This window comes from Phaenicophaeus curvirostris, chromosome 7 (assembly GCF_032191515.1).
Source record: "Phaenicophaeus curvirostris isolate KB17595 chromosome 7, BPBGC_Pcur_1.0, whole genome shotgun sequence".
NCBI lineage: Eukaryota > Metazoa > Chordata > Aves > Cuculiformes > Cuculidae > Phaenicophaeus > Phaenicophaeus curvirostris.
Window position 1 is genome coordinate 22,499,253 of NC_091398.1, and position 144,179 is coordinate 22,643,431.

At 36.7% G+C, this 144,179-nt stretch overlaps 2 protein-coding genes across 5 annotated transcripts in view; both read left to right on the forward strand.

The window, feature by feature from the left end:
- Positions 1 to 3,921: 3,921 nt before the first annotated feature.
- On the forward strand, positions 3,922 to 82,679 carry LOC138722707 (sodium channel protein type 2 subunit alpha-like). 3 transcript variants are annotated; one of them, XM_069861186.1, is made up of 28 exons: positions 3,922 to 4,141; positions 15,629 to 15,863; positions 21,194 to 21,510; positions 24,883 to 25,000; positions 25,906 to 25,996; positions 27,394 to 27,522; positions 28,023 to 28,114; positions 29,146 to 29,418; positions 29,723 to 29,786; positions 30,655 to 30,796; positions 30,947 to 31,153; positions 33,925 to 34,224; positions 37,995 to 38,342; positions 40,160 to 40,292; positions 41,191 to 41,429; positions 44,307 to 44,480; positions 45,576 to 45,932; positions 47,938 to 48,423; positions 58,570 to 58,690; positions 59,267 to 59,421; positions 60,258 to 60,431; positions 66,470 to 66,592; positions 68,473 to 68,754; positions 73,924 to 73,981; positions 75,208 to 75,341; positions 77,021 to 77,125; positions 78,215 to 78,485; positions 79,397 to 82,679. In XM_069861186.1, exons 3-28 carry the CDS (start codon positions 21,244 to 21,246, stop codon positions 80,587 to 80,589), a joined length of 6,036 nt encoding a protein of 2,011 aa, XP_069717287.1. In that variant the 5' UTR covers positions 3,922 to 4,141; positions 15,629 to 15,863; positions 21,194 to 21,243; the 3' UTR covers positions 80,590 to 82,679. The 3 variants fall into 3 exon arrangements, with proteins under 3 accessions (XP_069717287.1, XP_069717285.1, XP_069717286.1); XM_069861184.1 differs by lacking the exon at positions 28,023 to 28,114 and adding an exon at positions 28,211 to 28,302; XM_069861185.1 differs by lacking the exons at positions 15,629 to 15,863; positions 28,023 to 28,114 and adding an exon at positions 28,211 to 28,302.
- A 43,149-nt stretch (positions 82,680 to 125,828) lies between these two features.
- SLC38A11 (solute carrier family 38 member 11) overlaps positions 125,829 to 144,179 on the forward strand; it is a 21,666-nt gene continuing 3,315 nt past the window's right edge. Inside the window, exons 1-9 of one of the 2 annotated variants that reach the window (XM_069861206.1) lie at positions 125,829 to 125,903; positions 128,796 to 128,930; positions 130,486 to 130,551; positions 132,184 to 132,290; positions 132,812 to 132,891; positions 139,698 to 139,768; positions 140,734 to 140,895; positions 142,635 to 142,747; positions 143,402 to 143,533. In XM_069861206.1, coding sequence (XP_069717307.1) covers positions 125,843 to 125,903; positions 128,796 to 128,930; positions 130,486 to 130,551; positions 132,184 to 132,290; positions 132,812 to 132,891; positions 139,698 to 139,768; positions 140,734 to 140,895; positions 142,635 to 142,747; positions 143,402 to 143,533 — 927 coding nt within the window. In that variant the 5' untranslated portion in view covers positions 125,829 to 125,842. The remainder of the gene's footprint in view (positions 125,904 to 128,795; positions 128,931 to 130,485; positions 130,552 to 132,183; positions 132,291 to 132,811; positions 132,892 to 139,697; positions 139,769 to 140,733; positions 140,896 to 142,634; positions 142,748 to 143,401; positions 143,534 to 144,179) is intronic. The other variant, XM_069861207.1, reaches the window with a different exon arrangement.

Consider the following 144,179-nt stretch of genomic DNA (forward strand, 5'->3'; position numbering starts at 1 on the left):
TAAAAGGTTTAAGTTATTATGAAGTCCTTATACTTTTAAGTAATCTGGTAGAAACAGAATATTGTGTTTTTACTGATATTACAGCAAGGATGTGGACTTGAGGGGTACTGTTTGGCTCTTCTTTACCCCAGGAAGTTCTACAGATCTCTTCTATAGCATTTGACTGCTTGCCACAATCTGTATCTTCTTTCCCAGTTTTGATATTCCAAATGTGCAACCTACAAGTTTTTGAATACAAAGAAACTGTAGAAACTCCTTTGCAAGCCTACCACTGATCTTCCTTAAATGTTAGGCCAGATTCCTCCACTGCAATTGAGTGCATTGCCTTCCCTAAATTTTGCTTACCACTCTAAGCTGGAGTCAAATGGAAATAGATTCTCAAGTAATGATGTGGATTAGTAACTGGGAAGGCACTATGGGAGATCCATAGTGCCATATGGCTTGTAAATACACTTTAGGAACTCTGGTACAGAATTTATTAAAAGCATTTTTTTGATTCTGCATGTCTTATATTTTGATGCCTTTAAGTACAAGTTAATTTGAAAAATTACAAGTAGTTTAATGTGTAGTGCTTGCAGAAGTGCGTGAGAATTACTAAAGAGAATTATTGTCCAAAAATAATGGTATTAATCAAACAAAACATTATGTTGCAGGAAGTTGATGACCATATTGCTGAGAAGTTATATGTGAGCTATGTACAGGGGCTGTATTCATTCATGTTTAACTCTTACAAATTATTTTTCTCTTTGCAACTAAGAAACTTCAATATTTCTGTTTCAGCTGTTTAGTTAAAAATGACTGAATAGCTTTGCATTTATTCTCTCAGTACTGAGAGCATAACTGCACCTGAGGCCGGATTCCCAGACAAGTAGATTACTGAGAAATGTCAAGGCTTTTCAAGTTATGTTTTTGTCTGTAATTTCTGAAATGAACTTCAGTGATGATTCATTAAAAGTTGTACTAGTAATTTAAATTGAAACAAGTGCCAGGCTGTTATAAACTACTTATGTCACGGCAGTCTATTTGTTGTTGTCTTCTAAATGACCACTTCTGATTTTCAGAACTGGCAGTCCACTGTTCAGTTGGATCTAGTGAGGCAGGGGAAAGGAGGAGGGGGAGATTTTGTATACATAGTATGTATACATTTGATATACATAGCATGTATCAAATATATACATTTTTGATAGATTTGTGGTGAAAGATCATACTTTAAAATGAAATTTTCATGTTTAAAAAATTCAGAGATGTGTGTGATATATCTGTTGGTTTGCTTCATATAGGATGGTTTGATGTATTTATCATATAAATGTATATTTATAGCATAGATTACAAGAAGTGCTAAGGAATTCTGAAGAACATTGTTCAAACTCTGTTTCAGTAAATCGAAGATGATGACTGGTTTCAATGAATTTGAATCATTATACAGGCAATCCCATACATTGATTAAAGATGAATGTAAGCCATATATAAGCCATATTTTGAAATTAATATTTACTGTGACTTTGTGTGGCATGATCATTTCTACCAACAAAACCTTTCTCTTCTGGACTTTTATGTTTTTAGTGTGAGGGCTGATAACTGAACCACTTAGTTTAATGACACATTTCTCTAATATCAGACCTAGACCTACAAGAAGGCTGTCTCGGTATAGATGAATACATTACGCATGGTCATTATGCCAACTGGTACCTCACAGAAGATTGCAATCAATATACAGGCACTACCACAAAAAAAGCACGACTGAGGGTTCTCTAGGAATGTAACATTAATCTAACCATTGTTTGAAACATCAGCACACAAAAATTAGTTATTTTAAGAATACGCTGTTTTAAAACTTACCAGAGTCAAATCTCTGACCCAGCTCAGGTTCAAAACTGCTCTCTAGACTCCTTTTTCTGTTGGAATTACATTGCTGGTATTAGGGACTATGTTTCCTATTTTTCAATAAGGTTGAAATAGTTCATTATGTAGATTAGAATTTCTTTATTTTTCTGTGAGAAACAAATTCAACATACAGGACTCATCCTTAATGAGGTTATTTCTAGGTGGTGATTGCATTTGGGCTAAGACATAAAGACTTTCTAAAGAAAGCTTCTGAAGACCACTAATAAAAATTTTTAACATTACAAATGATAAATACAGGAAATACAGGCTGTAATCAAAGTCCTATCCAGGGACTGTCTTGATTTGCAAAACACAATATGGTTGCAAAACAATATTCCTAAGAAGTTTAAAATCAAGACACCAGCTTCTGTTCATTCATTGCTAAATTACCATAATCCTATGAAAGCAAACTACTTATTTTTGAGGCAATGAGCATTTTTCTTAAAAATACATTCCTTCTTAACTTCTGAAAGTTTGAAATGTTAATGGGAGAACTTTTTTTTTTCCCCCTTCAAACTGGGGTATATGTCCACACCTTCAAGATCTCTTTAATAGTGTCTTCAGGGGTGTCCCCGTGTGCCCCAGTTTTACAAAAACAGACAGGGAAAGTAATGCAGCTGCATTTGCAAGCTGGGGGAATGTCTCTTCCACTTAATATACAGACATTATTCTGTACACATAGAATACATACATCCTCTGGAAATGTATTTCTGTTCACTGCTATTAGTTGAATTCAGGAATTCAGTATTTACATGTGTCAAGCATGCAGCAAGTTTAACTGTTATCAACAGGACTACTCAAAAATTCACATAAATGCTTAAGGATTGTGATTTAAGCATGCTAATCTGAATAGGGATATCTATATGATATTAGAGCTAAGGGACATCAGTTCCACTTGTCACCACTCTGGCTTTGTATAGTTGTAACTTGGCAGTGGCTGTCAGGCTGTATATGTGCTGGCTGCCCTGGAGTCCTTGCTTCCAAAACACAGTGTATGACCGACGGGACAAAGAACGGGGCTATCTCTAGTCACTGCTGTGAGGTACTTAAAGAAAATACAGGAGCTACCAGAGACCAAAATATTCATTGTCATTTATACTCTTTTTTTTTTTCCTTGTTTTGCCGGCTAATGTTTGTTCATTAAATCCCACATGACTGAAAAAAGCTGGTAGCTTGGTTTTAAATTAGTTGCGAACTGTAGTGATCTCTAACCCAAGGCTATGAGTCAATGTATTGCACACACTTGCTGACATTGCTTAGTGTTTCTACATCTTGCTTTCCATGGACAATACTTCTCAAACTGACATGCAGGACAAAGTAATATCTTGCCTGCAGCACATTATTCACTCAATGCTGTTGCCCATGGACCAGGCAGTGCTGGAGTCACTGCTTTAATAATTCTTCCCAGGATCGCCAGAGAAATTCTAGACAAGCAGATGTAAATTTGCACATGCCCAGGAATCCTGTCTAAAGGAAAGACATGAATCTATACTTTCACATGAGCATAGCACTACTTTTTATGCACATAAAATAAATTAAGATTATGCCAAATATGCATGGTAGTATTAAATGAATAAGACAATACTGAGATATTCAGCAAGTTCAGCATACATCAGTTAGAGGTGCAATCTGTGTCTGTGCTCTCTTGTTTACACATTCCTTTATTCCCGTGGATTTTTATAGGAAACAGCAAACTTAGAACAATTTTTTTCTGCTGAATGTATATATACAACTCTTTTTAAATTTAGTTATTGTAAGGAAAAGTCTTTTAAAAGGTTATTCAATAATCATTGCGGTTTTGTTGGTCTGTTCTGCTTCTTGCCTGAAGGAATTTACTGCACAGGAGCTGTTTGAAGTGTAGGTCAGAACAAACTGGCATAACGATGCCTCATAAACTGATGGTTTGCACGTATTCATTATCTTTACCAGTAGGTGGAGCTGCCACGTTAGGTGCTGCATTTTTTTCACTTCTCCCCCTCCTTTCCCCCACCCTTCACCCCCCCTCTTCTCCTAATAAGCTGTTTTCTGATATACGTTGGGTACCATAGAGTGAGACTGAGAACAGGAAGCGGAGGCAGAATCAGAGAGGATTCTGGAAAGGTCTCTGTGTTTTCTTTTCCACTGAGAATACAGAAATTATAATCAATTAGTAAAGCTATGTGGATGGAAATCTGGACTATATCAGGAGAAGACATATATTATCATATTATTTTTGGATGCTGGGCTTTGCAGTGATTTGTCATTCTCGTTCAATCAGGTAAGCTGGCAAAACATTTAATTGTACCCATAATAAATCTTAGCTATATGATCTTTTCCACATTTCACAATCAGATTGTACCCTATATTTTGCTGTTAAGGTAGAGCCAGAGATGGAATGGGGAATTCAAAGCCATTTTGTACTGACTGATTGTGATGATGGTGTGATTTTTTTCGTCTTAACCTTGTTAAACCTGATATCTGGTCTCTTAATGTGATGTTGCAATGCAGTAGTCTTACTTGCAAAATCAGATCATTTTATGATCAAGGTATAATAAATTAATTCCTAGCATTTTACAGAAGTGACCTTGTTTCCTAGGAAGAAAAATCTGGTGATATTCAAGCTCAAGAACACTGGGTCTCATAAGATTCTAAGCATCTCAGATTCTGATGATCCAGGAATAAAATCTGTGTGGCTTGTTACTGCTATTTTTGATATATGTCTATGGTATTGGAAGAAATTCCCTTATTAGCTACCTTTTGTAAAAGATATGTAAGAAATATTTTTTCCTGTGCCATTTTTTTGCATGATCGTGTGTCTGTGTATGAGAGAATGGGCTTACCAACTATTAATTAACTAGAGGTCCGCACTGATGATACAGTTCACGTTTTGTCTGTAACTTTACTGTATAGCTTAGTATATGCTTCTTAAAAGGACCATTTGAAGAAATCCACACAAGAATTACTATATTTCATGTTATCTCCATTTATCTATTGTCTCATTCATTGTTATCAGTAGTAATTAAAGCAGTCATTTATTAAAGGTAAAGGGAAAATATCTGTTGAAGACCACTTTGATATTTGCATTCTTTTTTCTATAGTGGTTATACAGCTACGTGTTTATATTAGAACTATATTTGTTATCATAGTATTAATTTGAAATATTTTCCAATAGAAAACAGTAGAAATAAAAAAAAAAAAGTGCCCAAACCCCCATACAGCAGAATAGGGAGCCCACTGTTTACAAATCACCACCTCAATCCATCTAAGAAGAAGAAAGCAGGATTGGGGCTCATGTGGTACTCAGAGTGGCAAGTGGGGCCTGTACCTGCAGTAGTGATACGAAAGAATTAAGTTTTTAATTCGTATTTTTTTATGGTGTGGAAGGAATGTGCCTGTGGCCTCCTTGTGTAACTTCAAGATACATAAATAATAATACTGATGATGTTTGTTTTAAAAACATACCATGTTTGTAGTTTTGTACTTGATTTATCAAGAAAACAGTTTCAGAAGGTCAGTTTTTAACTAGCAATTTAGTATTTATTTTTTTCTCTTTTACACATCTCCATTTTGGGAGGAAAGACTGTTAAAGACTAGAATGTGAGCTGCTTCAGTAATCTGAAGCCTCATAGGACCTGTTAAACAGATATGTTGTTTAATAGGCCTCAGTATTTATAGAAATTATACTTTTATTGTTAGCTTGTGATTTTTGCCTCTAATGATCAGAATTTGAGAGCCCATACTGATGATGAGGGGTTTAATCAATATTCTGATGACACATTTTGTGTTTTCACCTCTTTTTCTTCATCAGATGATAGCATTAGATGAGTTAACTTTTACCTTATGAAGATTAGGCTGGGAGATAAATTTATGTAAGATGGGGCTTTCTGACTGGTGGTATCCACTTCTTTTTGCTGCTCATGTTCTCAGCCCTGTATAATTTGCTATGTATATGCTATGCATTAATTACATTGCTGGAGGCCTACAACATTTGAAGGATCAGAGAACAGCAGACACTAAAAGAGTATTTTCTGCAAGGCAAGAAAGTTGTGACCTTATTCTCTAAAGTGCAAATCCTGGCCCTTTTTACCCATATGCTATTCTTGCCATAAAGTGACAAATCAAAAAATTGCTTGAGTTAAACGTAAGGGAAATAAATGCAAGTTGCTGGTATTTGGTACTTTATTTGTTAACATGATCTATTTGTTGAACTCTGAAAATGGCTATTGAAAGTAAGTTTCAGGAACTCTGTTCTTTATCAGAAAATTCTAGATAGAGGCTAGAAACTTAACTTTCAAAAGTCTAATTAGCTGATTTAACACTTGGTGTAATTATTTTAAATTTTTTTACCTTCCAGCTGTTAATCAGTAACACATCTTGTTGCCATTTGCAGGGAATATTGTCCTTTCATCCTCATTTGAATAAATAAAAGGTTTAAAATATCATAATAAAATTGATGCTTACTAGCTCAGACTGCTTAAAGAACAAACGCACACACATTCTGAGCTGTGGCTTTGGTGAGCCCATCAAATCAAGCATCAGCCACCATAAAATCCATCTATAGGAAACTGCATCCCCTTCAGTGGAAAGCTGTTGTTACTCATTACCACTACCACTCCTGATTAAAAGCTCTGAATCACATGGCTAATGACATCTCTAAGTTTGGTATTGACTGCCCTCCCATAGGACTTTGAAATTGGCACTCATGTCTTACAGCCAGTTCATCTTCTTTCATCAGAATTTTCCTTATGGACTACTGGAATTTCAAGTCTATTGTTGTGATAATGTTATTACTTGATTTTCCTTGTCTTATGACTTCATATTACTTAAAACTATAAATACAGAGCAGGTGCACCATATGCTTTTGAGTAACCTTAACATGGCATACTGACACCGCAGCCCTAAACAAGATGAAGCAAGTTAAATGATAGATCACAAAAGTATCTGGTCTCTGATTTTTTCATTATCCATCCCAAAATGATTTCTTTCCTTTAAAGAAAGCCAACCAAAACCCCAAAGCACTGGCCAATCCAACCCAAACTGTCATTTCAAATTGTTGCTAAACTTTACAGTGGCCACTGATCTTCTTAAGGTCTTCCTACAAAAAATTACTGTTCATTTACTTTACCAGAACGGATCATGGAATGTTCTCTACAGTAAAAAATACAACAAGAAAGTTAAAATTTAATTAAAAGCTTAAGCTTTTATGAGACTCTTCCACATGAAAAACCTTAAGGAAAAGGTTATTTATGCTTATATTAATTATTTGTCCAGTCATTCATTCTTTATTGTTATTGATCTCTTCTTACTGAGTAGTTTTATTTAGGCAAGAGTAATCATAGAGCTACCATGTGCACTGGTCCCTTTTTCAACCTGGAATTGTTTTCTCTGCTCCTGCATTAGATTCCTGACTTGATCTGCGAACTTACAGGATGTCATATGCCCCTATCGAATGATCACATTTTGAATATGTATGTATTGACTGGTTAGTTCATATGCAGTGAGTCTGGCACATCCCAGATATATTGATTGTATACATGCTGCACTGTTGAGCTACCTGCTCAGCAAAGCTGACGTGTTTCGCATCTGTTGAAGTTACTACAGGTGTATAGATCAGCTGAACAGCACCTACAACTGCCTATACCTGCACTGCATCAAGCACATCCTCATATTTCTTTGCAGGATTTCCTGAATGAAAGTGTGAGGGACTCTAGTAAATCTGAAAGGATATCATAGATGCCAGTATGGAAAATGGCTTGGAAGAGAATCATTACTGTTGAGTCTGTGATCCTCTTTACAGTAGCAGAACCACTTAAGAGGAAGCTTATTAGATAGAGATACATAGCAGGCAATTTCCATTTACACATGATATATGCTTAAAGTAGACATTGCTTCATTAATATTGGGCCCTCCTTTTTGATATCAGCAATGCTTCTGGTCTTTTAGCACAATTTAAGAACAATTTGAAGGTAGAAACTTCCCTTTTTATGTGTGCATGAAATTTTAGGCTAGCACAGATTTTGCATGCACTGCTTAACAATATAATATAGTTATATATGATTATATATAGGCTTCTAACCAGTTACACGTTTGTATTCAAAACCACTACAGAAATTCAGGTGAAGAATCAAAATAAGCAAAGAATAAAAGGAAATCAGTTGTTCACAGGAAAAATAAGAAGTTTTCAGGTGTTAAAATTAATGCAGTTTCTTACCAAACAACTCTCACTGTTTTCTTAGAAGTCACAAAGTACGACTGTGTGTGTGATTGTATCAAGACTGATACAAGAATATTTTTATCCTTTTTTGTTCAGTTGTGAAATGTATGTGTGGTGATCTTGGAAACCAGAAGGTGAATTCACCTCCGTCCCACCTAAAGCCACAGGATTTTTTTTTCTCAGATACAGTTCATATGATACCAGTTTGATTTCCTTGAGCACCGAGATTTCTCTACAGTTACTAGTGTTAAGAGCACTTTTGAAAAGATATGAGATAGTGCAGTGGTTAGGTAGTATGGATCAAGCTGCTAGACTAAAAAATTAGGACATGAGGAATATTTACAGGAATGAAGAAGCCCTATGTATTTTGTAAAAGTTAACCTAACTTCACAGATAAATTGTTCTTATTTGAACAGATATTTAAGTGTGCTCTCCATGGAAAAGCACTCTTTGGATGAAAAGAACTCCCTAAATCTAAACTGTGTTGAAAAATTCAAGTTTCCTGTGATAACTTTTATCTTACATAGAGAGAGAGCACTTTAAAATGATGAGTGAAGGCATATACCTAACTTGCGTTCTTGCAGCCTATCAAGGAGCAAAGCCAATTCCACTCCTCCTCATCACAAACAGCTTTGAATCTTTTTTAAAAAATTGTTTTTCTCTTTATTTTAACTTAAACTTTGATCATCTGTAAAACTTGAGTACAACAGATGAAAGCAAAAGTGCTTTGGTTTAAGGAAAGAAAGACAATCTATTTATGATGTTATTTTAAGTCTAAGTGAAATAAACTTGATGACAGAAATAAGTAGTTAATCTCAAAAAGGCCCAAGAGTCCAAGGTCAGATTGAACTGAAAGAATAGAGAGGGCAGTTCTGATGTTTACTTTACTTCAGATGAAATATCTGAAGAAAAGCTTGTCACTAATATTTAAGGCCAAAATGTTCTTGTGGAAAAGTCTGACCTGAGACAGAAGTTCAGAACAACAGCAATACATGAAATCCTCAGCCTGTATTAGGAAGGTATTTCTTCCTACTGAGTGAAGCTGTAACTGAGTAGTAAAGGCGTCTTCCAAAATGTTTTACGAACACCAGTTTTAAGTTACTTGCCATCTATTTCCTATACATACAGTTGCTTTAGTGTATGTTACAATTACTTAAAGCTAGGGGCCTGTAGAACAACAAATTTCAACATTACAAGAAACACCTTTTCAAGAGGTGGTAGAATTTGCACGTCATACTCTGTGCTTCTTGGGATTTATGTAGTGACTATATCAAAATCTAGCTTCCATAATCCATTCGGAAAACATTACAAACTTAGGGCTTGGTTAAGTTTTATTAGGCACTTGCTTGACACCTCAATGAATGCCTTGAAAAAAATCCATGTGCATTTTTCACAGTCTGTGTTAAACCACAGGTATAAAGGGCTCTATTTTCGTGTTGACTTCCTGTGCATTTTCCTCCTTGTGTAGAAACAATCGTATTCAGCCAATCCTGGAATCATAGAATAACCAGGTTGGAAGAGACCCACCGGATCATCGAGTCCAACCATTCCTATCAAACACTAAACCATGCCCCTCAGCACCTCGTCCACCCGTGCCTTAAACACTTCCAGGGAATATGAATCAACCACCTCCCTGGGCAGCCTGTTCCAGTGCCCAATGACCCTTTCTGTGAAGAATTTTTTCCTAATGTCCAGCCTAAATCTCCCCTGGCGGAGCTTGAGGCCATTCCCTCTTGTCCTGTCCCCCATCACTTGGGAGAAGAGGCCAGCACCCTCCTCTCTACAACCTCCTTTCAGGTAGTTGTAGAGAGCAATGAGGTCTCCCCTCAGCCTCGTCTTCTCCAGGCTAAACACCCCCAGCTCTCTCAGCCGTTCCTCATAAGGCCTGTTCTCCAGCCCCCTCACCAGCTTTGTTGCTCTTCTCTGCACTCGCTCCAGAGCCTCAACATCCTTCTTGTGGTGAGGGGCCCAGAATTGAACACAGTATTCGAGGAGCAGTCTCACCAGTGCCGAGTACAGAGGGAGAATAACCTCCCTGGACCTGCTGGTCACACCGTTTCTGATCCAAGCCAAGATGCCATTGGCCTTTTAGCCACCTGGGCACACTGCTGGCTCATGTTCAGTCGCTGTCAACCAACACCCCCAGGTCCCTCTCCTCCAGGCAGCTTTCTAGGCAGACTTCTCCTAGTCTGTAGCACTGCTCAGGGTTGTTGTGCCCCAAGTGCAGGACCCAGCATTTGGCCTTGTTAAACCTCATGCCATTGGACTCAGCCCAGCAGTCCAGCCTGTTCAGATCCCTTTGCAGAGCCTCCCTGCCCTCCAGCAGATCAACACTTCCACCCAGCTTAGTGTCGTCCGCAAACTTGCTAAGGGTGCACTCAATGCCTTCATCCAGGTCATTGATAAAGACATTGAACAGGGCTGGACCCAGCACTGAGCCCTGGGGAACCCCACTTGTCACTGGCCTCCAGCTGGATTTCACACCATTTCCCACCGCTCTCTGGGCCCGGCCATCCAACCAGTTTTCCACCCAGGAGAGTGTGTGCCTGTCCAGGCCAGAGGCTGACAGTTTCCGAAGCAGAATGCTGTGAGAAACTGTGTCAAAGGCTTTACTGAAGTCCAGGAAGACCACATCCACAGCCTTTCCCTCATCCAGCAGCCGAGTCACTTTGTCGTAGAAGGTGATCAGGTTAGTCTGGCAAGACCTGCCTTTTGTGAACCCATGTTGACTGGGCCTGATCACCCAGTTCCCTTGCATGTGCTTCATGACAGCACTCAAGATCACCTGTTCCATGACTTTTCCTGGCACTGAGGTCAGACTGACAGGCCTGTAGTTCCCTGGGTCCTCCCTGCGACTCTTCTTGTAGATGGGCACAACATCAGCCTCCAGTCCAGTGGAACTTCCCCACTCAGCCAGGACTGTTGGAAGATGATGGAAAAGGGTTTGGCCAGCACATCCGCCAGCTCCTTCAATACCCTTGGATGAATCCCATCCGGCCCCATAGACTTGTGGGTGTCTAGTCGGGCTGGCAAGGCTCTGACCTCCTCCTCTTGGATCATGGGAACCTCATTTTGCTCCTCTAGCTCTTGGGTTTGTACACAGACGAAACAACTTTTTTTACAATTAAAGACTGAGGCAAAGAAGGCATTAAGTACCTCAGCCTTTTCCTCATCCCCTGTCACTGTTGTTCCTTCTGCGTCCAATAGGGACTGTATGGTCTCCCTAGTCCTCCTTTTATTATTTATATATTTATAGAAAGATTTTTTGTTATCTTTCACAGACTTTGCCAATCTGATTTCTAGTTGAGCCTTAGCCCTTCTGATTTTTTCTCTACACAATCTCACTTCCCTCCTGTAGTCCACCCAAGAGGCCTGTCCCCTCTTCCAGAGCCCATAAACATTTCTCTTCTTGATATCACTCAAGATCTCTCTGTTCAACCAAGCTGGTTTTCTCCCCTGACAGCTTTTTTTCCAGAATATGGGGATGGCTTTCCCCTGAGCTGCTAGGATTTCCATTTTTGAAGAGCTCCCAGCCCTCATGGGCTCCCTTGCCCTTAAGTACTGTCTCCCATGAGACTTTGCCAACCAGCTTTCTGAAGAGTTCAAAGTCTGCCCTCTGGAAATTTAATGCTACTGTCCTGCTAACCACCCTCTTCACTTCACCTAGAACAGAAAACCCTATCATCTCATGATCACTTTGTCCTAGGCGTCCACCTACTGCCACATCCCCCACAAGGCTTTCTCTGTTCACAAACAGCAGGTCCAGGAGGGCACCCTCCCTTGTTGGTTCATTCACCAGCTGTGCAAGGAAGTTGTCTTCCACGCACTCCAGGAACCTCCTAGACTGCTTCCTTTCTGCCCTATTGTACTTCCAGCAGATATCAGGAAGATTGAAGTCTCCCACAAGAATGAGAGGCATTGATCTAGAGATTAACCCCAGCTGTTTATAGAAGAGCTCATCAGCTGCTTCTCCTTGGCTGGGTGGTCTGTAACAGACTCCCATCACAAAATCTACCTTCTGGTGGGCTCCTCTGATTTTAACCCACAGGCACTCAATCTCCTCATCACCACAATCCATCTCAACGGAGTCCAAGTCCTCCCGTACAAAGAGGGCTACCTCACCTCCTCTCCTACCCTTCCTATCCCGCCTGAAGAGTTTGTACCCCACCATAGCTGCACTCCAGTTATATGAGTCATCCCACCACATTTCCGTGATAGCAATGACATCATAGGCTCCTTGACCTACAACAGCTTCCAGCTCTTCCTTCTTATTCCCCATGCTGCGTGCATTGGTGTAAATGCACTTCAGCTGAGCTGCCGAGCCTTCAGCCCTCTTAGAGGGAACAGAGTTTGTTCCCAATTGCCTGGTAACTGGAGTAGCTAGCTCCAGAGTGCCCCTATCTCCCTTAGCACCCCCAGGTGTGTTCTTCCCCACTTTCTGTGTGGTGATGTACTGGTGGTCCTCTCCAGCACACCCTCTCCAAATAACCAGTGCCCCACATCCAGGCTCGCTCCTGTCTAGCCTGGTCTCAACCCCCTCCAAAGAATTATGCATAAGCTTCTCAGCTAGCTAAGTTTCATTTTTTTCCCTTTCAGTTTCCTAGACAACTGTCAGAGTCTAAATATAATCCATTAATCTTGTGCTATACAAAGTTTATTCTTTCATATTTTGTATTGATTAGTTTCTGGGGTTTAGTAAAACTAGGGAAGTAAGTGTTCCAGCTGCATGGTTCTTAGTGATTCATTTAATTTCTGAGGTTATCTTGTTATTTCTTTTTAGGCTCATAAGCAATATTTTGCGTTGCAAGTGCATTTTCATAGGTTTTCAGATAAAAATTTGGAAAAGACTATTATTTTACGAACAGAGCTTTGTCATTTTTTACAAAGCAAAATCAATACTGCCATGCATTTAAATATTGCTACCTGATACTTTATTGTGACTTTTTTAACACCCCCACAGTAAATACTGGTTCACATTCTGGTGTTTCACTGTCAGTACATTTTAGTTTTCAGTACAAAAGGATTAGGAACACTTAACATTTCAAATATCGCTATAGTTGCCCAAGATTTCCATTCACTGTCTGCCATACAGGCAGAAAAGTTTAAGGAAGAGTCCCACAGGAAAGAATGTATATAGTCTGTCCATCAGGAATCGCCTCTTAATAGGCCTTAGATTTTACCTAATTTACCTAATTTACCTGATTCACTCTTGGAAGCTGAATTGGGATAATCTAACTCAACTAAAACCAATTTCCGTCAATGTGATAACAGCCAAAACAATTCTCTTATCATCACCTTCAGCTACAGTAAAACTGTAAAATCTGGACCTGCCTATGAATATTTCTAGACTTGGAATGAGAACTATTAGATCAACACCAAAGTACAACATGTGTTGCAAATGTCTGCGTTATACAGAAAAAAAAAATGCTTAAAGCTGTATGAGATGAAGGCTGAACAGGCTACCCAGGGAAGTGATGGAGTCTCCATCTGTGGAGGTGTTCAAGAAGTGTGTAGACATGGCACTTTGGGACGTGGTTTAGTGGGCATGGTGCTGTTGGGCTGACATTTGGACTTGACAATCTTAGAAATCTTTTCTAACTATAATGATTCTGATTCTATATGTTATTGACTGAAATTCTGTAATGTAGTTACTTTGACATTCTATCGTAAACTCAGGACAAATGGCTCACAATTCCGCCAATCTCCTTCCTTCAGTTTTTGCTGTGTGTGCCACTGACACTACTATGCTACTGTCATTAGTAGATAAAAGCTGCATTCCTTATCCATTGGAGATACAGCCAGTACAAACATACATAAGATATAATAGAGAGGTGTAGTATAGGTTATACGTGAAAAAAGGTTCTCTGTGACTGCCTTGGGCTCAAATTCAAAATAAAGATTTATTGAAATTACCTGCACTGCTAGTCTTGTTAACAATTTTCACATTAAAGATTAATTCCTCAACACACATTAGCATTTTGCAAACTAGCAAATATTTTAACATCTGGATAGAAGTTAAACCACCTCTTTTGAAAATAAATGTTACATGAATGCTTAGCATTAGCAATTAGGAAGGTATACTATCCCTTTCATATTATTTAAAAGCTTGCAAGCAACAGCACTTACACATTTTACTTACTTGCACTGTATCTGACCATGAGATCAGATTTCAGTCACGATGCTACTTCAGAGGCAGAATCCATATGCACCCACTAGGCAAAGGGAAGGGGAAATCCCCTCTGTACCCCCAGGAAAAGCTACATTTAGTGGAAAATACGCATTGGTGAACAAGTATCATTGGTGGCAGTATAAGAGTCATGATTCCCTGAGGATAGTACTAAAGACACAGCTTTCAGATGTCTTCAGTGGAGCCTCTCCAGTAGTGACTCACCACAGTAAGATGTGCTGAATCAGTCCTTAACTGAAAATGACCAGGACATTGAGTTTGCTGTTAGCAATCATTGGAATGACTTTATATTACATTATTAAGCAAATAGAAGCTCTAATTATGGCATTATTCTATCTTTGTGAAAATGTAATTCTAGATTAATAGTAACTAGTACTAATCTTAACTATATTTTCAGTAAGAGTAATTGGAGATCATCTATCTTTATAAATGAAGCAGTGGTCTAGTAGAAAGCTTTCACTTTCTGTTTTCTCACCTTCTGTGTTCTCTTTGACCCAGTTTGTATCTACACAGGTGTTCTTTATTTATCTACTGAGTTTCTACAGCGGCTGCTCATTCTCACTACATTTGGAGAAAAGTATCATTAAGGACTGCTTTGGCAGGAGCAGAGACCTAGAAGAGAAGGATGTTTTCTTTTTTCTTTTCTTCTCTGGGAATAAAAACAAAACAACAACAGCAACAGAAAAACAGTATGAAAAGAGCCAGAAATAAATCTAGTTCAAATAAGAATAAATGTCTCAAAGACATCTCAATCTCAATAGCTGAAAACTGAAGTTTGCAAGCTATTAGTAGGCTATTTAAATTTAGTGAACTAGAAACTCAGATTATGAAAGCACTGAAGACTGAAGAAGCCATAGCCGGTTTTTGGTCAGCTCTTGTAATGATGCAATCTTTAAATTGAAGAACATGGAGGAGAAATCATCTTTTTCTGCTATTACATTGCTTGAGATGGAAGGAAAAATTTGTCACACAAAGAAAAACACTTATACCAACATTGTCTAAGATAAAGATCAGGCAGAAGTATCCAAATTTTCATGCAAGCATGGACTGAATAAACTTCTATTCCTGGTTAAAGACAGTAAATCCAGTGGGAAGTAATGATACACTATGCAGTTCCCTAAATGATAGAAGAGAACAATCCTGTTAGCCTGGGCACAGTTGCGCTCTGTGTACTAGAGACTGCGCTAGTCATACGGTAATCTCAACAAGACCCATTTAGTTAAAGCATGAAGCTAAAACAATAAATGGAATTTCTGACACTTGAATCATTTAAAGGATATTCTTAAATGTACTTCTGGTCTGTGTTAGGTTTTGTGGACTAACCCGTGTTTCATCCTGCTTTTCCCATGTGTCTTCACTCATAGGTTGGAAAAATATGTCTGTGTGAATATGTACTTACATTTGTCTACCACAATAAATTTTGAGAAGCTTTGGACACAAAAACAAAGAATGAGAGAGTCTTGAAGAAGCTTCAGTTCCCAACGAGCAACTTTTCTTATCAATTCCATTTTCTGCTAGAAATGCAGCCTTTTTGGTTTTATGATATTAAAAGATCCAGTGGCTAAATTCTGAGATTTGGCATTTCTTAGAAAAAATAAGGTAAGACCATACTTTCTTTTTAGCCAGAAGTAATATTTCACTTCAATAATATGGTCATTTGTTACAGTGCTATTTATCTTCACTAAAATATCAGTGGGAAAATGAAACAAACATCTTCAGTGAGGTCTATCTGTAGGAATTTGTGTTATGCATTGTAGCTAATTTCATTAGGATGTAAGGTTCTTTAATATTGGAAGGTATTTGTAAAATATTAGTTGAGTACTTTACTCTGACTATGTTGATAAGCTGAGAAAGAGACCTTTCTTATTCCTCTTAAATTGTACATGGTTTTCATTGGACCTTCTTGAGGTTTCTCCAATACTTTAAGTATTCACACTTGATCTCTTTTCACACCTTCTCAGAGGCAGCTTATGGTGTTAAAGAAAATACAAGGCAGGCCTGCATTTAAAGAATTCCAGGAAGTTTTGGTCAATTTTTAAAAATAAATAGGTCAAGTGGTTTTTTGGGGGGTTCTACAACTTGCAGGTATGAATCTGAGGAGACCAGGTACATTTCTTTACACAAACTACCTATTTTTGATTACTATGGTTTACTAGGTACAGCATACATTAGCCTTGATGTAAGGATCATAAGCCACAATTTCCACTCGAAGGTAGGAGGACAGAAGAAATGGGAAAAAAACAATGCAAAAGCAAATGTTGTAGTGAGGTAGAGAGGGAAGAAAAGACATGAGTATGCAATAGCACTGGGCACAGACAGGCAAATAAACAGAGGGGAAAGACTACCCATTGCTGAGCAGTGTCCAAAGACATCCCAAGAGGTAGCTTCTGGATCTTTCAGATAGGTCTGAGATTGCTTCTCAGTCTCTAATGTGTTTTGAGTGTTTTCCCATTTACTTGGTCTTTTACCAGTCAGACTGACTCTCATGCATTATCTTCTGCCCAGATTTCCAGACTCTTACAGTATTTGTCTTTTGTTGAGCTTTGGGTTCTTAAGATTTAGTTAAGGTGCTTTCACTCTTATTGCAAGACATTACTGAGGACATTACAAAAAATCGCATGTAACAACCCTGAAGCACTACCTTAGTATTAATTCATTTGTATTTCCTGTATTTACTGTTCTTCAGTCAGGTTTCAGTCAATGTGAACTACTTCATACTCAGCCACTTATCACTAACACATTCTAAATCTTTTTAAAGTAAGGTTTTATTAAGGAAGTATTATTTCTGTTACATACACTTATTAGTTGATTTTCTATTCTCATAATAACTAAGCATTTTTGTCTTCTGTGATTTATTAATTTTGTTAATAAATACCTGGTGATGATTTCATTATTTTTTTTAAATAGTTACATAACATGAATCCCTACAGGCTACTAAGGCTGACTGTAAAAATCCAGACAAAAATTAGTCATTGCTACAGATAAATTATAGTCTAATGGAAATGACACAATAGATGAATGATAAATGTTGGAAGGAATGGAAAAAAAGGGTAACAAATCCTGCATATTAATCAGTTAGGAGCTGTGAACACAAATTATCATAGTTGAAATGAGTAGGTTACCGTTTAAAAAAGAGACAGGTTCTGAGCAGGTGATGTGTGATGGAGGCTGTTTTCATCTTTGAGGAAAAACATCTGCTTTTGCAGAACCAACATTTATGGATTCCTTGTCTTAGGACACATGGATAGTTTTGACTGGATACCTCTTCAGATAGCTCAATTAAATCTGTATTACATTGCCTTTACCACTTTGAGTTACAGCAGTGACATTTTGGGGCTGTAGTCTTCTTTATGGAGTTCTGTTTCTTATTCAAATATTTTTAAAGCAGAAAAAATAAGTGTAAAGATGCCAGGAAAAACAAGGTAAATGTCAGTTATGAGAAGATAATAATCTATAACTAAAAAATACCTCTTCAAATCATTTCAGCAGATAAGAAAACAGGGTTTTCTTTGTGAAATTAGCCTCTGTACATAAATGCCATTTGAAATTTCAATCAAAATGTTTCATTTTAGATCTTCTGCATGACAAACTAACTTTTATCCATCTTTTTCTTTTAGGATAAATTGAATGTAGCATTACCCGGTTTGGAATGTGATCACAGCATAGTTACTAAAACATGATTTCACTTCCAGAAAAACAACACCTGATTTTTACAGGTCCCTCTGCACTCCTTTCCTTCTCAGGACATTAGCTCAAAACTGTTACACTTTTTACTTCTAAAGCTGCAGAAAATAATCTCTAGCTGATGCTGAAGTGGTGCCACTAGCCCCATTGTTTCTGTCTCTCCTACCATGGGAGCCCCACCTTTCTTTGGAGAAGTATTTTTGCTGGCCTAGTATGAGACAGCTAACCTTATTAGCACTAGTGATATAGAGCGCAGTTTTTAATCCAGATTTTAGCATCTGAAAGGCTGTTGCTATGCTTGGCAGAAAGGAAGATATTATTCCCAAATTACAGTCTCTCAAATAAAAGGTTAGCATAAGAAAATGATGATATTTGGTCATTTTGGTCATTCTGTTTGCTAGCCTCACACTTATTCCAGCTCTAATCAAATACATGTTTATGTGACAGTGTTTCAGTTTTAAGGGAATTAAAATCTCAATAGTCACCTTTTTCAAGGTTTTAGCAGGAAAATAATTCTGATACCACTTTGAAGACAGTTATTTCTTGACTTTGAAAGTTTTGAAGGGTATATGTGGACTGTTTCATGCAGTCAGATAACTTGATGATTTTAATAAATAACCACAGAAGCCACCTCTTTCTTACACTAATACTTTCACTTTCACCATTAACCTGACTTGACATATAAAAACAGATACTTCACGCCACTCTTCTGGATTTGTCAGAGACACACAAAAATTAGTTTGACATTGATAGCACAGATACTTCACTTACTTTCTGAGTCATCTTCTATGTAAATTATAAGAAGATAATTATATTAAAAATATAATTTAACAAGATATCCATAGGCATAATATAATTAACAGAAATATGCATAAAATTAAGAACATATGGATAGTGTTTATTGTTCAGTCTCATTCTTTACTTTTGTTTCATTGATCTATTTACTGCATGTATGGCAACAGTAATCAAACACGTATTTACATGTTGTTTTATTAACCTTTGTAATCTGAATGAAAACACTTGGGGTATATTTATTACAGGAAAGAACTTCCTGCAAAATAGCAGCAGCCAGGAAAGGTATAACTGCACTAGAAAGTAGTGGAGGCAGGACCCAAGTGATGTTTCCAACTTATAAAGAAAACATTTTTGAAGCATATTTTATGAGTGTCTAAAAAATACAATGAAACTGCAAGTCTGCTAATATTTGTTTTCCTGATCATTCATTGATCCCTTTGACAACTTCTAGCAATACAGATACATATATTCCTAGCGAGGACGATGTATTTTGTTATAGTATTCATAACCATAACATTTAATGGATGATAAGCGACATAAACAAATGCACTGAACTATAAAGAAAAGAGGGATCCAATGATGACACTCTAGGAGGGTGCACCTTTTAAGACTAGTTTCATAGAAGATGCATCTAGCTTAACAACTTGAATCAGTGACCTGTAAAATTTGTAATAAAAGAATCTATTATTCAGAAAGACTAAAGGGAAACCTCAAACATCATCTTAGTTTATTAATCCTTGATGGGCAAAAGTAATAACTAAAGGAGTGTGGGCTGTATCCAGAGAATATGTCTGCTTTTAATTCTCAACTAAGGGGCAGTTTTGAGTTTAGGATCCTTATAATTGGAGTTACATTAATAAAAAATCAGTAGAGGCTTCTGTCTTGAACAAACTAAAAATTAGCAGCAGAAGTTTCAGTACAGCAACATGTGATAAGATTGCGTGCTGGAGACTCTGGCTGGCTTAACAATTTATTTTTCATTTTATACTGCATCAGTACCTCCAGCCCCTCCAGGATCTCTATGATTCTACACATTACATTGACTTATCCCTTCCCTCCAGTTTTCTATTGTAGATTCATATGTCCATTATTTCCTATTACCTTTACTATGGCACATTTTGTGTGTGTTTGATTTCTACAGACTACTCCAGAGAGTCCAGAAGCTTTAGGAGAAAGATTATGGAGTGAATGCAAGTGAATAAAATATTTAGTCTGAAATCTAGACGTGGCACCTCCAGAACACAGGTGTTGCACATTCATGAGGTAACATAGGGAAGGCTATGTGGATTCATATACAGAAAAAACAATTAGAACTCTCTTCAGGCACTGAAATTCACTCTTAAAACCTGGTTTTCATAATTAAAATTACTAATAGAGTATGCCACAAATTTTGGCAAAGTATATATCAATGCTATAATTTCTTACTTGATGGCGCAGCTCCTGAACCATATCTGCGTTCCTTCTGTCATTCCCTCCCCAAAGTCATTCAGACTTCTCCAGTGTCTTGTACAGTGCATCAGTTTAAGCAACTGGTCCTGATGCAGAGGGACTTGGAAGGGAGACAAAAACATTACTTCCAGTCAATGCATTGCAGGGCTTCATGAAGAAATGTGTTGTACAGTGGAGAGTTTAGTGCAGAGAGCAGGAAAAAACACCAGGGATTACATCAGTTAGCACTGACACCAAAGACATTCATAGGGAACAAGAATCTTACATTTCAAACTAGTTTTAATCTGAAATAACATTATGACACTTGCCTTGCAAAAAAACAGGAGCAGCATTCTGTTCCCATATGGTCTTGGTCATGCATCTTGTTTCATTTTTCTCAAAAGGCTTGTGGTTTTGATTCACAGCTCACAGACAGTCAATAAATGCACCATAACCTGCTTTAATATCTAATATTAACCTTCAGCACAGTAAGCTTTCAGTAAGAAAGAATAATGCTTGCTCCTCCTGTAATTAAGTTGCTGTCATTTAAACAGCATTAATCACACAAAACCTTCTTTTTCATTTAATGGAAGCATTTACCTTTGTAAAGTTGGATTATTGACACTTGAAAAAATATGGGATGATAAAATGTGTTAGCTAGTAAAATATAGGTTTACAATTTTCTAGAGTACTTCATAGAACATGCATTTATACTTGTTAAAAAATAGATATACTGATATAACACTTGTGTGAGCATTTTGCTCAGACTGGGAGAGTCTAAGGACATAGGCAAAACAGTGTTTGGGGAAGAAGTAGTGTCTTTTTTAGATCAACAAGAAAAAGCTGAAAAGTAATTTATAAAATATCTTAATACATTCTGAGCAGTTGCTTTTAACTTTTATGCATCTTTGAGATATTCTGCTTCTATTGCAGGCTTGGAAAGCATTTCTGAGCAAACGTTCGCTGTTTTTTTCCTGTTGGTACAATCTAGTTTTCCTAAATTATCTTATTTTCTATTATAGGTCATTCTTATGCAAGAGGCTAGAAGTAATTAAATTTGCAGGATGAAAACATGGCACAGGCACTGCTGGTACCACCAGGACCTGAAAGCTTCCGCTATTTTACTAGAGATTCTCTCGCAGCTATTGAAAAGCGTTCTGCAGAAGAAAAAGCTAAAAACACCAAGCAAGAACATACAGATGATGATGATGAAAATGGTCCAAAACCAAACAGTGACTTGGAGGCAGGAAAGACACTGCCATTTATTTACGGTGACATACCTCCAGGAATGGTTTCTGAACCTTTGGAAGACCTGGACCCATATTATATCAATAAAAAAGTGAGTGAATAATCTTTTGCTGATAAGGGAGTATGAGTTTCTACATTAGAAAAGTTTAAATACAAAATATGATGATTAAAGCCATCAATCCAGTAAATATACATAAACATCCTTCCATCTAACAGAGCTGATTTTTGCTCTTCTATATTGTGAATCCTCCACCCTCTATTGAGTTACTTGTTATTTACCTCCGTGTAAGGAAGATACAGCTTCCTTGAACTTGCCTGAACTTGAGAACATGACTGAGTTTTTCAGATTTCAATATAGCAGTAAGACTGTTTATGACAAACAAGATGTTCCAAGACTGCTTTTGCAGTGGAGATGGTTGTAGATAAACAGTTAGCATCCATCCAAGTTAGTGAACTGAAGGACTGCGACTGTATTCTTTGCTTCTGTTAAAGCTATATAAGTTATGTGAACATGCATCTATATGTGTTTGTGTAAAATATATATATATAGCATATAGAGACTGTGTAAATCTTGGGTCATATATAACTGCCACAATGAAAACTGTTGCTTGAGGTGCTTGGGATTGCTGCGATAGTTCTCTGCTGCACAGCTGTGAATCAGAAGTCTCTGGCAGACACTACAGGAAAGCTACGTTTTGAGGACAGAATCGAAAAAAAAGACAGTTTGGTTCTAAAGACTGATTGAGAGTTTTCATGCAGAAAGAGCAGAGCGAAGAGTTACATGTTGTGAGAAAAAAGTAATGTGCCAGAATTACATGTGCAAGGCTATAACACAACTGGACCATTAATAGCATAGCTATGCTCCATGAAGAATTTAAACTCCTAAAAGGTGTGAGTCCTCTTCTGACTTGCACAGTAATACAGTGTTCTCATTTTGACACAATCCACAATCCAGGGACCTGGTGGTATAAAGGCTGGTTCAAACAGATCTATTCAAGTAAAGTTTTCCACTTTTTAAAGGTCAGAATATGCAGTAGAGTATGGGTTTGTTTGGTTGGGTTTTTTTTTGTTTTGGAGCAATGATACATACAATCTGTAATTCTTAATTCTTAAGAGAAACACAAGGAACATATAGTCTATCTCCATAGCTGGGATTAATTGTAGACTATGTAAAATTCCTCCAGGATCTGTAATAGTCCAGCCTGGGGAATACTTAAAGACACTTTATATTCTGCATAGATCAGTGAAAGATACAGCAGTAAGAGGAGGTTCTCTTCTGTAATCTCTATCTGCTTATTTCTGCATGCTCCTTTAGCAGCATCGAGATTTTCTCTCGGATCCTGATAGGTGGTGTGGATAAGGAGGATGAAGGAAGATGAAGCAATGGATAATAACTGTAAATTAGAAAATGCAGAAAGCATTTTATGGACAAGTGCTTGGGATTATCTTTCCTTGTCTCTCTGAAACAGAGAAGGGAATGGACACAGTTGCTCTGATGATGGCTTGGGGCATTCCAGGCTGTCATCCAAATAAGAAACTTGATGTTCAGTGACTATGAAAAAATGAAGACATAAAATATTTTAAACTTTAAGAAAGTTATTTTGTTTGTTAGGAAAAAATAATGCCAGTAGTTGTCTCAATTTTGTGGCTGAATTTGTGGTTGCCTATGGTTCACAAAACTATTCTAAAAAATATGGCTTCAGTAATAGGAATGGAAAGTAAAGCAGAATCCACAACTTCCACAACTTAGCAGTTGCCAAAGTTAAATAAACAGTGCTGTGGATCATACAAATATTAACATTATCAAGGAAACGTAAAGAAGTGAAAGCTTAGAGAGAGAGTGTTGCCAAAGGTTATTTTCATTTATATGGTTTTGGTTATATCAGCAGTTCCATGAGGGTTCTTACTTGCACACTCTAAGCCTTTTTCTTGACCAGCTGCAAAACAATTCAGGAATGAAGTTGCATAACTTTATTCAGGACTAAACTTTTCTAAACAAGTCTTCTACAAATGAAGTGTCAGAAAACCTAAGAAGTACTGAACTATACTTTCTAACCTTCAGTAATCAGAAAAGGTAATCAGATTTTTTGGGAAAAAAAGCGTAAAAACTCAGGCTACAGATAGTCTTGTTAGGCTATGACAGTAATTAGTAAACTGCAGAATCTTTTGTCTCAAGTGACAGATATTTGAGTTTATGTTATGTACCAGCCTAATGTGCTCAACAGAAAACAAATGGATGCCTTAAATGATGAACTAGAATTAGTCATTCCTCTGCCAGTTTATAGCAGAAACTACTCCTAATTATTGACTTGTCAGTGCAGAGAAAATCATACATGATTTGTAGTCTGTCCTTAGGCTTTACTGCAGCAGTGACCTTGGGACAGGCAACATCTTTCTACCATTTCTAGCAGAGTGAAGCACTATAGGGCAGAAAGAAATACCAGTGAGTGTGAATCCGTTCTCCGTCATCTTTAGAGCTATGCTTGTTGTTTCTCTGGGAACTGACACCAGCAACATTCCTTACCTGTTTCATTTCAGCTGTAGAGAGGTTTGCTTTCTCTCCCGGAAACAGCAGACCAGATAGGCAGTAAAAGCCATGGAGAGGGCAGCATTCACAGCCAAGTTTTTGAGGAGGATGGAAATCAACATGGAGAACAGTGATACTATATTGCGCTGCTGAGAGTGTAACAAAGACTCCGTTATTGTAACACAAAGCAGAGCCATTAGCATCCACAAAGAGCAAAAGGAATGAAGGACAGCTATGTCCTCAAGAAATTTCAAACAGCACCAAAGATGCAAGTAAACCTCACACAAAAATATACTTGGCATAAAAATGAAAACACTTAGGCGATGACTGCCAAGAGGAACAGTATGAAAGTGAACATGAACCATAGGTTTATCAGGCCAAATTTTAAAAGATAATAACTACCTAAATTTGGTGCTTACATATAAGGAAAAGAAGAGGATATTGTTACAAGTAAAATTGGATCTTTTTGAAGAGAAGATTTGTTTTTATAGGATGCCAAACTTTGGGGTACACTTCTCTCAGACTGCTGAGAATCATGTCAGCTGGCAATTTATTAATCTCTTTTATTTTTTCACAGATACATTTTTAGGAGCTGGATATAACTTATATTGGTAGTATTTAAAAACCTAAAATGAAAACAAAACTATTTTTAAATTATGGTTAATTGTTTAGTGACAGGTGTTTGTCCTTGTCAACAGGCAGGTGTATGTAAGTCTGTCAAATATTTGTTCCAAATACACACTGGCCTTTAGAATTGCCCTTTTGCTGTTTTGGTTCTTTCAGTGTTTGCTCACAGGGTAGAATGCATTTGGTTAATTTGAAACTCTGACTTTAATCAAATACTTCATTAGAAATAAAATTGAAAATATTTTAGTGCTGAAATGTGATGTTTATATAGTCAATATTGTATTTTAATTTTGTATTTCTATTTTGCAGACTTTCATAGTATTGAATAAGGGAAAGGCAATTTTCCGATTCAGTGCCACGTCTGCCTTGTACATTTTAACTCCTTTTAATCCCATCAGAAAAATTGCTATCAAGATTTTGGTACATTCATATCCTTTTTCCTTAATGTTGATTTAAGGATTACCATTTAAAACTATTTAATTACTGAAATAATACTTTTCATATGGATATACAAATTATGTCCATGTGGGTATATTAGGCTAACTAAGCATATGCTGATCACACATAAAAGTCAGCAATATCATGTGTGAATTGTAGTATGATCTTCATTCCTACCAAGAGAATTCTCTACTGAACCTAAAGCTGTCAGAGTTTAAATATCAGGCTTTATGTACAAAAGGAGACCTGATCCCATGCTGAGCCCTGCAGCTAAGGCCAAATTAGTAACAAACCATTGCACTTGAACATCTCTAAGGTCACACTTTTACCAAGACCAGTAGTACTATTCATGAACTAGAATCACTTAGCAAGGACAAAAGAGCACGAGGAAATAGCTGCCTTTTCAGGCATACTTTTTCAGCATTGCATTTTCAGCATTGGGGTGGGTGTACTATAAAAGATCCAGGTCAGAATGAACAAGAATATTTTCAAATATATTTCAGTCATGTCCAAGGAACAACTTGGACATAAACATCCAACCTCTGCCTAAAGATCTTTTAGAGTGCTCCCCCTGATTCGGGGAGCACTTACTGATTAAGTAACTATGTCTGGGTACTCATTTCATATTTTTCCAGACTTAAGGATTTCTTTAAGTTTCATTTAAATCTGAAACCTGCCATAATTGTAAAAGTAATGCATTGTTTTGCAGTAAGTGCACCATAACATGCCGAATGGCATACAATTTAAAATGGCTAAAATTATGCATAAAGATTTATTTCCAGATTTTTTTTAGAATGCCATTTGTATGTATTTTTATATACTTAATATTTTCAATTATTTCAGTGTTGTAAAACTGTCAGTTTTTTCTAAGATACATCCCTTGACTATAATCTACATTATTCAGCATGCTTATCATGTGCACTATTCTGACCAACTGTGTATTTATGACCATGAGTAACCCTCCAGACTGGACAAAGAATGTAGAGTAAGTTACAACATTTTTACTTCTTCATTTTTACTACTTTGTTTTTGTATGGCTCCAAATAAGAAGTTTTGGGAAGTTTGATGTCAGAATGGTCTTTTCCAGAGTTGCAAGGACTCAGATTTCATGACATTATAAATATCTTTCTGATTTCCTTGTGAATAATTTAATAGTTTAAGAGTAATTATGTCTTAGGAATGTCTGAACTTCTACTGTGAATTCTGCCTTGGGTGTTCTGAGCTGTAAATTGGAAAAACGCTCCAGAACTTCAAATGTGCATGTAAAATTGTTGCAAGTCATTGGTGAGGCCAGCCATACATAGATTGAGTATCCATGATCTTAGCACAGTGGAACATTCATTGTGGCTCACTGATGTGAACTGACAAATGCCAGCCACAGCAAGCACACACAGCACCCAAAACTCAAGAAGCTCAGACCACTGAGGAAAGGGCCCTACCTATGAAGGAGCAACAAAGAGCTCAGAGGAGTAAGGAAAAGACAAAGTATCTCTGTGTCCCTTTCTTGTTCCGGGTTAACCATTCAAGTTTGTTCTGTAACAACATACAGATACATTTTCTTTTGAAATACCATTACTCATGAAAACATAGTTCTAACCACTTGTCACTTCTGTCATTCCCTTATGTTCTCTAATAGCCATTATTGATTTCTATTTATTTATTTCACTGTATTAAGGAATCTCACTCTGAATGCTGTATTTACAAACTGCACTAGTACACACACATTCCCAGATGGTCAGCAGTGGCTATGGCTTGTCAGAGTTTCTGAGAGTCTGAAAGGAGAGCAGTAGTGTCTGTAGGTAGATTTTCTTTATTCTGGAGGTCCACACAGACCCACACGGGTCTCAGGAAGTCCCTGCATTACTCCAGTTATAACTGACTCTTCTATGTTTATAAATGAATGGTTGTCCCACACCAGGTAAATTGCTAATCACGCTCCACATCTTCAAAAATAACAGTGTGGGCATGCTTTCTTATTTTTTTATGTTTATTTATGAAATAAACCTCTATTATAGGCATGAGTATAGTTATTATTTGGAACTGATTTTCACGAAACGCTGTGATTTTGACATGAAAAAATGTTTATTTTTTGTAACACTTAGACATCTACCTGATTTGTGAATACAAGCAAAGAGGCAGCCCTGTGAGTGCCGAAGAATGTATATATAAATATCAAAGTCAGAAATGTATCTGTAAATACTATTCTGAAATTGTTTGTAAGCACAAAAACTGAGATTAAATGAAGCTTTTAGAATATTAATAGTATATAGAGTACATTTTCTCCCTTCATTTCTAAATACTTTTCTTGCAAGTCATCTTTGATAAAAAAGCACTCTGTTTATAAGCATAAGTATGCAAAAATCCATTATTCCTGCTTTTTAGGTACACTTTCACTGGAATTTATACCTTTGAGTCACTTATCAAAATTCTTGCAAGGGGCTTCTGCTTAGAAGGTTTTACTTTTCTGCGAGACCCATGGAACTGGCTTGACTTCAGTGTCATTTTAATGGCGTAAGTGGTTCAAGAACTTTTTAAACTTTTAGGGCATGAAATTATTGGCAAATATTATAATAAATGCATTTATTTAAAAGTATTTCATTTCTACAACCTGTGAAGTTTAGACATGGCATCGTGTTTTTTAGTACTCATAAATCAAAGTAAAATATGCCAGCATGTAGTGTCAGCTGCCAGTGTAATTACTGCTGAGGGACACTAATTTCATGTCCTACTTTTTTCTGCTCAACAGAATGGAAGCCATCCCTTGACTTCATGTCACCATCCTATTGCAAAATAATTAGTTTAATTAGCTGTTCAAATATAAATTGTTGAGTTTCACTTCAATGAAATTCAAGCAAAACTGATTAAAATAAATAATTGTAAAAGTGAGTTGTACTGAAGAGACAGGTAAATTTTGGAGTATGATCACTAATGTTGCCACAGAGGTTTTGAAGACCCACATAATTAGTATAAGATCTGCCTCAATTCTGAATAACTGTGATTTAATCCTACAGGTATGTAACAGAATTTGTAAACCTAGGCAATGTTTCAGCTCTTCGAACTTTCAGAGTATTGAGAGCTTTGAAAACTATTTCTGTAATTCCAGGTAAGAAGTAGTTGGTGTAAGGTGTTAGGCCCCTCGTATCTCCAACTGTTATTTGTGTGCTGTCATTGTGTTTGTGTGTGAACTCCCCTATTGCAGATATGTGACAGAGTTTGTGGACCTGGGCAATGTCTCAGCGTTGAGAACATTCAGAGTTCTCCGAGCTTTGAAAACAATATCAGTCATTCCAGGTGAGAGCAAGGTTAAACACCAAGGCTGACTTTCGTTCCATTGAAGTCAAATTCACTTCTTTTGAGCATAAGTCTTGCTGTTTGCTGCTCGTGTTGCCAAAAAAAAAGAAGAAAAAAAAAAGGCATGGCCATAAGTCTGGGTTATGATTCTTCGCCTTTTCAGCATTAGCTTCTTTTATTTTGCAAAATCAGCCTTTGAGTTTAACAGATTCTTGCATGAAACATAAAACATGAAGCCTATCAGTTATTTTGCTTTATTTTTCTGCATTGTATTATGATAAGCTGTCTCTTATACATTAAAAAAAGCTTTAGCGCTATGGCTTTCTTGATTTTGGATTTTTTCCTTTCTTTTACTACTTAAGATTGACATTAGTCTTGAAGACAACCAAGCAACAACAAAAAAAAAGCTACCCAAAAGGTGATAAATATTTCACAGGAAAATTTATCAAATGCAAATGATTTTTTTCCCTCAAAATTACTTGCCATTCTAGCTCATTCTATCTTCATACTGTTGTAAAGTCATATTTAATATTAACTGGAAACTGAATTATTGGCAAAATATTAAGTGCAGAGAAAAACTAAGACCTAAAATAAAATCTATAACATGATTGATAAAATTTCCTGCTTGAGAATAACATATAATCAATTTATTGGAATATACGCAGATTCCATACTCCTAAAAAAGAATCTTTTTCTTTCATGCATCTTCGCAAGCTCTGAGGCTGCTCATGAAGCTTTACTTTTTGAGAAAGAAATTCCTTTAAAGTGTCTGCATGACATCTTAATTATATGGGAATGGCAAAGATACTTTTTAATAAATCTGTGGATCTTTTCTCTTTGCAGGCCTAAAGACTATTGTAGGAGCCCTAATTCAGTCTGTGAAGAAGCTCTCGGACGTTATGATCCTGACTGTGTTTTGTCTGAGTGTATTTGCACTAATAGGACTGCAGCTGTTCATGGGAAATTTGAGGAATAAATGCCTGCAGTGGCCTCCAGATAATTCTACTTTTGAAACAATTGTTATTTCCTACTTTAATAGCACAATGGATGAAAATGGTACATTTGTTAATATGACAGTGAGCACATTTAACTGGAAGGATTACATTGAAGATGAAAGTAAGAATGACTGATATAACTATTTTTACTATATTTGTGCCTGTAGGATGTAACTACTTGTGATCAAACAAAGAATATTGAATGGTTTATATTTCTGCCTTATGTAAACTGCTTTCAGTTACTGATGGACAGAGATCAAATACATACAATAAACAAGTTCAATAACCAGAAGTGTTCCTAAACAAACTACGAAGTAATCATCAGCCAGTCACTTTGGTTTTTACTACAATTTATATTTATTTTACTTTGTAGTATTTTCAGGTTCATTTAATTTATTCACATGTTTCTAATGCTTTCTACACAGCTCATTTTTACATTTTGGAAGGACAAAGAGATCCTCTACTTTGTGGAAATAGCTCTGATGCAGGGTAAGACCCTTTCAAAAACCCTCTGCTATATTCTGCAGAAAAACCTAACTGTAGCAGTTACAACTGCATATTTAGCAGTGTTACAAACCTTATAGAGTTTTGCTGCTAAACAATCACTTCTTCTTAAGTCAAAATATTGTACTCTCTGTCTAAATAATAGACTCATTAACAGCCTTTCTTCTTACTTGATTGGAAAATGATATCAATGTTAATATCTGAACTCTTGTAAAATCTATTTTGGAGATGTACTGATTGAAGAAAGTAGGATAAAAGCGAAGGTTAGAACTGAGAACGACAATATGTATAATATTAAGAAAGCAGAGTAGTCACCTCATAATTTAAGACTGAATCTCTTTTTTCAAGCCTTTCCGTTTTTATTACTGGCAAATTCTGCCATGCACACATAGCCAACTATGAGCTTAGAATTGTTAGCTGCGCTCCAACACCTAACTGGCAACAGTGAAGAAGCTTATTAAAAAAAAAATTTGAGCATTATGTGGGAGATCCCTAACAGTACAATTGGATTTAGCTAATAATATTGTTTAATCTGTCTGTAACCTTAACAACATTTTAGCAATTATTTCTGCCAGGAAATCATTCATTTGGAATAAAGATTCTACTTGCAAAATATGACTGAGGAGGATTTAAATATTTAGGTCATTTCAACCAGTGAACGGATGGGAAGAGTATCTTTCATTTGCTCCTGTATTAGTTTGTTTCTTAGGACTTCCTTTTTCCCAAACGAATTAAATTGTAATTAATGGATTTCCTGTGAAAGAATAATGCATATTATTCTAAAAGATTGGAAGTACATTCTAGAAGGAAATAAAAGGTTTGACTAAGTAATTCTTGTTTGGTTTTCACATAGGCAGTGTCCAGAGGGATACATATGTGTGAAAGCTGGTAGAAACCCCAACTATGGCTACACAAGTTTTGACACCTTCAGCTGGGCTTTTTTGTCACTCTTTCGGCTAATGACCCAGGACTTCTGGGAAAACCTGTATCAGCTGGTAAGAAATTTTTATGACATAAAAAGTAATCTGTAGGTTACATACAATTATATAAATATGATTATTTGTACATGAGCTGAAAGCATAATGCTGTTGCAGTAACAAAGATAAGTGGTGGAATAATATATAGATATGTTTTCTACTCCCTAGACACTACGTGCTGCTGGGAAAACATACATGATATTTTTTGTTCTGGTGATTTTTCTGGGCTCTTTCTATCTGATCAACTTGATCCTGGCCGTTGTCGCCATGGCGTATGAAGAACAAAATCAAGCAACCATGGAAGAAGCAGAGCAGAAAGAGGCAGAATTTCAACAGATGCTGGAACAACTGAAGAAGCAACAGGAAGAAGCTCAGGTAATGACAGAAATTGTACTTTCCGAACAGCCTTATTCTTAAGGACAATCTTTCATAAATTAAAAAATGTAAAAATTGTGCAATGAATTACAAAATGAAAAGTCTTGTATATGACACAAGTTATAAGTGTGGAAACAGTCAGTGAAAATCAGGAACTAACCAATAGCAAAAAAGCAAGCTAATGGTACAGAAAATAATGCTACCATGTTCACCAAAAGACTAAAAGTAAAATATTTTTGTTAAGTATGTCCTAGAAACCTGACCTTAAGTAGTCATAGCTTATAATGCTTTTATGTTACAAATCTTATGAATAGCATGAAGAAAATCTAGTGTTGTTTATGGTCTGAGTGAGAATTGACAGGCTTCTTATTCTTCATAGTTCTTTCCCCATATTCAGAAAATGGAAAGACAGATTGTAATCAGTGTTCTTTTAGGTTTCTATCCAGCAAGTTATTTAAGCCTATCCTTAATTCGAGCTCACCGAAGTCAATAAGTTTACATATCCTTAGAATGTACTAGAAGTATTTATAACAAAGATATTACTTCTGAATTCTTTTAAAGTAATCTTTGTTTTCTTCAGAAAGAGAAGAAAATTGTTTAAAATTTTATGAGAAAAAGACAATTTATCAGGCACTTCTGTGTGAGCTCTTCTTTTCTGCAAGTAAAATACTTGCAGGAATTCATCTCCATGAGTCAGATCTCTGTCTAATTTCTGGACTGATTTTCTATTGCTTCTTATCTGGACTATAGGACAATGTTTATAAAATATCAAATTAGAATTGTCTATGAAACTATAAGTAGTACTTTAAAGATACTTTCACTACTAATAATTCTGTAAAGTGCTAATAGAAAGTGAAATTCTGTCTTTTTCTTGAAAAGAAATCTTTATGCCTGATCTGTGAAATCTAATTAACATATCTTGTTTTAGTCATTAAATCTTATCACTTCTGTATCATGAAAGAAAGAGCAATTCAGATTGCTCTCAAAGAAAGAGAAAATTCAGATTTTAAGAAAAGTTTATTTTCATCCATGAAAGACACTATATCAGTGTCAGATATCAGTAGGCTCATCTAGGTGTTTGTGTGTTTGAGAGTGGGGAATGACCACTCAGTTAGTTATAAGAAAGGCAGCATTACAGTCAAGATCCTTTTCGTATGAGAAGATATTAACAGAAAGTGTGCATTATGAGGTAGATCACTGAGCTACTGAATTGGTTGCTGAGATGGAAATGAGGGTGGGACCCATCTCTTCACTGCCTTGAAAATGAACCTGTCCGTCCACAAACCTGTCATCACAACGATCTTTGGATTATTCCACTTGAGTTTTAGTGTTAATGTAGTGAAGTAGATGGGTGGTGACTTAGTATCTGCTGCCTTTGCTAGAGCATTTGAAAGATGGTATTTGGAAACTAGTATGACAAAATTTTTAGTATCACTTTTTTTAATTGATAATTACTTCAGAATTTTTTAATACTCCATTTAGTAGAACAAGTCTGTATCAAGTTCACTTGTATAGCGTGGGTTGTATACTGTGATGCAGAAAGCCATTAATTCATACTATAAGCTTTTGAACTATCCTTTCTAGCTGTATAGAGATATCTCATCAATCCTGAACTACTTGGCATTGAATATGTTTTGCTGGACAACTCCTAGTCATCTTTGTGATACATAACCATAGTCTCTTGCCATTTCTCATGCCACCCTTTTTTGAAAGCTCACAGGAGCTTATCAGCTTCACAAACATATATTTCACTGCAGAATTTCATAGCAATCTCCCAGACAGTTCTTTCTAGGAAGAGAACCGGACACCCTCTGAATTCTTCCTTTATTTGATGACTAAATGAACTGGCTTTCACGATGAACCAAATCAGGTTCAGTGTTACAAAACTGTTGTGTTTTTCTGAGCTATATCCCTTGACTATAATCTATATTATTCAGCATGACTATCATGTGCAGTATTTTGACCAACTGTGTATTTACAACCATGAGTAACCCTCCAGACTGCAGCTGAAGATAGTGGTCCTGGTTTTTTTTGATGGCTGTTTACTCCAGTAAGGCATCTCATCCCTTTACAACAGAGAAGAAATCTAAATTCTTTTTCTCTTGCAGCAGCAGCAACAGGCAATGAATTTATCTCTCTATATCTATAACAAAGACTTAGATTGCTGTTGCAGTGGGAAATGTGGGAAGGGAACCACGAAGAGGGAGAGCAAGAGGGCTTGAAGAAATATCCATAGTGTGTGCCTGCTGCCAGTAAAGACAGAAGGAAAGACGGGTGGAGAGGAGTGTCCTTGCAGTGAAGCCAGTGAGGAAAGGCTAGATTCAACTACTTGCAGGCTGCTAGTTGCATTATGATACATTAACTCATATGGTGGATGTCAGGGATTAAGCTTTCTCTGTAAGAACTCAGAAGGGACCAGCTGAATTAGAGCATGATGCGGGGCTTTTCTCAAGAGAAAATGGGAAAGCAATCTGAAATACACGAAAAAGCCCCATGTCTATACTTTTCTGACTACCTCAATTTTAGACCAGTGTCTTCTACAGCAAGTCTTTAAGGAATATTATTCCATTGAAGTTGATGCTTCAAATAGCTCATGATGCTTAACAATGAGGAGCAGTAGTTTATCCTCAGTTTAATTTGTTTGTGTATATTTGCACACTCAAGGTTTACAACCAGCAATTTTACCACAGTGATAATAAAAACATTTGATAATAGACTATAAATTATTCATTTTCTGCCTTCTAAGACTACCTTGCTTTGTAACCTGACAGGCAACAGCAGCAGTAGCAGCAGCATCAGTTGCATCAAGAGATTTCAGTGGTGTAGGGGGATTAGGAGAACTCTTGGAAAGTTCTTCAGAAGCATCAAAGTTGAGCTCAAAGAGCGCTAAAGAAAGAAGAAACAGAAGGAAGAAAAGAAGACAGAAAGAAATGTCTGAAGCAGAGGGCAAAGGAGATATCGATAAATTCCCAAAGTCCGAGTCAGAAGACAGTATCAGAAGGAAAAGTTTCCGCTTTTCCACAGAAGGAAGTCAACTGACATATGAAAAAAGGTTCACATCTCCCCACCAGGTACAGCACTCTTTTTTTATTAAATCACGTATGTCTATTCTACTACAGTTTTGACTGACATTACAGGAGGTTTATATGTTAGAAGTCATGTAAAAGATGAATGAGGGCAAAAAAACCAGTGGTAGTTCTATTAAGTGTTACAGTTTTATATTGTTATAGTATTGATATATTGTTTGACCCATTCTGTTAGCAAAGGGATAAAAAGAACATACCACGGATAATTGTTAACTTAATTAAAAGATTCCTGAAAACATATTTCTGAAGATGTATCTGGTAGATTGCAGAAAAAATCAAAGATTCTTTGACTAGTGTTCATATATTCACATTAATCAACCATGGGTTCTCTCTTCTGCATCTATTTCAAAACTATACAAATATGTTTTCCTATTTTTAGCAGAACACAACATCAAGATACCCTGAGTAAAATATTCCACACTACAATTAGTTTCTATTACTTTCTTTAATTAGCTTCTTTGAATGTTAGATAATGATGAAGGTATCTCTAGTACTCCACAATAATGTCAAAATATGTAGGGATCATTTTGACTTGTATTTATAAGAATTTAGTCGTGCTGTTCTTTTTCATTTAGCAATTCATTATACAAGATGGAGAATCATTGCAATCATATAAAAAATTAGTTTAGGAAGGACCTCTGAAAATAATTTAGTCCAAAGCTCTACTCCCTTAAATCAAAGGATTTTTTCCATCGCTTAAGAATACCATTGCGTGTTTCAAATCTACACATAGTTACGCTATTTGTTGAAAAATCACCGAAAATATATCTCTTCAAATGATCATGTCTGGTCTCAGCCAACAGACGACATTTAGCTATCAATATTACTCATGTTTAACTACCAACATTTATCTTATTTAATGTTCACATCAAGTGTGTTAGTTTACAAACTGATATAAAATACAAGATTCAGTGGCAGAAATATTTCACATGGAAATACACACACTGAGGGGAAGAAAGCTTAATTTGAGACAAAGCCTTAGTAATAAGTCAAGTATAATGGATGATGCCTTACCTGAAAAAGATACATTTGCATTTCTAAGGAAGTGAAGTAATGTTTGTTTTAATTTAGAAGAATGACCAGTCTAATAAAATGTACTACTGTACTTTTTGGGCCAAAGGTGCTCCAAAAAATCTTTCATTAATTACAGTGGGCATTGAGTCAGGCTGATAAAAGGAGTCATGGACAAAAAACTCATCTCAGACCACACAATTCTGTCTCTTTCAGATGTATATGAGTGTCCATACCTTATAGATGAGGATGGTGAGTGACTTGAGCACACGAAAGAGTCACTGACAAAGTCTCAGCAGAAAGTAGTTCCTGACTGCTAGTCTTGTGCTTTAAATGCTTGGCAATAGGCCTCTTCATTATCTACACTGAATTCCTAAGTTTGAAAGAAAAGAAGAAAAAGGGGCAACATATGGGAAACAGCATATTATGACACACTATGAATTCCCTGGCAGAAAGGCAATCACTTACTGTCTGAAATAAATTTTAAAAAAATTAATTTGATTTTTTAAAGTAGAAAGATACTTTTATCAAATAAATAATCTAAATGAGGATAATTATTAAATCATCTCTTGGTAACTGGTTTTGCACTTGCAAAAATGTTTTGGGGCAAATGCTGCCTGTGTACAACTGAAATAAAACTTAGCTGCCGCTAGAGTGGAAGGAATACAGGCAATAGAACTTGTAAAAGGAAGAGCTAGTTTGTCTTGCTAGCCAAGCAGTTAATTCCCTGGTGAAACAGGGTGACAGAGCATGAAACAATGCAGTACAATGATAAGGGGAGATATTCTGCCCAGTTGGCCCCTGTAGAGGTTTTGTCCTTTGATGCAGTATTCTGTGTGTAAATGAATGATGCAGCCTGTGAGAAAATTCAAGCTTTCCTTTCAGACCTTACTTTCCAGGAGCATGTAGAAACATAGATTTCTCCATGTGTTAGAATTGCAGCCATTTTGGCTTGTACCTTTTGTCTCAATCCAGCAGGGACTTTCAGAGCCAGCATTACTCCTCTTAAATCCTCAAGGGGCCTGATACATTTAGCTGTGCTCAGAGCATGATAACACACATTGGAAAGATGCGACAACAAACAACATGTGGGAGCCATGGAAACAGTCTCTAAAAAAACTTAAGGGTAGCGGGTGGTAGTCAGATGAAACCTGGTGAACATTTGATTTTTTGAAGGACTGTAGGTTGGCCAAGTACATTTACAAAGAAATGTACAAAGGGTGCAGTAATTACTTTACCACTTTGTCAGAATTCAGTGTCATGCTCGATAGCAGACAGAGCATTTTTTGAGGTGAAAATATCTTTCAGCATAAGCAAAACAGTACTTTTTCTCCAGCCAAGTTTACAGAAGTGGGTTAGCAAAACCATTTGGCTGATACTCTTCAAGTAACCCAGCCTGAGGCTGACAGCCAGTACAGAAAATTTCAGCCCAAATTATTAAAATTTGGTGTAGCTGTAAGAGCAGACTAAATACATGTCGTAACGGTAAATACCTGCCAGCCCTTAGAACAAGCAGTACTACCGGGCCGGCACACATATTATGCATGTGTACGTATAAATCTGAGTGTGCATATACAAATAAATCAAAATATGTCTATATTCAGTGTTTGATTTTTGCAGTACTAATATAGGCTTATATATTATAGTGCAGCTTTCACTTCACTTTCCCTTCAATATCCTACGAGAAAACCCACTGCTATTACATATGAGCATTTTCCACCTACAAAACTAGTGAAAAATTGAGAATCACCTCAAACTAGACTTTTGATGAACCAAGATGTGAAGATTTGTACAAATGCAGAATTGAAGGAAGCTCAATGCAAGATTTGTTTTTTCCACAATTAGTACTCATTTTATTTATTCATGAATGCTATTAAGAAAACATGTAGCGAGGGAGAACGTTCCATTAACCACCATCTACTCTAATTAAAAGACAAATTACGAACAACCACTGATTTATTTTTCTCATTTGTAAGAGGATATCTTTAGGTAACTGTGTCCCTGGAGAATGCTTGATTTAAACTGATGACCAAGTGGTAACTTCTGGTAGGTGTGCAGCCTGTTCTAGCCCTCAGAGTGCTATGTCCAAGAATGCTACTAGTCTTGCTCACACTGCACCTCCAGAGCTTCCCCAAGCTATTGCGTCTGTATTCTAGTTTTAGACAACTGCATATGTTATTACCACACTGTTGAGCCTATTCTGTAGAGAGTACACAAGTTCTTTAGATTAGCTTAGGCTGAATTTATTATTAAACTTAAGACCACTTTCCGCCTCTAGCAAACAGACTGGAAAACAATGATTGGTGAGCATTACTGGTTTTTATGCTTAGGAATTCAGGGGATGAAGAAGGGAATAAAAGTAAAAGATTTTTAGCTCTGTCCTCTAATAGAAGAAGGAATGGAAGACAAATACACACAAAACCCTGATACTGATGTTGAGAGCTGTCTCCAACACAGTCATGGGTGCCCACCTATTCAACCAGCCCTCTTTGCTCAAAACTGCTCAACCTTTCTTAAGTTTTCTGCACAACTTTTCTTCAGTCTTGCTACACTAACTGAAAAAAAATTTTCCCCTTCACATCGGGTCCCCTAATAAGCACATTCCCCTAACGGACACTCTGATACAATTGAAGAAAAAAGTGATCATCCTACCTCCAGCACTGTAATTATTCTTTGAAAAGCCAAGAACTTAGAACTTCCATTCTAATGCTGTTTAGTTCTGATTTGTTTTAAATCTCTTACAGTCTTTGCTGAGCATTCGTGGTTCCCTGTTCTCACCAAGGCGCAACAGCAAAACAAGCATTTTCAGTTTCAGAGGTCGTGCAAAGGATATAGGATCTGAAAATGACTTTGCTGATGATGAGCACAGCACTCTTGAAGACAATGAGAGCAGAAGAGATTCTCTCTTTGTTCCAAATCGACATGGAGAACGGCGCAACAGTAATATTAGTCAGGCGAGTGTGTCATCTAGAATGGTACCAGCCCTTCCAGTAAATGGGAAAATGCACAGCACTGTGGACTGCAATGGAGTAGTTTCCTTGGTTGGAGGACCTTCAACTCTAACTTCACCTACTGGTCAACTTATGCCAGAGGTAATTGTATGTAAGCCAGTAATTATTTGGTTCAGGCATGGAATTGTTTTCTTGCTGCTCATCTCTGCATGCCATATCATTTCTTAGAGCTATGAGAAATATTACGATTTGCAATAACAATATTCTAAATAACAGAACATAAGGGAAAAAAATGTTCTCATTCTCCTATGTCTGAACCTTAGCAAATTATTATATTCTCCTTGCCTTCAGCAATGTATGCGCACGTAAAAAGAAAAATCATAAACTGGATTTGACCATTTGTGTATAGTTTCATCTCATCAACAAAGGTAGACATTTGATCTATAACTAAGGATATAATTTGGAAATATGTGTAGGAAAACACCTGCAAAATTTAACAGAATGCAATTACTACTCCTGTGATTGTTAATAGAAATACCCCTTACTGAATTTATCCTGTAGAAATTTTTCTCACAACTTCAGTGAGAAAAAATACTTAAAATTCCTATGTACCTTTGCAGTTACACTACATTTCAGTTTCACGCTTCATAAAGCTAAGATGTTCTTTCAAACTTTCAGAAAAGCAAGCTTTTTTGTACATAGCATTTTAATATTGATTCAGTATGGTATTTTGGTGGCTATAATAGTACTGTATTTAACCTGAAATATACTTTCATTATAAATAAGTTTTGAGATTTCATTACCTCTATTACACATTTATTTTTATTTCTGTTTCACTTCTATCATGATATAGATCTTCATACCAGAAATTCAATTGGATTACCTCAGAGGTTATGTGTATATGGTTCTATTTCAGAAATACATTCACCTGAGGAAAGATTTAGCAATTTAACTTAGGAGTCTTATCTAAAGAAATAGTACTAGTAAATGCTCAAAAAAGATTTTTCATCTTCAGACTAAGACTACCTTGAAATCCCTTATGAGTTCTGCTGACTCTTTTTATTCTTTTTCTGGATAAGGACAGAATAATGAGAAAACAAGTGCGTCTTCCATGAATCACAGAATCAGTGGTAGAGCAGCAACTGAAATTTAGGAACTTTTAAATCCCACTCCTGTGCCTAGGTTCCTAGCCACACTCCAGAAGAAAACCAAAGCAATTGTAAGGACACCTACATGCTACAGAGTAGTGACACAATAGGTGCATTTAAATCAGAACCAGGTATTACTGCTTTGAAAATATAATTAGAAACCATAGAAAATAGCAAGGACTTGGTATTCATTGCAAGAATATATCATAAATTATGTATGAGCATTGAGGTGGGAGAAGAAATATTGAATAAGATGTGATTTTTTCCTCATATAAAATTTTCCAATCAAGCTTATCAGGTTAGGAACACAGTACCTAGTATTAGTGAGAGAATGAATTCCTAGAATAATACTTCTGCTTCCTGTATGAAAGTTACTTTCTTAAATAATAGTTCTTTCTGTACTCTCGCTTTAATTATTTAACATGACTAGCTGCTGGAAATTAAGGTGGCAGGTTTCAGCTTTGATCATTTGATTATTTTTTTCTTGAAAGAATGATAATAATCACTAGCAAAAAGATAGCTAGCAAAAATTGTGTTCATTCAGTCATTTAAATGAGAACCACTTTTGGTTCCACATTGCCTTGGCATTGTGTTCTCCACTTGATTATTCACAGCACTGTAGAAAATTCCCACTGAGTTCCTCAATAAAGATCAAAGAAATTACTACAGGAACAGAAACTATCAGTGTGTAAGAAAATTCTAGTATGCTGCACAAAGTTGATTTTTATTATCAATACAATATTTATACAGTATATATTGTTAACTGGTTGTTTAAAAGGATCATTTAATTCCCAAGTATTTCATTTACAGGGCACCACTACAGAAACAGAAATAAGAAAAAGAAGACTGAGTTCTTATCAAATTTCCATGGAAATGCTGGAAGATTCTGCTGCAAGACAAAGAGCAATGAGTATAGCCAGCATACTTACAAATACAATGGAAGGTATTTGATGCATTTTATCTGACAGGCAGTTCATTAAATTTCTGCTAACTACACGTACAGAGTGATTATTTACATAATTTCCTTTGTAAATGTAAAACTGGACATGTGAAATCTATGAATATCAGCTACAAAAGGCTTTTGAGCACCTCTAAGGTCATTTGCACATTCTAAATAACTTAGTCGTTTATTTTCCATGACATGTTCCAAAATATTGCTGCATTGACTGAACTAAAACAGACAAAATAATCATAGCTAGGGGACTGCCACAGCTTCAAAGAACAAATATAGGGATATTCTTCCTATAAGAAATTAACAGGAAAAACCAATTAAGATACACAGGAATTGCTATGATAAATACAGTCACGTACGAGAATAGTACATCTCTTAGACTTAACATCCAAGTATAGACAATAGGAAGTTGGAATAAAAATGAGTTTTCTTTTAAAGAAAACAACAAACTATAATCAACCCATGCCAATGCACAAGAACTGCCTTCCTTAAGCATTTCTTAAGCTTTCTTCTGTAAGTATATATAAAAAAAATTATATTTACTTTATGAAAAAGCATACGTATGTCTAGATTCTCCCTACTGTCATAGGAAAGAGACAAACACATTTCTCTCTTTAGATAAATGTCTGAGATGATTCACTCTTTAGAGATAACTTCACCATCCACTGGTTGTAGAGGAGCTTAAGTAAATTAGATGCTTAGCTTTAAGGTATCTAAACATAGATGAGGAAAACCCCATGTTAGTGTAAGCAATTTATTTGAATTATTTACTCTTTTAAACGTATTTTTAAAATTGTATTTTAAAAAAAAAAACAAACTTCCAAAGGATAAAATTGGAATATCCATGATTTGTTATGTTTTTGTTTATTTGTTTGGGGTTTTTTTTCAGAGCTTGAAGAATCTAGACAGAAATGCCCACCGTGTTGGTACAGATTTGCAAATACTTTCTTGATCTGGGATTGCTGGAGTCCATGGTTAAAAGTAAAACACGTCGTCAATTTAGTTGTGATGGACCCATTTGTTGATCTTGCTATAACTATTTGCATCGTTTTAAACACTTTGTTTATGGCCATGGAACATTACCCAATGACAGAACAGTTTAGCAGTGTCCTTTCTGTGGGGAACCTGGTAAGTGGTTTGTCATGTCCTACTTGGTGTAAAAATATAATTTTCTAAAAGAAGGAATGCACAGATGCATTGCATTGGTTTTGAAATTATTCTTAATTTTTCAAAATTTAATTTTAAATTTATTCCAGGCTGTTTTTTTTATAATTGGCTTAGAAACTGTATATATGATTTTCATATATAAAGTGATTTTTGCTGGAGCTTTTCACTTCCATGAATTTATTTTGTGACTATGATAGTGGAATAACTGGAAGTGGAAGTGCGGTTTTTACTGGATTGTGAGATTTCTTGAGGTCTATCTAGCATTTTTTTCTTTAAAATGTTAGAGATTACCTAATTTTTCCTATTATACTGATTTGTCATCACAGAAAATATTTTTCTTCTGCAAGAAAGTGATAAAATATTCAGACTTCAGAATTTCTCCTTGAATTTTTTCAGTTATATTACAGTTAAAGTACATTTCCAAGACAGGCGTATTTCTTGTTAGCAGTAAGTCCTTGCTGTAGGTAACTAAAAATACCCAATAAACTAGAAAATAATTATTTATTCACTAAAAAAAGTATCTTGTATCTGTAAGTTTATTAGTGATGCCTTTCCAATTTTAACCCGATCCAGAGATTAAGGTTTACATGTAAATCCTTTTCTGAGCAGATACCTAAACATGGCATAGCACTTAAGCATTCATGTCTGTTTCTCTCTGTTTGCTTCTAACGCTCAGGAAGCAGAGGTCTAAACCTTGCAAGTGTTTCTTTCAGAAGAAGATTAATCCATTTTTAAGCTTTTGCCAGCTGCCATAACTACCAGTAGTTTACACAGGATAGGACTGGATTTACTCACAGCAAGCATTCCTGAAAATCAAAACCAACCAAGTGTTCTGAACTAATCAGTCAAAAAGCTTAGGTTTGAAATGTCTGCTAATATTTAAATGGAGCAGTAATACATTTCTCAGTCAGAGTGCATTTTGAAGTCTAGACATTTTCCTTGTACATACTGCTAATACATCCTGCTATGCCTTTTTTTAAAATAGAAATAAAATTGAATTTACTATCTATGAATTCTTGTGTGCATTATAGTTTCCTTTTTCCTGGACAGACTTTATTGCTGGCATAGTCTTATATTCATCATAGATTACAGAATAGGGTATTTTAAAATGTTGGTCTCTCATATTGTTAGAATTATTTCTCTATAACCATTTATTCTTACAAGATCTTCTGCCTTTTCCTATCTCATATTTTTATTTTTTCTACTCTACACTAACCACAGTCATACTTTGCCTTTGTAACAATTCAGTATACTGAATTAGGACTGCATACATGCAGTGAATACTATTCCTGCTGGTTTTAATTAAATTCTCTTCTCCTCACTGTATTCATCTATTAACCTTAATTTTGTGATTGCCATTCAAAATATGTTAATTTACTCTTTGCTTGTGACATCACGGTCTGTTTGAGGATAAATTAAATATAAATATGACTCTGCCTTTTCTGTACTATATTAATGAGAAGGAAGGAATAGTTCTAGAATGCAATGCTTCCTTTTCATAACACCAAAGTACGTTTAGTATTCAGAAGTCCTGAGTAATTCTAAAACTTGAGTTTACTTCTGTTAAAAGATATTTTTCTTTTGGGGATGCAGTTATGTTCGATAAAAAGTAGTTTGCGGCTTGAACGGGTTGTTTTGTGAAGGAAGTATTTTAAAGTGAAATTAATGTTATTGATATTTTAATTAGTGAAACAAATACGAATGTTCTGTCAAGAATAATCTTTTTTGTTGTGTTCTGTTTATCACATGAAGCAATACCTGTTACATTCTTCTGATTACGTGGTAACACCTTTCATATATCAATTTAGCATTATTGTGTTTATTGCTATATTACTAGATTCTCAATAGTACATACTTTTAATAATGTTAATATTTACACTTTGACAGTGGTGAATGTTTCCACAGCATTATATCCACCTCCTAATAATTTTAAATTAAAAAGTAATCATGACTGTAGTTAGATAGCATTCAAGAAAGTCAGCTTTGCTTCCATAAAACTTGCTGTAGGAGGACTGAGAACAAGCCGGATAAAGGACTATCACAAGGCAATGGTAGAGTACATTGGTGGGCTTTAGTAGACCGTTGGATCATCTAGGATGTCTCTTGAGTGTTGTGCAGAATATTCACATGTTTTTAGTGGGTTTGCATTATGTTCCAAAATGCCTTTATTATGCTGCACAAACCACTGGTCACTACTCGTTTCAAGAAAGTGTTAGGTTAAATTCTGGACTTTAAACCACTTCCACATTTGGCACTTCCAGATATTTCAAACAATGTAATGTGTGTGAAACCTCTATACTCTTACAAAAAGCTCGGAGCAAGAAACTCCAACTACCCCTGTCTATTCCATTCATAGTCTTTGACTCTGACCTAAAAGACAGACCTTAGAGTCTCTCCTTAGAGAGTCTGGCCTTTGAGAGTTTCTTCTAACACTTCTGTTTAGACTGTGAGCAAGGCAAAAAAAAAAAAAAATCTTCTTTTGCTTTATTGGGACTATCCTTTAGAAACAGGACTGAAAACAGTAGACTATATATCACATCATCTGCTGGATGGACAGTCCAGCACATCTTGGTCAAATATGAACTGGAGCCGAGCTGCTGACTGGTGAATGCTTTTAAAAGGTTTATTAAACCTCTGCCCTCCTATATCTGTCCTGATTTATAAATTTAATTATCAGTTTTCAATGTTTAGAAATACTTAGTTGCCATTTGGAGACAGCAATCAGCTGTTTTTTATAGTAACAGCTACAAGGAACAGGTAAGAGAACTCAATCAGGATTAGAAAAACTTACTGAGGTATATACATTTCTCGTAACTAATTAATTACATTTTGTTTTAGGTATTCACTGGGATATTCACAGCAGAAATGGTTCTAAAGATAATTGCCATGGACCCTTATTATTATTTCCAAGAAGGATGGAATATTTTTGATGGTATTATTGTTAGCCTTAGTTTAATGGAGCTCGGTCTTGCCAATGTTGAAGGATTGTCTGTTCTTCGGTCGTTTAGATTGGTACGTACCTTGAGAATTAAATATTTGCATGTTATTGTCTCACTCAAAAAATGTGCTGATGTCTGTAATAATTACAAGTATTGTAAAGTAGACCCTCTTTCCACATTTAGTTTAATGGGCACCAAGAATAAACATTCAGAAATTATTACATATAACAGAGTCATAACAGAGCCGAACAGGCTGCCCAGGGAGGTGGTTGAGTCACCTTCCCTGGAGGTGTTTAAGGCACGGGTGGATGAGGTGCTGAGGGATATGGTTTAGTGTTTGATGGGAACGGTTGGACTCGATGATCCGGTGGGTCTCTTCCAACCTGGTTATTCTGTGATTCTGTGATAATGATCTGACTTCAGGATAACAATTAAGTTGAAATATTATTGAGCTTCTAACTAGAAATGTCTTTTTAATAGCTGTTTGTGTTTTACACAAACTAATTTATAGGTATTTTTACTGGAGATATACGATTCATGATTTAAAATCTGTGTTACTAACAGTTATCACATTACTTGAAAACCTAGAGCATTTCCTAATAGATAGAGCAGGAAGTGGTGACTTATTAGCACCAGTTGCAGTGCTACCCAGTCTCACATACCATATTTTGGTGACTGAATATTATTTTTAAGTTAGTGTTTATGATTTGAGTGGACATCACACTATCAGCATCAAATTGTTATTTCAGAAATTGTCCTCTCTAACTAAGCCTGGAAGACCCAATGTGGTGCTGAGGTAAATGTGGAACCAAGCAAGCAAAGAGGGTTTAGTAAGGGTGATGAAAAAGGTATAAACTTCTAAAATGTCTTTAAGAATTTTTCAGTAATCATCTATAAGAGGAAGTTTAAAAATTTAAAATCAAATGTGGTACAAACACAAATTATGGGTTGTTTTTATTTTTTCTGTGCATCACTAAGACTAAATGCTGAACACTGCAGTTTAAGCAAATATCAAAATCGATGCTCCACACTTTTCATTAAATAATAATACATTCCAACTGAAGAACAAATGAATTTACAAAACCTGGCATGCTCTGATAAACAAGTTAGACCTAAATTCTATTTTGTAACTAACACTAATGGTTCCTTTGCACTTTTTGTTTTTCAGCTTCGAGTTTTCAAATTGGCGAAATCTTGGCCAACACTAAACATGCTGATTAAGATCATTGGCAACTCAGTGGGGGCTTTGGGGAATCTGACTCTGGTGCTGGCCATCATTGTGTTCATTTTCGCTGTGGTTGGGATGCAGCTGTTTGGGAAAAGCTACAAGGAATGTGTCTGCAAGATCTCTAGTGACTGTGAGCTTCCACGCTGGCACATGCATGACTTTTTCCACTCTTTCCTGATTGTGTTTCGAGTGCTGTGTGGAGAATGGATAGAAACAATGTGGGACTGCATGGAGGTTGCAGGCCAAACCATGTGCCTTATTGTTTTCATGCTGGTCATGGTGATTGGAAACCTAGTGGTACGTGATGAACATATTTTAACATTAACTCTGATGTAAAATGTACATAACTTACAGCTAGACAGTGAGAATGTTTGCCATATCTCTGTTCAGAATGAAAAAGTAAATCTGAACGTGCTACATTTTTGGTAAAAAACATATGATGATTCCTTTCTTCTCTTTTTCACTCATTTCCATGTGGGTCCAGCAATTTAGGTATGCAACAGAAAATCAAATCAAACACCCTATCATGGGAGTGCTGCAGCTAATTTAGAGGTGCTGTTTAAATCCAAATGTCTTCCTAACTACTCTGAATCAATTAAGCTTATGCTGCACCAGCTCCTGGGCAGCAGCTTCTTCAGAGAAAAAAAATCTAATGGACTTTCTTACACTCATTACAGCTAATTCCAGCATAAGACTTATGACTTAATAAAAATAAAATATAAAGTAGATGTTCTTATATAGAATATCTTGATTTTACATACTGAACTTTTCGGCCTGTTTAGGTGTAAAAAACAGAAACAAAATTCAGAGCGATTGGATGTCCATCCTGAAAATGCATTTGAAAGTTTCTGTCTCTGTATTATAGAAGAAACCTTTATGTAAAAAAAAAATCATTCAAGCTGACAAGTTAAAATGCCACAGGTTCAGTTGATAAATACCGAATTGGAGAGAACTTCTTAGAAATCAAGATTATAACTGGAATGCACCATTTATATTTTTACTTTAAGTTTCTTTTACTATTAATCTTTGCAGTTCATTCTGATATGCATAAAACCAATATTTCATTACTTTTGAAAAGTCTTTTCCTTTTATGATGTATTTTAACATGACTTAAATTTTTATAAAACAGAATTCTAAGTGTTTGTATCTGATTTGCTTATGTGACTTTGCGATCTTGACAGTATATCAGAGAAATGTGCAGAGCCCCAGAAAGTTACTTATGATCAGTAACCTGCTCTACTATTTATTTTTTTTTATTAGCTGCAGCATAGAAATACTGTTTCAGATTCATATTGTCTTCTTTCTTTCAAGCATCTTTTTACCTTCAGGCTTCTTTTCTGGAATTGTGAAAGTCTGAAGATCTGATTCTCATAGACCTAACACATTTAACTATGGGGAAGTTTATTCATGCCATTTTGATGTATCATGACAACTTTTGATGCCCGATGGTACATCAGACTGAAATTATCAAATGATTAATTGCCTGTAATGTTCAGTGAAACAGCTACAATTTATAGGAGATAATATATTAAAACAACAGTAATGATGTTTGAATTTTGAGGCAAGATAATGCTGTTCTCAGGTAATACTGGTGCTAAGATTGTTACCTGCTGATGAAAGAAATTCATTGTATTTTTAAATTCTTGTATAAGAGCAAACAAAGTTTTATTTTCTTGCCAAGTGAAAATGGAAAAAATCTAGTAACAAATAATACAGTATTGTTATAAATAATAGATATTAACGTCTAAAAGCAATTTTAAAATATTACTTTTATATTTTTATGAGAAGCTTTATGGAATTTAAGCCCAGAACTAACAAAATTACAGTCTTACGGTATAATCTTCCAAATATTAGTTAGAAATATGTAGATTATTATAGCATTAACTGATATAAGTTTCTATAATATCTACAGCATAGAAACTTATCTAATGACTCATTTATTTAATTCTACTTAAAGTCCAAGTGATTTTAAGAGATTTATACAGAAACCTTTCAAACCTCTGATGAATGTGTATACCTAGAATTTTTGTAACTTTTTTTGACTTTAGAGTCTAAGCAATCATGCTGCTTCAAAGATCAAAAAGTTTAAGATAATTAAGTATTAGCTCGTCTGTTTTCATCTTCTGAGTGAACACTGATCAAAATGAGTGAGAAGTTCTTTTGTAATTTAAGGTGCTATATACTTCTCTAAAACTACTGAATGATGTTTTTCAAAACAAGGTGTGCTATTTGATTGTATCCAGTAAAAGCAGTCACTTCTTATATGTATGTATCTATACAGCTGTATTCTCTCATCTTTTAGGTATTGAACCTGTTTCTGGCCTTGCTGCTGAGCTCATTTAGTTCAGACAACCTTGCTGCTACCGATGATGATAATGAAATGAACAATCTACAGATTGCGGTGGCAAGGATTCAGAAGGGAATAGATTATGTTAAAAAAATGATACGGGAGTTCATTCAAAAAGCCTTTGTTAGAAAGAAGAAAGCTTTAGAGGAAATCAAAGCACTTGAAGAGCTAAACCACAAGAAAGACAGCTGCATTTCCAATCATACTGCTGTTGAAATAAGCAAAGATCTGAATTATCTTAAAGACGGGAATGGAACCACCAGTGGCGTAGGCACAGGCAGCAGTGTGGAAAAATATGTAATCGATGAAAATGATTATATGTCATTCATAAACAACCCAGGCCTCACTGTGACAGTGCCCATTGCTGTCGGGGAATCAGATTTTGAAAATTTAAATACAGAAGAATTTAGCAGTGAATCTGATATGGAAGAAAGCAAACAGGTAGGATTTTTTGGATCTTAACAATTAAACTGTACTCATAGATTTGCATATTTCTTAATTACATGTTTAGAATTGTTTAAAAACTGTCTTATGCCATGTAGATATATTTTATTATTTTATGTAATAATAATACAAGAAAAAAAAATATCCTACATGGTGGTATAATAGGGGTCCTTAGAGTTTACACTTTTAATAGTCTGTTCAATAGCAATAGGAAGATGTATCATTTTAAATCTCATTATTTCTTTCACAGTTTTATCAGGTTTTTAGAATTAGCACATATTTCATAAAACAGTCTTTCTGTAGTACCTATAGCGTGATCAGGATTTTTGGAATAAGAGTATTGTATAAGCCTAAGGAACAATCAAGTGTATACAGCTTTACATGCCAAATCACATATAAGTGGAGAAATTTGTTCTTTTCTGTACTTAGGGTAGTTCTAAAAATGAACCCTGACATCATATATCGGTGATATATTATCTAAAAAATTAGGATTATCTGAAAAGTTTTGTGTGTATTTGGGGTCCAAAGACTACAGTTGGTGGAATTGAAACAATCCAGATACCAGTCAATATCGTGGTAAAGCAGTACCGCAAGTTATTCTGGACAGCAGAATAATCTTTTAATATAGATGTGTGTGGAAACAGTTTACTTGAAAGCCTTACTCTATTTTTATTGTGCAAATAGAGAACATGGTCTGAAACTCAGAAGCTACATGACTCAAAATATAAGTAGCTTAAATACCACAAGTGATCATGAACAGGTGATAATGGTATTCAAGGAAAACTTTGTATGTTGGAATAATGATCAATGACAAGCTAATAAATGCATTAACAAAATATAGTCATATCCAATGCCATTAGAAATGTAGGAACTGTGAGGTTTAAGGGATAAGGAACCAGGGATAAATATGTTTTCAGTTAGATTATGAAGCTATGATGTTGTGTCACAATTCATTTATACAAAAGAGTTTGTTTGCCATAAAGAAAGTTGTTATATAGAGAAGCCCTGCATCCATGACTATCATAGCTGTATATCTGCTGTATTTTTAATAGTCTGTTCATTAGCATTAGGAAGATGTATCATTTTAAATCTGATTATTTCTTTCACAATTTTATCAGGTTATAATGCTGTATTCCTCAGCAATATCAAACTATACCACATAACATTAATGGATAGCCATGATCCAGTTAATCATAGTATGCTATGGAACCAAAATGCTAAGGAACATAAAGAGGCATAAAGAGTGTGTGTTTATTTGCAACTGCAAAGGTTACTCTGCATAACAATTTTAAGATTAAGAGCAAGATATTCTATTATCTGACTGAATTGCTCAGCTACGAGACAAACATTTTCAATGTAGATGTATAAGATAGTGTAGCGGTTGTGTTTATCCATGGTAATGTATGAATATAAGACAATCAGGAAATGTAAGGTGATATAATTTATGGGATCAACTAGTATCAAAAAACCAAGCTTTCAAAGTGACTCTGGGTTTGAGAGTTTTTTTCACGTAAACTGATCTAATAAAAGTTAGGGTTTTTTTCAATGAATCTTTAGCAAAGTAATCTTAGGTCTTTCCATTTATTCTGATGTTCTTTAAAATGCCATTTTACTATAAATTTTCTGCTTTCCTTGTGGTTAGTTTTGATAAATACAGTGATAAGTGTCTTCCTAGTAACTCCATCTTGTAGACTTATACACCTAAGTTTTCAGAATATGTTACTTTTAAGAAAGTTTTTAATATGCGTTAGGACGTTAGGAGGCTTATAAGCTGTGCAGATGCTCGATGTGTGGTTATGTGATATGTTAGCCTCAGTAGCAGAGCTGGCTTGGGAATTTCCCATCCACACCTGGCTCTTGATCCCCTGGTAGTATTATTTACCCTGGTAAAGTGTTCGTGGGTCTGTACTATAAGACGTGTCATTGCAGCGATGTAAGGTAAATAACATCATCCCATTGGTATTGGTTTACTTCTTTAAGATAGACTGAATGGTGCAGTTTACAGCGTACTGCTGTATACTCTTATCAGGACAGCTGAGGACAAACCCAAATGCAATGCATAGGCAGAAACTCCTCTGTTTTTCTAGTGAACATATGATGCAAGTACAACTCAAGGAAATAAGAGTAAGAGCCCTTATTGTGCTGAGAAGTTCTGAATTATACCAATTTCAGGTGACTTTCACAAGTCATTGCTCTGTTCATTCCTATCTTTGCTTGGTTTAGGCGTCATGCCTTTTTCTTCCTGAAGCTCCAGGACTGTAATAAAACAAAAGGGTTTTTGCATTTTTAATGGACTTCAGATGAACCTGTGTGTCTTTAGAAAGAGAAATCAAATTCAAAATTCTGTACAAGCAATTCGAGAGGGAAAATTTCAGGTGGCTGTGGGAAATCTGCCAGTAGATGATGGATGCTGTACACATCAAGACCTTGTGGAGAAATTTTCAATGGGAATAGGATATATTTAGGGCTTCGGTGAATCCTCAGCATTTCCATAGAGTGTAATAATCACTACCATTGTGAGGCTGGAGCTATAGTGCTCTCACACAACTGTTTAGCATTTAACTGTTTGATGTATTTGTACAGTGCAAGTGTGCATATTGTGAACAGTACCTAACAGGAACTTTTTACCAGTGCCCTGAAAATAGTGAATTCTATATTAATTGTGGGTTTTGTTCTGGATTCCTTATTCCATTCCTTCTGGATGTTTTTTTAGGGAAAGGAGGAAGTGCTTTTTTTTTTTTTTTGAGTGTGTGTATACAAATCTACCTGCTTTGGTAATACATGAACAGATGCTCTGAACACGTGTCAGGAATTTGTGAAGATTCCAAATCTTCTCCTACCAAGTCAACAGTACTGTGGAATCTTTTGCTGCCTTCTGATTGTCTTTTGAGGAAGACAAAATGTGTATTGGTGCAGTGTTTAAGTTACCTCTCTAGAACAGTACATTGTTATTTGCTTTATTTGCCTCTCAAGGGATACCACTGAGACAACATTCCTGCTAGGCGGAGACATGATCTGCAAAAGGCGGGGTAAGAGATTGGGCAGAACTTTCCCTGCCTTAACTGTGGCAGTACTTAACACTTAAAATACCCTCAGGAAGTATCACCTTTAATAACTTATTATTTAACAGCAAAGCTATCTGTACGGGAACTGTAAAATGAGCCTTTTTTTTCTGGTTTCTTATTGAATGCCAGAATTATTGTTTAAAGTCTATCAGAAATAATAGTCATGCTAGAAGTGGGGCAGGGTCTGTATGCCCATGAGGAACATGTCAAGAACAGGTAATTACTACAGATACTGTAACTATGGGTGAGAGAGGAACAAATTGTGATTTTTTTCTATTTTTATTGTCAGATATACTATGGTACAGCCATCAGATTACCTTTGGAAGGCTGTTTCCTTTTTTTTGCTTGTTTTTTTCCCCTTTCATAAAAACACTTATTTGCTAGTTAATAACTTCCCAAACCTGCCAGGGTCTATTCTGTAACTTGGCAGCAAGTTCCAGACCTAAACAGATTGTTCTAACACATACCATTAGAAATCTGGGGAAGACTCTGTTTGCATGAAACATAACAATAACCTTCAATAGATTTAAAAGTTACCCACAACTTTAGCGTAAGAGTTGGCTGAAAGTACTTGAAGAAAGCGAACACTTCATTGATACTTTGAAGGAGGATTTTGTCAGTATGTGCTATCAGAGAGCAGAGATGCAATACTAAATTAAATAACCACTAGAAATAACATCTTTCTGCTTTGAATATAAGGTACTTGAGATAATTAACTTTAAAGGTAGCAAGAAAACTAGAAAAAACTACAGGGGATAATTTGAAGTTAGCATTGAGGATGATGTTTCTATTATAAAATATGCCTGCTAATCAGTGAAATGCATGGATTATGTTAATCTTACCAAACATAAGATTCCTAACTATTGTATTTCTGTACCACTTAAAAACTGTTCATTATACCTGAATCACAACTTTATGAAAAAAACTTTTGGGTTTCAACATGGAAAAGTAATTTAATCAGTTATGGAAAGCTTATTTAATGACAAAAGAAATACATATACCTACAGGCCTCTATAATTCCAGATTCCAAAACCATTTATATCTACAGTATATATACAGTAAGTACAAATTCAGATTGAAGAAGTAAAGTTGATCAATTAACTTCTGGAATCACAACAGATGGTTTTAATAAAAATATCCTTCATCATCTAATCCACTGAATTTTCAAGACAAGGAATAAGCTCAGTTTTCTGATTGGCTTCACGTGTGCCTTTGTGACTAGGTAGAGTAAGAAGACAGGAACATAGTTATTGCATTCCCAAAAGTTAAGCACTGCTATTGACTTTCAATAAATTTCTTTGCCAAAACATACCCAGTAATGATTTGATAAATTTGTTGGATGATTTTTTTATCTCATTTCTTTTAAAATATCCAACACTTAAAATTCCATTTTCTAAAACTGACCAATTACAGAACAGTATCTTAAAAAGTCAGAGATCCTGTAAGCTATGGACTAGCTGTGGATAGCTAATGAATGAAACCATATCTCTGGATACACTTAAGGGCCATGCTCCAGACACTAATCCAATTCTCTTCCGAAACAATTAAAGAGAGATTATAGAGTCAGAAATATATAGCATGCTAAATTTAAACTAGAAACTTACACAACATGATACTTCATCACATTTAATTTGAACAGAAATTAAGGAAGTTTATTTTCATTGAGATCTATAAGTTCTACTACCATTATTAGAGGATGAAGGAGGAATGGGAAGACATATATCTTCAAAGTATTTTGCTTACTGTATGTACATTTTTTTTGCAAAATATAAATAATTACATGGTCATTTAAATGAAGACTAGAACATCAAACCAAAAATACCCTTAAAATTTTCATTAATATGCATTAAGCACTATATAAATACTGGAAAACTTTCCAAGTCCTGGAAAACTTTCCAAATCTGCTAACCATGTCTTTATTAATTAGATTCATTGCATTTTTATTTACAAATCACAAGTTCAGAGTGTGGATCAGTAGGTCTAGCTTCTGTGTTTCTTGTTTCATAAAATAAACTAACAAGTTCTGTAGAAAAGTTTGCTGAACATTCCAGGTGGTATGTGTTTCCCTTTTTGCCAACTGATCATAAAATATTTAATAATTATGTTTTAATTGTGCTAAAGCCATGTTTGAATTAGAGATTCCAAAAAAGAGGAAAACTAGAGATCCTGTGTACTGAACTTCACTGCCTACCATTCTTACTTCTCACAGGGGTAAAACCAAGCTGGAGCAATCAAGAATGCAGCTCTGGTGCTTTTTAACCAGGTAGAGCAACGTGTCACCACTTTCACACAGGTTACCTAAGCAAGTTATACATATATATGTGTATATATATATAATCACTTTTTAATGGATTTTGACTGGCCTGCATGCTCTTCAGCTATGTACCTTCCCTATCCATTGCAAGATGGTAGAAACATGCACAGCTGCTCTTTGCTGAGTCATGGGACTCACATCACAGCATGGTCAGGTGGGACTGGCAACCCCAACATACTTATTTTAACTCTGCTAATGATTTTACTCGATATTTTAATAGAGTATTTAGCAATAACTGCATGCTCTACAGGTTTTTGAGTATGGATCATAAAAGTACTGGAATGATATACGTTAAAGAGATCAAATAAAAAGGGAGCATGCACAGTTTTTTTAAAATAAAAACAACCCTTTTTGATTCAGCCCTTATAAATGTAAATGTTTAATGAAAGTGTTAAGAGATTTATGTAATGATTGCTGCCACAACTTCAGCTCCTTAATCAATAACATTTAAACTATTGCAGAAGCTACTCAAATAAAAACGACACCGTTATACTTTTAAACCTGCAATGCACTGTAATGCAAATCATCAAGATGCTATAAACTACGTTCTGTATTCATTTGGGCAGTGCATATCTTGAGTTTTATGAACTGTAGACAGAGCAAACAGTTTCATAATTGCTAGCATTCTGCTTAGAAAATACTCCCCTCCTTAAAAAGCTCAAAGCAAAGCATTTTATAAATACTATGTTCTTATTAAAGCCCTTCATAAATAGTGGTGTTTTGGCACATGTTTTATGACAGCAGTCTGACTGACCTGGGGGATTTTACTTGGTATAAATTACAAAGAATATGCAGTGGTTGACATAATTTTCATGAAATTCCATGTAAACTTACCCTCGTGGTATTTTTTTCATTATAGGAAAGCATAACCTCCATTTATGCATAACAGGCAGAGGTTTCAGTAATAGGGACAGCAAATGTTGCATAGGAGCCGAAGTAAGGAGGTCAAACAATTCTAGCAAAACTTGGCAACAAAATTTTGTTGGGATTGAGATTTCAGTCCTACAGCAGCATACAAAGCTGTTGCCATCAGGGAGAGAGTCTCACTGGCTTCAGAAGTATAACCGAATAGTTCACTTTGTACCATTGATTATAATGCAGTATGATCTATCTATATTATATTGATATTATAAGTTGTCCGGAGATGCCAAAAGAAATTCCTATTGGTGTTTATTCTGAAAATTCTCAGATATTACTTATTAAATTTTAAATCAAGATATGCTTCAAACCAAATAAAACTTTAAGGAAATAGATTTTTTTAAAGTGTTTTTCTTAACATTATATAAAAGTCAAATAACAAAAGATCTGAGGTTTAAAGTCAGTTTAGAATCACGTTGGAATCATTGATCCCCATTATTTTATATTTTGTCTCTCAATTACAGTGCAGCTTTCAAGATTTAAAGGAGAAAACCATATACCGAATTACTAAAGGCAAATTTGTAATGGCTGAATCCCTTTATTTTATTGTCACTTGAATCATGAAGCCGTTTGTAAAGCTTAAAATTTTAGCAGCCTGCTCTTGCTTTTATTGAAATCTAGAATAAAATCAAATGAGAGCAAGACCAGGTCTTAAGTGAATGCATTTTCTTGTAAATGGGCACATTTACATGCTGTTGGTCAAAGCTTGTTTTAATGATCTAAGCTTTTGAAAAGTGATGCACTGCTCTGAAAGGACAGTACGGAGGCTGATTATACATATACTAAGAATTTGGGTTGGTGATGAAGCATTTTTTAATGTAATATTCTACAGGATAGTATTTATAATACTATTTTCAGAAAAATGTAATCTCAATGAGGCAGTCTTACTTTTTATTTTATTTTTTGTGTGTGATTTCCACAGTATTGCTCAGGCTTCTGCTATAGTCAAGCATGTTGTTTTGCTGATTCAGGCCTTGAGAATGCTGCATCATAAGCAATTGCTTTCAAATGTATCCTTGTAAAGGAAAATGTAATATCATTGAAGATGCAAATAAGTATTTACAGGACATGGCGTGGTCTAGAGGCTTATAATCACATTTATGAGGTGAAAAGAAGATTGTGTTAATCCATAATGTATCTTGAGTTTCCTATTAGTTTTATTAATTTCATTGCAAAAAAAAAAATCATTAAAGTCACCTTATTTAAAATGCAGTGATTCTTTCCTAATTTAGGGTATTGAAGCAAAGAAGAGGAGTTTTATTAACATTGAGGGTTTTTTTATAATGCAGTTGTTTGTTTGAAAAATAATGAAGGTTTTGTTTGTACTGATTACAGGTTGCACTTCTGTGACTTCATTTTTAGCAACCATGCTGACAGGACTATCTGCAACAGAGTTTGCATGGGAAGAAGCAGTTAAAAAATTGGCTGCCTTTTAACTGGCACTCGTAGAGATTAAAATAATGATTGATGCTTATTATCAATCTTTATCGTGATGTTATTATTATTATTTAATTGATTTAATGACGATGGATCAGGCCATGAATTAGTTCTAAATTTCCTGACTTTATTGTGACAGATTCTGATTTTCACAACATTTGGGTTTTATTTAATGAAGAAACTGCCTATAATTTCAGTGACAGGTTTCAAACTTCTTATTTCTTTGTATTACTATGATTTATACTAAGAGGATTAATTCACAAATCTTATTTCCTTTTTTAAAAGAGAGCCTTAAGTGTAGATAGTAAGAGGGTGAGCTAATAATGCTTTACATAATGTACATTAATGTGCATTTTGGTCTGTAAATGTAACACAGAAAGCAAAGTTTTAAATATTCTCACTGTATGAAGTAGACAATACTTTATTTTGGACTTACTGATCTACATGACCAGTAAGAAAATTATTCCACTTACAGGCAATACAACTGTAACTATTTTACATGTATAAATTTTGGAAATTACAGAGGAAGTGCAGTACAAAAAAAGGAAGGATGCTATTTTAACATGTTTACTAAGCAAACACTTACCATCAGAAACTTCCAAATCTCAGTGTATTTATACAAATGTTTTCAAAATTGTCAGCATGATTTTCTGTGTATGATAGATTATAATATTTAAAATGGGAAAGAATAGCTTTCAAACTCATACCTGTATTCTTGTCAGAAACCTTTTCTATTATGTGTCAAGTCCTTTATTTTTGGTCACAATGCAGTAACAGCCATGTAGCCGAAGGTCTGACTGACCCTGTATTGACTATGTTTGCAGGTGTATGTGAATGGCTTCTTGAAACGTAACCCTGAAATTACCTGTCACCCAACATGAATTTTTTTTTAACTTCATTGATCTCATGTAAGAGTTGAATATGAGGAAAACATTGATTATCAACCTATATAAAGATACATGTGCCATTTACTTCATTTCTGGCAGACAAAAGCTCTTAGCTCCCAGTGCATTTTCCTGAAGGGACTGGGTTTTAACCAGAGAGTTAAATAACTAGTTTTAATTTGCAGCAGTGACTCTGAAGAAAAGAATACATGGAGATGCCTCTTTTTAAAAGTTGTTGCTTATCATTTATTGAAAAACCATTCAAATAATCTGAAGAATATTCTTTTATATATTAAAAAAATTTCACCATCTTGAAAACTGAATGTGAAAAGTATTTGGTATTAAACATTCTCTCAAAAAAATGTATAGAAAGGTCGTCAAGGGCATGACCAGATCTGTTCAGCTGAAACTTCAAACTGGTTTGTCACAAGCTGTGACCAAATGTCCTTTTGTTACATCAGTGCCTGTACAGTTGAAAGTATTTAAGCTAGTGGTACATCACAGATGCCCCTCAAAATTCCTGTGTATTACTGCTACATGGTATAAACCAGACAAATTTCACCTCCATGCTTTTGTAAATGTTGCTTTCTGACTACAAGCATTATTTCACAGTAAAAGATAATGTATTTTGGATGAAAGCAGTTAAAGATGCAAACAGTATTGACAAGTAAAACAAGGTACGAACTCTAGTCCCGTTATTGCATTAGACTGCATCTTTATGACGTTTGTCCTTTCAAAATATGCTTTCTTAGAAGGACAAAATTATGGGCAGTACTGCATGAGTGATAAACAGCTTGACCTGATCCAAATTGCAATGTACTTGGTAAAAGTTATTTAATTTCAGTTGCTTTATATCACTCTCCAGTTCTTTCAGTTTTCGGATCTAGAAGTGCTTTACTGTAGTAAGGGGGGTGGTATTTTACTGTACACAAAGTAGTAAAATTATAGAAAAATTCAGGATGGAAAGTATGTCAGGAGGTCACACAGAAGAGATTTTGGATCTGATAATTTGTGCTTTCTTCAAAAATTAAATTGTGCTGAAATTTGCCATTAAGTGCCATTACATTTACCGCTTTTTAATCCAGATATGGTGTATGTTTGTGAAAACACCATCTGTAGTGGACATTAAGATATATGTGGAGCTTTCTGTTAGTTCATTTCGCTGGGAAAACTAAGATAAATTTTTAGTGTAATCCAATATAGTAAAGAAAACGAAATAACTTGAGAGTGTGGCACATGCAAGCTCTCCAGTTTTAATACTACTGAGAATACTTCAGAAGTCTTATACGTGGATCAGGTTAGTAGCCAAATTATATTTAATTGTTTCCTATGAGATGAGAAACTGGGAAACAGAACGATAAGTGCACATCTCGCTACTATGTTTTTACTTATGGTGATGCATATTTATCAGTAGAAATTCAGCATTCTTCAAAAGTCAGAGACTGGCATGATTTAATTCAGTATCATTTTTTACAGAATATGTATCTAATGAGAAAAAAATTGTTCTGTGGAACTTTACTTGCAGAAACTAAATGCATCCAGTTCATCAGAAGGCAGCACAGTTGATATTGCCCCTCCTGGAGAGGGCGAGCAAGCAGAAATTGAAAGTGAAGAAGCTCTTGAACCAGAAGCCTGTTTCACAGAAGGTTGTAAAATAACCATTGACTTAAGAGATATATAAGTAAAATGGCATTATTACTAGGCATAATTAAGTTCTTGAGACTCTCAGATCTGGTGGCCTTCATGATTTCAACAACTGAAAGAATATACTCAGCCTAGAATGCTGGAAATGAGATGCCAAAACTGGGTTTCCCTAGGCTTTGAGTAACTTTATTTGCTTGGCCACTGCATATATCTTGTAACTACAAAACTTCATTAACTTTTCTATTCATGAAACGCTTTCTGGTTATTTGAAAGGATCTTTGAAGTTTGTAACAAATTTTGAGACTGCATCAACAAATGGAACAGTTACACACCAACAGTCAAAACCAGCAGTGTCTTTTGGATTGAGTTTACTCATAATTCTGTCTAATGTTGTTGGATTTCTCTCCAAATTACATATCTAAACTCAGATATTCTGGATCCTATAAGAGAGAATTCCAGTGTTTAATTCCAAAATTATTATAAAATACGTTAAAGTTTCTAGCAATGTTGATACCACAGTAAACACTGACTGCGAAATAATTTGCTTTTGGATCCTAATATCTCTTAATCTAATGCAGGTTGTGTGCAGAAATTCCCATGCTGTCAAGTAAGTATAGAGGATGGCAAAGGAAAAATTTGGTGGAATCTAAGAAAAACCTGCTACAGCATAGTTGAGCACAACTGGTTTGAGACTTTCATTGTCTTCATGATTCTCCTCAGCAGTGGAGCACTAGTAAGTAGAAAAACCCACATATGCTGAAATATTGATATATCTCCTTAGAAGCAATAGCAAAATTTAAATTTGCTTCAGAAAGACCTATTTTACTTGGAGCTGTATAAAACTACCTCCATTCCGTCATTTCAAGATGGAAGGAAACTTGGCCTAAACTTGAAAAACTTTGTTGAATTTCACATATTTAAGTATCCTGCCCATTCAGCACATTCTTCAAGAAATCTAAGTACAAAGAACCATTGTTAACTATAAATATATAGTTAAATGTATGGTTTAAAGGCTTTGATTTTTTCTAGGCTCAGCCACTTCTTGGATTCGGTTTATGAAAGACCATAGAAAAAAAATAATTACTTCATTCTGTTCCCTTTTTGGAGACAGGAGATAGGGAAGAGTGTGACAGCAAATTAAATGTAACAACCAGTTTCCCATGAGATTTGTTACCTGCCTTTCCAGTGTTACTCAAGTTGAACATTTCCTACAGTATCGAGGTGCATAGTATACATCCTAGCAAATATGCTGCTCTTCAATTTGACTTTTAGACATAAATGTGATTGATGGAGGATAGAAATGTAATCTCCCCAACTGCTTTATAGAATGGAATATGTAATACATATCTAACAGAAAGGAGGCTTTTTGTGTGTGTATGTGAAAGTACAGAATACATAAAGCTGCTCCAATTTGTAGTATGGTTAAACATGAGAAATAGGCAAAATAAGATGATGCAGAAGAACAGGAGGAAAAATTAGCTCTGATCTACTTTTTTATTATTATTTACTTCTTTTTATCATGCATATTCTGTGATACATTAGTAATACCTGAATATATTTTTTTCATAGGCTTTTGAAGATATATATATTGAACAGCGCAAAACTATCAAGACCATGCTGGAATATGCTGACAAAGTTTTCACATATATTTTCATTTTGGAAATGCTTTTAAAATGGGTAGCATATGGTTTCCAAATATATTTTACTAATGCCTGGTGCTGGCTGGACTTCCTGATTGTTGATGTAAGTACAAATTCTTTAATATTGTAAAATTCAGTATAGTAAAGTTCTTTATGTTGTAAAACTCATTGCTACTAAGTAATTTTCTTACAAACATGTAAAAATATTCACGTCGTATCATTGTACTGCATTAATAATAGCCTGCAGTGATCTGGATGTGTTATTTGAAGTATATTGATACAAGGAAAAAGTAACAAGCCACAAGGAAAAAGATGGCTGGCCATCAGTTTGTTCATTCTTCTTGTTTAATAATTTCATACCCAGGATGCTTCAAACTTAAGATTTTATGAGGAAAAAATTTGGTTTTGGGACATGCTGTTTTTAATGGACATTAAAAAACTAATGCTTTTAACCTTTTTAATATGAACTTATTCCTTAGCAAGTAAGATACTACATTGTGCAAGTTTCTTCTACAAACATTGCAGCTTTGCAAGTGAAGTGACACATTTGGCCCAGATTTCATTAGAGTTCTAAGAACTTCGTTCCCCAAAACTATAATGTTATCATTTTTAGTAAAACAGAAAGACAGTGGCTATTTGGTCTAAAAAGTAATTAGTATTAATGGGCTGACGATAGTTAAATAAACCATGAATTGGCAGCATATATGATAGAAGAGAATACAAGTTTTTTTGGCTGCCTTCCCAGCTGTGACATACTTCTGTGCCAAGGCCTTGCTTATGTTGTCATAAGGCATCAAAGCTGGTTTTACTCCCAGAATATTTTGGTCTCTTGCCTTCACACATTATCTGACCCAGTTCCTTGGCTATACGTGTCCCGAGTCTGGAACTGAGAGATGGCATCTCAGGGCAAATGTGCATTTATAGTAATTTCTGCCCAAGCTACTCTATTTCTGAGAAGTTTTCATAAATCCTAGCCCCATAAATAGATATTCTTTAAGATTATAGAACAGAAATGTATTGGATATTTGACTCCCAGAGGAAAAAAAACTTGCTAGGTTGCCCCATAATTCAAAATGGAAGACCTCTTTTATTTTAACCTCTCCGAGACAGTTTTGTTATACTGTTAATCTCTAGCTCTGTCCTCAAAATTGGCACTAGAATGTAACAGTGTGAATGTTTTTTTTAAGAAGTTGTTAATGTAGAAGACAGACACTCCCTTCCAGGATTATGTTAAGAATGGATTTTTTTCAGATAAATTACAAGTCATGTTTTAATTATTCTTTTTGTAACATAAACCTAAACAGATTATTCTAAGCCACACTCCATGGTTTCTTAGCAATAGTTTAGCCTCAGAGATGCTGTTATTCGAGCAGACTCTCGGAATGATAAAGAATATCATCATAAGTAAAGAAGCTTATTTTGCCAGCTTTTTACTCATAATTTTTAATTTTATAAACAAAAGCATGTCTAAATGAGATTGGAACCTTCTACTTTTGAAGAATTATATTCAATGTTCCAGAAAGTGGTGCAAAATGTCTTACTATGCCTAAGGCTAACTCAGCAATTCCTTTGGCACCACCAGACAGCACTTGAAAGGAATATATGTCCTCATATTATCTTCCCATAGAAAAGCAGAGAATCTACACTGCTTTAAAAGGCAGTTTAAACAGGTGGCATTTTCCCAGGAAGAACACCAGTGAGGCCGTCTTTATTAGAAGTGACTAAAGTTAATCAAATTGTTTAATTCCATCCTCTAAAATCATTCAAGTAAACACTGATATTCCTTTAGGGCTTTGACCTTTAATATCTTACATACCCGAGTCTCTCACTATAAGAAACAGCCATAGTTGTTCTTAGTGATTGTGTCCAAATTAGATTTTAATAATTACACAAATAAATGAAAAATTTCAGCTCTGTCAGTTTATAGCTGTGATAGATGACTCTTAGTACATCTGGCTTGGTACATCTTGGTACATCAGTTTAAGACCTTATCATGCCATATCCCTGCCCCACTCCTCTGCTACATGCAACAGTATCTGTAGCAAGAAGCAGACATTTGGGTGCAGTGCCTTCTTTACCCCAAATCACAATCTGGTAAATATTAGTTAAATTAGTTCACATTTATCAGTGGTTTAAGACAAGAGACTGAATTTTGAATGCACACAGATGAGAAGCAGAGACATATTAGCTTTTTTTCAGGGAGACTAATTCTGACAGTTATCCAGTAAAGGCTTGAGACAGCAATCTCTTAACCCAATGCTACTAGATGTTCTAGAGCATGTCATCCTGTATCTTGGTTTTTGCTCTTACCCCTTTTCCCAGAAGCCATTTGTCATGAGGTTGTTGTATGTATGTTTTGATGTCTGCCACATGCAAAGCTAGAAGATAGACATCAGGGAAGGAGATAGGGAATCTGGGAATGCCCAGTGAGTTTGTCAGTTATTAAATTTGTTTGTGTAGCTTTCTTCTACAATACGTAACTTTAGACAATCTTAAGTGGATACTATATTATGCTGTATATTTTTTAACTTGATAAGGTAACCCTATAATTTGGTATAAACACTTTGTTTCTAAATTATTGTGTTAATTAATTGTACTTGAAAGAAATGGAAATAAATAAATTTTTTTAAAAGTCACATGTTTTCCAAATACTATGGGGCAGTAATGAATCTGTAAGTGGAATGAAATCTTTGACCTTCCTAAAACTGCTCATGTCTGATAAAATTCCAATGGGTACAGTTTTTGAACAATTAAATGTAGCAAGACAACCCCCCGCTTGGGCTTGTTGTATAGCATAGTAAAAGTTATATAATATTTCTTCATATAGCTAAAAAAGTTTCATGCTTTTTTGTTAAAGCAGTTAAAGTAATTGAATTAAACCATGCTCTCAATCTTTTTATTAGCTTTTCAGAATAATTAACTCAGCAGCAACATCCTGGAAAAGATCTGGGTCACATTAGGCTAATATTCTAGTTGCTCTATGCACAGAGTAAGAGGTAACTGCTGCCCTGACAACTTCATAATAAAAATAAGAAGGAATAAGAAAATGAGCACATCAATGTGTTGGGGAATGAGATGCAGAAAGAGATGTCACTTTGTCTTCCTAGACAGCCTCATTTGTCCTTATGTGTATCCTAACATGGTACACTATGATAACATTGGGTAATCCAGAAATTAATGAAATGAATTAATTCAAAGGGATATTCAGATGATGTATGCATGAAACCCAGGACTCTTGTTCAGGTGAGTTAGGGAACAGAATCATAGCTTGTAATTATGCATCTGGAAAAAAAAAAAGAGTTTTGAATACTGACCAGTAAAATACCGTAAATTCACCATGTATATATAGAAAAAATGATACTATCTTAGTGTAGGAACATAGCATAAGAAAGGCTACATTGGGTCCAGTGTCCTGTCAAAAATGCTTAGCTGGAAAACAAATAATAGAGCATCTATCCTACAAAAAATAAGAAAACCCATAAACTTCTCAAGAGAAAGAAAAACACTTAGTTGTTTTTATGGTTTTTCCTAATTTTGCAGTTTCTTTTTATTCCTAGTGAAATGTAACATTAGTACATTTAAATTATGTGAAAGATAGGTTAAGTAGTGCTGGAAGCGAGGAGGACTGTATGCCACTGAGGACCTGGAATAAGATCATATAAATGAGCCACCTCATGAAGTAGCACAAAATGTATATGGATTAAAATTTTAGGCCAAAATAGAAATAAAGTCAATGTGTAATTGCATAACCAATGATCTGATTCGGATGACAACCCTGACTGAAGATCCTGAGCAAGGCTAATTGTGACTGCTAAGTTTCAAAGTATCTTTTTGCAATGGATAGTCTACATTAGAAAAATCCATATACAAAAATGTGGACATACAACCCTCCAGGAGATGAATATAAAAATTCTTTCCACCATTTTTAGTCCATTTTAATTTCTTAAAATTACTGCATCTGCATGCATTCCTGTCTCAAAATAAAGAAATTAATCTATTTTTCACTGTACAGAAACATTTATTTTCTCATCTAGTAGCAAGAAGACAGGTGGAACAGATCACAGAAGACCAAGAAGACTGATAAAACTAGAGGAATACAGAACATCTCTATATACTTATTCTGTATATACAATAGAATTAATATCAGAGAATTCCAAGCAAGTCTTTGCCTCTCATTTAAACTGTCCTTCAGAGAAAAATGTGTTGTTTAAAACAGATGAAGTATTTTCCTGTGAAACAAGTTCAGGTTTATAATGTAAGAGTGCTAGCACTATGGTTAGAAAGTTGAAATGGAAAGCACAAACTAGGCTGGAGAATGACTGAGAAACATAACCCAAAATCTTCCAATATACACAGTGGCACTGAAGTTACAGGAGCTACAGCTATGTAACTAGCTTGGAAGGAGTCCTGTTTGTGAAAGACAGATAAGGCACAGTGCTAGTTTGAGGAGGAAAGTATAAAATGATGGAACCATTAATGTGAGTTCAATTTTAAAAGAGATGTCTTGCTCTCCCAGTGAGATATATATGTATTTACTTTAATCTGTGCTGTCTTTACACTAAAGTTTATTGTCGTGTCTGGATATCTTGTTGATGTGACTGAATCAATGAACATTCTATTAAAAATACAGATAATTCCATGTCGCGTTATCTCTGGAATATATTGAGGGTGTCTAAGGATAAAAAACCACTCACTGTAGAGTCACAGGACAAGTAAATTGTATTAATGACAGTTATTAATAACAAGTAATGACAATAAGTAATGTAATGGCAGAAACAACAATGCTGTCTCCTGTAAGTGCACAGACTTTGGTTATAGACTACAGAAAATCAGTACGATTTCCTTCTTAATATGCTTATAAATCAAAACAAGTTCCTTTACAAACTTATCCATTACAGCAATAAAATAAGCCTTTCTTTTGATGAACAGAATCACATCCTGACACATAGTCCAGCTGAAAGGTAGTGATATCAATTCACTAAAATAGTATTTTTGTTAGATTAATTTACATAGCAACATAGTAATGAATAATTGATTTCTATCTGCACTCAGATTGTCCTTTTGAGACACAGTCTTCTAACTCTTGTGTTTATGACTCACCTAATTATTCTACAAGTAACACATGAAAACACCTTTTCATATAATGGGCAAAATCTTACCACCATTATCTATGAATGCCTATTTCTGTACAGCTAATTATTTGAAGAATTCTCTAGACTGAGGTACAGAAATGAGCATTTGAAGGATTTTTTCAAGGACTGAAATATGCTGATGTTCGTTTATGTGTCTTACATGCTTTTGGTGGTAGAACTGAAAACAATAGGAGTAAGGTATGGTGTTTCCCCACTCCTGTCTCCAAAGCTGCATAAAATAAGTAAATTAAATTCTTTCACATTAACACTGTTTAAAACTCAGTTCCATTTGAGAAGCAAATTCATTGCTTCTTCCTGAAGTGGATTGGTTTATAATAAAATCCCAGTAACGTGACTCAGGAGCTCACTACTGTTGTAGATAATAAAGCACTTGCTGTTATAATGCTAGCACCTGCTAGTATCTGTCCCATAATATCTTCCTCTACTTAGAAGAGGGGAAAAAAATACCATGAGGGCTGTCAGGCAAGTGAGAAAGTATCACCTCTGTCAATTTATGTTTCATAGATACCCTAGCTATTGTTGCTCTGAATTAAATGTTTGACTTAGAAGTAATATTTATAACAAAAGCTAATTAACCACTAATTTATTTAGAATATTATTAGTGAATATAGACATTAATAACATTGTCAGTAGTTAATAAACTATCCTAATTTACTCAGAAATTTAAACTGCTTGGAGGGTTGAACTTTAATGAATTTACTGAAAGTATGGCTATTTTGTCCTTCGCTAATAGTGTGCCTCCATCTGACTGGTAAACCATACCCAGCTATAACAGACATTTAATAGAATATTTCCTTTTATAAACATGCCTTCATATGACATCTTGCCTTTCCAGCAAGTCTCAAAACTGTGGGAATGGGCCTCCAATGTCACTGTAAGCGAGAATGGTCTCCTTCCATTTGTCAATGTAGATCATTCTGTTGATTGAATCTGTGTTCCATTTAAATAGACAGTGCAGAATAATTTTTTTTTTTCTGTATTTGTATAGGTCTCATTGGTTAGTTTAATAGCCAATGCTTTGGGCTATTCTGAACTCGGTGCCATTAAATCGCTTCGGACATTAAGAGCTTTAAGACCTTTAAGAGCCTTGTCACGATTTGAAGGAATGAGGGTGAGATAAAATGAATGAGTCTGAATGAATGTATGCATACAAAAATTAATGTAGAAGTGTGACACTCGTGCATTCTGCAAAGAACTCCAGAATATCAATGAATGCAAAAATGTTTGGAAAAAAGGCCTTCCAACATGTCCTTACACACCAGATGTATACAGCTTACATTTGCAGATTAGACCTTGAGCTCATTAAATTTGCCTGCTCACTGTTGCATAGTTGTGTTATCCCAGCCCCCAACTGTTAAAATTTCCATTGATCTTGATTCCCAAGAGTAAAAGGACATGAGAAATTTTAGAACAGAGGGTTGAGGTTTTTTCCTCTAACTTAGCCAGGGACTTTATATTATAAATTTCTGTAGCTGACTCCATTCTGTTAGTTTGTCAGTGGTTCAGGATGGAACCTGAATTGGATTAGGAAACCAAAAAAAAGATGAAGAAGTTGACAACAGTGACACATCAGAAGCTTCCCCATGGCTCCCTGTCTACCTCCCTAGGGAAAATAACTCCTACAATAAAAGCTGTAGTATAAGAGTAAGGTTCTCAGAACAGATCTCTGAAATGAGAATGGGGTTGGAAGTATAGGAGGGGAGAAACGGGAAATATTCACAGGTAATGTCCTTTACTTCATATGAATGCATCTGCTGCCACCTTACGTCTCCTAAATCCCTCCTGTTAAGGAAATTATTATTTTCATAGTCTGCCAATCTCACAAAAAAAAAGAAAGCCAACAAACTATTACAAGCTGTCTGCTGAAAATGCAGACTCTGCTATATCTAGGAAAAACTCCTTTTAATCTTTCACCTCAAAATACTCAGATCCTGCAATACGTTTCTAGTTTTGTCACAGGTCTTAAGTTTCCAAATAAATAAGGGGGTTCCTCTCTGGGTTGAGGCTGCTGATATTCTAGAGGTGGCAACACCAGCCAGTGGAGTGTGGCACATCCTGTGGCACTTCACCATACCCACTATGTTTTACATTATTTGCATTGCAGGCAACACCTAAGACCCTATCTAATAAAAATGGGCAAAACCTCTGTTGATCTTGGACCTTCAGTCAAATTAGTGAATTAAAAAATACTACTATTTCCAAAACCATACTCAAAAAACTACTGCAGTCTCTACTGATTTGGTAGAAAATTGTCTGAATATCTGCACTTTCTTTTAGTTCAATCATAATAAGTAAAAGGAATTTTCTTTCAAGGGATTTCATCTGATATTTTACTGCTCCTTGGACATGTAAAGTAGCTCAACTGTATTAAATGCAGCCAGTTAAAGAACTCCTAACAGATAAGTGTAAGGGCAACTATAGTGAGCCAGGCAATTTTAAACCAAGACTTATAGCACATGTTGTTAATAAAAACTAAATAAGATATACTTAATTATGTTACATTGTGTGTAGATACTAAAATACACTGGTGCCAATATATAGATAAAGTTTCTGAGAATAAAATCAATAGTAATGCTAGTTTTATGTGCAGACATTTTTATTCAGTGTTCTACGTCATCACCCTTTGATCTTTTTCTGCTTTATTTTCTATTAATAGAGTTTTATTTGTATTGTTGGAATTTAACATTTATTTCTTTCTTTTTCTCTAGAGTACACAAATTCTAAGAATCCATCTTGCTACTAACAGGTTTTCTTTTGCCTTTTCATTTTTTTCAGACATTTTCATTGTCTTGTTTTCCATGTTATTTTATTTCTGGCCTTTTTCAATCATGTTAGTGTTCTTATTGAGCCTTAAAGAATGTGTCTCCCATAAAATTTTAATGTAATATTTTAGCTGTCCAATCCTTATTAATACTGTGTTAACATTTTTAAAAGTATTTTTATTTTTCTGTTCATAAACTAAGTGGCAATTTTATCTTATTTGTACACTAGGTGGTTGTAAATGCCCTTGTAGGAGCAATACCATCCATCATGAATGTACTGCTGGTTTGTCTTATATTCTGGCTCATCTTCAGCATCATGGGAGTAAATCTGTTTGCTGGCAAATTCTATCACTGTGTCAACACCACAACTGGTGAGATGTTTGATGTCAGTGATGTCAACAATTATACTCAGTGTGAGGAACTCATAAAAAATAATCAGAGTGCCCGATGGAAAAATGTGAAAGTAAACTTTGATAACGTAGGAGCTGGATATCTTGCTCTGCTTCAAGTAGTAAGTAAATTTATATATTTCTTTTTGCTGTTTAAAAAAAAAATCTGTTAAAAATGGGCAAGTTAAGACTGTTAAGTAGTGGAATAATTTCTTCATGGCAATGGTGTACAGCTTACACAACTCTGTTGCATTGTTACCTGTAATTATTGTTTTAATGATAGTAGGGAAACTTTCCATTCCAAGGCTAGGGAACACAGTCTCAGCATGATGATAATAATGTGAAAATAAGAAGTGAAAATGGTACAAAAATCTTTTTAGCAGTGCACAACCTAAACTTCAGAAGTGCATTTCATGAGTCTTGCCATGGTGGATAAGGCTCAGAGGCCCCTCTAACTATCAAAACGGTCTCTCCACTCCTTTATGAGCTCAGTTACCTTGTAAGACAGGAAGGCAGACACCAGCTTAAAAGAGGGCAGACATCCTAACTGCCTGTCTGGCTTGAAGCAAGCTACTACTTCCAATGCCTCCCACGTAATCTGTTCATAGGTACCATTACACATCCACAGCAACATTCTTTCACAGTCAAAAAAATTCCATGAATCCAGGCATCTGTAGCACTGTGAAAGAATTTTTCTTTTGTCTACAGCCTGGTCACAGTAGGGGTGGTTTTCTAAACTTCTCTAGGGAACTAGTTTGTAAGTTAGATGGCAAAAATAAAAATATATAAACCTGGTGTCGGCAGTGCAGATACTTGTGTAACAGGGGCTTGATTTTCCACACCTGGAAGGGGTTTAAGGAAAGGAATAATAAATTATGCAAGATCTGGGATTGGGGCACCCAGTTTTATGTATCATGGAGCTAATTCTTTCTCTATTATCACAGCACTTGTGTAACAGGTCTGAGATAATTTGAGTGAAATAGGAGCTGCCCACAGGAAAAATGAAGATACTGATAGACAGATACTGATATATTTCATTAAAAAGTACATAAAATTACAAAGACATTAAAGAGTAAATAGGTAAAAGGGTAAAATAGCAAAATGTAAAATACTTCTATAACAAAGAAATACTCTTGATTTACTACTATCATATTCCATTAATGCTTGTTAAAGAGTCATTATAATAGACTAAATAAATATTATGATACTTATAGTATTATCCCTGTGAAGTATTAGACGTTAGTGTATTGTTTGGCATATTCATTCTGTTAATTACCGCTACTTAGAATCATAGAATAACCAGGTTGGAAGAGACCCACCAGATCATCGAGTCCAACCATTCCTATCAAACACTAAACCGTGCCCCTTAGCACCTTGTCCACCCGTGCCTTAAACACCTCCAGGGAAGGTGAATCAACCACCTCCCTGGGCAGCCTGTTCCAGTGCCCAATGACCCATTCTGTGAAGAATTTTTTCCTAATGTCCAGCCTAAATCTCCCCTGGCGGAGCTTGAGGCCATTCCCTCTTGTCCTGTCCCCTGTCACCTGGGAGAAGAGGCCAGCACCCTCCTCTCTACAACCTTCTTTCAGGTAGTTATAGAGAGCAATGAGGTCTCCCCTCAGCCTCCTCTTCTCCAGGCTAAACAACCCCAGCACTCTCAGCTGCTCCTCATAAGACTTGTTCTCCAGCCCCTTCACCAGCTTCCTTGCTCTTCTCTGGACTCACTCCAGAGCCTCAACATCCTTCTTGTGGTGGGGGGCCCAGACCTGAACACAGTATTCGAGGAGCGGTCTCACCAGTGCCGAGTACAGAGGGAGAATAACCTCCCTGGACCTGCTGGTCACACTGTTTCTGATCCAAGCCAAGATGCCATTGGCCTTTTTGGCCACCTGGGCACACTGCTGGCTCATATTCAGTTGCTGTCAACCAACACCCCCAGGTCCCTCTCCTCCAGGCAGCTTTCTAGGCAGACTTCTCCTAGTCTGTAGCACTGCTCAGGGTTGTTGTGCCCCAAGTGCAGGACCTGGCACTTGGCCTTGTTAAACCTCCTGCCATTGGACTCAGCCCAGCAGTCCAGCCTGTCCAGATCCCTTTGCAGAGCCTCCCTACCCTTCAGCAGATCAACACTTCCACCCAGCTTAGTGTCGTCTGCAAACTTGCTAAGGGTGCACTCGATGCCTTCATCCAGGCCATTGATAAAGACATTGAACAGGGCTGGACCCAGCACTGAGCCCTGGGGAACCCCACTTGTCACTGGCCTCCAGCTGGATTTCACACCATTTCCCACCACTCTCTGGGCCCGGCCAGCCAACCAGTTTTCCACCCAGGAGAGTGTGCGCATGTCCAGGCCAGAGGCTGACACTTTCCGAAGCAGAATGCTGTGAGAAACTGTGTCAAAGGCTTTACTGAAGTCCAGGAAAACCACATCCACAGCCTTTCCCTCATCCAGCAGCCGAGTCACTTTGTCACAGAAGGCGATCAGGTTAGTTTGGCAAGACCTGCCTTGTGTGAACCCGTGTTGACTGAGTCTGATCACCCAGTTCCCTTGCATGTGCTTCATGACAGTACTCAAGATCACCTGTTCCATGACTTTCCCTGGCACTGAGGTCAGACTGACAGGCCTGTAGTTCCCTGGGTCCTCCCTGCGACCCTTCTTGTAGATGGGCACAACATCAGCCAGCCTCCAGTCCAGTGGAACTTCCCCACTCAGCCAGGACTGCTGGAAGATGATGGAAAGGGGTTTGGCCAGCACATCCGCCAGCTCCTTCAATACCCATGGGTGAATCCCATCCAGCCCCATAGACTTGTGGGTGTCTAGTCGGGCTGGCAAGGCTCTGACCACCTCCTCTTGGATCATGGGAGCCTCATTTTGCTCCTCTAGCTCCTGGGTTTGTACACAGATGGAACAACTTTCTTTACAATTAAAGACCGAGGCAAAGAAGGCACTAAGTACCTCAGCCTTTTCCTCACCCCTCATCCATTTACAGACTTGTACGAAGTCTGTAAATTGTATTTCTTCTTCAAGTCCTTTTCCTATGTACAGAAATGCCCTTGTTCAGGGTAGAATCATAGAATGGTTTGGATTGGAAGAGACCTTTACAGGTCATTTAGTCCAACCACCCTGTAGGTGAGCAAGGACATCTTCAACTAGATCAGGTTGCTCAGAGCACCATCAAACCTGACCTTGAATGTTTCCAAGGATGGGGCATCTATCACCTCTCACAGCAACCAGTTCCAGTGTTTCACCACCTTCAGCGAAAAAAAAAAAACGACCTTCCTAATGTCTAAATTTCTCCTCTTTTACTTTAAAACCATTATCGTTTATCCTAATGCTACAGGCCCTGCTAAAATGTTTTCCCCCATCTTTCTTATAAACCCCCTTTAAGTACTGAAAAGCCACAATCAGGTCTCCTCGGAGTCTTCTCCACTGAACACACTTTATTAATGCCAGAGGAATAAAGACCATAGCTCTTTACAGGCTCCTTGGCTTAGAATGGAGCTTCTGGTAATGCAAAACACAAGCAAGAAAGAAAGCAGTTATGTTTAGATGATTGAGATCTGTAGAAGCACTTGTCTATAACTTGACACACAGTTTCACTGTTTAAAAAGGTGTCAGAAATGTCATGGGATTCTTACTACTCTGATATCACCAAGTTATCTAAGAAATATGCTTGTCCCTTCTATACAGGAGCAGGTCAGTATCCCTAACTAACCTTGATTCCCAAATTAACTACCTGGCTTAAAATGTTTTGTTTCTAAAGGCAATGTAAGTCTCATGTGCTTGAGTATTAGTACTGAATGATGATTCAAATCCTCTGACTTCAGATCTCATTGCTACCCTTGCACTAGAGATTAAAATTAACCACCTTATTACCAATACTTGCCTCTGAAGATGTATAAGGAAACTTTCTAGTCTCTTGAGGTTGTGCCTGAATGTCATCTATGTCACCCATCCAGACAGTGTTGGTCTTTAATTACTACACCACTACTGTGGACCTTTTGTTCTTCTTCTCTTTATTACTTTTTGTCTTATTTTTCATTATTTTCTTTTTCAAATATTGCCTTCTGCCCTTTACTTTTCTGCAGAGATTAAAGGATCCTTGAACATTTATCATGTTACCTCTTCAGCTGATTGTCTCCATAAACACTCTCCCTCCACTCATCTCCTGTATTTATTGGTCTTATCTAACTCTGCTCCTCTTCTAATGGTGCTGTGCAAAGTGCACCAAATTGTGTCAGTTGTCAACTGAGTGAGAATGATCTATGAAGCCTGGCTCCAAGCATAGCTTCATAATAAATTTATATTGCACTGCAAGATTCAGGAGAACACAAACACTCCCAGACTGTGAGTTTTCTACTATGAAAACTTGTAGCTCTATCAGAGAAGCAGAGCTACTTCTGGCAAGCACAGATGCAAAACATACGCCTTCGGATGGTTCCTCTCCTGAATCTCTTCAGGAGAGCTGCTCTTTATCTGTTAATTTCACTGGCTTTTTAGCTCTTTTTTTTCTTTATTGCAAATAAGCCTGGGAACCCTGGCTAATGAGCAGGCACTCATACCTCCAGTAGTCATGTCACACCAACTCTTTGGTGTTCCTCAGAAAGTGGACATTACATGTCCATGAAAATCTCACTTCATTAGAGCAATGATGGCAGATCTCTTTTACTCTTTATTCTACCTAGACTAAGTCTCTGTAGGAACTCAACCAAAAGATTTTATAAAAGTAGATTACAGTTCTTCCACAGCTTTCTTTTTGGTCTTCTGTAAATCTTATCCCTCAAGAATCAATGTATATTTTGATTATGAAGAGAGTCTATGCCTTTTTAATTTTGTGGGAGGAAAACATTTCTAAAAATACCACAGCAGCTAAGTATTCAGATGCATGTTAATATTGGTCCAGAAGTTGTGTTGCTGACTCCATCAATTCATGCTATAAACCTGATAAAATATCACAATGTCACCATGAGTGATCCTAGTAGATTCTACCTGAACATCTCCAGAATTGATGTCCGAGTCTACCATTCCCCAGCTACAAATTAAGCATCTGTAGCTCCAAACTGACCGTGCCCTTGCTAAGACCTTCAGAGCCTGATTTTTAATATTTTTTTAAATGTAAAGAATAATTTCTGAAAAAATAATACTACTATATTTCATTATGTCTATGTTATTAAATGGTATTTATAAGCTTAGATATGATTTTATTTAAAGTTAAGTCCAAATGCTGTGACCTAGTTATTTTCCACATTATGAATTTTTATAGGGAAGATAAACAACTATATTTTATTTCTAGGCTACTTTCAAAGGATGGATGGATATTATGTATGCTGCTGTTGATTCACGAGATGTAAGTGTAAGACTTTCAAAGACCCTCTGTTGGTTATATTCTGATATAGAGTACAGAATTCAAACAGCTACACATACAATAATATTAAGAATTATAATCAGTACCAATACATATTTTTTCCAGATGCATCTTGTCTTGAAAGTAACTTTTATTTAACTTCATGAATCTTAGAATTTGTAGTGGAAAGAATTAATCCCGCTTCCTTCTGTTGAGCCGAATAAGTTAAATTAGCTGAACTGGACTTTTTTTTTGGAAAAGCCAGTGTTAATAAAAAAACAAAGAGGAGGGTTCTTAACCACTACCTTTGGTAATCATGAGTATGAATTAAAGATTATATTATGTGATTATTATATATTTAATATATCAATCTTGTTTTATAATTTGTAACTGTGCACTTCATTGTTTCTTTAGGTTGAGCACTTGTGTTATCTAGTTATTTAATTCAATTTTAAGGTTAAAGATCATCTGTAAAGGGATAAGAATTTCACCTTGGCTACAAAACTAGTTCTATGTTTACCTTGTACAAAAAGTGCAACACAGATGCCTGAACTAGTGCTATACAATCTAGGTTATAGTTACATTAGTGACATCCATCTTCACACAGTGATATTCATCTCCCATGGTAATATACCCTGTTCCATTAACCTCTGTATTTCTGCACTCTAGCACATTGTGCAGTAGAGGTGCTGGTATTGATATGTGGAGTCCAGAAGGATCAAGACAATAACAAAATCCTCCTCAGAAATTTGTGACAATTTAATGGATTTTGCAAAACATTTATTTTCTAGAAGTTTATTGAAAGCATCTGTTCATAGCTGGGTCAAAGAAGACTAATGTAAGACCGAAAGAGTTCTGGGGAGATCTAGATGATAATAAAATTGATTGATTCTGTTGCATGAAAATGTACTGAACACAATAAAAATATTTAGATTAGTACTAATGACTGCGCTCAATCCCACATCGCTTCTTCCTTCTGTATGAGGAACTTTATTTTTATGCACATGCACAAATATATCTATGTGTATTTACTTTAAAATTTCACATGAGCAATCATTCTGTCAGCTTCTAGTTTGCATATATATATTGGAATGGACATATTGGGTATTTTTAATAACTCAGTGCAGTTTATAGCTCTTCTAGCTGAGAACATATCTATTCAGAAATTATATACATTGCTTTTTACATCTAGTATTTTCATTGGTAATAGAATTTGTAATATTTTGTAGGTAGAAGATCAACCTAAATATGAGGACAACTTGTATATGTATCTTTATTTTGTCATCTTTATCATATTTGGATCATTCTTTACCTTGAACCTTTTCATTGGTGTCATCATAGACAACTTCAACCAACAAAAAAAGAAGATAAGTATTTAAAACATTTCCATAGTGCTATAAATTATTAGCTATAATGTAAGGAATACATAACTTTTTTATTTAAAATTAATAAAAATCAAAAGTATATTTCAAGTTCTTGAATAAAAATGTTTCCTTTTCTTAACATTATCTGTGTTAAATCTGTGGATGTGATTTTGACCTTTGCATTTCAGCATTTTAATAAGTAAAGTACAAATCATGAACTGGTTTGTAATAATTTGCAAATCGTGTAAAATGCAAAAAGGGAATGTGTATTGTTCTTTTGATTAGATATAATACTACCTGCCATGGAAAAGGGTTTTTTTATTAACTTTAAACAAATAAGATGAATTAATTTTAATTCATCTTATACACTGTTGACACCCAACGAAGATACAATATGGCATTATGTTCATACAATAGATAATAGTTTTGAAAACTGATTTGGATAAAAGTCCAATAGATCTCATATGAACAGGCTTAAAAATATAAGTAAAAATGTGTATAAAAGAGCTCTATTTTTCTAGCACTTTTATCAGAAATGAGATGAGCTTGTTAAACAGAAATACAATCTAGAATAATAGCAATAACAAAGTGAAAGTATAAAAGGAAGGATATTACTTCTGTATATATTGGACAAAAAAGTATGTTTAATATAAATGTATTGATAATGTATACAGATTTATTTGAAATAACTTTAAAAATAAAAAAAATACAAATAATCATATTTAAAATATTCTGAAGCCTGACTCTTTGCCTTCAACTGCCAAAAGCAATTAGACCCTCAGGATCATTTTAAATCTTTGTAAGCTATGAAAAAGCAGTTTCATGTGATGTCGGTTTATCTGATCAACTCATAAAAAGCAGCAGTAGCCAACAGTCTACCGTAAAATACAACTGTGAACTACAGAAACTTTCCTTTGTGAAAATGTTCTTTAGTTTCTTAAAAGAAGCATAAACATGTCTTTGGCTACTTCCTCAGTTTCTGTCAATTATGCCATGCTTTGAGCTTCAATATCCAGCTTAGCAGGCAGTAACTTTGACATTGTATTTCCACCTACCTTAGTTCAGACTCATCAATAAGCACAATTCACTTTATGCTAACTTTCAGTCAGTTGCACTTCTGACTGGCAGCATTTGCATTTGCCAACAAAGACTAATTTGAGTTAGTCAAAGTTCCACTGGTATTTTAATTAATACTTTGCTATAACATGATTTGGATTACTTTTCTTAAATTCACATTAAAGGAAGTTTTTTTGTTGTCATAAAACCCTCAGATTAGACCCAAGTGTTCTCCATTGACACAACTGGTGCCTCAAAGTTAGTCCTCATTTAGATCTGGCTAGCTGTAATCCCAAAATTCTGTCTAGAGTTTAGGACATGTAAGGCACCACTCAGGCTCCTATGCACCAAACATATCCTAATCAGCAAGTTATTTAACAGCATCAGTACAGTAAGAGGCATCTTAGCCATGTCAGCAAAAGTGAGCATGAAGACACCGAAAAAACTCTACCATCAGCCTACAAGGCATCTTTTTTCGTGTGTATATGAGCATCCACACTACAAATACCTGGAAAAAAATCAATAAATCAAATATAACTGTAATATTATATTACAGAGAGCCATACTGTAGTTAAATGTTGTATGTCTGGACATGATAGTAATTAGTTTTGATGTTACTTCTCTACTTTGGAGGTCAGGATATATTTATGACAGAAGAACAGAAGAAATATTACAATGCAATGAAAAAACTGGGATCTAAGAAGCCACAGAAACCTATACCGAGGCCAGTGGTAAGAGACATTTGATTTTAATACCCCTAATATTAAATACTCATTTGGGAATATGATTTTAGGAAATGAGAAGGTTATATGTCTGAAAATAAAATTATTTATTTTCTGTAAAGGTAGAATTAACCCCTTTTTTCTTTAGTTCAATAGACTAGACCATTCATGTTTAATTTAAAAACATACACTCTGAAGCATGAACTGCAGAATTTAATAAGGTAAATGTGATACATTTCATCATTCCTTTCCTTAGTCCTAGAAAAGTACAGTTGACTGGATCATTTATTTGTTCTTGTTATCCATGGAAAAACTTAATTTTCCATTTTTTTCTCTTCCCAGAGAAATACTGATGCACTGGCCCTTGCTGCTGAAGACAGAAGGGGGCAGTGGTCACCTAATGTGAAAAACAGATGCAGATAATCTTACAGAATAAAATAATGCCCTAGGGAGTAAAAATAAACTAGAGTAACTTTGTCTCTAACACAAGAAACTACTGTGTTATTTACTGAACTCCTACAGTGTTTGGAAAAAAAAAATACTTGTTGCAACTTAGGCACAGAGTGGTTGGTAATAGTCTTTCTAAGGAGATACATATGGTAATAAACATTTAGCTAAGCTTGAAAGGAAAATTAGGATATTGCAGTCATTGTGTGTTTGAGATGTGTCACTGAAGCGGTCCAACTATCTCACCAAGAACAATTAGTTTAAGGAAGAGAGAGACATCTCTAGGAGTTGGTATTTTAAAAGATAAGATAAGAAAATTAATGTCTATTTGGCTAGAACTCTTGCTGAGTATGAAGCTATACCAACTTTTTTACAATTGTCTATGTTACTGCTATTTCTTTTACTTTTGCTTTGTTTCCCATCCCTTCAGCCAGCAGTGGTATATCTCTTGATCTGCTGTAGCAGGACGAGACCAAAACCACCATGGATTTGCTATACATAAACAGATGATCTGTGAATGGGTCTTGTTCTGAACTCCTGAATCTTGCAGGGACTTGCTTTCTCGTTTGGCATTTGTAAAGACAAGTATTTTCAGAGTATTAGAGTATTCCATCTTTTTTCCCTTTTTTCTTTTTTTTTTTTTTTTTACAGAACAAATTCCAAGGCATGGTCTTTGATTTTGTAACCAAACAAGTATTTGACATCAGCATCATGATACTCATCTGCCTTAACATGGTCACAATGATGGTAGAAACAGATGACCAGAGTAAGGAAATGGAAACAATTTTATCCTGGATTAACCTTGTGTTCATTATCCTTTTCACCGGAGAATTTGTCCTGAAATTGATTTCACTTCGCCATTACTACTTCACTATAGGCTGGAATATTTTTGATTTTGTTGTTGTCATTCTCTCCATAGTAGGTAAGAACAATTCCCTTTGAATAAAGAACTAGTGGAAGGAAAAGGGAACATTTGCTTCAAGAATATTATGATGCTGAATATTAATATGATGCTGTTTCCTGTATGACTTACATATGATTTACATGTTGATTTGGGTCTTCGTATTTTATAGCTACAATGTATGAAATGTTGCATGTGATATTTTTATCTCTTTTCTTAGATTTTCTGTCATCTTCCACATCAAAAGACATAAAGGAACTATTCAGCATATTAGATGAACATATACTAATACAAAGTGGAATGCTTAGTGGTATATGTGAACTAACTATAAATTTGCTTTCAGTAATAAAACTGAAAAGTATGTGAAGGGGGTGAGGTTTTTGATTGCTCCTGCTAACTAGGGTCTTGGTGAATATTTAGATTTCTGTCAACTAAAAACTATTGACTCTCCAAGGTGCAAATTAGTTCTGTGACAAAACTTAAGTTTAATAGAGTGGGAGAGGCTGTGCTGATACAGCGTAGATCCTCAGATAGAAAAATCATTAATTTGCAGAAATTAAGCCAACATAGTCCTTCATAAAAGACAGTCATAATAGGCTTAGATTGAAGAACTAATTATATCTAAGACAGAAACTTCTCTTTACAGGCTACTTTGGGAATAACTGAAAACTTAGACAGACATTAACTACTTGCCACAAGCAGTCTTCTTTTTTTCACGTTTCCCATCTCCTCTATAACATCTCAACATAATGGAGGGTGATTTCACCTTGATAACAGCTTTCAATAAAATGTAATAACATGTATGATATTTTGCTATAACGCAGACTTCCAATATTGATTAATAAAAATAAATAACTCTTTCAATAGGTAATAAATGAATTAATTTAAAATTATATTTTTAAATATTCACCTTTTTTTTTTTTTTAATCTAGGTATGTTCCTAGCTGAGATGATTGAGAAATATTTTGTATCCCCCACACTATTCAGAGTCATCCGACTTGCCAGGATTGGTCGAATCCTGCGTCTCATTAAAGGCGCTAAGGGAATCCGCACTCTGCTTTTTGCTTTGATGATGTCTCTCCCTGCTTTGTTCAACATCGGTCTGCTGCTGTTCCTAGTCATGTTTATCTATGCGATATTTGGCATGTCCAACTTTGCCTATGTTAAGAGGGAAGTTGGGATTGATGACATGTTCAACTTTGAAACGTTTGGCAACAGCATGATCTGCCTATTTCAAATTACCACATCTGCTGGCTGGGATGGTTTGCTAGCCCCAATTCTTAATAGTGGGGAGCCAGACTGTGACCCCCATAAAGATCATCCAGGCAGCTCTGTGAAAGGTGACTGCGGTAACCCTTCTGTTGGGATTTTCTTCTTTGTCAGCTACATTATCATATCGTTTCTGGTAGTGGTGAACATGTACATTGCTGTGATTTTGGAGAACTTCAGTGTTGCTACTGAAGAAAGTGCTGAGCCCTTGAGTGAGGATGACTTTGAGATGTTCTACGAAGTCTGGGAGAAGTTTGATCCTGATGCAACACAATTCATAGAATACAGTAAACTATCAGATTTTGCAGCTTCGTTAGATCCTCCTCTTCTTATAGCAAAACCAAACAAAGTCCAGCTCATTGCAATGGATCTGCCTATGGTAAGCGGTGACAGAATTCATTGCCTTGACATCTTGTTTGCTTTCACAAAGCGTGTTTTGGGGGAAAGTGGGGAGATGGATGCCCTCAGAATACAGATGGAAGATCGGTTTATGGCAGCCAATCCTTCAAAAGTCTCCTATGAACCAATTACAACCACATTAAAACGAAAACAGGAGGAGGTATCTGCTCTTATTATTCAGCGTGCATTCAGACGTCATCTTTTAAGGCAAAAAGTCAAAAAGGTTTCTAGTATATATAACAGAAATAAAAACAAAGAAGGAGATGGACCAATTATAAAAGAGATAATTATTGATAAACTAAATGAGAACTCCACTCCAGAAAAAACAGATGAGAGTTCCTCTACAACTTCCCCACCTTCTTATGACAGTGTAACAAAGCCAGAAAAAGAAAAATACGAAAAAGATAAAGCAGAAAAGAACTACAAAGGTAAAGATGTCAGGGAAAAAAAAAAATAAAGATCTAAGAATTCTGCTTGTGGGACAACTTGTTTACAGTCTTTGAGAATGAAGCATCAACAGGACTCCTGTAGGAGGTACATGCCAAACTGACAGTTTTTACATATGTGTGTGTGTGTGCGCGCGCGCGCGTGTGTGTGTGCATATGTATACATTATATACCTAAGGTCAGTGCCTATAACAAAACAGTGAACCTTCATCATCAAACTGTGACTCTGTGAATCAGGGTAACAAACTTGACAAGAGGTTACTGTTTTCACTACAGCTGACACTGCTAAGAATGAGGGAGAAAGTGGCTCCAGAGAGAGCATGGAGCACGAGATGAGTGCAAAGTGATACTTTTTTGTGTTTCACATACTGCAAAACATGTAGAACAGTAATTCTCTTCACTGTTTGTAATGCAACTGCTACGTTTGTCATTTTTTTTTACAAAATAGGTATTAGCGTATTTATCATTTTTTAATTCACAAGTTGTTTACTATTATATGTGACTATTTTTGTAATAGGTTTTATGTTGGGGAAAGAGGTATGAGAACCAGACGTTCTACTCTCAGATTCTCTGTAATGTACAGATAGAAGTGATTTGCATAGGCATGCTGCACTTGTCAATCATGTGTAAACAAAAATATGACATTGCACAAAGCTAAAGATTTTAAGAACTTCCATATTTCAGGGTTGGTCTTATATTTGAGGCATTCTAACTGCTTGTACAGCTGCATCCAAATTAATGTGCCTGGAAAGTCTCTAAATTACAGGAAACTGCAATGACTTATTTTCATGGAAATCATTAAACATGAACAAGTTCTTTTTTTTGTTAAAATAATCACTGCTTTAAAAATACTGTGCAATTTCTGCACTAGAAAAATAGCTTCACCAAAATATACCTGGGAGTTCTTTTGTTTTCTTTTTTTTTTTTAAACAGCTCTATTTTTTTCCTAGACTGTTCTTTATCTTCTCTCATTATGACCAACATCAAATGAATCAATAAAATGTCCTTTTCCATGTAAATATCAATGGTATACTCTTGTGCATACTGGAGCATGGAATTAAATGGCTTTTCCACATTGAATCACATCAGATAATGTACCCCAGTATGCGTGATTTGCAAGAGCTCAACAGGACATGTTGTATTCTGTGTCATTGTAGTTTGGAGAGTATCACTGATGCATGTCAATGCTTTTGCTGCTATATCTTGCTCCTTCCACTGTCCACAGTCTCCATTATGGGAAGCCGTGTGCCAGTGGTGAAGTGAATCAAATTGTCCAACCAGACCTCATTCTTTCTAATCATTAAGCAATAGTTTGCAGCTATTCATGAGCTTCTTTAGTTTTGCATTTTAAATTTGAAGTGGCTAGTATATGGTGTAGAATCAGACTGTACAGGCCATGTTGCAAACTGTTTAATCTGTTGAAAATGTGGTTAGCAGATATAAATAATGTAAAGAAATACCATCTGGCAAGAGTTTGTATATAAGGAAAGTGTCTTCAAGTTTAGATCACTGTTTCTTATATTTCTTTCCTCATTCACTTTGCTTACTTCCTAACCACAGTAATTTCAAACTGGCATCATCACACTATGAAAAAAAAAAGTGAGTATTTGTAGACTATCTTGTTTTAATATTATATTTGCATATATTTCAATGTGAAGTAAATTGTGTAAATCTGGAACCCAGCTTGTTTCAAATAGTATATCTGGTAACAGGACATAGCAAGGAAAGTATTAGGGGAATGTGAAAATTTCTAGAGCTGTTTGCGTCAAAACTTCCAGGATAGTCTGATTGTTCATGAAATCCTTGCTATCTTGCAATGTCTGTTTACATAGCCTATTCTTATTCTTTTTGAATCATGCTGCACTAGACCTGTACAAATAGGATCCACAATATTTCCCAAGAACAAAATGGCACATTTGTGTAATCAAGGACATCAGGACATTTTGTGTTTCACACACAAGCTAACATTAAATGTAGAATCTTTCTTTTTCAAATGCTTTTGACTTGTAATGTGTTGGTGAAATGCATGCAGGAAATTGTTATTATCATAAACAACGTAAACAATATTACAAATGAGCCAAAAAATAAAGATTTCATTTTTTATTACATTTATTTTTCTTTGTCTTTCTGTTGGTTAAAGAAAGATAAAAACTGACCTTGATACTAATAAAGAATACTTTATTTATCACTAGAGCTAAATACCGTATACTTCACATTTTAACTTTTTTCTACCTAAAACTATTTTAAAATATCTGAGCGCTTTAAGTACACCCAATTGATTTCTACTTTTTTGTCACTGGCATGCTGTTTGGGGACAACATGGGACACCTACACATTCTGCCCCAACAGCCTTTCTGTTGATCACAAAGAGCCCTTCCGAACCATAAAAGCATAGTTAATACCATCGTAATACCTTTCCAAATCATAAAGGGAATTGTTATTATCATAAGCAACATAAACAATATGAAAAATCAGCCAAAAATATAGATCTTTTATTATATTTATTTTCTTTGTCTCTGTCCTTCTGTTGGTTAAAGAACGATATAAAGGTGTGCCACACTGCTGCTACCAAAGCTGCCCACAGTTTATGAGTCTTAAATATGCAAATAAATTCCTCAACAAGGTTCATCTGTTTGGTCCTGTATAACATTCAGCCAAAGGGCTCACTGCAAACAGACAGAAGTTGGGTTTAATCATACAGCGATTCTCTTTATTCTAGTAATGCTCGAAAGTTACGAAATCCTACTTCACTCGATCTCACAAGAAAGAGACCCCACCGAAACTCAGCTATGTTAACTAGTGTTCATAGTTATAACATCTGGAGGTCACACAGTAACTTTTGACTTATAATGGCTGTCTTTGTGCTGTTCAGGGGCAGATAGATATAGTACACTGAAACACAATATTATTGAATTTGTAGTATTATATTTCAAAATTAGCAGTAAGTAGAATATTCCTAGAGTTTGCTCACTGGCATGTTTTCACTTTTTTCTTCATCTGTGGCTATTCTGCAACATTTGCCATATTTTGGCCAAGTAGTAAATTGCTTAGTTAGACACAAAATAACTGATGGAATAGTCTAACACTACAATCTATTATAATCTCTAACACATCGGGAAATAGCAGTCGCTGCAGCAGAGCCACTGAGTTGGTGTACTGTGCAATATGGAAGTCGTATTTGCTTACAGGAACGACTTTACCTACACCGACAAAAGCTTTATCAACAATGCAAGAATTGTCCAGCCTGCTGATACCATTGATTCCTGGAGCTGGTCCCTGGCCCTCTTAGAATACAGGGTTAAAGCTCAAGACGTGGCCTTCCACACTTGTCTGGGCATCCTTACAAGTACCTGGCCTCCAGGCCTGAATTAGAGAATCCTCTAATCACATTGTGTTAATGTCAATATGTACATCCTTGAAGTCAAAGTTACCTACATCATTTATTCCAGCACTCCTCTGACTACCTTATCTAACCTCAAAGACTTTTGGAGCTCTTCTGCTCCTTTGGACCCTGACGTCTTAACAATTACCTGTTCTAAGCAGCACCTAAAACCTGCACAAGTTCTGTTCTGTGAACAAGTTGGCAAATGTTCTGATGAGGAATGACAGTTTGTCATTCATTTTAAGGAACCTGGAGTCTCTTGCAGTACTCTGTAAAAGTAAGATTACTGTACCCAGCTTCATTACTAAGCACTGTATGTGTGAAGACAGTGTCATTGCTTTTGTCCTGGACCAGCAGGAATGCCTGAGGGTCTTGGTTTAACCCCGACTGTAAAAAGGCTCACTGCTTTGAGGTCACGTATGTCCTCCTAATTATGCTTGGCTACTTCAGTGAAATTCATCCTCCCTTCTACCTATTACTTTATCCACAGAAATCAATAGAATTTGATTTCCTATGCTTCCAGAGCATAGGAACAGAATTTGAATAGAAATGCCACTTGAAAGAACTCCCCACATGTGCAAGCCAGCAGTGATGGCTACCCCAGTTAAGCATGGTTTTAGACTCCTACCAACTTGCACATGTAGCCCTGCTCTAGTTTCCAGACAGCAAAGGAGGCTTCTTTATTGGCTAGCAAAATCCTCCTTGTATGACTATACTGACCCGTATCCTTGAACAGGTGAGTTTTCAACATGTCCAACCACAGACAGAATGCCTTCCACTATGTATTAAACCTCTTATCTGTCACCTAATGCCAAAATGAAAGTATTAGTAATGCTGACAGTAAAGCTAGGTCACTCCGTAGTATAAGTTCATTACTCTCTTGCTTTGATTTAATGAGTTTTTAGATTAAAAAATTTCCACATGGATGCCCAGAAAGGAGACATATTCTTATTCAGTACATTTCAAATTAATTCATAGGGCAGCATAGCTTAATGCTGTTACTAAGCAAGTGTTCCCAGAAGTCCTAGTGCCTTACATGAGCTAATGCAGCAGTACTAACATTGCACGGTCATAAAAGAATAATGAGCTTGCAGAATTAACTGAAGCTAATTCAGCACTGAGTTAATATTACAAAAGGAGGAAAGCTCAGTGTGCGGTGGCAAAAAAAACATTTCCTCCAAGAAGCAGTAGACTCGCCACAATAACAATAAGTGGGACTGCCATTATGGCAAGTTAGGATCCACAGTAGTCAAATGTATTTACTGTGAAATTCATTAATCAGTTAAAGGAAGTGAGTACTCAGCATGTCTTAGTCCATTATGAACTGCATGCTGTACTTTTTACTGGTGAAAAAAAAGACATTTAGGAGGTAAAATTATGATGAGAATTAATAAAATCAAGACAGTCCTCACCCAGAGGGCTCATCTCCAGTATATTACTTATATGTTGCATCACTGTTATTGCTACATGAATTGTTACAATTGTGTGAACATGTTTACATTAAAGAGCTTAACTCTCTTGAAATGCCATGTTTTGTGATTTTTATGTTCGTCTTTTTAGTTCTTCATCTAGATAGGTAAATTTCAAAAACTATAAAGAAATCTGATCAGGAAAAAAAAGATTACTGAACTAACAACAAAACCTTACACTTAAAATAAGTTTTCATTGTTTTTTATTTGTTGCCTGTTTGAAGAATGTTTGGTTATCCAGACAGAGATAAGACTCAGAAAAGAGAAATAATGCCATGTGACTGAGGCTGAAACCCACAGAAATAATTAATTATAAATAGACAAAGCGAATAGTAACTACAGTTCATTAGTAATTTGTTCAGATTACTGAGTTATGTTTTATAAAAGATCATAATTAGTTCATGTACGATTTAATAACAAAACAGGATAAGGTAAAGGGGGATGGTGGAGTGCTGTTATGTTTCCACTAAACACCACAGAGCAGGGATGCGCTTTGTCTTTGTAATCCAATGCATACCCTCCACTTCACAAATTAAATACTTCACCCTCGTAGAAGAAAACAGGCTGCAACATGAGCCTCAGCTACACTAAGAAAATAAATTGTACTGCAGTAGCCGAAGTAAACTGAAGTGAATTACCATTTCTCAGGAGAGAAGAAAAATCACATGCATATCTACAGCAAGTGCTGTTTGATGCATATAAGAAATGACGTTTCATGAACAATTTATAGCAGTAAAGCAGGTATCCGTTCCCAAGCATTCTACACTTCAAGTACATTTCCTGTATCATAAAAGCCATTCAATGTTTTTTCTCATAACCTACATTAAGAGGTAAGGGGGAAAATGGTATCAGCCTTAAAAGGTATTCAATGGTCTTGTAGGAAACATATAAAAAAATACAAAAAGCATTTACCAGACCTCACATGGTATTCCTGTTGTGTGTGTGTTTGTTTTTTAAAAAAAACTGTAAGCCTTTCCTAAGAATTTCAGTATCAGAGGGTTATTTAGTCTTTATTCTAAAACCCTTGTAGCCTATACATGGATCACAAGCACCGCCTTGCCAGTCTCTTAATGCAGAAATGTCGGGGTTGCTTTCAGAAGGCATTGCCTCAGGTATGTGCTTACAGCAAAGTACAAGCAAAGTACAGCCTTAATGAGTGAAATCGGCCATCCTAAATCAAAGTGGGTCATGCTGTTTTTTCCTCAGTCTAATGCAGTGATATCAAATTCAGCAAACTAAAAGAAGCAGTTTAACAACGTGTCGTGCAGTAATAGCTACATTCAAAGATAACATGCACAGTTTTTTTAATTGCCATACAAAAACTAAACAATTGTGTTATGAGTTTCTTTCCCAGAGAACCAGAACTGATTGACTGAGCTCAACAGCCACAAAAATTTACACTTCACATTTTTTCTCTTGTTGCTCTTACAGAGGGATGACAGTGATGGATTTAATTTTACGACTCTGCAAGAAGCTCAGTGCTGGTATACACTTCAGGGATCCCAGCTCTGATCTAAGGAAGGAAATTGATTGACCCAGAAAAAATAACAGCTTTTTGTCTCTGCTGAACACCAAAGGCCTTATCCTACCTCCTCACGCAAACAAGCAGAGAAAGATCTAAGGAGCAAGTGAAAGTATGCAACTGGAAAGCTGTATATATACTCTCTCAAAACTAAGAGACATTAATTGAAATACTTAAGTACAAAAAGATACATAATAAAAATGGGATGGTAGCTTCAATTAGTGTAGTCAGATCCTAAAATTTGGGACATATAGGTATCGTTTATTCTTTGGATGGGATTTTGCTAATGCAACTCCGGGCACCAGGGAACAGCACATTCTAGCACATTCTTTCAAACTCTGAAAGTGACAAGGGACAAAACTGGCAGAGCATATGCTACTTCCCCGAATGTACGCTGTAAAGAAAGGATGTTACTAACATCTCCCATCTGCACCAGGCACATCCTTAATTCATGTGTTGCAGAGTTTGTGCAGAAATGAGGACAAGCAATGATTTTTATTTAACCATTATCTTCATTTCACAAGGCAGCATCTTAAGACAGAGCCCATACTTTTAAATCCTTGATTTACATGTGTATTTTCAATATGTTTTAGACATAAAAGACTGTAACTGCTCCATTTAGTGCACTTTTTTTTTTAATTTATTTTCTTCAAGGAAATGAGTTCAAATTATCTGGTTCATCCTAGCTGTGCAATAGGAAATGCGGAAAGTCAGCAGTGGTATTTAAATTACCTGCATCCCTGCCCATGTCCTCTAAGTTTCTGATACACAGCAGAAAATTGCAAGAGTTCCAAATAGCAACATAAACCAGCATCCCACTTGCTGGACATATACATGGAAACACATACTGAATACAGAGAACCTTAAAGGGTACTCAGCCTCCAGGAGACAGCTCTATATGGGAATTCTCAATTCCCAGATCCAGCATGATTATAGCCTTTTTACATACTGTGTTCCAAGTTCATCAGAACTTTGATGTTGATACCTTCTGGGTCTTCATGACTGATACACAAGAACAAATCCTAAAACTTACTAGGTAACTCAAGTACAAAGCCCTCCACTGTTTTATTAGTCTCAGAATACTGGCCCAGAACAAGTAATGTTTTTTACATGATTTACACTACTTGATTGTCAGTGGAGCAGGCAAGACAATTTGATTGCTGGGCTAGTAAATTTTCAAAGTAATTTTGCAAGCCTTTATTTCTGGTATTAACCATTCTATTTCTATTTTACCAATTGTAAGTCTATTCAAGAATGCTCCTTGTTGTACTTCAGATTAAAACATATACCTGACAGTCTTGGAAGACAACACAGTTTACTGGCATGGCTGCCCCCAACTCATCATTCTGAAGAATTTGTCTAGCTGAAGCTAGAGATTGTAAATATTTTACAGTAAAATTATATTTCTATATTTTCTAGGTCACTGCTTCTTTCTGTTCCCAAATCACTAGGAGCAAAGAGCAGTCCGAAGGATCTGCTTCATCTGAAGACGGAATACAAAGGAGACCAATTGCTCTCCTCATCTAACCTACTGCTCCTGCATTCCTTCACAGCACTGAAAACATACAGAGTCTCTTTCTAGGGAAACTAAGATCCATGTAGCGACTCTCATCACTCTCCATGGGTACTTATACTTCAAGGAAGTACTAGCTGCAGCCTCTTAGCCAATGTAGCTAATTCCCTGTAATTAATGCACTATTTAAAAGGCAGGGTTTCTTACTGTCTTTACTTCTCTTGTGCATTACGCTGTTTCTTCCTCTCTGCCTATGTTAAAATTAAGTCAGGGAGACTTTCCTGTTGTCTGTGTACAGCATTCCTGCATTCCTGACTGAACTTTAGGCTGAAAATTCCAACACTGCATAATATTAGTAACATCACAGATTAAAAACTCTTTTCCACAACTTGGCTTCACCAGATATTACATATAGACATATAGAGTGAGAGACACACGGTCCCTGAAATAAAACTTCAGCCAAGTAAACAACAAAATGTACCACAAGGCCACCTTTCATTTAGCTTGTTCTATCCCTCTGACAGCCCTTTACCATTTTTCATTTTATGTTATAAACTCTCTTATACCCTTCTTAAGTGTCTCTCTCCTTGCTCAAACACATCACTTTCTGCAGTAACAGACACATTTACATGCACTGCTACAAAGGAGGAGTGGAATTGAAACAACAAATATTACCGCAGCAACACCAACTCCAGCTGCAGTCTCGGTAGACCTCAGAAGTTTAAAGAAGGCTGTGCCAGGTTGAGTCAGACAAAAGCATGTACGGGGAAAAGAGAGAAATGGCTTGGATGGTAAAACACTGGCTGGATGGCTGGGCACAGAGGGTTGTGGTGAATGGAGTTAAATCCAGCTGGCAGCCAGTCACAAGTGGTGTTCCCTAGGGCTCAGTACTGGGGCCAGTCTTGTTTAGTATCTTTATCAATGACATGGACAAGGGGATGGAGTGCACCCTTAGTAAGTTTGCAGGTGATACTACGTCGGGTGGGAGCATTGATCTGCCTGAGGGTAGGCAGGCTCTACAGAAGGACCTGGACAGGCTGGATCAGTGGGCTGAGGCCAATTGCATAAGATTCAATAAGGCCAAATGCCAGGGCCTGCACTTGGGTACAATAACCCCACACAATGCTACAGGCTTGGAGAGGAGTGGCTGGAGAGCTGCCTGGAGGAGAAGGACCTGGGGGTGTCAACTGATAGTCAGCTGAATATGAACCAGCAGTGTGTCCAAGAAGGCCAGTGACATCCTGCCCTGCATCAGGAATAGCGTGGCCAGCAGAACTAGGGAAGTGATCCTTCCCCTGTACTCGGCCCTGGTGAGGCTGCATCTCAAATACTGTGTTCAGCTTTGAGGTCCTCGCTACAAGGACATCAAGATACTGGAGCACATTTAGAGAAGGGCACTGAACCTACTGAAGATTTAGAGCGCAAGCCTTTTGAGGAGCAGCCAACGAAGCTGGGGTTGTTTAGCATGGAGAAAAGGAGACTGAGGGGAGAACTTATTGCTCTCTACAACTATCTAAAAGGAGCTTGTAATGAAGCGGGGGTTGGTCTCTTCTCCCTTGTAGCTAGTGACAGAACAATGGGAAATGGCCTCAAGATGTGCCAGGGGAGATTTAGATTGCCTATTAGGAGGAATTTCTTTACTGAAAGCATTGTCAAGCACTGGGATAGGCCACCCAGGGAGGTGGTTGAGTCACCATCCCTGGAAGTGTTTAAAAGATGAGTAGATGTTGTACCTGGGGACATGGTCTGGTGGCAGACTTAGCAGGGCTAGACCGATGGTTGGACTCAATGATATTAAAAATCTTTTCCAACCAAAACCATTCTGTGATTCTGTGAAAATACTGACAATTCACTAGGTGGCACTTTTTGAGCCACTCAAATCTGAAGCCAAAGTTGAGGCTATCCCATTTTTCAGCTATGACATCAACAAGGTCAAACCACATTTAATCACTGAAAATGCTATTAGACCTCCTTCAGGAGGGAGAGCTGGTGGCCTGTGTGTGCTAGGCACAGTTGAGCTTCTTAATTCTATCTGCCTAAATTGCTAGGATAGACTGAGGGAAGACAGAGCTGAGGGACTCTTTCTATTTAGTCCCATTAACATTTCCCACCATGGCATTGCTGCTTTCTGTCACTAGATATGGTCACAGCCATGGAGTCATCCCTTTCCATTCAGATCAATGCGCTAAGGCGCTGCCATATTAACCTGCTTTCAGCTCAGCATAGGAATACCTTTCCTTCTGAAGTGTCTAGCATTGGGAAAATCCAGTCAATACAATGCAGAAGCTCAGGCAGGCAGACTGTAATTGTCCTTTTGCCTTTTTAATCCATGTAAAGACTTTAAGTGGTAAATGTGAGCAGCTGCTGTCATGCTGTCTGCAGTGATGTATTCTTTCAGATTCACGGATTTCAGGGAGCACACATGCATGCGACAGGGTAGGCGTGTAATCAAGTGCAACCTATACAAAAGAATCCACAGCTAGAAGTAGTGTATCTTGATGCCCTTCCCCCCATTGAGGGATTATTATGATCTTACAACAGCCTTCCCTAAGGGCTGCATGTAGTCATGGTGACAGGACATCACCACCTGTCTGCCCCTGCAATGGAGGCGATGAGCCAGAATACAAAGCTTTGTTTTGCTGCTGCTGAATGCATGCAGCACATTTCCAAATAACCTAATCCTAACAGAAACCAAAGAAAACTGAACCAGTTTTCCAAGTATAAAATCTAAAGAAGGTTCCAAATTTATTAATAAAGGCTTATGAAAATAAACCAGTAAAACAAACAGTCGCTTGAAATTTTACATGAAGGGACATCTCACATTCTTCAAAATGCAATTTTGAGCATAAAATTATAAAAGGGATACTTTAAGTCCAAAAGTCTAAAATGCAGGCATTGCAGAAACAGATTTTACAATGGTCTGCAATGGTTATTACAAATCGTTCCAGGGGAAATGCACACAGATTTTTACATACTGTTTCCCTGCAGTTAATGGTGCCCAGCTTGCAGCATTTTGCCAGTTTATGAGGCACTAAATATCAGCTGATCAAAAACCACAGAGAAGCTGGCTAAACTGCTATCAGGTCGTCATTCGGTGAAGAGAAAATGTAAACAGTAAAAATAATGAAATAAGCAGGTGAAATGCATCCTGGCACATACGGGAGACAGCCTAAACAGAATGGGAGCAGAGGAACTCCTCCGCCTTATCCCATATAAGTAGTGTATCCCTCACGGTATGCATACATTGTAGAATTAGGCAGCACCTCACAGCTCTCAGATGCGGGTGCATGTCCCTACCTTAGCTTGACCTCATACTGGATAAGACATAGTGAATATCTCCTTTCTCTTCTCTTCCCAGCACACTGTGTTTCCCCAGGAAAGAAATGATAGGGATTTTCACTGTTCAACAGGTTCCCTGAAATGGGTGACAGGAAGGTGAGGACAAAAAGCCAAGCTACAGAATTCTCTGTCTTGTGGTTTAGATTAACCATCAGAGACCGTATGTAGATTTTCCAGAAGCTGTGCTGCTGAATTGGGGTGCACCTCTAGTTCCCTAAATGGAACAGAAGTTACTGGACACCTAGATCTCCTATGGATCTCTCACACATGCCGGCCTTCCCAATACTGTGGACAACTACTTTCAGTGTGGAAGACAGTGCAGAAGGTGTTCTTCCATCCTTTACTACATCATTTGTCAAAAGTAAACTTTCCAACTCTCAAGTGCTTAGCTGAGGAGAGAGTTTTGATGAAGTTAGGAAGAATGAAAAGAGGCTTCAGTGCTATCAGGTATGTTATTGGTTCAATTTTGACCAATCTTTACTACTGCACAAAGGGGAGGTGCTTATGCATTCTGCCTAGAATTACTGTCTTTCCAACACATGGCCATTTAATAGGCAGGCAGAGGCTTTCTAGTGTCATTGAAACATTAAGGCTTCATGTCTAAAATCAAAATTCAGAAAATGCTGCAGGTCACATATGCTAAAGTTAATCTGCCATCTTGTGGGTATATACCACAATACACTGTTTTTTAATGCCTACTACACAATTTATTACAGACAAATGAGTATCTTGTATTTGTATACTAACTGCCTATAAGTAGACAGTAAAAAATTTCTAAATGAAAAATGGAAGAGTCAAATACATCCTGCCATCTGGTAGGTAAGACAAACACAATGACTATCATACATACAAATAAGAAACCACCAAGCAATATTACTCAAACTATAGAACTAATTCTAGTTGGGCACACACTTCGGGTTAGACTCTTGGTCACTCTGAAAAATTAACAACACATTTATAAACAATGATTTAACAAGATCATAAACTGGTGTAATTCAGAAAAGAAAAAAAAATTAGCCAGACTCTTTCTTCCAAACACAGGAAGAAGAATCAGTCAAGAAAACTTACCATCTCTTCAATGTGAAATGAAATAAAAACCTAGCAGCAAATTTTATCTAGTTCTACAACAATACTTGGGTTTGATTTTGAGCCAATAAACTACTACTAAACTAAGTTCACTTAGAAGTTCTACTGTATTTGATCTTAACAAAGTTGCAAAGTACACTTTCAGGAGTTGCTGAGTAACAACTTCATTACTGCTTTGGCTGCCAGTGGCATAGAGCAAGCATCAATGCAAATATAAAGTCCAAATGGCATCTGCAATGATAGAAACATCGAAAGGGTCTGCCCCTATATGTAACTGTCAGCAAATTACAACCAACAAAGAAAAAATAAATTCTCAACTATGCAAATACAAATATCCCTTCTTCCCTTCCTGTGTGGAATACTGTAACATTGATAGACAATGCCATGCAATTACATTAGCTTAATTGCTGACTGATTTCAATAGTTTAATGAAATCTTGGTCCCTGGCAGGAACTCCCAAACTGCTGTCACACTTTATGAGCATTACTATTATTATTTGTTTTCATTCTAAAGAAAAGCTCTTTCTAGTCACAACTTGTGGAAACTCTTTCTAAAATTAACAGTAAAACATTGATTCTACTTTACATAAAGATAATTTATTTCAATATAATTCTTCATTAAGACACTTTTCCTCATCTCTTTTTCCTCATTATGACTACTTAAATTCAAAGCTATACGTTTTCTGTGGTGCTTTCACAAGAGTATTTCTACCAGACAGTGGTAATACTCCAGTATGGAGATGTCACATGTCTAATACACTTTAATTTTTGAACACTCCGAAGTTTTTGTTTTAGGAAAAAGTAGTTAGGGTTCTTTAATAAAAACAATGAAACGTAATCCAAGTATGTGCAAATAGTATTTTAAACCATCATTGCTAGAGACATGATGTGGCTTTTCAAAATAGCCAGTTTCACTCAACGAAGTGAGAAAAAGGCTGAAGAAACATCAACAGAAAGTATGTTCCTCCAAACAAACAAAAATAATGCTATTCAAAAGGAAAAAACAGAAAGAAAAAAGAAAAAAGAAATTTTGTAATGAATGTTTGGGATGTATTTGCAGGCAGAGAAAAAGTCTACAAAGCTCTTGGCTGTTCACCCAGACAAAGATAAAAACCCTAGGAGCAGATAGACAAGATGACACTGCAGATTATGCTGCTCCTGTTCAGTCCTTGAATGAATCTGGCTGGGTATAAAAACAATGTCACAGGGAAAACAAGATCAGCAGAAGACCACTTTTGGTCATCTCTCACCTTCAGTGTAGCTTATTTGGTGGAGGGGCCGGCAGAGGTCAATATAATAACATGCTTGATTCAGTGATAACATTAAATATTTTCATGGCCCATTAGTCTAGTAACCTGTTGAGTCAAAACGTTGCCTTACCCATGTAAAAAAATTATTATGCCCATAAGGTCAAATGAGAGAGTAACTTGTTCTGCTTTTATAAAAAAGTACTATAACAGATAAACAAATTCACACATGACAAAGATGCAGGGAAGAAAAAAAAAAAAGCATAATTTTGTATTTTGTAATTTATTTGTACAATCCACCTGGATTGTTTCTGCCACACTGTTTGAGTGTTGAGTGTTGTATCAGTTACACCATGGGGTGTGGCTTAATTTCAGTGAAATATCAGAAATTAAAGTCTGCCACAAAACTAGTACATGGATTTTGAGCTACTAGTCTTTCAGAGGAATTATTGCCAAGATCTTGGTTCAGTTCACTTTAAAATGAAGTACGTTTGGAAAACCAGATTCTACATATGGCATGTGATTTTGAATAAAAACACTTACTGTATTACTGTACAAGTCATGGTATCCTACACCAATTATAGGGCAACATCCGAATATAAATATATTCCAAGAATGCTTTACACAATGACATTGAATATCAAATGAAATAAATTACTTCAGTTACCTGTCACTTTTCTTATTAAGTGCAAATATTATATATACATACAGAAAATGCAGTTCAGAGAATTTCATGTACAAGTATTTGCAGTATTACACAGACAAAGCTGACAACAATGGCTACTTTACAGGAACTAGAGATGATATGGATATCTTCTCATGGTCAAAACATGCCTTAAGTCTGAATCTGTAACCTGAATGTAGGTATTCTGTTCTCCCGGCTGCCTACATGTAAGCATGCCTTATACCTACCCATGAGAGAGTGTAAGGATGTTTCTACACCATTTAGGACAAGTCAGATCACACCTGTCAAGAGCGACTCATACAGAGAAGGCAACAGGTTTATCAAGAGATAGTTGCCATGGCAAACAGGTAGCAAGTTCATTTTTGTACAAATAAATTCAAAATAGCTAGGCACTATATTCAGCACATGGGAAGGGTCCTCAAATATTATCAAGCCAGTGCTATATAAATCATTTAGTCATACCATATAAGTCATAGATGCATTTTGATCAGGAGATATTGTAGTCTCAGTAAATTCTAAGACTGATGAGCTGCAAAAATACCAGATCTCTCTCCCAAATACCTTTCTTAGATATTGCAGTCATACCCTAGAGATAAAGTGGCAACATTGGGCACACAGCATCAGCAAACTATTTAGAAAAATCATTATTTTATTTTCTTTAAAGGCAAAACGGTATTAAACCGATGAAAAAAAAATTCTGAAACAAAATCATCCATGAACAAGTCAGACTAACACCACTAGTAAAATCTGAACAGCAGTATCAAAACAGAACACAGTAAATCACTTTTTAATTTAGTGGCTTTTATATAATTAATATCTGAGAAAAGGAATAACTAGCACAACTACAGCTGGAAAGGAAAAAGCACAATGGTTCATGCAGTTAGCTAGTTTTAGCTCAGAAAACAGATATTCTGCAAAGAGAATCAGTAGTAAAATTACAGTACAATGCATAATAAGCTGTCATTAACTTTCAACTACTTTGATTTCAATGGACTTGGGGGAATCTGGGTGATACACATACTCAGGATACACAGTGTGCAAAGCAAGTCAACTGTATTATAAAAGGACAAATGTCATCAAGAATATCCCTGCCAGAACAGTCAAACAAACAAACCAACCAACCTCCAGCCTATTCAACAGTCTTTATTTGCAAAAAAATTAATACACAGTACACAAAAAGAATTGCAAACCTCCTTCGAAGAAAATACCTTTAAAATTGCATTAAAATAGTATTGTTGCTTTAGTGCTTATGACGTGTATTACATTTACTCTGATTGCATATTTAGTTTACTTAAGTAAATCATTCACTAAGTTGTGTAGTTCTATTTGTTTTCCTTCCCTTCCAAATTCAAATTCCAGAAACAGAATTTGAAGGTCAGGCTAAGTTATTCCTGGCTTCTCTACTGAGTCTGATTGAAACATGCTCTTGTCCCATAGGCTATAATTTACCTATCACTCTCCTCAAGTAAATGACCACCTTGGCACCTCTCTTCCCTACTTACACCCTCCCTCCCCACTTCACTCCCTAGGAATGAGCTACCTCCTCATATAATCTGAGACCAATTATACTCAAAAGAATTAATCACTAATTAATTTCCAGTTCACATCTAAAAAGGGGGATTCTGTGACTAAATGCCACTTTGCCACCTGTACCAATTGTCCTTAGAAAAGATATCACCTGTGCCTACAGTTCAGATCTAGCATCTGGTAGATAGGACATCCACAGTCAGTATTATCAACATCTTCTGTGTAGTTGTTTTAATAATTCAGAGTAAGACAGTGAGATGAAGAGATTATTGCCTCAGTTTACACATCCTATCCAGTTACTTCATGGCATTTGTACAGACTGCATTGCATAGTCACTGAAGATTTGTGCATAAATAGCAACTGAGATTTGTGCATAAATGAATAAAAGACACCACAGGTTAAAACTTCAATGAAATGTTAGCAAGGGTTAAATTCTGTTTTAATCTTCAGACAGTTGAGTCACATGGTTTTTACTGAATGTGCTCTTTGCCTCAAGCTTCAAGCTTTTCTTTGTAATATTTCTTGATCTGTAAAGGAGTGATGAATATAATAACTAGGAAATGTTATTTTTTTCCCTCATAGTGAAGAGGGGGAAAGAAGGTATAGTAAGATTCAGAATGCATAGAAGACTATATGGTGATGTTGAAGAATACAGTGTACATAAAAAGTAAAACCTGTGGCATCCAAAATTATAATCATTCACTTATTATAGTACCTATTGAAATACTGAAAATTTCAGATAAAAAGATCCCTTTCCGTTTTTTTGTTATTTAGTTTTAAAGAAGTCAGCCACTTGCTGTAAAGAAAAAGTTTTGTTAAAAACTCAGTCAACAGACCACTACCAACCTCACCTAGTCATGTTTGCAAATATAATTGTAAATAATAAAATAAATTTTCCACGTGAAGCAATGTTCTAAATAACAAAGCCAACTTTCTCCATTTCTGTTCTGTTACCCCACTGAGTTCCAAGTGCTGCTGTTTTGAGTAAAGCAAACACACTATCAGAAAGTGAAGGAATCGCTAAGTAAATCACAAATTGTGCAAGATCATCTGTTTACATACGTTACCGTGCTTCTAAAATAGAAGCAGACAGGAAGATAGGAGGCAGAACTGGAGGAGGCAGAGAAGTGGAAAGAGATAACAAGCCTTTCATGTGGACAATATGCTCAATCTACCAAGCATTGCAGTAAGAATCTAGTACACCTATTCCTTTACTATTGCTGAGTAATAAAAAGGTGATAAATGCAGAAGAAAGGTATGTCACACAAGCAAACATTCATTCTCTTAGGTTGGCATTAATATGGATTTTAGCACAAGTCTTCCACTCATTTACAGAGTCTGAGATAAATACTATGGAAAGTTTTACACTAATAAAACATTACCAATTTTCTCACTTCCAATTCTCATGAAACTTTGCATTTTTGTTATAAACAAGGCTAGAAACTAGCAGGGGTAAATGAAGCACTATTCTTGTACTATCTACCAAGCTAACATAAAAAAACCCACTGAAATCTGATAAAATTTTCTTGATATCTTCCTTATTACTGACACAAAGAGGCAAGAGATTCAGAAAAAGAAAACAAAATTGAACTGTAAGTAGGTCTTCATTAGGAAACCAGGTTGTATTTTAACTCACTAGAATTCATAGAGTCATAGAATAACCAGGTTGGAAGAGACCCACCAGATCATGAAGTCCAACCATTCCTATCAAACACTAAACCATGCCCCTTAGCACCTCGTCCACCCATGCCTTTAACACTTCCAGGGAAGGTGACTAAACCACCTCCCTGAGCAGCCTGCCAGTGCCCAATGACCCTTTCTGTGAAAATTTTTTTCCTAATGTCCAGCCTAAACTTCCCCTGGTGGAGCTTGAGGCCATTTCTGTTGTCCTGTCCCCTGTCACTTGGGAGAAGAGGCCAGCACCCTCCCCTCTACAGCCTCCTTTCAGATACTGGCTGTGAAGAGGCAACATAAATAAGGCGGAACAAAATTTTCAAAAACTTCCCCATGCTTTTTGAATGTTTACCCTAGTTTACCACATGAGATCCTGAAATTTTTACTCACTCAACAAATTAACAGCTCAAATCTAAAAACCAGTACAAGCTAAGTATAAACCACCACCATAACACTAAACATCATTTTTATGTTTAGTCTCCATATAACCAGCTGTGATGTCAGCATTTTACCACTTACCCTCATACTTCTGACTTACAATTAAATAATCGGGTATTGCGATGCAGACAAGAAATTTTAGCCTGTTTATGCATCACTTCAGCAAATGGAATGGCTTACTGGGGATATGGTATGACTAACATGAAGTTAAGGAAGGAAACATTTTTATGTCACCGTATTTCAAATTAATCTCATGATTAAAAGCATAATATGACCGTGTAATCAGGTGTGGTCCTGTTCTCTTTATGGTGACCAGTTCTGTGTAAAGCTACCCTACAATGGAAAGCCAAATTATGGAAAGCACTGCGTGATTAAGTTCCAGTCTTACTTTGATTTCATGGATTATGTTTTCAGTGAAGAAACTCCTTAAAAATCACTCATCCAGGGTCTGAGAGTTAAAGTAAATCCAAGCAAATGAAAAACAGAATTATAATAGGTGCATAACTAACAAAAAATAATGATTAGTCCATGACTGAGTACAATAAGGATACACATACTTATTGACTGGCCTAATCCTAGGAAAATCCTTCTAATTTGTTTTTATAGACCATCACTCTGCAGTACAGCAAGCAGAGTTTGTGCATAAACAAGATGACCTAGTTTTCAACATCTGCAAGTCGTAGCTTGAAGCTTGTTTGTTACTTCAAAAGGCAATTAAAATTTAAGCAAGTGTTAAAGAACAAACTCTTATTTCCCTTCAATTTCTGTGAAAAAAGCAGTCAAACATTAACTAACATTCAATACAAAGTCACATCAGAATTCAAAATAACAGGATATTTAAACAGTCATATTCTTTAAGAATAAATCAAATCACAGGCAGACACTAAAATACATGCACAAATGTACAAGAACAGTAGAGGTAAACATTTCAGAAGCCTTGGTTGGAGAATTCCTTTCAAATCATAAACTGTGTAAAGGAAGTGCAATTCCACAGAACATTCTTCAAGTTAGAAATAAGCTCTGAGCTGATGAACAAAGTGACCTGTGTATTTTTGTATAGAATTGACAAAAATTCCAGGCACTCAACTTGCAACAGAGAAACATTTCACATGAAAGGTGAATCTTCGCCATCAGTAAGTATTTATACAAGCAAACACATTTCTCTTTCCTTTTGTCTGTACTTTTTTCATTTCAATTGCATCTGTTATTATTTAACTATGCATTTCAGGACAGAGTTACGGTTAGTTATTGAGCATGTTAATTATCACAAGCTGAAAAGTGATAAACAAACCAAACTATTTATATTCTAAAGAGCTTATAAACCAGGGAGATACAGGAAAAATTTTCAAAGGAACAAGGAGCATTACACAGAGAGAGAGAGAGAGAGAAGGGGAGAGAGAGAGAGAGAGAGAAGGGGAGAGAGAGAGAGAGAGAGAAGGGGAGAGAGAGAGAGAGAGAAGGGGGGAGAGAGAGAGAGAGAAGGGGGGAGAGAGAGAGAGAAGGGGGGAGAGGGAGAGAAGGGGGGAGAGGGAGAGAGAAGGGGGGAGAGGGAGAGAGAAGGGGGGGAGAGGGAGAGAGAAGGGGGGAGAGAGGGAGAGAGAAGGGGGGAGAGAGAGAGAGAAGGGGGAGAGAGGGAGAGAGAAGGGGGGGAGAGAGAGGGAGAGAGAAGGGGGGAGAGAGAGGGAGAGAGAGGGGGGAGAGAGAGGGAGAGAGAAGGGGGGAGAGAGAGGGAGAGAGAGGGGGGAGAGAGAGGGAGAGAGAAGGGGGAGAGAGAGGGAGAGAGAAGGGGGGAGAGAGAGGGAGAGAGAAGGGGGGAGAGAGAGAGAGAGAAGGGGGGGAGAGAGAGAGAGAGAAGGGGGGAGAGAGAGAGAGAGAAGGGGGAGAGAGAGAGAGAAGGGGGAGAGAGAGAGAGAGAAGGGGGGAGAGAGAGAGAGAAGGGGGGAGAGAGAGAGAGAGAAGGGGGGAGAGAGAGAGAGAAGGGGGGAGAGAGAGAGAGAAGGGGGGAGAGAGAGAGAAGGGGGGAGAGAGAGAGAAGGGGGGAGAGAGAGAGAGAAGGGGGGAGAGAGAGAGAGAAGGGGGGAGAGAGAGAGAGAAGGGGGGAGAGAGAGAGAGAAGGGGGGAGAGAGAGAGAGAAGGGGGGAGAGAGAGAGAGAAGGGGGGAGAGAGAGAGAGAAGGGGGGAGAGAGAGAGAGAGAAGGGGGAGAGAGAGAGAGAGAAGGGGGAGAGAGAGAGAGAGAGAGAAGGGGGAGAGAGAGAGAAGGGGAGAGAGAGAGAGAAGGAGGGAGAGAGAGAGAGAAGGGGGAGAGAGGGAGAGAGAGAGAAGGGGGGAGAGAGGGAGAGAGAGAGAAGGGGGGAGAGAGGGAGAGAGAAGGGGGGAGAGAGAGGGAGACGAGAGAGAGAGGGAGAGGGAGAGAGAGGGAGAGGGAGAGAGAGGGAGAGGGAGAGAGAGGGAGAGGGAGAGAGAGGGAGAGGGAGAGAGAGGGAGAGGAGAGAGAGGGAGAGGAGAGGAGAGGGAGAGGGAGAGAGAAGGAGAGGGAGAGAGAAGGAGAGGGAGAGAGAAGGAGAGGGAGAGAGAAGGAGAGGGAGAGAGAAGGAGAGGGAGAAGGAGAAGGAGAGGGAGAAGGAGAAGGAATCAAAAGTTGACAAACTGAAGAGTCAAGGAACAATTTTAGTTATTAAATACTGAAGAGTGAAAACCACTTCACATACTAATTACTTTATCCAACTGAAGACTGAAGAAATGTGTTTGTCATCTATGTATTCTTACATGCAGATGAGATGCCTTTTACATTTTAAAGATGTGAAGTGTTATGAGCTAATATGGTTTGCACACTTGTGGAGGATTAAGGGACAACACACGACCAATATGATAAAGTGAAGCCGTTTTAATCAGAGTTTACAACACATTTATACCTCTCTTAGCAGAGGCAAGCCATGGTGTTACAAGCTGATTCGTCAGTTCTCCTTTAGCAGCAAATAATCATTTTTTACATACATTATTATGCTTTCCCATGAGAAACGGCTATGTGAGCACTCTGGTCTACAAAGTAACAAGTCAACGTCTACTGAGGAAAGCTTCCCATGAGAAAGGAGGGGAGTACAAGACAGAGCAACTTTCTAATGATACAGAGAGAAACCTTAAAGACAGCATGTCCTCTACAGTAACCGATTCTTTTGCAAGGCTAGCTTTATTCAGGTGCAAAAGCTGGGTTGTGCACGTCCAAATATCCATGCCCATTTTGATCTAAAAATTCCTCAACACACACTATCCTCTTCAATATCATAATCTAGTAATAGATGCAAAGCCTAATACAGAATGGAATTCTTGCAGCATATTTACATTCAAAAAGTTTGAGCTACAGCTCTGTAAAATCACTCCTTTTCTTTAAGTATGATTCATGTAATTTCTTTTAATCTCATGAGGAATTATGAGAATTATTAATAGAATACTAGATTAAATACTAGAATCAACCCCCCTGCAAGAAATAGGAAACAACAAGAATTAGAAGTTAAAAAATAGAAAAACATACAAACTTCCCCTCAGACTCACTATATTATTAAGCACCTGAGATTACCTGGAATTGCCCAATTCCAGTGTCCTTTTCACCATTAGAACAGCTTCGTATCTTATGAGGTATTTCCTTAAATCACATACATCTTTTCTGCCTTAGTGTGACTTAAGCTTGAATTTCTTCTTTCTACTCATTCCCTCATTCTCTTAGGTAATTCATTTGCTTATAGTATCATCTGAGGAAAGATTATAGGTTAGCACCCTGGAACTTAGCAGCAGCAGCAGAGTGTCCCTTCTAGTACAGCACCTCTGGGCAGATGGTCTGGCAAACCAGTTTGCTTCACCCTGATTCTCCTTAGACAGGGAGACAAGTGATTCATCACTTCTGGCAGATAAGCTATTGACATTTCCATATCTGTTTACTGGGTTAGCTGACAGATTGTTGACATGATCCTTTTATTTTCTTCTTATTCTCTTTATTTTATAGCTGGGGACTTTAGCAGGTGAATGCACAATTTCTGTTATAGTTTGGAGACACCACATGGAGTCAAGTTTACTAGCAGTTTCATTTTCAGAGTATGAAAGTTAAGCATGTGTATTAAAAAAAATCTACATTGTAAAATTCAGTTTGACAAAAACCTAAAAGATGCTAAGAAAAAAGGCATCACAAGTCATATGATACATATTAATTTCACATGCAGATGTTATTTATCTAGGAAAGCATAAGATTTTGCATATATGTCTTATGGTACTTAGAAAACAAGAGGAGGTGAACAGATCTTGCTCTGCAAAACTATATCATATCTCTTTTTTAACTTAAGTAACTAGCAGTTAAATTCCATAAGCTACAGAATTTTAAACTCAGAATTTCCAAAAGGAAACGGGCCTCCTTAAAGAAAATAACTTACTTAAGTAACTTCAGGAGCGCAAGAGTTGGATCCAGAAGTTCTATCTAGCTATTAAGAAAAGGATATATTATAAATTTTAATAATGCTTGGCAGATCCATAAATCTTAAGCAAGTTAGTCTTGAGGCTGTACAACAAACAAAAAAAAAAACTTGCTTATATATAGCATTACACAAATAAATCTTCCTAGGACAGGAACCTTACAAGCCCTATAGGATATGGAAAGAGGGGGGACAGGCTTAGCAGAATACAAACAGACCATTAGTGTTCTAAGAAGAGGGGAAAGTAATCACTAACTACTCTAAGACAATGGACCCATACAATTCTGACACCACTAGACTATGTTACATGGCACACAAAACCACAAAAAGCTGTTTGTTTAGTTGCTATTTACTAAAAACCTACTGAACTGTGATAGTGTTCTAATATGCAAGAAAAAAGCCCTGTTTTGCATCATGACTATAGTATTTCTAAACTACTAGGGCACACTATAAGGGTAAAAGTTGACAGGATACTTAGCTTTGGAGTCTCCCTTCTTTGCTCTCAACCAACAGCTCCACTTCTATCTTTGAGCTCTGCCCGCTGCTTTTTGGCTGTTTCCTCTCTCTCATAAACAGTGTGCACTTTTTAAAATGTTGATATGATGTACTTCAATACTAAAAAGAGGAACAGTTTCTTCATGAAATTTCCTGATTTCTTACGTACTTGACCTCTTCTAGGATAAAGAGTCTTTTCCCTCTGTTTTATTTACATGAATATACAGCCAACCATTTTAAGATTTGACATACATATCAGCCCCCACTGGAAGCTCTGTCTGCTGACATACTGAAAGGGCAGCTAGGCTTTCTTACAGTGAAAAAGAAATCCATGCTCAAAACAATACGTCATGTTTTTTCAAAGACTAAATAATCATAAACAAAATCACTACTTTGCATACAGATTTGTTTGATAAGGGTAGTAAAACCCCAAAACATTCTTTAGTATCCTAATACAAGACAAAAATCACTGCCCAAATTTTAACATGTTCCAGGAATTCACAGAATTCCACCATGCCCATATTTTCCTCTTTAGGCTAACTTTCCTTTTTTTCCTGTTTCTTAGACCTGAACAAGTGCTGCTTGTGCACAGTTAAAGAAGTCTCTGTAAAAAAAGAACTTACTAGTGATAGCCTCTGAAAATAAAACATTAACTTATTCTGCTGAAGCATACTGTGAGCTGCATCACTTCTACCTATCCTTAAACTTCTCCTTTCTCTGTGTATCTGTTCCTTGTATGTTTTAATGGGAGAAGGCAGGGAATGGCATTCAGCACTGGACCTGCCAGAACTTCACTATTTGTGACGTAGCGCTTAATGGGACAGTAGAAAAGAACTGATTTGAATAATTTAATACAGGGGGTAGGGGGGGAAGACAAAATTATCTTACAGAACAAAAGCAGTATTTGATTCCCACCAACTTCTAGGTTTGAGTTCTACCTGTTAGTGAACATAGAGTATTTCTGGTGAAATTGAAAGATTAATTCACTACACTTTTCAGAATTAACTGTATTGAAATGGCACACAACTGTTGAAGGGTAAACTAGATGAATGAAGCCTCAACAAGATTAGTAAACAGTTTAAAAAATTGAGTCTAGTTAAATTCCACATCAATCAAAATTATGAACAGGGATTTATTACTCCGCAGTCCACTAAGTTTCTAGTTTCTGAAAATTTTGCTAATCACAGCAAGCAAATTTAAAAACTAGAATAAACAAGGTCTTTGATCCCAGTAGACCCAAGACCAAGCTACACCAAGATACAGAGGGAATTTTATACATATAGGATCTTCTCCGTGCCTGCAGACACAGACATTCCATTGCACTGTAAGTTATTGTTTTCAGATGCTTGCATAAGCTAAACTGATTTCTTAGTTTTTACAGCATTTTATGGTTTTTACTTAAAACCAATTCTCCATCTCCCTCTCTACCCTCCCCCCTTCCCCAAAGTATTTCTCCTGTATTTCACCTCATTTTTTGACAGGAAAGCAAGAAGGATTTTCCCAATTTAAATGCCTATCAGCTTATCTTAAGAAGAGAGACTTTTAAACATCAAACTGAGTTCAGCAAAAACGGAACATCTTTTTACATTTTATAAAATGGAGACCTGCAAGTAAATTCAATTTGTGGTCAAAAGAGGCACAATGCATGGTAGGATAGCTCAAAATGCCTGTAAAATGTGCTCACTGATGCAAATGCTTGAACCATTATCTACTGCCAGTAGCTGCACCACTGGCAGTAGATTACAAGTGCAGAAAATATCTATCTGCTATAGCAGAAAACTGACACTTTATATGTTCTTACAACTAGGCAGAAAAGCCTAGCAAAAACTATAAAAGCATTTTTACTAAATGTAATAATAAAAATCAGGCTTAAGAAGAAAAAATTCATACATCATAAAATCTTATCTCAGTGACGTTGTGCTGATGAATAAAAGCACTCAACAAAAATGTGTTATACTATGGGTTTTTCCCTTATCTTTGTAAGAATGGGACTTTAAGTTCTGGGAAAAAAAAAAGGAGATGATGTAAGATCTAAAGGCCTGAAAGCAAAAAAAACAGGTTATAGTGGCCACCTAGCTGTCATGACTAGTACAGTTCTCAGTTTTAATTTCTCAGTGCATTAAACATCTCAGATTGTCTGTAAAAGTTCCCACCAAAACTGCTGTATTAAGTGAAAATTGTGTTGTGCAAACATTTTATTGGACAGTTTGTTTTTTTTTACTGTCACACCTCAGTGCCAGACAAACATTTCCCATCAATTGCTGACAGACTGGACCTATGAAAGCTGAAACCGGAAAATTTCTTTCATAGATCTATATGGAGCAGTAAAGTCATAGTGGGAAAGATACCACAATCCACTGGTCTAAGCACAGTTCCATAAGTTTATATCAAAGCGCAAGAGCACAGGATGCATTGCTGCTCCAACAATGGATTCCACTACAGCTTCTTTCTACATTTCAATCTAATTAAGCACAACTGCCTGAGACCTATGTACATACACAGCCATTATGATATCTTTTTTCCCTATCATATTATCTGAAGGTAAGAGAAATCACAGATTCATTTTGGTTTGAAGGGACCTCCTGAGATCACGTAGTCCAACCTCCTAGCACAAGCACAGTCACCCGGACCAGATTGTGAAGGACCATGTCCAGATGGCATTTTAATATCTCCATAGATGGAAAATCCACAACCTCTCCAGGCAACCCTTTCCAATGTTTGGTCATGCTCACAGTAAAAAAGATTTCTCTTTTGTTCAGAGGAAATTTCAGGTGTTTTAATTTCTGCCTATCGCCTCGTGTTCTATTAGTAGGCACTACTGACAGGACCTCAGTTCCTTATTCTTTATTCCCTCCTAGCAGGTACTTACAAACATAACAAGATCTCTGCTGAGTCTCCTCTTCTTCAGACTGCAAGCCCCAGTTCTTTCAGTCTCTCTTCGTATGTCAGATGCTCCAATACCTTGACGATCTTCGCAGTCCTTCTATAGACTCACTCCCAGAAGTCCACATATTTCTTATACTGAGTAGCCCAGACGTGGACATCGTGGTCCAGATATGATGTCATGAATGCTGAATACAGAGGAAAAGGATCACCTGTCTCAACCTGTTGGCAGTGCTCTTCCTAATACAGCCCAGGATGCTACTGGCTTTCTTTGCTGTGAATGCAGATTGCAGGCTAATATTCAACTTGCTGTCTATTAGGATCCGAAAAATCCCACTTTGCAGAGCTGTTTTCCAGCCACATGGCCCCCAGCATGTACTACGAGGACTTGGCACTGCCTTTTATTGAGCATCATGTGATTCCCCTCTGCACAATTATACAGCCTGTCCAGTTCCATCTGAATGGCAGCACAACCACTTGGTGCATAGTATTGTGTAGTAGCTTCTCACTATTTTTGTATTTTCAACTCAGGGTGCACTCTGTTCCATCACCAGGTTATTCACAAAGTGGCTGAGCAGCATCGTTCCCTGGGGTACACACCGATTAGTCACTTGCCTTTTATTGAACTTTATGCTACAACATTATTCTTCAGTAATTAATGTAAGAACTTTGGTTTGTTTTCTTCAAATTCATAATTCATACTTTTTCTTAGTTCAACAAATTCCATGAATACTAATACACATGCTATCAATTAAATAACTTGTGCCTACAGTTTTTCTGTTTGACCATCTACAACCAAAAGCTGCTTTCTGCAGCAAAATGAAGGCAGAATCTGAATACTACAAAGTCTAAGAGCATATAGATTTAAAATAGAGACTATCTAAAGACAAGTTTAATCCACTATGTCCTCAGTCTGTGGCACTAATTTCTAAAGATATTTTTATACTGTGTTATCTTTGTACTATTAACAATACTATGCATATTTTACCACCATTTCCCTTTTGACAGAACTAGGTCTCCATAAACACATACAGATTTGGAAGCAGAGTAAAACTGTTTGAAAACAAACAGGTCAAATGTTGAGCAGCATATAAAAGCTAAAATATTATCATTATTTTCAACGTTATTTGCCTTGGAATATATAAGAGGGTTACACTGGATTTTCTTTATGGTATTAATATCACAACAAGAAGCCAAAACTGTAAGGCTCTTTTCTTCTGAAAGAAAAGCTGCTGTTAAACTCAGTCACAAACCACTTTCTCCACTTAGAACTACTAGTAAAGCATGTAGGGAACATGCTCAAATTCAGACTCTATAGGATCCTTGCCATGAGAGCAAAGCATCTTACTATTCAAAATCCCATATTTTAGTTCAGGCACAGTCACTCTTTCAAAAGCATTATCCAGAGGAACAGTTGAAGTTATTATTATCACATTTCTGTTATCAGGATTTTCTGCAAGTAAGTTTGGGTGCTCCAACACCATCAAGGTCTATGTACTAGAGTTTTAACTACATTGTGTGCCCTTTAGACCAAACAAGATAAGCTTAATTAAAAAAATAAACTACCACAAACAATAGCCATCATCACCCATTGACCCTTCAGGTTCTGGATGTGAGGGACAAATAAAGTAAGAAGCCAAAAAATATCTTTGTAAAAAAAGAAAAAACAAAAACCCCAACTTAAATCCTCCATGCTCTCAGGCAGGCCAAGAAGGACCAAACTCAGAAAATGGATTATGCTCGGTCAGCTTCTACAATACACTAGGTAGCAAGAGTTCGGCTACCAAGGGTGTACTACTCAAAAGGTCCTTTACCCAGCTCAAGGCATAAAGAATTTCATTTAGTTGAGTCTGATGTATGCAATTAGCATGGTAAAAGTAGCATGTGAACTACACTTCTGGAGCCAAGGTTGCCCAATAACTAGATTTTTATTGTATAAATTGATTCCTTGCTATTTTATAGATGTTAATTGATTTGATCAATACCGTAGCATGCATTTTGGACATGTATCTAGCTGAGTGTTATTCCCTGCCCACTCAGGGTGTTTATGTCTATGTATGTACTAGATGTGTTGCGTAGCTCATTAAATACCTTAACATCTTCAAATGCTGTACACAGAACGTAGTATGCTTTGGATTGGAAGGGACCTTAAAAATCATCTAGTCCCACCTCCCCTGCAACAGGCAAAGAATCATACAAAGATGCTGGTATTTTAAAGCAAATAAAATTCTTAGAAGCTGCTATTTAAACAAAGCCCACAAGAATGTGGTTTTAAAATGCATCACTAGATTTGTTGATTATGTTCATCTTCAGTAAAATAAATATTCCCTTACATTATTAAACATCAGTTTAAAAATGTATTGCAGATAACTGCAAAATATCTGTGAAAATTGTGACTGAAATATCTTACAATTTCAGAAATGGAATGAAGTAACTTTTTTTTTTTTTTAAAGTATACAAATACATAGACAAAATACAAATTAGAGATAAGATTAAAAAATAACACTGAAAAGAACATTACCCAAGTATAATACCTTCTGAGATAGTTTTAAGACTGTTTCTCATTATTTGTAAAGAAGCTCTTGAGGCTCTTCCACGTGAAATTAGACTTACATTAGTTACGTTTCAATTCTTGGCTGCGACATCCTTTCAGCCTGCCCCTACACTGCACTCTTGTGAGCTAATGTGGTAATGCAATAGCTCAAGATCATTTATTTCAACAGTATGCGGCTTCTTCAATACAGAGATGCATAATGGGAAAAGAGTGACATAGCAGTTGCATGCATGAGAGAGAACAACTTGGCCTTAATTTGCTGCTGCCGGAGGATTCAACAAGAAAAACGGATTTAACACACTTGCAAGCTTTCTCTTCTGAACTGGCAATGTAGATCAGGACTACTAAATATTTATTTTGCAAATAAAACTGACAGAAGAGAAAGCAGTCAGACAAGCTTTTAATATCATATTATGGCTCACTTATAATTATTCATAGAATACTAATGAAAAAATTATATTCATTTTAAGTGGAAGTAACCTGCAATAACTCACTATGCAACTCTAGCTCTTGGCTTTAACAGGACTTAACTCCTTCATAGAAATGTGTGTTTCTTGGTTTTAAGCCAATCTATGTTTATCCTGCCTGCAATGACTGTGAGCAAATTAGTGCACTTCTTAACCAAATGTGGTGAACTGCACCAATAACCTGCTGGCCATTACCTGCATCGTGAGGCATTTCCAATATAATAATCAGTTATGCTTATTTTTTTTAAGTTCGAGCCAGTCATCTTAAAAATCATCTTTAAAAGCACTTGAAGAACATGGTATGTCTCCGTCAGGAAATCAACATTGGAAAGCCTGGGCAAGACCATTCGGCTAGTTTTCAGTTATACGAATTACATGATTACTTGCATATGTTATATTAGTAAAAACATGTAGTGAAGAAAACAGGAATTGATGGAGGATCATTTTAAATAGTTAAACCTATAATATTATTAATCCCTAACTATATCTAACAATGGAAACTCTAGCTGCAGTCCTTTCTGCAATATCACTAATGGTTGCTGTGGAAATAACGATGTCATTAATCTAAAAGTGAAAATAGAGGGCATCTGGAACTCAAATCCCGGTCTGCAGCACCTCCAGTGTTAAATTTCTAATGTTAAATATATTTACAAGATTCTATTTCTCACCCATAAATCATATTCTTTCAATCTTCTTTTCTGCCTCCCACCCAGCTGCACCTCCACCCACTCTGCTTCAAGGCTGTACTGTTTGTGCAAGGTAGCATTCATTGCTGTATATCGTAAAATGATTCTACCTTCTGTTACCCAACAGTGCTTCTTTTTCACTCCATAACATTAATAGCTAGTCATAGAGCTATTATTCATTCTCTGAACTCCTAAAATGAGGTATCACTGATAGGTTTATATCCTTAGCAACCGCACATAATATGGAGAAGTGTGTTTTGTTCAGCTGTACCATCACATGTTCCTATTTCTGCTTGCAAACAGACTCTTGTTGTTGTTGAAGAATGTGTGTCAACAACAGGCTTCAACAAGATATTTCATACCAGTTAATATTTAAAACATCTTTACTTCAGCAGTGTCATTACTTAGAGTTATCGCAGTCTTTCAGCCCAAAAGTAGACCTCTCTGCCAGCTAGTACCAAGCCAGGGACCTATTAAGCCTTGGTTCTAGTATAAAAATATACATATGCATATGTATCTCTGATTTTGCCTTAAATGATACTGCCTCTTTACATGTTAAAGTATGGCAGGTATGCTAAATTGCGTAAAACATTTGATCACATAGTAAAAATTATTCACATAAACATAAATGCTGCTTTTTATTATAAAACTTCATATTTACTATCCTTTACTCCAATTATTTACTACGTTTTACTCAATTATACTTCATGTGCACAGTTGGGAATGCCTCAAATAGAGGAGGTAAGACTGAAATTCTTTATAGAAATTTTAATTGTTTAAGTACTAACAATCAAATTTTATATTTACTAGGAAAAAAGTGCAGGACATGCAAGGCTTTTAGAAAACAATGCCTCTAACTTTAGATACATGATTGTATTAGCATATTTTCATATAACAAAGCAAGAGATTCTGGAAGGCTACCTTTTGATATACTAAGCATGAAGTGGACTCAGTGAAGTCAGCTGGTCTTTCAACACAAACCTGACCCAAATAGACCCTCTATCATCTATAATTTATCCATTTCCTAAGACTGCAACAATGTTCTGAAATGAGGAAAGTCCTATGGTCAGAGAGTACTACAGTAGCAAGAATATTTAAAAGCTGCCATCTCTGTAAGTAAACTCACCATTTGATAAAGGAAATGTTTACTATTCAAATCCCACATCTTGTTTCTGGATGTTTTTTTTTTTTCTTACAATTCTACATTCCTTTTAGATTGACTATGATTCAAAAGCACTACAAGGAAGCCAAACCCTCCACATTTAATATAACTAATATCTTAGTATACAAGGGGAAATTCTGTTCATGTAGCACTATAGCAACATCTCATTCCATACACAGACCTAGCTGGCATGACTTGCTTCCTTTTTCCATATCATTGAATCATAGAATGATTTGGGTTGGAAGGGACCTTAAAGATCATCTAGTTCCAACCTCCCTGCCATGGGCAAGGACACCATCCACCAGATCAGGTTGCTCACAACTCGTCACTGGTCTCCACTTGGACATCAAGCCATGGACCACAACTATTTGAGTGCAACCATCCAGCCAATTTTATATCCACCAAGTGCTTCATCCATCAAATCTGTGTCTCTCCAATTTAGAGACAAGAATGCCATGCAGAGCAGTGTCAAATGTTTTCCACAAGTCCAGGTAAATGCTGTCAGTTACTCTTCCCGTGTCCACCAAAGCTCTAGTCCCCTCTTAAAAGGCCACCAAATTCATCAGGCACGATTTACCCTTAGTGAAGCCATGTTGGCTGTTACCAGTCACCTCCTTATTTCCCATGTGCCTCAGCACAGTTTCCAGGAGGATCTGCTCCATGACCAGCCTGTAGTTCCCCAGGTCTTCCTTTTCTCCCTTTTTAAAAATGGAGGTTGTTTCCCCTTCTCCAGACAGTGGGAACTTCACCAGCCATGTTTAAAAAAAACCAAACCCTAAAACAACAATAAACCCACTTTAAAAACCATTTATGTAGTTATTCATTACAAGATACTACCATTTCGCTCCATTTCACGCTCTTCTTATGACCTTTTGCCCAAGCCTCGCTTTCCTAAACCCTTCCCAAATACACTCAAAACTACTGCATCTTCCAGTAAAAAAATGCTTTAACCCCAGAACATACGGAAATAATTATTAGACTTTTGAGTAAGGGAGGTGAGAACTACAGAGGTCACTGCTATCCCCTCAAGCTCCGATGATAGCCAGAAATGTCTATGACCCATTTTCTCAAGGAGGTTGTCTCCAACTCAGACAGCACAAGGTTTTCTGCAGGTTTTCTGAAGGCAGAAATGGGAAAGCAGGTAAGTCAGTGTTTCTGCAGAGCAAAGGTTAAAGTCAGACTTCTGAAGAGGTCACAATAATAGCAATATGGGACTAAAACACCTCAAGAAGTACTTATCACTTAAACCAGAGTGCATCAGTATGTACTTCATTTTTTTAAAAAACAAAGAAGATTAAATGTCAGAGGGGACAAATTAAATACATACAACTATTAAATTATATGGCACCCCCACGTCTATCAAAGATATGTTCTCAAGTAAATTATGCACCTTATATGCCAAGCTCTTCAAAAAGACGCCTCTTCAATAACTCTCCTAGAGAAGTTACGCTTTTGGCCTTGAAAGAGAAATGATACTTTGCGATATCTTCAACTGAATTTTGCTGTTGAAAATTGGTATATTTCTCATGCATGTATTCACAATTCCATGCAATTATCAGATATTTCCTGTTCTTCTCCCCACTGCAAATGCTACTTTGAGCATTAAAAAGTCTCTCATGTCAGTTATCTATACTGAAAATAGAAAGATTGTTTTCATTAGCAAATACTTTATTGTTATAATTGTACACAGTTATCCATTCCTTCAGTTAGTTGTTATTGCCAACGGAGATGATTCTTAGTCCTTCCCCAGTGACGCTGTATTTGTCACTATTCTGGGCATTAATTCAAGTCCAAAGATAGGAATGAAAATTACAGGCTCTTCCCACATAGCTTTCCTTTTTAGCAACTTCATGCAGGCTCCACATTAGCAACTTCTAACTTCTCTCACATTTCTTCCTACATAAGTCACTCTCCAAATGGATAAAAAGTGAAATAAATTCAGCTCACTGCTGTAAGGGAATTTATTCTTTAACTTCCTACTGAAAATGCACTATTTTTTTTTTAAATTCAGATAAGTTTAATAGTTTTTTATGTTTGTGGTTTTCTTTTAGCATCTTCTATAGTGTATAACACATTAATAGCTGAGGAAAAATAGTAACGATATCTTCACAGTAATTCTATAATATGGAAAATATCACTATCTTCATTTTAGTAAAAGAGAACTCGTGCAGAGAAAGTATACTTCATGTTTAACATTATAAGAGAAGATTATGCTGAAACAGGAATACCTTTCTGAAAATACAATCTTTCTCATTCCTAATTCTTTCAGAACTTTAGGAAAATACTGATTAGTAGGAAAATATTGCTAGACATTCTTAGTGATGCTCCATGATGCTATTTAAATTGAACGCTGAATTCAACTTTTGATTTTATCTTATTCATCACACTGTTGTAATGGGTAGGAGCCCCAGTCATGGGTCAGGATTCATTCTACCAAATGTCAACAAACTAACAAGTTGGAAATGCTAAAAATATGAAGTATTAAATAACAAACAAACAAACAAAAAGGGTAACCAAATTTAATTCTCTCCTAGTCTGAATTAATTGACAGCAAGTCTATTTTGAAGCAGGACACAGAACTAAGGTGTCACTGATACCATCTGTCATTTATGCTTTGACACAGAGGAGATATTTGTAAGGCACATCCACATCCTACTGCTAATAGAAAATCTCTGTATTTGATTATATGGAGCCTGTACATAGCAGTAGGGGTATATTTGACTAAACATTGCTTTCTATGTTTACCAAATCACTTGGGTCATATCAAGTGGATACTTTTTTAAAAGAGATTTTCTGTTTTAATGAACTTTAAATGGACGTATTGACAACACAACATTGGAAGTATGCTAGACTTTTTTTTTTCTTTCTTGAGACTCTTTCTCTTTCTTCACTTCTCTTTATTCATAATGAAAAAATAAGGAAACCATATTTGCATGTAGCTCTTCAACCTCACTCTAAAATAAAATCAAGAACTGTTGCTAAAAACATCTTGGCTGCTTTTCACAATGAAATGTATTCATTTAGTGTTAAAAAGAGCAATCAGGTATGATTACAACTTGAATGGTGATTGGGAAGCACTTAATCACCCAACTAAGATAAAATGTTACAAGTGGCAAATCAGAAGTTACTTCTGAAAGAAAAAATCTGAGAGGTTGCAAACATAATAAAAAAGGAAACTAAATGTCAGGGAAGTCGTTAGCAAAACAGTGTTTGACAAGCCCAATTGTCTCCTTCGAATTTTTGTCCTATCATTTTAAAATCATCACTTTCCACAGTCCATTTCTAGTTTTCTCCCTCTTTCCTCCGTCTCTTTGCTAGCCCTTTTGGCAAAACAAAAAATACCTGTTCTTCTATTCCTCCTCAGACCACATCAGTCTTTCACTTACTAACCCACTGTAAACCTGCACTACTGTAGAACCTGCAACAGAACTTTACACATACACCAACAATTCTGTGAAATATACAAGGAAAAAAAATACACAAGCAGCATAACAAAATAATTCATTACATTCTACAGGTGTACATACTTGGTTAGCTTTTATGCTATATTCACACAATACCACAGCATTTAGGAGTTACACCACTAAAACTTCTTCTGAGTTCTCATCATTAATATTCTATCCATAAATCAGAATTTAAAAAAACAAAGAAGCAAAAACTTATGGGTAGTGCACAGTTTCCAAAAGCAGAGCAAAACTGTTCAGTCACTTAGTACATCATAAATAAACTACAATCTCTTTACTGCCTGTAACATTTTACACTGTAAATATCTTAAGTACTTACATAGCTTGATTTAAACGTCAACTTTCTTCATCAGATTTGCAACATATTAGCTATCTCCTCACCCTCTGCATAGAAAAAAAAAATACAAGTTTGAAAATTATGAAGACTGAAATGGACAAACTGTTGTAAGTAATGACAAGTTACTAAGATTGTTATGAACATGGCAACAAAAGACAGAAGAACTTTAACTAATCTCTTGACACAATTATCACTTACTGAACATCATTTTTTGTCATTTTTTTAATATGACACTCTTTTGAAAGAAAGAATCAGAACAGTATCTCTTGATTTTGTTTTAATTTTCTATCCCTGACAAATCTTTTTGAGTGTGTCACAATGCCCAAAATGGATTCTGAGTTCAGGCACCATTTTCATTATTTGTTTTCAACTGTCATTGCGTTTTTAGAAAACTTCCAGTAAGGCCTGTAGGAGCAGTAAATTAAGCGAGTGAGAATCCTAGCGCTGATTTTAGCCTTTAACAGGTACCACCTACATGAAGCTGCACCAGTCGAGAGCCTATTGGGGTTTGTCAGCAGGTTGCAGCGTGCAATTAAAAGAAGTCAAATATTGCCCCCTACTGCCTGCAGGAGAAAGACAAACAACTGACTTTTAACATTGCATCCTAACAACACAGACCCTTTCAATGTTTGCAGCAGTAACATGGAGGATGGCAGTAATACATAATTCCAAGGCCGAGCAAAAAACTGTGCTCCTTGCTGGGTAAGTCCATCACAACATAGCTCAGAAATGAGCTGTATGAGTATATACCTGCATAAGAACCATTCAGTTCGGCAAAGAGGAATTAAAAACATTAGCAAAGTTCTTCAGGAAATAATTAATGTTGTTCATAGGGATACAAGGGATTCATATCTTGAAATATGAGGGGAAAGGGTCTTAACTAGAAGGAAAACACTGAATAAATTGACCTTAGTTTTCCAAATAAGCCCATGGCTTATTGTATTAAAGGCAGCATTTTTTGAGCTACTAAAAGGATACAGTCAGTTCACCATCTAACACGGAAAACAGAGAAGAGAGACTTCCTAAAAGGCAAGGGAATCATGTCATAGATTAGTATTCATTCTGAAGACATTCAAGGATTAAAGCACAGAAAAGCAGGGCCAAACAGAAAATGCTAGCAAGAGAAATTAATACAGTAACACCTTTTTAATCCTTTGAAAACAAAAGCATGGAAGTAATAATCAAAGCAAATTGGTTTATTCCTGTATAAGATCTGTTAAGGCACTGGAGAAATACTAGAGTAAAAGCTCTAGGACTGCACATGGCTTCACGTCATAAGCCAATCATAGACATCCAGAAGAATACAAACACTTGCAGTATCCCAGCTTCCGATGCAGTTCAGGTGAGTGAAATAATTAAGCTAACCAACTGGTAACCACAATGGTGTTGCATTCAGCATAAATCAAAACTATGCATGTAACAAGGAAATTTAGCACACTTCACAAACCCACTATTTATACCTATATATTGTGCAAGGTCCTACACCTGGGTTGGGGCAATACGCAGTTTCAGTACAGGATGGGGGATGATGTGATTGAGAGCAGCCCTGTGGAGAAGGACTTGTGAGTGCCGATTCACAAGAAGTTCAACACAACATGCGCTTGCAGCCCAGGCGGCCAACAGTATCCTGGGCTACATCAAAAGAAGCGTGGCCTGCAGACTGGGGGAGGTGATTCTCCCTTTCTACTCCACTCTCCTGAGACCCCACCTGGAGTGTTGTGTCCACTTCTGGAATCATGAACACAAGAAAGAACTGTAGGAGTGAATCCAGAGGGGGACAACAAAGATGATCAGAGGAATGGGGCACCTCTGCTATGAGGAAAGGCGGAGAGCCAGGGCTGTTCAGCCTGGAGAAGAGAAGGGAGACGTTATAGTGGCCTTCCAGTACCTGAAGGGGGCCTACAAGAAAGTTGGGGAGGGAATTTTTACAAGGGCATGTAGTGATAGGATATGGGGGGTGACTTTAAATTGGAGGGGGGAGATTCATACTAGACATTAGGATTAGATTATCACAATGAGGGTGGTGTGACAGGTTGCCTAGGGAAGTTTTGGGTGCCCCCTTCCTGGAAGTGTTCAAGGCCAGGTTGAATGGGGCCACAAGCAGCCTGGTCTAGTGGGAGGTGTCCCTGCCCATAGCAGAGGGATTGGAATTAGATGATCTTTAAGGTTCCTTCCAACCCAAACCACTCTATGATTCTATGATATATATGCCTGCCAAACAAGTTGGCTTATTGGCACCCTTATTGTTCATTCTCTGAACACTAAATGCCTTCAGGCTGACTGCTGGCTAACATGTTATCAGTCACTTGCACCTTACTTTCTTGCCTCCAGGTCTCCTACTCGTCTTTATTATGTCCATATTTTTTAATCTAAAAGAATACTATTGTATTTTTATGTCTATAATCCTGTAGTCAGAAGAGAAATTTAAATAAAAACCCTGAAGATCCCACAGTTCAACTTCCCATGGCAACACCAATTTGTCTGCTATTGCACATTCAGTAAGCAACCTATGATGTACACTGTATTTAAACATTATCAGGACAGCAATCTCTACCATCTAGGAAAAAAGAAATCTGACATTAAGGGTTTACATTAAAATAAACATGTATGAAGAAAACCAGAGACTGTTAAAAAATAAAACTGTAAGATCCAGGATAAATGGAAAAAGTAGATACTAAAAGCCAAAGCCTCTAAAGGAGAAGTGGTCTACGAGCTGACTTAATAACCCATGGCTGTAGCCAAACACCGTTGTCTACATTTAGTCAACAGTGAAGGGGTACAGGGACAGAGACCTCACTGCTACCCAACCATACAGTTTCTTCTTCCACATTCCTGGCACAAAAGTCAGTGAAAACTGGCACATTTTACTGTGGGGGACAGCAGGAGAGGGAAAGATCTTTTTCATACTTTCTCTTCCCCCAGATATTTCCTGCATTCCTCTAAGAAAAATGTGATAGGTTTTCGGCATTTGTTGAAAAGTGCTGTTTGTCAAAATTTCACAATCAGTTCACAGTTCAACGTATCCCTTTTTAGGATGATTTTTCTGCACTTGCATATTTTATATTAAGTTCTATATCACAACTGTAGAAATATCAAACTTTCCTACAATTCAGCAGCCCTACTAAACAAAGTTTGCAAACTTCTTTGTACTGATCAGTGCCCTAAACGTCCTCCTTTGTATGTTCAGAAGAACAGTATAAGGATACGGAAAATAAGTTTCCTATAGATCAGGCAGTTATCTTTAATCTTTCTCACAATTTACAGACTTCTGTGTACCCAACAGTCAGATGGAGACAGAATCAGCCAGGTGCGACAATCCCTGTGAAGATTTACACCTACATTAATAACAAAACTTTGATAACTATACTATATTATATCTTCACATGGGCAACAAGTTTGAGACACGTGACATAATTTCACTGTTGTTATGGTTTATAAGAAAGTCAGATCTGTTCAGATTGAGGCTGAAGGACTTTTTTTCAAGTGGTGAAGGGCCACACTTGGTCTGCTTTCTATGGTCAAGCAGCACAGAAGGAGATCTCAAGACCTGCTACAGCATTACTTCAAGTAAATCCCAATTTGTATAACTTCCTCTTCACTGAAATCCCAATTTATGCCCAGTTAAAAAAATCAAGAAGACATAACTGGCTTCTGTTTTCATCTTCTTTTTTTCCCAATGTAGGTTGTCCAGAAGGTAAATTATGATATTAACTTCTATCCTAAACCCTTAGCTAAGGAAAAGCACAGCTAGCTGCACTCACATGCTGAACTGTTTCATTAGAGTCATCTGAACACGAAACAACTATTTATTCTATTATTTACTTTCTCGATTATAGTAAATAATCAACAGTAGAGCTAGTAGTAATCAAAAGTGCAAAAAGGAGGGAAAAAAAATTCAGGCTCCAAGAAAGGTGAAGGAAACATGTAAGAAAGCAGATAACTAGTTCTTTTTGGGTTCATACAGTTAAGCTGGAAAGTTACAGTGTGTAACACAGTAAGGCAGTTCCCAATTCACAGTCAGGAGTTCTTAGTACAGCTCTCCCACACCAGCATGCCTGCACTCTGGGCTTCACTGGGGCCCTTTTGAACCAGAAGAATTTGGGGTTTGATTTTCCCAGAGAAATGATAAGTTTACATTTCAAACTTGCCTTAAGAAAAATTAATATGTAAAGCTTCACCTTCTCTTATTTAGCTGTGCTCGTGTGAGATTTAAATTAAATAAATGGTATATTAATTGTCACAACCAACTAGTAAGGCAGATCCAGTTGCAGTCTGAGACTTTTTCCCTCTGGAAGCTTCTTTTGACTACAGTAGTGCAGGACATGTTATACACGAAGCAAAAAATTTTCACTATCACTGAAGACCCAGAATCCACAAAGAAAAACATCAACAAACCATCAACTGCCTACACAAGATTTATCATGCACATGTTAAAAGACTCTGTTTCCCTAAAACACATTACGTTAGCTACAACTTGTCAGAGAGAAAAAGCTGTACTGATAATTTCCAGGTCAGTTATTTAGCGTTTGCCCACAAAATTCACAAAGATCGCAGGTTCTTATGAAGGCCAGGTTAGGACTTCTAGAGCACAAATAACCATTTTCCTCAAAACATAACTCTTGTGACTAGTTTCTGTAATGCTCTATATACTCCTCCTGGAGACCAGGCACTTGGTATTTATTAAGCTCATCAACTAAGCAACACAAGCAGACTGCTTACAGCTGTAACTTTCAGAGGTACTGCATTGCCCTGTTGTCCTGACCAACCTTGCAGGGGTGCCTGATTAGGCCAGCTTTCATGCCAGCTTGCTCAGATGCATCATAAAGGCTCATTTCTCAGCAAAGTCTGTTTTAAAAGTGGTTCACAATCACTGTCACTGTCAGGCTATTAGGTATCTTACAACTAAATTATTATGCTGTTGAAAGTGGTAATTCTCTTTTAATATCTTTGTCTCATGGACAAAGACACCAGTAAAAAGCAAAAGGTTACTGACCTTTTCGGGAAGGACTAAAGAGTCAGATGTTAAAGTGTCCTGTGATTATAATAATCATCCTTCACAAAAAAAAAACCCACTCATTTTTTCCTCTTTTGCATTCATTTAAAGAAAGAGATAAAAGGAATGTGTTTATCAATTTGCATCACATGAGTTTTCTCTTTCTCGGCCTACTTTGCATCTAATATTTCTTACATCTTTTATCTCATATGTTTTCATGTGATCCAGACCACATCCCTGGAGTACACAAAGAGCTTATAGTATTGAGTTTTCCCTGTTTTTTTAATATCTTGCTGGCTTTAATGTATTTAACACTTGTGAAAGATGGCTGGTGTTACTGGCATTTAAAAATTTAGTACTCAAGCAGTAACACTAGCAAAGCAAAAGCTGTAACAACACAGCCTTCTCCACAAAGCTCTGCCAACACAGCTCAACGCCATCTCATCCTGCTTTTTATTGTAGTTTCTGCTACCTTGCTCAGTGGAGATGTCAAGCATATCGGTATGTAGTTTCCAAACATTCCTGGAAATGGAATAATCATTCCTGGAGTCCTTCTAGGCAGTTGTATGTACATCACATTTGCCATTTTCCAATACCACTTAGAACTAGTCATATTAAGCAAGAAGTTAGCACTCTCATTTCCCCAGCTACAAATTAATTTAGGATTCCAAGATAAACGCACCTTAATATCCCAAATCATTATTGCTTATTTTTTCTGTTCACTCTATTGATAATTCAGTTTAAGATATATTTTCTGTCTCATCTGCCACGTGGGAAGAGTTCTGCTATGGAAATCTTCCACAGATACTCTCCAGTGTAAAAAAAAAAGTCCTTACTTTCTCTATTCTGGTTTTATCGTGATTGCTTTTCCTGTTCAAACTTAATTCTCTATGAATCCTCAGGATTCTCTCGCAGGATTTCTGCTCATAAGTGCAGAAGTTACTAATACTGATTCCTTTTTGCTGCTCATTGCTTTAACTCATTTTAGCCTTCCATGTCTTATGAAGATTTATGATCCCTTCTGTTTCCATTTTTGGACATAACTTCCTCGTGTCTTTCTTTTTGGAAGATATTTTCTTTTTCTTTTTTAGTAATTGCCCTGTCCCTGAGGTTTCACTATGTTGGAGAGCTTGGCCTCCCATTGCAACCACAGGAGTAAACAATGGTACTAACTGTCCTGCAGCAAACTCCCAAAGAACATAATGCAAACACTGGGTTATGGACTTTAACTGCACCCTGTAATTTTCTTCACAGTGTACTACTAGTCTCATTGCTAAGATTAAAACCAGTATTAAGCTTTTCATACAACAGCCACAGCCCAGAGCACAGCAAGGAGCAGAAAGCAATCCAAGTGTCACATTCAGGCAGCACCTATTAAGAGATGCATAGTGGGAGCTTGACTTAATTTTCAACAAATAAATGCCTGAAAAATGTATCTGATTAATAAACAACATGTGGAAGAAAGCATTTGCACAAAACAGAAATTATTTTCTGAGGTAACAAATGCACGCTCCAAACTAGAATTAAAACAGAACTGCAGAACTCAAAGGGACTATTGTAGAGCATGCGGGTGTTTGACAAAAAAGCTTTGTGAAGAAGTTGCTACAGTACTCAAACATAGAGAGTGTGGTAGAATACTGTCATGAAAACCTACTATTCATTTTATTACACTTTGCTTTAGAACAGCCCAATTCCCTGTTTTTACAGAGTTCTTGTACAGTCCAAGGGAAAAAAAAAAATATTGCCACTAAATCAAAGGAACTTTCTCTGCACCTTAGACCTCTAAAATTTTCTCTTCTGAGTCATGTCATCTGACTAGTCACACAAGAATACATGTCAGCTTGTAGCTTTTCATGGAGTTGATTAGACATTTACTTGAAAGAGCTCAAGTTAATGTGCTTAAGCTATTGAACAAAAATGTCATATACAGTCTTTATGTGCACTTTGTTTCCCATACTAAATCATATGCCTCAGAGATCTTTAAGGACAAAATTACTGATGCACAGCATATGCACTCCTTTAACCACTGCAGTTTATCCTGGCAAAGTATTATCAAATGTGAGAGTACTTAAGACTGTAGAAAGGAAATTAGCATGCTCTATTTTTTTCTGCTATTTAGTTGTCATATCTCAGTTTTTTCCTGTAATGATTTAATCTTGCTGAGAATTTTGGGTCCACATTACCAGTAACTGGGGTAAGTTCCCAAAGTTTCAATTTTACTTTTGCAGGCCATAACTTTTACGTCTAGTAATACTTCAGAAAATTAATGAATGTTTCCAATTTGTTATTATCGCTTATTACTGCCTAGACTTTTTTTAAGATGTACATTTCTTCGTGTGGGTCATTCTGTGTTCACAAAGCATATTTCTGCTGGAGACTGTCTGGTCAATGCTCAAGATAACTGAGGTATCTACACCTCCAAACTCTCAGTGTTTTGCAGTTTTGCATCTTCTAATTAGTTCAGCCTCTTCTTCACTTTCACTGTACCCCCAGCATGTTCTTTATATGAATAACCCCTGTCCTGCTGACAAAGTGCTCTCAGCAGCAGCTTGCCCTACCTGAGGGGAAGTGATTGCTGTAGTAAGGCCTCAGAAGTAACATTGACATCTAAATGCAACAACAAACAAGCAACTCTGACACTGGAGCTGCTTTTTTCCATGTGCCCTACAAACAAAGCTTCTCTCCTGCTTTCAGGATACACAAGTCCTTTATAAACTCGGGATCTCATAAAATAGAATCATGGAGTCACTGAGGTTGGCCAAGAATCACGGAACCGCTGAGGTTGGACAAGACCTCCAAGGTGGAGTTGAACACCACCATACCCACTAAACCATGTCCCAAAGCGCCACATCAACACATTTTTTTGAACACCCCCAGGGATGGCAACTCCACCACTCCCCGCGACAGCCTGTTCCATTGCTTCATCACTCTTTCAATACAGACATTTTTCATAATACAGACACTTTTCCCTCACATCCAACTTAGACCTCCCGTGGCACAACTTGAGACCATTTCCTCTCACCCTACCCCTTGTATTTGGGGAGAAGAGACCAACATCTGCCTCACTACAACCTCCTTCCAGGGAGTTGTCGGCAGGGAGAAGTTCTCCCCTCGGGCTCCTTTCCTCCAGGTCACTCCTCGCAAAGCTTGTCCTCCAGCCCCTTCCCCAGCTCCCTTCCCCTTCTCTGGACTCCCCCCAGCCCCTTCTTGTAGCGACGGGCTCCGACCCGCGTTCGAGGGGCCCTCGCTTTGTGGGCGGAGCCGGGGCGGGGCTGTGGCCGCGGGGCTGTGGTGGCGCGCGGAGCTTGGCGCCGCCGCCGCTTGGTCCCCGCGGCGATGGAGCCGCCGCCGCCCGCGGCCGCCGCTCGGCAGGTACCGGGGCGGGGATGGCGGGGAGCGGGTCCCGCGCGGCTCGGCCCGGCGCAGCCCGGCCGCGGCTCCTCGCTGCTCTCGGCTCGGGGCAGCCGCGGCGGGGTCGCGCTGCCCCTCTGCCCCGGGCGCTGCCCGGCTGCACCCGCGCTGCGCTTCGCGCTTGCGGCCCCTTCGCCTGTCATAATTGCTCTTTCTCGCCTTTCTTTTCCGAGTCAAATGTGCTTCTTCCGAGTTGGGAAGGGGCTTGTGAGTCTTTGAGCGGCGTGTCTCGCGTTGGTTTCCCGGTAGCAGCTACAGAGGGAGCGGAGCTGTGGGGCGATTGCGCTGGCGCTGGGCTGCGTGGGGCACGAAGCTTTGGCCTTTCAGGGCAGAGTGACTGGTGCCTCCTCTGTGCGAATCGGTGGCGAAATAAAATGTAACAGCGGTTACAACTCTTGCATTTTACCCCAGAAACGGCTGAGGGAGAATTTTACCTATAAATTTGTGTGCGATATGAAGATAAACAGGTGGTAGTTGGTTTGGCAGCAATAATGCAAAGATTTGGAGGGGAAAGACGGACACAGACACAAAGTGGAATACTTAATGATAGATTCAGGCCAAAGAGGAATACTTGTCTTTTCATATGATGCATAACTACGATGTAGAAGTCACTGTCACAGGGTATTGTGCATTTTAAATAATACATGTGGCTTCAGAAAGGGGGCAAATTCAAGGAGCCAGTCCATGAAGGGATGCTGTGTGTCAAGGATGTATTCGCTTTGGGAAGTCTGGCATATGCAAACTGATGAAAGGTGGGACAGGAAAGTTGTTTGCTAGCTCTCTATTCTTCATGTTCTTACACTTCTCCCTAGGCACCTTTCACGTCCACTCTCAGAAATTGGCTACATAAGGGCCTTTGAGCTGAGCTAGTGTTAGTATTCTGATCTTAGCGCTACTTAAGGATTAAAGGTTCTACTTAAAAATGTGGCCCTTCTTGAGCCACTCTTATGCTTGTCGGCTCATACTACTATCTACAGGTGACTTGGACTTACCAGTCGTTTAATTTTTTTCCAGGAGTATTAGTGAGAAGCATCTGAGTTTGTACTCCGTGCTATATATGTTAGATAGGCTCCTGCATCCAAGAAATAGTGGTTTTGTTTTCATGGTAAGGACGTAAAGTTTTGCTTTACTAGAACACGGGCAGGCATTTTCTTCTTCAAACTTGTGTGCCTCTTTTGATTTACACGGCTTTGTTTAAGATTCTAGCCTTCTAATGAATGATTCTAAAATGTTCTCTGACAGCAGAGTGGTAATCTAAGGACAGGACCCGTGTGCTTATGAAGTGATTTTTGAGGATAAGAATTCTAATTTTTGAAGCCACTGGCTACAAGATCATGCTTTGAACTTCACTTTATACCAGAGCTTTCCACAGAAAATTTATGGGACTAGCCAATTTTATCGTGTCAATAACTATTCATAACGAACTAAACCTTTGGATGACACAGAAATATTTAAAGAGCTGGATAAAACCTTGAATTAAAGTATTTTCAGGTTTTAGCATACTTTACTAGTAACTCTTAAACTTTATTTCATTCTTGTGATTCAGGGGCCTATTTGTACTAGTTGTTTTAGCCAAAATATTTTCAAAAGTACTCGATTCACATTTTTGCATTTGGAACATGACTAAAACGCTCTTTGATTAACAGCCTACCTCTGAATTTATGTAGATTTCTGTACTTTCACATACCTTTTTCAGAGAAGAATTAATTACAGAAGATTATGGGTCTGGCTTCTAAAGGAATTAGATGCCTAACACCCCTTTGATTTCTCACTGAAAAAAATGGGATTTAGTTATCAAAATGCCTCTACAAATCTGTGTCTGTGACAATTCTTATTTGATCTGGAATAGACTATATTAAATACATGTAAAATCCTTGTTCTCACTTACTTTTTCCATGAATAATGTTATTGTCTTCCTGAAATAGGTAGAAACAGATGACCAAACAGCCTTGGTTAGTAAACCCAGGAATAAAGGAGGAAATGGTAGTCTGGCATCAGCTGGATTTAACATTGTCAACTCTATCATAGGATCAGGCGTTATAGGCAAGTATATTTTTCTTCATTATTTTGTGTCCAGCCTTGTTTAAACGTGCATGACTATCCAGTTTGGAGAATATCACTGCCTTCTTACTTTCTTCTGCTGTTTCTGAAGGATTTTCTGTTTCACTTGCTTACTGTGTGAAAGTGTAGAGCTGTCAGCTGAGAGCATGTTCCTGTGATAAATACACTACATTGTCTTTTGCCATAATGACCAGAGAGAACTGGTTGGGCAGGTGCTGAGCGAGCTTTACACCTAAGAAACACTTTGGCCAGTAAAAATGATCTTTCTGAGACTGTTAAGCATGCTGGTCCAATCTGGCAGGTTGATAGCATTTTTTGTAATCTGAGTATTTATTTTGTTTATCACAAATAAGTATTTGGAAAGATTCTTCTATAATATCTCCTTTTTTTATTTACAGGATTGCCGTATTCAATGAAAGAAGCTGGTTTTCCCCTAGGGGTACTGCTGTTATTTGTGGTTGCCTGTATCACAGGTACTCTAAGAGCAGTTTGTATTGTAAAGTGAAAATTAGTCTTGCAACGTTTAGCTGATCTTGAGTTTAATGATAGCTTAAACAAGTATATCCATGACAGTAAAAATGAAATTTTTCCTTACCTCACTAAACCCATGAGCAGATTAGTAAAAGTAGAGAATTATACCATGCAACATGTGAAGCTGCTTTTTGTGTGCATTTTAGTTTTGTAAGGCCTAATTTCTTAGCCTAGGTCAAAGTGACATTTGGAAGAATAGCCCTTATTTGTGCCTCATAATCACCTGTTCTAGTCCACTGTTTTTTCCCCTAATTAAGAGACTGCTCCTGGTTATTCTACGATTCTATGATTTTATGATAAGTTTTGAAATCCCATAGTAAATAAACAAGTAAATCCATCGGCATGAAAGGAGAATTTTTGTAAAGGCTCTGTGGATTAAGTCTTCAAATGACAAACCAAGTCAACATAAATGGTGTGAATTCTTTTACCTCTATGCTGAGTGGTAGTTGATGCTTTTCATTGCTTAAAATATCATTTAAGGACTTACATAAATGCTGGTGGTTTGACTGGAGAGCAATGTAACATACATATATGTTTTTTATGAATGAAATAGTTTTCTGTGTCTGGTGGCAAAGTACATTAATGAAACGACGTAAAAATCATAGCTCAGAAATTTCAGTTACTTTTCTATAGGAAATCTAGTATGTCCATTGCATTTCTATGTGTTTTTACAGAATTTATAGCCTTAGGCCAAGAACCTGTGAATTAAACTCAGCATTTTATGATGTTTAAGTTGTGACTCAATATTCTCACACAAGGAAATTAGAATCATAGAATCACCAGGTTGTAAAAGACCTCTTGAATCCTCGAGTCCAACCATTCCTATCTGCCACTAAATAACGTCTCTGAGCACCTCGTCTACCTGTCTTTTAAATACCTCCAGGGATGGTGACTCAACCACCTCCTTGGGCAGGCTGTTCCAGTGCCCAATGACCCTTTCTGTGAATTTTTTTTTTTGATATCTAGTCTGAACCTCCCCTGGCGCAGCTTGAGGCCATTACCCCTTGTCCTGTCCCCTGTCACCTGGGAGAAGAGGCCAGCACCCTCCTCTCTGCAGCCTCCTTTCAGGTTGTTGTAGAGAGCAATGAGGTCTCCATTCAGTCTCCTCTTCTCCAGGCTAAACAACCCCAGCTCTCTCAGCCGTTCCTCATAAGACTTGTTCTCCAGCCCCTTCACCAGCTTCGTTGCTCTTCTCTGGACTCTCTCCAGAGCCTCAACATCCTTCTTGTGGTGGGGGGCCCAGAACTGAACACAGTATTCGAGGAGCGGTCTCACCAGTGCCAAGTACAGGGGCAGAATAACCTCCCTGGACCTGCTGGTCACACCATTTCTGATCCAAGCCAAGATGCCATTGGCCTTCTTGGCCACCTGGGCACACTGCTGGCTCATGTTCAGTCGCTGTCAACCAACACCCCCAGGTCCCTCTCCTCCAGGCAGCTTTCTAGCCACTCTTCCCCTAGTCTGTAACTCTGCACAGGGTTGTTGTGCCCCAAGTGCAGGACCCGGCATTTGGCCTTGTTGAACCTCATGCCATTGGTCTCAGCCCAGCGGTCCAGCCTGTTCAGATCCCTTTGCAGAGCCTCCCTGCCCTCCAGCAGATCGACCCTACCTCCCAGCTTAGTGTCATCTGCAGATCTGCTAAGGGTGCACTCAGTGCCTTCATCCAGATCATTGAATAACTGGTAAATAGCTGTTACTTACCAATTTTCACTGTATTTCATTTGAGGGGATGTTTTTGAATTATACTGGGTGTAGTCTTAGGTTGACAAAGAAATACAATTTTAGGTCATTTCACTGTAAATCTTTTCAAGTTTTGTGGATCTAAGATCCCTTACTACTAAGACGTAATATTTATTGTGAAAGATCAGCTCAGCATGCAACTTAATTGATAATAAACATGAGGATATACTGTGTAAGAATTGCATATGCACATGGGAATCTGAATTGGCTTTCATGTTAACACAGGGTAGAAATCTCCTTTCTGAAGATTGTGAAAATTTCATCATTTTAGTAATTCACAGAACTTAATAAGCTCTGATTATGTCCCCAGAAAGGAACTGTTCTTATCACAGCATAGATTACAAGCTATGTGAAAAGCAGATGAGGAATAGATGAGGTCTAGCTACTTCTGCACCAAGGTAATTAATTCTATGCTGTAACTAATCTGAACTGGAAAATCCTATGGTGCTCAAATGAACACTGACATAAGGGCGACGTTTTGGAGTGTTCTTCACAAAATGTTCAATCTGGGAGTAATTCTGCCTGTGACATCAACTCTGTCTCTAGCCACATTGCGTCATGGTTTTCCAGATAAAGCGCTTCACACATGTTTTACTGTGAAAGTATCCAATAGAAATGCTTAAAATATTTTTATTGTAAACAGTGGAGAAGACATAAAATACTAGCCAGACCTTATCTTTCACAGACTTAGATAAATAGCTGAGTAAAGTGATTAAGATTTCTAGCACCATGACACAGGCTGTCCTCGCATTTTATCCTCATTCAGGACATAATCAAACTTTCCATCCATTCAGGACCCCTCTCCTTTATTAACTGAATTTTTCTTTTTTGGTGCTTATGACAGTTCTTGTTCCCTGTGGACATACTGGAATTGGTGTTTCTGCTGTCCTAATCAGAAAAGATGGAATTTCCTTCCAGTATAAGCCTATAGCTCCTGGTTATGGTGGATTGAGATATTTCTTTATCCTCGTGCTTCCCAGTTCCACTGTTTTCCTTCTTACAGACTTTTCCTTTCCTTAAAAAACAAAGATGAGCAGTAATCAACTACAAGTTGGTTCATACTGTCTTTTAACACTAATTTTATATTTTAACAGATTATTCCATTATATTACTGATTAAAGGAGGAAACCTCTCCAATACGAACAGCTATCAAGAGCTGGTCAGAAAAACATATGGTCTTGTAGGTTATCTAATTCTTTCAACTCTTCAATTTTTATATCCATTTATTGGTAAGATTGCATAAAATATAAACGTTTAATAAATAACAAGCATTTTCACATTACCTTATTCTTTCACTGGTTAAATATTAAGAACTCTGAAGAATGTACTATATATGCTTCTTTCCTAAAACAAACAAACATAAAATTAAAAGTTACTTAGTGTGTTCTGAAGAATGACTAAGGAAGAATTAAATCAAGTGGGCAACCAGAATAACAGACCTGAATTGAAGTGTAAAAGCAAAAAAATTTAGGATCACACACTTAAAAATTGACTCAAGTAGCCATGAGGAATAGCAAGGAAGAGATTCTGTTCTGGAATGAGTAGCAGCACAAATTTTATGAGCCTGAAACAAAAGGAAAATATATCTCCAGGAGTATACTGAGTTAATATTTTTCTGAAGTATTGCTGGCATTGTAGAAGCCACTGATCAGATCTTGCTTGAATATTATGTGCTATCATTTTTCTTCAAAAGCATTAATTCAGCCTCATAACCCAATAAGCTACTAGAAAATTGGACAGTCAAGACCCCCTTGAAGAAGAAATAGTGAAAGAATAATCAGGTATTATCTCAGTAGGGATTAATTAGAACAGAAGTTTAAAATAAATGGATATTCTGAATCTGTCCCTTTCAGTAGTAACGTAATTTAACCTAAATCTTAAATATGGTTGATATTTTAACACATCAGGCTGCAAGAGGTGGTGACTTGAGCTATCAAGAGTCTGAATTTGGTGACCACAGTGTCTCAGATCAAAATTCCTACTTTGGGAATAATCACTCTGTATTACTGGTAGCTGAGATCTTTAAGGGAGTCTGTTTACTGTTACTGCAGGCAACAATGTTACGCATTCTGACTTAAAACAGCGTAATTACTAATTCATGTAGAGTGTGGAAATAGTTTGTGAAGTTCTGTCCTTACCATAGAGCTAGTTCTGCATATGAATGTGCTTGAATTTATTTCTGTAAGTAATGTCAATGACCTACATTTCACAACAGTGAATGTTTATGCATTAGTTAAGGTCAGTACCTTTATGCATGTTGTCTGAATGGTGAAGGCCATATAAGGTTATAAATATACTTCGTGTGTATGTATGCACACGCATGCATACATATAAACACTTGTACAGAGTAAGATAAGGGTGAAATATGAATGTGAAGGCCACAGTTCTAACAGACTAACACGGCAACTTTACTAAATAGAAACAAGTATTTGAAAATAAACTGACAAGGAATTGCTGTTAGGAACAAACAATTTTTTAAAGTCTTATTTTTCCCTTTTCTGAAGTACCTTTATATGGCAAAACAGCACAACAGCCTTGCTTATCAGAGCAGATTCTTTCTTATGTTGTACCTATTTAAAAGAAAAAGATAAAAAAAATAAAGGGGATTGTTAAAGAATTTTTATTTTGTTTTAAACCTTAAACTTAGGAGTTATCAGTGCCAGCCAGAATTCATACAAGAGGGGTAGTGCCATGTAGTACTGAAGTGTGTACAAAATACGTGTATTAAATGTTTAGCAAATACTTCATTTTTGACTTGTACTAACAAAAATTATTTTCTTTAAGCTATGATTAGCTACAACATAATAACAGGAGACACTTTAACTAAAGTTTTTCTGAGAATTCCTGGAGGTAAGATGCATTTAAAGAATTCATAACACAGAAAAATTTATTGGATAGGAATATAGCATAAGTATTTAGATACTTAGCATCCTGTATCAGTCTGAAGTCCTACCTGTTACTTTACTTCTGAATAGCTCTTAAATATAGTTCAAGTTAAGAACTTGAAGTACCTTTGTATGAATGTTTTGGGGTTTTTAAATTTTTTTAATGAAGTTTTTCTGAAATAAAAAATGTGAATCCTAGTCCTTGGTTGTCACTGGACTCAGTGAAAGACTCTGAGAATGAGTCTTTCACAGCAGTATATTTACAATGTCATCATATTTTGTTGTCTTTTTTAGATATTTCACGTAATAATCTGAATTATTACTGCTGAAACTGCATTTTAGTGAATAATTCTGTATCACTTGCAATAATATAATGGATTTAATGCTTCCTTAAGCATGTCTGTAAGGTTTGATTGTGAACTGCATATGTAACTTTCAGTTCTCTTAGATATTCACTGCAAAACCAGATGTGTCATTTTGAGATTTTATCTCATACACTTGTTACCTCTGATGTAAGTTTTCACGACAGAATCAATGGAGTACTTTGTGTGCATGTTTGCCACCCGCTTTAGCACAAACCCAGCCAAGTTAAAAGATTATTCACTGGCAAATTAAACTAAAAAGAACATGTCTGCAGTGAAGTGGAAATTAGTATTTGCATGAACTGTTTGATTTCCACAGGAGGACTCTAATTTTCTGCAAGTGAAGCCTGCAAGGTGTGGATACAGTTTTAACTGTCACTTTGTTCCTCTGTGAATACCTGATCAGGTCAATAGTGACAGTGGACATCTATTAATTTATATACCATACAAATTACGTAATAGGAGGAACCCCCAGTATGGTACATCTTTTCACCTGGCTGGTAGAATGTTTGCCTGGAAAGAGGTGGGAAAGCATTATAGTCTCCCGAACAATAGAAGGAACTGATTACAGACTTTCCCTGTCAATCGCCAGTCACTTTCCCACCGTAATTATTCAGCAAGGTTTCATTCAAGCCCATAATCAAGGTCTCCTGACTAAAACTGCAGTGTGTTTTATTTAAAGATGTGGTTGGCTAGAAGAAAAACAGAAAATAAATCTCACTGGTTGCAGGGAATATTTTAACATTGCTGTTACCTTCACATAGTAATCTGTATTTTGCAAATGGAAGATGGCTGACATCAAGAAAGAATGTTCTTGAAGATTTGGCTTATCTTCAACAGCACAGTGATTGACATCAACATACAGTGTCAGAAATTGATCAAGAGTAAATGGCAGAAAATAGCAGTAGAATGTTTAACTTCAGGCATGATGAAAGAAGTTAATACTAATCTATATGTAAAAATGCCAGACTTCCAAGTTTTGATATAATATATTCCGTATTTTATGAATTTTCTTTAAATTTTGCAGAATTCTTGTATTATGCGCATGCTGTGTATGGCTTCTGTGGCTTCTCAGTGTTAGTGCCTAGTCTTGAGTTCAGTATTACTTAGCATGAGCAAAGGGGATAAAAACCAATTCAGTGTCAGAGCTTGTTACTCCTAGCCGTTCAAAAGTAACTAATCTGTTCCTCATGTCAGTCTCTTAGAGAAATAAATTATTTTCTTTTTTGCTTTAGTTGCACCAGGTAGTGTGTTTGCTGACCGTCACTTCATAATTCTTCTTACCACCGTCATCTTTACCTTGCCTATATCTTTATATCGAGACATAGCAAAACTGGGAAAGGTAAATCATAATAGAAGCTGATTTTTTTTGTTCATTTTTCTACTTGCCATTATAAAATATTTGTCAGTCGTAACTTAATGTACTTGAACTCAGTTACATCTGACTAAAGCATGTTAAATATTGTAGAAGTTTAGACTCTCTTTTGTCCTAAGAAATATCAAAAAACTTGGAACAGTTTGATTAAACTTTTGTCTCCATATGAATCCCTGGAATTTTTCCATCTGCTGCTGGTAGAACTCAAAGCTTGTAAAGCTCTGAATGATGTAGGCCTGATCCTGAAATGTTGAGCACCTTTGAGTAGAAATGTTTAAATTGAAATATCACTTAAAATGGGACAAGTAGTTGCAATTGGCTAGTTGCACAAGTTGAATAACATTAAAAGTTGTTGATACAGGACAAACTTTCTAATTATGGATATTTAGAACTTTACTTGATTTTTTATTATTCTCTTTTTAAAAAAGCACCTAAGAGGACAGCCTCTCAGCAGCTTACTGAGTGAAGTCATGTTTTAACCTTTACAGGTTTCTCTTATTTCTCTCATTTTAAACGTCGTCATCCTGGTGATTGTGATGGTGAGAACAGTAACGTTCAGTCCGCAAGTGTAAGTATTCTTATACTTGCCACAAAGTGAATTTTTGGTCACATGTAATCTGTTATTTCACTATTATATTTATCTGCCTAGTTTTGAAATATGACTGTTTTGGGAGACACGCTTAATCGAAAAAATGGCCTAAGAAGATGATGGAACAGATCCTCATAGAAGCTATGCTAAAGCACATGGAGCATAGGGAGGTTATTCAAGACAGCCAACATGATTTCACCAGAGGCAAGCCGTATATGAACAACCTAGTGGCTTTCTATGATTGGGTAACCGCATCAGTGGACATGGGAAAACCAACAGATGTAATCTATGTGGACTTCTAGAAAGCTTTGACATGGTCCCCCGCAACTGATGGGCGGACTGCTGTTTTGGTGGTTGTATTGAGAGGGTAGTGGTCAATAGGTAGTGGTCAATAGCTCAATGCCCAGATGGACAATCTGGGTAATCTGAAAATCCCTTGTCAAAAAAGGAAGAAGCTGTATATAGTGGTTATTGATGACCTTGTTACGATGGTAACATTTGTTCTCAACAGTTATGATGCACTGAAAAATACAAAATGTATGGTGTTGGAGTTTGAATGATTCTTGAAATTTTACTTCTTGATCCTTTAGACTTCCATTTTTGCCTTTACACTTCTTGTTCTCAAAAATGCATCTAGCAAGTCAATGAACTGTTAATCAGAATTTTTTGTCTCACATTCTATCAATGTCTGTTTTTACTATTTATATTTTTCTGTTAGAAACAGACGCAATTTCATTATTAAAATGCTCTTCTAATATTTTGCTAGTGGTATAACGGTATGCCACTTTTTTTTTGCAATGAGAGTAAAGAACACCAATATTTTTTAATAAGAGTCCTGTTATATAGCAACTGAAGCACATAAATAAATAATTTACTTTGAATCCTTATTAAAATACAGTACTAGTCAGAGTTTTCAAAGAGATTTTTAAAAGTCACGAAACACAGTCCTCAGATCTGTCATACAGAGAAAGAATTTGTATCGTCCTAGAAAAACGCTTGATGGGGCCAAGACAGGATATTTAATTGCGACCGTTATTACTCAGGAGAACTGATTGTATGCCTTTCATTGATAACTGGTGGTTGTCTGTTTTATTTGTGGTAATTCCGTGTTTTCCAGTTCTTAGCTACTATTTTCTTATGAATTCTTCCTAAATGTGTATTGTATGTTCCTAATACTGCGTGTCGCATTGGTTGCTTCTTGACCTAATCACGGTGGATATGAACAGCAAACTATTCATCTTTTTTCAAATGCTTAAAAAAAATGTAAAGAACTGTAAACTGCCGCCCCTTTGGTGATCCTTTCTATAGACTAAAAAATCCAGATCCTTTAGTGTTTCTTCTCTTGTCATTTACTGTGCTAGATCACTCTCAATGGCTGCCTTAAGTTCTCTGCAAGTTAAAGTGAGATTGTGGTGCCCCAACTGCCTGTGGTATTGTCACTGAGGAGCAGAGAAGAAAGATTGATGGATATTACATGAAAAGTGTCTTGACGTCCCTTTCAACTGTATATTTTGGGGATTCCCATGCTCCTGTTTGATGCTTATCTCTTTGGAACATAGCATGACATTGTGGACGTTCCTTGAGTTTTCAGTTCAAGAAAAACACCAAGCCGTTCTCTGCAGAACTGTGAGCTGGCAAGTTTTCCTTTCTTTTACTCTGTTGTCGTGAAGTTTGTGGGTTTTTTGCTTGTTTCTCCCTGCCTTGTTCTTGCCAAGCCTTTTTTCCCTGTGTGAACATAGAATTAGTTATTGCAGAATTGAATACCTCTTCATCACCTTATTCATTTAACAACATATTTATGATTTTTCTTTTTTCGCTCTATTTTCGCACACTTGTGTGAACTGCATATCTCATGCTTTCTCTTAAGGTTGCTTCTTACTTTTTGTTCCATTGTTCAAATTACTGCTGCACACATTCAAAAGTATTGGACTCAAGTCAGTTTCCACTGGAATCCCATTCATATTTCTTCCTGCTTTGATGATTACTCTCTGAGTAGTGATCACTTTTCATTTACCTTCAGATTTTTCAAAATTATCTGATGATGACAAAAACTGGGTTTTTTGCCTAAATGCAGTTCATATTCTAGCTGAACATTCTCTGTGTTATTTGGACAAAAGAGAATATTGTCTCTCCTAGAAACCTTCCACAATGTATTAATGCATGAGTGAACCAGCATTATTATTGTTTTTAATGATTTGAATCCTTGAAGCTGTAGACTGTAAACCAGCAATTTTTGACATGTTGCATTTTTATGATTTATGATTCTTTAGTAGAATCACAGAATCACGAGGTTGGAAAAGACCTCCAGGATCACTGAGTCCAACCATTCTTATCAACCACTAAACCATGTCCCTCAGCACCTCATCCACCCATCTTTTAAACACCTTCAGGGATGGTGACTCAACCACCTCCCTGGGCAGCCTCTGCCAGTGCCCAGTGACCCTTTTTGTGAAAATATTTTTTTCTCATGTCCAGCCTGAACCTCCATCTTGAGGCCATTGTCCCTTGTCCTGTCCTCTGACACTTAGGAGAAGAGGCCAGCACCCTGCTTTCCACAATCTCCTTTCAGGTAGCTGTAGAGAGCAATAAGGCTTCCCCTCAGCCTCCTCTTCTCAAGGCTAAATAACCCCAGTTCCCTCAGCTGCTCCTCATAAGACTTGTTCTCCAGCCCCTTCACAAGTAGATGAGTGGGTTGTCCAGGGACATTACTAGAATGTTATTTTCTTGTTATTTCTCAGGAAGAAAATAATGTATTTATGATGAGGGATTATTTATTTTAATTTATTTCCTCTTGTGACGAACGTGTAACTGAGGTACCTTTTTTTTCCAGTTTTGCTTTTGATTAATATCATCTGTATGATTATTGTTTCCTGAACGGCATAATGAACCCACAGATAAAATCCAGTGTTCTGGACCCAGAGTTTACTCTCAATAGTTTAAGTTTTTGGATAAAAGTACATTTTGATGATCCATTCTTTATTTTGATCTGCTTATAGCTGGATATTTTTCTACTGTGATGAAAAACAATGGGCTAGAATTATCTCAAGACTATAAATGTGCCATATGTTAAAACTGTATTAAATAACTTAATGATTTAAAGGTGAAACTAACATTCATTGATGTAAAAAGCAGTATTTTAAGTACCTTATAAAGATGGATAATTTTAATTTTGTGTTCTTTTGGAAAGAACATCATGGTGTCAGTGTCTGACATAATACATAAATCTCTAGGAAAACTTTCAAGAGCGTCTGCTGCACACAAATAGGATGTTAGAATTACTCAACTGGCAACTGATCAGGGGGGTGATATTCCAAGAGCTGGAGCACCTCCCATATGAGGACAGACTGAGGGAGCTGGAGCTTTTCAGCCTGGAGAAGAAAAGATTTTGGGGAGACCTTATAGTGGCCTTCCAGTACCCGAAGGGAGTGAACAAGAAAGCTGGGGAGGGACTTTTTACTATGGCATATATTGATAGGATGAGGAGGAATGGCTTTAAACTGAAAGAGGGAAGTTTTAGATTAGGTTTTAGGAAGAAATTATTTGTGATGAGGGTGATGAGACACTGGCACAGGTTGCCCAGGGCTGGTGTGGATGCCCCCTTCCTGGAAGTGTTCAAGGTCAAGTTGGATGCGGATACGAGCAGCCTGGTTTAGTGGAAGATGTCCCTGCCCATGGCAGGGGGATTGGAACTTGATGACGTTTAAGGTGCCTTCCAACCCAAACCATTCTATGATTCTGTGATCTTGAACAGTAGTAGCAGGACTGAAAAAGCAGAGCAGGTATGTTGTTACCTGCTATTCTCTTGAGAAGACTTCTTCAGCCTATGTATACATCTGACTACCCAGACACATGTGTTTGTATGAGCATATGTATGCTTACCTTGATATGTGATACTTGATATTTCCATTAACTACCTTTTGTCTTCTGAGTAATTCTAAGTAATTATTCATTGTGTGTTCTTCCATAACTAACAGCTGCTGTTTCCTGACCCAGTTTTCTCTTCCCCATTCTGAAATTTTATTTTATGTAGATACTTTCATGCCACCTGCACCCTTTCCCAGGGCTGTTGTGTAAGTCTGTATGTCCTGCAGACTGGACTTCAGGGTGATTGGTTGTTGACGCGATCTGAACTCTAGAGCTGCTGACTCTTAGTTCTAAATGCTTAGAAATGAAATTTCTTGCTGTGTTGCTTTCACTTCTTAGTTTACATATCACATCTGTGTGAGATCCCTCAGCTCCCAAGGTCTGAAAATGTTTTTCCAAACGCCTGCAGCAGTGTATGACTTACTGTAAGAAACAGTCACATAGTGTTGCAGATGTGGTATGTACAATGTGTATTGTATGACATTGCAATCTGCTGATAGTGTTCAAATCATGGATCTGAAATTCTTCCTGCATTTTGCAACTAAAATGGAAGGAATTTATCTTCTTATGGTGCTAAATAAGAAGGTTTTTGTTCTTTGGGATTCTCCCCTCCTGCCCCCCTCCCAAATAATACTCTAATCTGATTTGTCATTCATCCATAAAGCAAAGCTGTGTTTGGGTCTATTGCATATTGCTAGCGCATAAGCTAATACTGTGCAGGGGGAAAACTAGCTCCTGGGATTATTTTTTTTTTTTTTAATAAATTCATTATTTGGCCACTGTCTTAAAAATGTTTCAACTGAACTTCATGTGCTTTCTACATTCTGTTTTTTGAATCCCTAATTATAGGAGCTTATAGTATAGCTCTACTGTTGCACAGGATGTTGCACATTTTCACAGAAATTAAATGTGTTTCAGGCAAAAGCATTATTTATTTCTGTGCATTTAAAAAATATTATGGTTTATAGGTTATTGGATAATCCAAGAATTAATTATCAGTAGAAAATGGAGCAAGGAGACTTGCACAAATTTTGTTGCCAAAGGACAATATAAAACAAATTTTCATTGTTTATGTTTGATATAAAAGCTGACCTCTGGTGGTTACAGAACAGAACAGTTGTAATGTTAGTTTTGTGTATTCTGTTTTTATGTGGGACTATTGTTGATTATTTTCCAAACACATATGAATGTTCTTCTGAAAAATAATGCCTTGAATATTACAAATATGAATTGTCCACAGCATCTTTAGTGATTTGAAATCAGTGGCATCAAGTTAAGGGAAGGTGCCCTATATAAGGAGCTACAGCAGCTGTAGTGTGTCGGAACTCCAGTTTCAGAAGACAAATGCCAGATATCTCTATTCCATGCATAATGTTTATTATGTCTGCATGCTGAGTCTGAGAATATTTTAGGAAGGCCATATTCAACTCCTTAAGACTAGAAGTGGTATGTTACAGTAGTCGAAACTGTATACTGCATCTGAGGACAAAAGGAGAACTTGATTGTGATGCTCAAGTTCTATTCACTTCAAAGTGAAGCTTAGCAGCCACAGCTAAGGTCTATAAAGGTGCTCTAATCTGAACTGAACGTGCATTAGATACTGTAGATTTGGGGTTTTATTAATATGGAAAAGGAAAGATTGACTGTTTGAGCTCTCAAGAAGTAGCAAGATATGAGATCTGAAATGGGAAACAGCAACATCTTTATTGCCTTTTGTTTTGGTTTGGTTTTGGCAGGTGGGGGTGGAGTTTAGACATTTGAAAGCAATGGAACCTAGCACAGTGTATGCCACTACGGCTAACAAAACCAGCTAGTTGTCACCAGACAGAGAGAGTGACAAAGCTGCCATTGTTACCTTCACAGAACTGATACTGAAAACCTACTGGTTTCAAAGGCGGTAGGAAACAGCAACTAAAGCCTCAGGTGGCAGCAGCTTTCCTTCTAAGTAAAAATAGAGCAATCAAAGTTAGCAGCAGTCAGCTTCTTGAGAGAAAGCTCTCTATTGCTTTGTTTGTGCTTTAATGTTACAAGTATAATGTTCAACTGGCTCATTAGACATTTTTAGCAAATTGTAGTTCTGGAAAAGGATGTTATGTGTTCTTTCCTTCATTTTGTCTCTCTATAGAAAGAGGAAGATCATGCATCAAACGAATTTAACAAAGAATACTGATGGTTTTCTGCAGTCCTCCTCTAAGATTTAAAATTACCCCAGGTCCAAAATTCTGGGCATATTTTAGAGGAGGAGATTTGGGGAATACTACAATCTTGCCAGATTTTAGAATGAAGATAATGGATGCAAGTTGAGAATTGCTCGAAAGGTTCATTGTGAGAAATGGGAAGCAACAGACACTCTCTAGCAAATGTATGCTCTGCAGTCTCTGTATACTCTCTTATGCTTTGTTTTATCATTCCTTTGGGAACTAGCATTTACTGTGAGGGATAGTTGGAACAGTTGTAAAGAAAGTCAAACTGCCTCTCTTGATTTGTAGCCTAGGAAAAAAGTATCTCTGGACTGCATGGATTACATGTGCATATTCAAAGGAAGAAATTGTTTCTAAATAGTCAGAAAAGATTTTCGGTTGAGATAACCTTACTCAGAATCAGTAACAGTTTTACCTTCCCTGTTGCTGTTTCTTGGTGTATGATGACTTGGTGTAAGAGTTTATTTACAAAACTGGTCACTGAAACAGGCTAACATTTTTGGCTATAAAAACTGGTTACAGAAGTACTTTACTGTTCTCACCTCCCTTGTTTGGATTATCTCCCTCATTTCAACTTATTGTTGGTGAACACTGTGGCCTGCTTCAGAGAGCTCCGGATATCTCACTAGCAGTTCTGTATTACAACATAGTATTTGAAATTATTTTTAAAAAATGAGAGTTGAAAAGAGGATAATCTGTTAAAACAAATGTCTGTTTTAGACCCAAGTCAGAAGATGCATGGATATTTGCAAAACCAAATGCACTACAAGCTGTTGGGGTGATGTCATTTGGTAAGTAAGTTTGTTTTGTATTTTCAGGATTCAGATCAACTGTAAGATGTTACTTTATTTAATATTTTAGATCTAGAAATTCCATATTTTTAATTGTAATTTTTTTTATGTTCATGTTAAGCTGGTTTAGAAAAAAAAAATGAGGTTGACTTTAAGTCATACATAGGTGAATTTAATTGTTATGGTTTAAGATATTATCCCCATCCATTGCCCATCTGGTCCTAAAGGCTCTTGCCACTGTAGCAAAGACAACAGTGTGGGACATGAATCCAGCTGAACCGTTCAGGGCATCTTAAAACATGTGCACCAATAGGGTTGCTCTAACTGATAAACTGAGGAGGCTGTGATTGTTCTGCCTTCTCTTGGATAACCTCTAACAGAAAAATCTTAGACTGCAGTGCATACATTCGCTAGAAAGTGTCTGTTGCTTCCCATTTCTCGCAATGAACCTTTCGTGCAATTCTCAACTTGCATCCATTATCCTCATTCTAAAATCTGTTCCTGCCTGGGGGATCTGGTATATTACTTCTTGTTAACACTGTGATAATTCTGAGGCCTCTCACTGCTTTCTGCTGCCAAAAATGGATGTCATGGGAGTTATGAAAGTAGCAAATGGCTCTGCAGATTTAAAAAAAAAATAAAAATCTCAAAGCTGCTGTTGTGTTCTTAAGGAAAAGAAGAGCAGGAAGAGGAAATAGGTGGAATGGAAATGTAGAGGGTGGGAAATGTTGTGGCATTTTAGGGTAATGTAATCAAGAACAATCTTGGGGTGTTGTAAAACTTCATCAAGTGAAATAGGTAAGTAAAAGTTCAAGCCATTTATCTTTGCCACTTGTTGCAGGATTAATGTTTGTATTTAATAATGAGTGGATTCAAGTTGTGCTGTCTCTCCCCTACCTTGTATATTGTCATATGTGTTCGTGCATGAATTCATACATTTGCTTTAACTATCATGTGTGTTTCAGCATTCATCTGCAACCACAACAGCTTTTTAGTATATGAGTCTCTGAAAGAACCCACATTAAAGAATTGGTCTCGAGTCACACATGCGTCTGTCTCATTTGCTGCTGTTATCAGTGTAGCATTTGCTGCATGTGGATACGTGACTTTTACAGGATACACAGAAGGTAAGCTGCTTGATCCTCCAATTTTGGTGCTTGCTGTAATCCTTATATTTCCACATTTCTGTCTGACTTTTGCTGTTAATATTTTCGTGATTGTAAAAATGGCAAAATCGTACTGTATTTGGTCAAAAATAGTTAAGGCATTTCTTGTTAGTTACTAACAACCAAAACAGTATTCCAGTAGGTGTCATATTCCCAAGCGTAGGCCTCACTGGTGAAAGTCCCCTTTGAGTACTTTCATAATCAACATACTTCTGAGAACTAAACATCTGTAATTTAGACACCTGGTCCACTAGTAGAGAGCAGTAAGGACAAAAATTGCCTTGATTCTTCTGCAGGGCACGTGGTGTATATTTCTGTGCATTCTCCTCTGTCTTTGCTAATATAGCATCCTAGCTCTGACTTAAAGATGTCCTGTCTTTACAACAGCTGTTCTGCCGTAACTAATCATACTGTCACTTCTGTCTGTATGTGAATATACATATATATATAAATATCTATATAATCAATGTTACATCATACTATTTAACATCATTTTATTGAAGTGGAAAAGGTGCTTTCAGAAGAGGAAGGCATAAATTTGTTCAGTGCTTTGGCTTCTTCAGGGAAAAAATCACATTTCATAAGTGAGCAGATTTTCTGTTATTTAATAATACTGTTCCCAATTGTGGGTGAAAGTTTACAAGCTTTTCCCTTTCCTGATGGGCAGTAGCATATGGTTGAGAACACATGTATTGTAGGATGGGGGTTACTGGTTGATCTGTCCTTTTTTCTTGCCTCCAGTGCTGTTTATGCGGAATGACTTACTGTCCAAGATGCAACTGTAGTTAGACTAAGTGCAGACTGACTGAAATATTGCAAGTATAGAAAGCTCTGGCTGCAGCTGTCCCTCAACATATGACTCTGTGGAAAGCAGATTCCATCTTAGTATCTGTCTCCCCTGTCAAAATCTTCTGGCTGTTTTCTCTGAAGTACACCTTATTCCTTCTTCAGTGCCATTGTGATCCTAAAAGTAGTAAGTTGTATGACTGTGTGGTAACTGGGTAGATAAGGCTTAATAGATCATCCGATCACTGTCTTGCAGTTGCTCTTGTGCCTCAGAGATCATTATTGCGGATTCTTTGTGGTAAATGCTAAGCAAGATGATGATTTGATGATTTGAATTATCTAGCAATGTTTTTTTTTATTAGATATAAGGAGATTTGCTAGGTAATAATATGTATGCTTGTAATGGACTTTCAAGGTCTGAATATGTGAAGTTCTTCACTGCAGCTTACCAGCTATGATTAGATACTAACAGGGAAGTGCAGTTCTCCAGTGGCAACTCCCAAAATATTCCTTATGTAATTATTGTTTTTCCAGGAATTACATTTTTAAAGGAAATGCATCTTTTATATACAACCTTTCTTTCTGAATTTGTCACATATTTATTTAAACAAACACCAGCATCTCCTACAAAATCTGTGCTAAGGGGAAGATAACAGATGACAGCCTCTGGCTTGTATATTTTAAAATATTTTTTAAGATACGTGCTACTTGAAATAAAAACACTTCTACTAGCAGGATAAGGTGAAAGTTCCTCCTGGATGCAGTTTGTGCTATAACTACAGTTTCTTGATGTGTGTCAGGAGAGGGGATCAGAAAGTCTCAATTAGTACAGTAACTCCGGTAACTTAAACTTGACTTTGCAAGTAGGTGAATGACACAAAGTTTGAAGTAATTGATGTTTTGCTGTCCCTCAGGAGATATATTTGAAAACTACTGTAGAGATGACAACCTTGCTACATTTGGAAGGTTTTGTTACGGAGTTACTGTAATTCTGACCTTCCCTCTTGAATGTTTTGTGACCAGAGAGGTAAGAACTTGTTACATTCTTCCTTTAACTATGTTGATATAAATTAATAATATTCACACATTATTAATATGTATTGTAGCTGAAATCAGTGGTTTACCTGTGATAAATATTAGCATATCCAACCCTGCTGCATGCAATGAGTATGAACCACTAATTGTGCTGTTTAGATTCTGGCAATAAAGTGTATTACATTTATTAGAATATTATCCAATGACTGCTTAAAATTCTGAGTTTGGCATTAATGCCACTGTTTTTATTATGGCAAAATGTAGCAAATTGAATGGCAAAAGTAGCATATTTATTATACTTAACAATTTGCTCTGTGAAAGTGTCTCCATCTAGGAAATCCATTTGTTCAATAAATAATTTTAAGTGGTTTTTATTCTGTAGTGGGCAAATGAGAAGAAAGTAAGTATAACCTAAATCCTGCAGATATAACAAGGTGAGTCTTGCAGGTGTGCTGCAATTTTAGTAATGGTTGTTATGAGTTATTTTTGGAAGCAGATGAAGATGTTTTCTTGAAGCAAGGTAGATAAAGTTCAGTCAGTGTATTCTTACCCATTATTTTAGTTTCATAGGGTTAAAAGATTTAGAATAAGCTGTTTGTCAATGTAACGATCAAAATCAAGGTTTAAAACTGTGGTTCTGTTTCAGGTGATTGCCAATGTATTTTTCCATGGGAACCTCTCAACAGTCTTCCATATTATTGTGACAGTAGTTATCGTTGCTGTGGCGACTGGTATATCATTAGCATATGATTGCCTTGGAATAGTTTTAGAGCTGAATGTAAGTGAACCTGTATACTGATTTATTTAACAAATCGCTTTTTTATAAAACAGAACTCTGAAAAATCCACAACTCTACTGAAAATCTTATATAATTCAACATAGTAGTCAGTAGAAACGTTAATAGGGAAAAAGGAATTCACTGCTTCAAAATCAGATAATTAAAGGAGAAAGGAAGTTCAGGAAGTAGAGTTCATGTGGTTGGTGATGGCTTTTAGGACAGTTCTGGAGATATGGCTGTGACTTACAAATTATATTTAAATGGCAGTGGAAATCACTACAACACTCATCCTAACTGTGCTGCAGGACTGACACTAGCATTTCTTTCTCTAATCCCTGCTTTTTGTGAAGATGACAGATTACTAAACACTAGGGCAGAATGTAATGTCTGCCTTGTGCCAAAGGGGCAAAAAACAAAGTGGTGAAAAAGAGAAAGAGAGAAAAAGAAAGAGAGAAAAAGAAAGAATGAGAGAAAGAGTGAGCCAGTAGTAGTAACCACTGAGATAGTAACTGGAACGTTATCCTGCTTTGGGCTTAACAGGGAGGAAAACTGAGTAATTTCATAACCTGAGTGTACAATTTTTAGGAGGAAACTGCTTTGTTTGCCAGTAAACATTCCTGTGTCTACTTGTGGTAGACATGGAGCT

Bases quoted from the DNA above. Each gene is read 5' to 3' on its own strand.
- LOC138722707 (XM_069861186.1), top strand. From the start codon at position 21,244: ATGGCACAGGCACTGCTGGTACCACCAGGACCTGAAAGCTTCCGCTAT. The intron at 58,691-59,266 runs GTTGTAAAATAA...AATCTAATGCAG, and splicing joins AGAAGCCTGTTTCACAGAAG to GTTGTGTGCAGAAATTCCCA. The intron at 75,342-77,020 runs ATAAGTATTTAA...TTACTTCTCTAC, and splicing joins TCAACCAACAAAAAAAGAAG to TTTGGAGGTCAGGATATATT.